Here is a 144,179-nt window from a genome sequence, read left to right as displayed (position 1 = left end):
GTGGCGTGATGACCGGTAACTGCACATTTTCCTACGTTATTTACTCTGGCCGTGCTCGCAAGCTCACATAAACTGCGAACAGGACAAGCGCAAGTTTGAACGAGCAATCCGGAGCGAAGAACTCGCTCCCCAACTCTGGGCCGTCCAGCAGGTCCACGACGCCGCCAGGAAACTCAACCTCCCGGTTCCGTCGTGGGAGACACCCACTCCAAGAGAGCCCAAAGCTCTCGTGGCCTGCAGGATCTCGAATAAAGTTGATTTCCTTCCTTCCTTCGTATGGTATGCTGTGCTTGTATACCAAGCTTCGCATGATGTATAGTAAGCCTCAGGAAATTTGTCATTGGTGGAGAACGCGGATGAAGAAGCAATGGGGCTAGGATCACTGAGCTAGCAAGACGTCGTGAAACAATACAGAGCAAGATTTTAGTAAGAACTTATAACAAAAAGCTTTTCATCACAAAGAATTTTCTGGCTTAAAATAAGCGAAAGTGAATGAAAGACACAGCAATATCGAGGAAACTGATCGAAAAGAGCTACCTAATACATGAATTGTACGGAACATGAAAAGTAAGGTGTATAATATCAAAATTTGTTCTTGCGTGGGGTGTTTTATAGAATAGGCTTGCCTTGAACGGGGGACAGCTTCAGTAGTGCTATAACATCGCATGCCAAAGCAGAAGCCTGAAGCAGAAGCTCACACACTGATGTGGACGAAGGCACGAGGATACCGAAGAACGAAGCGTCGAGGATAGTGAGTGGTTAGCGACCATACACGAGGAGAAAGGGCGAGTATCCCGTAGTGCTCACACTACAAGTATTCGTCAAATTGGTGCAACGTTATTTCACACTACGTTTAGGTTAAGAGCACGGATCTTGTGATCAACCACAGTGAGTGTTATCTCATCAACATGGACCTGACACCCAATGGAAAGAATACAATCGTAAATCTATGCAAACTTTCATTAGACACACCAAGAACGGCGTCAACTGTGACCTAACTTGTGAAGGCCTGCAGCAATGTTTAGATGCAATCTTAACCTTATATGCCGTCGTCTACACAAAGATCACTCAAGTCCGCCGAAGTTTGCGTACAAACCGTAAATGACTGTTGACAGTTGGAAAGTTTTCGCCAGCTGTCGCGATGCCTGTTCACTTTACCAATTTTCATTGCAAATCTGGTAATCAATTACACTTTTACCACACGTCCTTTGGGCTTGCACCAATGTATGTACACGCGGCGCGGTGGTCTAGTGTAGTGGCTTTATTGTTGCGCTGCTAAGCATGATGGCGCGGGATCTAATCCCGGCCGCATCTCGATGGAGGCGAAATGTAAACACGCCTGCGTACCATGCATTGGGTGCACGTTAAAGAACCCCAGATGGTCATAATCAATTCGAAGTCCCCCACTACAGCACGCCTCATAATCATATCGTCGTTTTGGCCCGTAAAATCCTAGATTTTAGTAATGTAATTAACCAGTGTATATGCAGGCTCTAGTCGGTTTCTGCAAAGTTCCATCTCAATGCTGTTTCCTGTCTGCTCGTAATGATATTCTGAAGATCGGCCCCAGGCCACGTGCTTCAGGAGCGTGTATGGGACTCTAGCCTTCTGATGCTGCCACAAGTACGTGCCGAGTACGCCACGTGTTCACGTGGCACGCTGCACATGTTCTAGCTACTTAAAAGCGATGCTCTAAAAAAAAGTCAAAGTTGCTTTAGCGCATAGCCTATTAAAATAGATGCCGCTTGCTGAAATTCTGGGTCGCACGTGTTGAAGGACTTTATTAGGAAGGACGCAGCGCAGCTGGAGCTGATCTTGCTCAGCAGAATGACTGGAAGGCGCGGCGATAAAGCAGGAACATTATCCTTGTTTTTCGCAACAGTCCTGCCAAAATTAGTACCTTTCACGAGCGTGAGCGAGTGCGTTTTAAGCCAGTTACTAAAAAAAGTGCGACACTCTCCACGCATGCTTGCTATGATACGCTTTCGGCGCTTCACTCACGGATGACGTGTACATAGCGTTGGTAGCAAAATTGGGTTGGTAATGACTCAGTTTTTTCTCTTGAAGTACGTCAAGCATAACACAACACACTCAAATCGAGACGGTGAATCGTAATGACTGATTATTGTAGCCCATGTAAATGCCCGGTTCCGGAAATCTTTCTGCGCACGCGCCAAGCCGGCGGAGCGCGAGTCCACCTTGCAGTGGTTATCGTAACTAGACTTGGTTGGAATACAACGCGGGGCAACGCGACTACTCCGGACGGTGTTGCTACGGCAATACTGGTGGTTGCGCTTGTGGTTTTTTCGAGTATGCCGCTTAACTGTGTCGCCTTCGGGTGGAAGAACTACTACTATGTAAACTGAAACTCGAGCTTCTAATTTCCATACGCAAGAATGTATGTGAAGAAGAGGGCTCTGTGGATATGTGCAGTTAGGCGTGCAAACCCGACGGCTCAATGTGGCAGCCAACAGAGCATTCTCGAATCTGCGGGGCGCACTTCATCAACGGCAAGTTTTCCTTAAAAAAAAAAAAAAACTAGTGACCATAGTGTCATACCCTTCCTCTGTCAAACGCAGGATGGCCGTTGAAGCTGATAAATCATCCGGACCATGTGCCGATTGTGATCATGTACAGTAAGACTCTGGGCGACGCTGCTGTACGGCGGCACAACCGCTGTGTGAAAAGGCAAAGGGGCTGCAAACGTAAGTAGACGAACGTGGTGTGAAGAAAATTAGTACTGCTGCCCTATAGGTCACGATGTTACGTTACCATGGATAGGGACTGCAAAAGGAGTGTAGGATCACCTGAGCGTGTTTATTCGAGTTCGCTCAGCTCTGAATCGTTCTGGGCCGTCACTAGTTTGGTTAACTTCTTACCGTAGGCGCTTGCGTAATGTCTACAACACGTCGTCATACCGACGTGAAGGTGGTTCGTTGTCATGTCGGCTAGGTATTACCTGCCGCTCATATCCAGCGTGTTTTAACGTATTTACCATCGCTTGCCGTGTTTCATACGTTTCCTTGGCATGCACACTAACAGGACAGCACGAGCCGAATCGCCCCCCCCCCCCCACCTTTTCCTTTTTTCCCTCTTCTCTCTCTCTCTCTCTCTCTCTCTCTCTCTCTCTCTTGTGCACGCGATTTTGGATTGTGCACTGCTTTTAGTTGCACGCAGCCACAGTGCTATTATTTTCTAATATAAATGCAGCACACGACTTATTTTATGAAGCCGACGCACTAAATCGCGCAGGCAACTGTATTTGCTTGTAACACAAACATGTCATTAATTTGCTGTGCAATAATGTGGTTCACTAGCATTTCCGCTTACTGGAAAGTTAACATGACCTGAAACTTAAAGGCACCAAAATGTGTTATTGTAATACACTACTTAATGACCTGAGTATAAAGAAATTTATGACATTCTAAAAATTCCATAGAAGTATACAAACACTGTTGCTTGGCTGTATATAACACATCGTCTGATGCACAAAGTGCACAGGAGCTGCCACAACAGGTTCCGGTCGTATACCACACCACGTACACGCTGTCCGTCTTCATCGACGGCTTGCACGTCGCTCGTACCAGTCCACTTTCTGGATCAGCTGTGGTGAAATTTATCATTTGATTTGCCACGTAGCCATCGTCATGTAGCGCCCAGCTTCGATGCGCCGGACGAACGGTCGAAGTGTTCGAGGACATATACCGCCAAACGCCGTCATTCGTTACAGAGCACTTCAAGAAGTCCCGTGTCCGTCCCGTGTACGCAAACGAGAGGTATATATTGTTACGCGAACGGACGAGTCAGTAAGACGAGCAACTATTTACAGGTTATATTTACAACAGCGGTTTCAGCGCTGACCGGTTAGATTCACAGCGCGAGCCCAGTTCGTTCTTCCTCCTCTTGTCTCGAGTGATGGCGCCCACGCGCCTCGTTCAAACAATCAAATACCACACGCGTGTAGCAATATTGTCTTTTTCAATCATTATTCACGCACTGATTGAAACCAAATCAATAAAGCACTGAAACAACGCAGAAAGCAAGTCGTATCGATACGCGGAGAACGGACTGCACACTGGCTTAGGCCTTATTTACCAACCAGGCGGCGTGACGCGAGGTTCCTCGTTTTCCCTGCAAGTGGCGCTAACATTTTCGAAATCGGTTGGAAGATTGGAAGTTTCTGATTGGAAGATTGGTGGAAGAAAAGTAGGGAAACGACAAAAAACGGTGACGTACAAAAGCAAAGTTCCCAATAGGGGTCAGAAAATTTTATTGTGGGGAGTTCATAGTGGTTTCTTTTCTTCTTTTTTTTCTTTCACCTGTACAGGACATTAGGCAGTATAATAGCAAGAGCTTGGTAGTACAACCCACCACCCCGTTCTGAAGAGGACGCTCATAACATCCATCCATCCATTCATCCATCCATCGGTCAACTTGGGCGCCGAAATGTATCGCAAATTATGACGAAAATTGCAGAAATTTACAAAATTAGGATTCCACGTTTTCAGATCACTAACATCGCAACAAGAAGTGTAATTGCACTTCTCTAAAGCTAGACTTGACAAGAAAGGTTATAAAAGACATGATGAACATGCAACATTATTATTCACGTAAATATCTTACCTTCTACGCGATTTTTTTACAATGAACTGCTTCAGAAGAATATAATTGCAATATAGAAGTAAGGAAAGCATATCTCATTGACTTTACTGCTCTATCAACTACTCTTTACAGACTTGCATTATCGTTCTTCATGTAAACTACCAAATTCTAAACTTGCCACCTCTTGAAGCGGCGGTCAGACCTGTAACGCATCAGAGGGTGCTAAGGATCTCTGTATCCGGACAGGCCGCCAATGGAAACTGACCCTTGCAACGTTTAACACCCGAACCCTCTCGAGTGAGGCTAGCTTAGCAGGACTCTGAGGAATTGTCAGACATTGTTTGGGATATCACCGGCCTTAGTGAAATTAGAACTGGTGAGGCTTATACATTGCTGAATAACGGACATGTCCTCTGCTATAGAGGTCTGCTAGATAAGAAGCAATACGGGGTAGGGTTCCTAATCCATTAGGACATAGCGGGCAACGTTGATGAATTCTACAGCATTAATGAGGGGGTAGTTGTAGTCGTAATCAAGCTTAATAAGAGGTATAGATGACTGGCAGTGCAAGCCTACGCTCCAACATCCAGTCACAATGATGATAAAGTAGATCGGTTTTATGAAGATATTGAATTAGCGATGAGAAAAGTGCAAACTCAGTATACAATAGTAATGGGCTACTTCAATGCAAACGTGGGGAAAAGGCAGGCTGGGGAACAAGCAATTGGCAACTACGGCGTCGATTCTAGGAACGCGAGGCGAGAGATGCTGGCAGAATTCGCAGAAATGAATAAGCTTCGAATAATGAACACCTTTTTCAAGAAGTGTAACAACAGAAAGTGGACCTGGAAAAGCCCTAATGGTGAAACAAAAAAATGAAATTGACTTCATACTTTCTGCTAATTCCAGCACAGTGCACGATGTAGAAGTGATAGGTAAGGTAAAATACAGAGATTATAGGTTAGTGAGGGCTAGGATTCACCTCAATTTGAAGAGAGAAGAGCAAAATTGGTCAAGAAGAAACAGGTCAATCTTGAGACACTAAGGCTAAAAGCAGACAAATTCAGGCTGGTATGGTACTTGCAAACAAATATGCAGCCTTAGAACAGAGAGATGATGATGACATCCAGCTAATCAATGAATCTGTGACTAGCTTGGCTTCAGAGGCGGCAATTGAAGTGGGGGGGGGGGCACCAAGGCAACCAGTAGGCATGCTCTCCCAAGTAACAAAGGACCTAATAAAGAAACGAGAAAAAATGAAAGTGTCCAACTCAAGAGATAAGATAGAATTCACGGAACTGTCAAAACTGATCAACAAGGCGAAAATAAGTGATATCCGAAACTATAACGTGAGAAAGACTGAAGAAGCCGTAAAAAATGGATGCACCCTGAAATCAGGGAGAAAGAAATTTGGAATAGGACAAACCAAGATGTATGCACTAAAAGATAAACAGGGTAATATCATCGGCCATCTCGAAGATATAGTAAAAGCAGCGGAAGAATTCTATACTGACCTGTAGAGTACCCAGAGGAGTCAGGATACCTCAATTACAAACAGTAATGAACAGGATACAAAAACTCCTCCTATAACTAGCGATGAGGTCAGAAGGGCCCTGCAAGACATGAAACGAGGAAGAGCGGCAGGGGAAGATGGAATAACACTCGATTTAATCAAAGATGGAGGAGACATAATGCTTGGAAAACTGGCGGCTCTTCATACGAAGCGTCTATAGTCTGTAAGGGTCCCAGAAAACCGGAAGAATGCAAACATTATACTAATCCACAGAAAGCGAGACGTTAAAGAATTGCAAAATTATAGGCCCATTAGCTTACTCCAGGTATTATATAAACTATTTACCAAAATAATCTCCAATAGAATAAGGGCAACACTGGACTTTCGTCAACCGAGGGAACAGGCTGGGTTCAGGAAGGGATACTCTACAATGGATCACATCCATGTCATCAACCAGGTTATCAAGAAATCCGCAGAGTACAATAAGCCTCTCTATATGGCTTTCATAGATTACGAAAAGACATTTGATTCAGTAGAGATACCAGCAGTCATAGAGGCATTACATAATCAAGGAGTACAGAACGCTTACGTAAATACATTTGAAGATATCTACAGAGGTTCTACAGCTACCTTAATTCTACACAAGAAAAGCAGGAAGATACCTATAAGGAAAGGGGTCAGACAGGGAGACACAATCTCTCCAACGCGATTCACTGCGTGCTTAGAAGAACTATTCAAGCTATTAAACTGGGAAGGCTTAGGAATAAAGATCGACGGCGAGTATCTCAGTAACCTTCGACTTGCCGATGACATTGTTCTGTTCAGCAACAATGCAGACGAGTTACAACATACGATTGACGACCTTAACAGAGAGTGTGTAAGAGTGGGGTTGAAGATTAATATGCAGAAGACAAAGATAAGGATGAATAGCCGGGCAAAGTAACAAGAATTCAAGATCGCCAGTAGGCCTCTAGAGTCTGTGAAGGAGTACGTATACCTAGGTCAATTAATCACAGGGGACCCTGATCATGAGAACGAAATTCACAGAAGAATAAAAATGGATTGGATCGCATACGGCAGACATTTTCAGCTCCTGATCATCATCATTGAAAGGGAAGGTGTACAATCAGTGCATTTTACCCGTGCTGACATATGGGGCAGTGACTTGGAGACTGACAAAGAAGCTTGAGAACAAGTTAAGGACAGCGCAAAGAGCGATGGAACGAAGAATGCTAGGCATAACGTTAATAGACAGAAAGAGAGCGGTTTGGATCAGAGAGCAAACGGGTATGGACGATGTGCTAATTGACATCAAGAGGAAAAAATGGAGCTCGGCAGGTCATGCAATGCGCCGGTTAGATAATTGTTGTACCATTAGGGTTACAGAATGGGTACCAAGAGAAGGAAAAATTTAGATAGGTTAATAATCCTACAAAAATGAGCAGTGCGTTACATAGAAAACCTTCAACGTAGTGACCACACTGCACCATACTTTTCCAAGCTAAGCATACTCACAATAGATCATCTATTCCAACTAAGGCTTGCTACGTATACACATAGGGAAATTCTGCATGACCCAAATACCCTGTCCACATTTTTGTCATCCGACAACTCACAATATCACGTTAGCCATGACAGACTTAGAACACCTATGTTTAGAACCAAATATGGTGCTCAGACACTCGCCTACCTAATACCTCATTTCCTCAATAGTAATCTAGAAATCGCTAGTATGATTCAGGAATGCAGATCTGCTTACAGTCTAAAGAAAAAGGTTAGCAATTATCTTATGCTAAGTTCCTAAGTCGTTTTTTCGCTTACATTTTTTTCTCCTATTTGCTATATAATGTTTTGTAACACACATACTTATTAGTTGCTTGTTTAAATATTTCCATGTTCTCGCGCATTACTGATGATATATTATGTATAAAGTGTAACAATCTTACTTCTTTGTATACTTGATTGCTTGCCACATACATTTTGTTTTTTCTTGTTTCTACATTGTTCCACTCCCTGAGCAATGTACGGATAGGGGGGCCTTTGTCAGGCAGTTGCATCTGCCTTTAGCTCCTACATCCCAGACAATGTGTTGTCTAAATAAAGCATTCATTCATTCATTCATCACGAAAAAAAAAGTCCATGGATGAAAAATAGCAGGCATGCCGGAGGCCATCTAAGGTGTCATCGATGCGGGGCGATGGATATACTTCTGTATTTTTTTTTTATGTGTGTGTGACGTAGTTAACGTTGTGGCAATCCACGCAGAACCGTAGGCTGCCGTCTTTCCTTTTCACCAACACAACCGGTGATGCCCACGGACTAGTGGATGGTTGCATAATGGTCATCCTCGAGCATCTGCTTGTCTTGGCTACGAATGGCATCATGCTCCTCTGGGAAACTCGGTAGGCATGTTGGCGCACGGACCTCACAGTCAGTTCAGTGATGATGCGGTGTTTCGTGATCGGAATCTGTTTTACTCAGGAAGTGGACGCAAATCAATCTTTGAATGAGTGCAGAAGGCTCAGGTGACTCTCCTTCTGCGCCGGCGCTAGGTGCTGGCTCACATCAATGGCACTGACGGCCTTTACGTCATGGGTACTGCTAAGCGATAGTTCTATCAAAGACGCACAGTGTTCTGATGCGTCGAGGTGTTCGAAGTGCGCTATAGCATTGCGCTGAAGCAAATCCTGGAACTCTCCACCGAAGTTCGTCACCATGATCGTCCTTTTCTTGCGGTGGAGTTCAACAACGCCTCTTGCGACGCAAACTTACCGACCTAGTAGGACGGAAAGGTCCCCTTCGGTGATTCCGGGGACATTTTGATCGGACTTGCACTCGACGAACATGCTATTCCGTGGTGGTACTGTAGCTGTACGATGAACGACACACATTGCGACACACCACATCCAAGGTCACTTCGATGTAGGTGCATATATGCTATGTGGTAAAATGCTGACCCTGGCCTCTCACACACACTGCTGAAGCTTATTTCACGGCAAACTCTCGAGCTCTGGCAGGTTCTTAATGAACTCACTCGAGCGATGTTCGTTGAAGGAACAAGGCTGATACAAAAAAATGGCGCCCATAGAGAAGTCTCGCATTTTATTTAGTTGTATATGGCATCCGTAGCTGAAGACACTGAGACAACGATCACGAGCACCGGAACGATGATTTAAGTGACACGGCCGCCATGAGAAATGCGATTGGCATGGCGCGGCGGTTTCAGGTAGCGGGCAACTCGTTCTTCATTGACAAGTACGAAGAACCATGTCGCCTGCCGTGCTGCTGTCTTCCGTTCCCTGGTCCGTTAGAGCTCCGGAGCGGCGGCACGACGATTTCATTGCTAATCTTTAAGCGATATACATTTGCCTAATTGTTTAGTATTTACAATCCCACTTTATATGCTATATATTAGTCTCGTATAAAGGTCTTGATATTTGCTGTGTTCAGTTCACAAGAAAGCCCGAGCAAGTGGGAGCCTGTGGACTTCTGAATGTGATAAGTGGGTTAGAGTGAGCCCGGCTGAGTAGAATTTCGGTGAGTCAGTTCCTTAAGCAAAAACTATAATTTATGAGTGAGCCTGAGTGAGTTCCGCTTACTTTCCTGACCTGCGGACGCCTTACTCCTGCGCATTTAGTGCTCACGTAGTACACATATAGCGTGTTAGACAACGTGTATATAGTTTATTGTACAACTACATATTCACCTGCTATCTACCTTTCCCTTTACCTGTGCATCCCTTTTCGGCTTGCCCCAGTGAGGAGCATCAGGCTCCAGACACACCTTCCCGGCCTACCTCTCTTTCTTCCCTGTTATTAAAACATCCGGCCTTCCCATCCTCTTTCTTTAAGTCCTTGTGTGCTATACATCGACTCAAGGCATTTCATGACCGCATTGTTTTTCTTATTTCGTGTTATTTAATGCGGGGCACACACGACTCATGCCGGTAGCATAAACAGACACGCGACGGCCTTCTCCCCCTACTCAACGACAGAAACACGAAAAAAGGAGCACCACAGAAGTTCATCCCCATACTTGGGATGTTCCAACCAGGCCGGGTCAAACTTTGCAAGAAACACTATATTGGTCATAAGTATCAAGACGATGCGAAAATATAATACCACTCTGGACTAAATTCCGTTTGGTCATATACATCGTTCACTTCAAGTGTCAATTGAGGAAGATGCGCTGTTGAAGAGATCATATAGGTTCGGCGTTTCGGTCTAACACGCTTGTCTTACAGACGCTAAGCAGTCTCATAAAAACAAACGACGCCGCCAGAGCTACCTGGCAACTTATATCGCATAAAATGAGGATTTCTATAAGAGTCTTTCTTAAGAGCTCGTTGAAATACGTCCCAAAACAAGATGACATCTAAGTAATTCACAAAACAATTTTCAGTAATTTCTGGTACATCGTACAGACGACAATCTTTATCATGGTGCTAATCTGGCATTACGCCAACTGCATTATCAACGAGCGTCGCAGTGCGACATACGCATGTATTGACTTCGAGGAACGCACGCTCGCGTTTGTCACTTGACACAAAACTCCGGCACACATACAGCAAGCTTGAGAAGGACCTGCTCCGGAACTGAGACTCCGCCTTCTCCTTTCAGAAACTAAAATAACAGGACGTGGAGATGATACCTACACAGCTAAAACAAATCTGTTATTTCTAGCTATAACGGCTCCACCTGAAATCTAAAATAACGGCTTCACCCAAAGAAATCCGGTTATTTCGTGCGCTGTCAAATTACGGAAGCCTCGCGCTCTCAAATTACTGGTCGGGTCCGTACTAATCTCCCGTTGAATTACGATAGTCATCGAACAGAAAAAAAATTACCCGTGGCTGCTGTAATTTCTGACAGTGGTCGATGCGCTCGTTTTGCTTAGAAGAGGAAGGATCACCACACTTTTGGTATCTGTACGTAATTAAAAAAGCATCCCACTAATGCGGTACATTTCGTGCCATAAGTATTCGCTGTCGCTTCGACGGAAGGCCAGCCGTATCCAAATTATTCGCTTAACACATCCTATCAATGTCGTATGCGCTGAGATAAAATGAGCTCGTAATCGTTGCATTGTAGTGTGGATGTGCGGTTTAGTTTGCATGGGATGATAGAAACGTAATAATGGTTAGTCACGGAACAAAGTGCAAATCTTGAACGCATGTCTTACCTTTTATTGTTAAAGCTTTCCCCATGCGGTGTGACACGTTCTGAAGAGCACTCAAGCGGGTCTCGTGTTTATCATGCAGTCTTAAATGCAATATATTCTTCAATACATTACTGTAACCTGCAAGGCTTATGTAAACAAAAGATAATCGTTTATGTTTTCACATTTACTTGCTGTCTTTCAGTGCAGCCACAGAGCGTGATTTTTGACGCTGTACAATACCATGCCGTGACCACCCGGTGCTTGCGTTGGTGGTTACGCAAATTTGACGTCAGGAGATTGGAATAGAAACATATTGTAATAGTTTTACGTTATAGGGCCCCAATTTCGAAAAAAAAATATGTTTTTACCTTTTTTTAATCGTCGCAGACATAGATCGCAAATTATGTGTCGAAAACGCAACATGGTGAAAGCTTGACTTTTGAGGTTGCAGCCCTTCAATTCTTTCACAAGTGTTTGGAACTGAGTGCAATAATGGTGTTTGGCTCAAGAGAAAACAAGAAACTGTAAGTTGAACTGGACTTCGGCATTTACCACGCCGTTTGTCAAACTAATAGCAACATCAGAAACAGTCATGGGATATTTTATTTTTGCCGGGTAGGCGCAGTGCCCAGAATACCCGCTGATATTATAATTGCTTTAATTGCGCATCCCTGACAAAATAAACGCCGCATTTCGCCCCGTGTTAAAAAAGATATATTATGCTGTGAAGCACCATATGCCGTAAACGGCAAAATATATATCAGCAAAACAAAGGATAAGCCAAGTTAAAAAAAGAACTAGCACCTGCAGCTAGTGCTGTCAACTTTAGGAAAATTTCCCAAAATCTGGGCATTGTATGCTTTGTTCAGAGAAATAGAAAATTTTGTCCAAATATAGGGAAATATTGCACTTAGAAGAAAGCACTACTGCCGTGAAGGACAGGTTTTGATTTTAGTAACCGCAAGTTATCTTCGCATTAACATGCTAAGTGTGACTTACGATCGCACTGCAATGCCGTGAACGCATCACGCCAACCAAACTACAGAGTGTGGATGCCCTGGGCTGGTTAGGGAAGCGCTGATATTGCGTTATCGCTGTTTTACTGTGTACGTCCGTGCACTTTGAAAAAAATTTGATTTGTAACAGGGGAATCAAGCGTGTGCCGCAGCACTGAACAAAGCAGTAAGGCAAATCTCGGCGTAAGCTCACAGATACATACTTACCGCCTAGCACAACAAGGCGATCTTGGCGCTGAGCATCAGCCTAGGGCATTACAGAGAGAGAGAGAGAGAGAAGAAACTTTATTAATGAATGGCCGGCAGTTTCGTTGTGGTGGCCTCAGGTGGCGGCTCCAAGTCCTTGGACTCGGGCGGCATCTTTGGCTTGCCGGACGGCCCAGAGCTGGTCTGCCAACTCTGAACTTTTCAGAGCCGCCTCCCAGCGGTGGCGACGCCGATGGAGAAGGTCCCCGGCGGGCCCCGCAGCTGGGGCGGCGTCGGGGAGAAGCGAGCTCGAGGCTTCCCGTACTGTGGTAACGGCCGCGATTACGGACGCGTCGCGAAGGGATGTGGTCCCATTACCGTGGTTGCCGGCACATTCCCACAGCATATGTCGCAGCGTTGCTCGCTGTCCGCAAGCTTTACAGGCATCTGTTGGATATAAACCTGGGTAGATGTGATGTAGGACCGCGGGGCTAGGGTAGCTGCCTGTCTGGAGCAAGCGTAATGTTACGGCCTCATTCCTATTTAACCTGTCGTGTGGTGGCGGGAATGTGCGTCTTTGGAGTCTGTAGTGTTGGGTGAGATCTCTGAACGTGGTCAGGCGATCGCCCCACGCCCATTGTGATTCTTGTTGCCGCATTTCTGTTGTAGTGTCCCGATCAGGCAGATCCGATGCCCCGCTCTCGGGGGCGGGGGCGGCGGCCACATAATCTGCGGCGGCTCGGCGTGTGAGACCTCGAGCCGTGGCGTGGGCCGCCTCGTTGCCCGCGAGCGGGACATCGGTGTGTGCCGGGGTCCAGAGGAGGAAGACTGTAGAATTTTGGGGTTGCGAGGGCGATGACGAGTCGCCGTCGTCATAAATTTGGAGTATGCGGACCGCTTCCCGCGAGACGCGACCGCGCGCGAAGCCGCGGATTGCTGCCTGCGAGTCGCTGATCACGATCGCAGCACTAGGCACCGTGGCCAGTGCTAGGGCTATTGCGGCTTCTTCGGCCGCCTCCGTGTGTCCCGTGGTCACTGTAGCGCTCGCGAGGCACTTTCCCGTGCGGTCTACAACCGCGATCGCGTGTGCGTTTTTCTCTCCTTCATATCGCGCAGCGTCTACGTACACCGCCTCGTTGCTGTTGCCAAACTTCTTCTGAAGGTCTCTTGCTCGTTTGTTGCGTCTCGCGGCGTGGTGCGTCGGGTGCATGTTTTTGGGAAGCGGCGGGATGATCAGGCGGTCGCGGACCGAGGCCTGAACCGCCATCTTTTCTCCATGCTGAGTGTGGTACGCGATGCCGAGTGCCTCGAGGATGCATCGACCTGTCTTTGAATGAGATAATCGTTCGTACTGCGCAATGTCGTGCGCCTCGATTAACTCGTCAAGTGAGTTGTGAAGCCCGAGCTCCAGAAACTTGTCGGTGCTCGCGTTGAGTGGAACGCCGACCGCCCTCTTAAAAACCTTTCGTATCATGCATTCGACCTTGTTTTTTTCGCACCCTATCCACTTAAGGTAGGGGGCAACATACGTTATGCGGCTTATCGCGTACGCCTGCACGAGACGGATCACGCAGTCTTCACGCATACCATTGCGTCTATTCGTGATGCGACGCAAGAGTCGGATCGTGTCATCTACCGAACGACGAAGTCTTCGCACCGTCTCTCCGTTATGGCCATTTGCCTGCAGGTGTAACCCCAGGATTCTAATTTTGTCTACGTGCGGTACGGGAGTACCATCTGCCAATATAATACGTATTTTGGAGTATTCCCGTTCTTCGTCGCTCAGGGTTTTACGACCTCTCCTTGTGGGTTTGTAGATTAACAGTTCGGACTTGGTAGCCGAGCACTCGAGGCCCGTTCCACGCAAGTAATTCTGGACCGCATCTACCCCTGCCTGTAGCGTTCGCTCGACGTGACCATCACATCCTCCCCCGGGAACCCAGAGGGTGATATCATCCGCGTATAGACTATGATGCAATCCTTCTACTTCTGTTAATTTCTCGGGTAGACCGAGTAGAACTAAAAAAAAATTTATATTCCGTATCTTTTACGTTGGGATCCTGGAGTACTCGGGTAGACCGAGTAGAACTAAAAAAAAATTTATATTCCGTATCTTTTACGTTGGGATCCTGGAGTGGCACACTGGATTGGTACTGTTAGATTCTGTTAGGGAGGCCGAGTGCCCACCTTCCGTACAATTCCAAAAAGTTTCCTAGTAAATCTTGTTTTAATTGCTTGTAGAGAAAAGTATCGGTTTGTTGACGTATTGTCCTGTGAATATGGCTTCAAGCTAGGCTGTGTTCCTCGCCTGACAACGTGTAGTGCAACATAATTTCGGCTTGGGTCCAGTAAAATTTTATTTATATATTTGAAGTCGAGGTTAGAAAACAATTTAAACATAGCCTTCGCAGTCTATTAACATGACAGGATGTGTGCAGAACCCATATTGACAAACTGAACAACCGCATCTTGCGAAAACCTAAGAGAGACAGAGAGAAAGAAGAAACTTTTATTTAGCCGGATAGTTATGTAGGGCCGGGGTACATTGCCCTACTAGAAAATTGTTTAATCCAAGTTAAAGGGGTCGGGATGTTGGCAGCACAGCAGTACCTGCGAACAATGCAGCACATTTGCATAGACAAATATTCTAATGTGAAACCATCTTTTCCTAATTCTTGGCACTTTCCGGTACGTAGATAGTTTTTTGTCTCGCCTCGGTCCTCTGCGCCATGAAGCCAAGAATGATAGGGGCAATGAAACCGGTGGCACTACGGGCAAGCAAGGAGACGGACACAATGCGAAGGAGAGGGTACACCTGCTAGAGTCAATGCGCGTCATTCTCGGTGGTCTCCAGAAGCTGGCCGCTAAAAGTGCCCTGCAGGTGCTCGCCGTGCTGGAGCCGCTTATCGCAGCTCTTTACATGCTATAAAGTTTTTGTATGGCGCTTGTGCTGCTCACGCAGGGGAGGCCCACACACCAGCTTCGTCCTAGCGCCTTTAAGTTCACTTGAACTGGTGACTACTGACTAGATACAGAACCACATAGTGGCTTCATGAATGAGCCTTATGAATGTTCATCATCAGAATGTTGAACTTGCTTTCACCATTGCGCATCCCTCTTTCTATCTCATCATCATCCTCATCACACCTTTATGTCCCTGGTACCCCTTCCCCTGTGCAGAGTAGCAGGCGCGTTTGCTCAGGTCGACCTCTCTGCCTTCTATCAAATAAATTATCTCTCTCTGTCTCGCCTCGCTTTCATAAAAAGAAAATATGTGAGCGACGGTGCAATTGAGACTCTGCCGTCGAGCACAGCATGCCGGTGGCCCAACCGGGCTGCTGTGTCTGGTTAGGCCACCGGGCTAAAATACATCCAGGCCACGATCGCTTTTTTTTTCTCTTTTGGCTTACTTGCAAGTTCACTCAATATCAACATACGAGTTCGGAGAACAAGTATGTGAAAGGCATATCAGCATGTACCAACTAGCATCGTTGTAATCACATCAAAATTCGCTTAGATTTGTGAGGGTTTCTAACTTTCACAATAAGGCCACGATCGCACGCATACTTTTCGCTCTCCAAAGCCAGCCAGTTCTTTGAAACACTCGGCGCGTGCACCCCGTGCCACTTGCTCGTCTTATTTTCTTGTGGATGCTCGCGCTCTGAGGCGCATTGTTAGACTGCCCTATCTCCGGGACCAGCCGACTTTCCTCGGCCCTTTTCTCAAATCACGCAACGTAGAACTTGTGCGACGTTGTACAGACTTCGTTATAGCCCAAGTTAATCATGCTTTAACATTTATTTGCCTGAGCACAAATGCAGTCATCGTTTTAACATCCACATGAAATAGCCATATGTACATACGATTGTATAACACGTAGTGGCTGTTGACGTCACAATCTGTATTTTTCTCACCTACGCTCGTCTAGTACCTATGTAGAACCCAACAATCGTCATGTCAAAGGCTGGCGTCGAACGACCGGCGTATAAATCATGTGACTGCCGTCATACCATCGTCTACAACGCGGTTGTCCCATTGTGTTGCTATCGTCACACACGTACGCTCGTGACCCACAAGCACCACTACTCAATTTACAAGAACGCGTTCGTCCTCCTGGTATCGTTTTGCGGAACCCGAAACCTTGCTGGACCGTCAGGTACGTGCTAAATGCTTCGCATAACGTTGACTCCCACAGTGCGTGAGATCTGCACAATTTTTTTCACTGACTTTCTTTAGAGCGCAGCTCTTAGGAGCCCGTTCCTGCGTTGAGTGTCGGCGTGCCACGACGTCCGTCGGCCTACCTCAGCATAACCGAGCGAACGAGCACAGCGAAGGATGAAAGAGCGAACGCGGAGCGCAGCTGGGGATAGCGGGGAAACGCGAGGAAGAAAGCGGAGGAAGCCACCTTGAAGCACCGCGCACCCTCGCATCCGCGGCTATCCGCGGCAACGGCGGCGGCGGCCGAGCGGGGGAAAGAAAAACAAGATCCAGAAAGCTCGTCTTCGTGCACAGCGTTCGCCGTAAACGTTTCCCAGTAAAGATTACGTTGCATAAGCTGCAGTTGCCGAGAAGCGGCAACCGTGTGGCATGTCTATATATACCACTATACCAACGCACATCACGGCCCTGCCACTCGGTGCGGTGATCGGTGCGATGCTTCAATATATCGCGAAATGAAAACACGTATAGATCTGCGCTCGAATTTACCATTAGGGAGTATCGTGATCGTCGGTGAATTTTTTTCTCTAGTCATTCTGAATTTTCCTTTGTTCTTCCATATATGCAAGAAGCGCTTTGTGGATGTTAGAATGAGGATCCAACTACAATAAACTTGGCCATATACGCATGTAAGGGGCCAAGGTGAAGTTGTCGAAGTGTTGCCAACAATTCAACAATTTTCCCGCTCAGCCTCCGCTGTTTTGACGCTAGAACCCCGGCGAAGCTCTGGCGGTCAAACCGGTCGTGGTACTCAAAGGCAATTTTTTTCGCGCGCCAACAGCTCCACTCGTAGCGAAAACAAGAACGCATGCCACACCGTTTCTATTTACAACAACACTAAGATCAAACTCATGCCGCTTATGTATCTAATGTAGCTGGCAGCTCTCCTCTCGAAGACGTCTGTGAAAGTACCGACAAGAACATCGTATGGCACGAACGTTGCGTCGATGTATGTGACACTCATAAGTAATGTGATCTACCCTTTTTTTCAGGATAAAGCGATGCATTGGCAGCGAGGACTTACGGAGTCGCCATCTGTCGGAAGCGACTCGCTTGCATAGTATGAGGGATAACACGGCGCGCTCTTCATATGTTTGGCTGTCGGCGCTCAATAAACACACAATGCGGTAGCCCTCCTGGACATTTCTGTAAGTACCGTCGAAACGACGGAAGTTTTATTGCGACAGCAATTACAATGGGCACTCCAAGGGCATTTCCGCAGTCGCCGTCGCCGTAAGGTTATCGCCGTGAGTGACGGCGATAACACCGTCGCCACTCGCCCCACGCTGTATGTGTAAGTGAAGGCGTGCGAGGGGAGCCGACGATCGCGGCTCAAACCCGCCCGCGGGAAAGAGACGAAAGCCAGCAGGAAGTGCGCCCTCTCCCGTTGTGCGCGAGGCACCCAATGTTGCGAGGCAGCGGGGGTAGGGGAGAGGGGAGGGGGGGGGGGCGTTCTGCCCCGGCTCCAACTGTGCACGTGGCGGCTGCGCGCGGTCGCCCGGCCGTATCTTGAGAGCGATCTGCATTGGGGGCAGAGTCTAAGTGCGTCGGTGGCTCGTAGCTTTGTGCGTGCTGTGTGTTCTCGGCGCTCAATTTTCGCTGAAGCGATACACAGCACGAATGTCACTTCGCTCGCTGCTGCTGCCGCGCTTCCTCACGCCACCGTTTCGATGGCGAGTTTCCGCGGTAATCGGTTCATATGTGGTCATGTTTACTTGTGCGCGCGTGACACCATACTTGTTAATTTATTTAATGTACCTATGTTTACAAGTTTATAGGGCCAATAAAACTACTATCCTTACTTCGTATGGCTGTCTGTTAATTGTTATCACAATCGATGCTTTGCCTTTCGGGCGAAACGTCGTCTTTATTTTCGTTTCTTCTAAATTTTTGGACGTTTCAATATCATTATTTCTCTACTTGCGTCGCACTGTATGTTTATCGGTCTTCTCATCGAGCAATTATCCGCTACTTCTTTTTCTTAGTCCAGTACATTTCATTGTTTGGTACCACACAAACACGAGCATATGCCATGCCTTTTTCATGTACTTTTGACCGTTCCATTTCCATTCCAGTGAACTTGCCAGTATCTAGCATTCAACAAGTTCATAGACCAAAACTTCATAACGTTAGCCAGGGAGCGCACGCGGGCGAGCGTCTCAGTGCGAGCTTTCTGCTACTCACCGAACTCCGTAGCCCCGACACCGTATCTGAAATTTGCGGAAGTGCTTGCTGCACACACGAGTTGTCGATGGCTCCTTGCCGGTTCTAAGATCCGCCATCCAAACTTCACGCATAGAGCAACATAGTAAACGACAAGAGCGGACACTCGAGCCGTTTCGCGGCCGAGCTATGGAGCTTCGCCGATTCCACTAGGTGGCAGAGCACATCAAGAAAAATGTGGCTGTGGCTGCGGCTGCAGCTAGCAGCTTGACAAGCGGCACGACCACTGGTCACGACCCAACATGTGCGAAGCCTGGTCAGGCTCTTTCTGTAAAATCCACCTGAGCAACGTTGTTGGGTTCTCCTGCCAGCGTCTGCTTCGTCGCCGTTTCATGGTAAGGCCACAGCAAGTTCTTTTGCGCGTTGTTAACGACTTATTCCTTCGCATTTCGTTATGTCACAGTTAGCCGCATGAACGAGTGACGGCGGCCTTGCAGCCATGAACAGCTGCTGCCCATTTGGTAGGCTGACTTTCATTTCGTATTCTTTTTTTATGCGCAGCAATAAGCGGTGATGCTAGCGATAACAGCGATGCGGCAGCGTCTGAGCTGCGAGGCACGTTCGATACAATGATGAAGTTAGAAGATAAAATGGTTCGTTAAGAAATGCGGCCTATGAACACATGCCGTTCGGGGCAGAGAGCTTCATGTTACGCGCAGCGATTGCTGAAATAGTATGGTGCTCTACTTTGCAAAATAAATGTAGATATTTCTAAAGCGGCGGTACACGTGTAATATTTGCAGTATTGCAATAATGCGCTCTCTCTCTCAACCTCTGTAGCAGGCTATGTGCGCTCGAGCGTTGTTAGCTGTTCTGCATTGGGCTGAAGTTACGGGTTTTCATGTTTTAATTGTGTATGGAGTCGTTACGGTAGAAAGTTCCTTGTTTCTTAGCATTTATAACAGTTCTTCCTTAACAAAACAATACACATTACATGAAGGAACGCAGCATCTTCATTATAAAGCTTTGCAGGCTCCAGTGTTGCTTATATGGAGGAACGTAGCTTCTACATACAATAGCTTTGAAGCCTCCTGTAACCCGCCGTGGTTGCTCAGTGGCTATGGTGTTGGGCTGCTGAGCACGAGGTCACGGGATCGAATCCCGGCCACGGCGGCCGCATTTCGATGGGGGCGAAATGCGAAAACACCGGTGTACTTAGATTTAGGTGCACGTTAATGAACCCCAGGTGGTCCAAATTTCCGGAGTCCCCCAATACTGCGTGCCTCTTAATCAGAAACTGGTTTTTGCACGTAAAGCCCCATAATTTAATTCTAAGCCTCCTGTATTGCTTACCTTCTGTCTGTTATTCAACGTATTGCAGGAATCTCCACCATTTCTTCAAGATACACTGTACAGCCAAAGGACATCATGCATACTCAAGGGCAAGATTCCAAGTATCAGAAGGCGATTGCAAGGCTTCAAAGACAGCAGGTGAAGACCCCCCAACACAAAGTTCTTAATTGCAGCGGTTTAATGACGGACACACTGGCTTACACATTCGAGATGAGGATGTTGGTGCCTGCTCAATTATTTTTGCAGCCATTTTATTTCGGCACGCAACCATTCACATAATTTTGCGGCCCTAATTCACCCTCCTTCGAGGAAGTACAAGAAAAACGTCATATTTTTTTTTTTCTAAAACAATCCCATTTTGAGTAAATCAATTGCTGTCGTGTATGTGCAGTTTTTTTTTCATTATTTGGATGGTTGCAACACGTTTTCTATGTGTTTTGCTTGTGCAAAGTCATTGCCATCACGCCATTAATTTCCGACTATTCTCCATTATACCGGTGTCACACGACCACTTTCGATCGCGATCAAGTCCGATCCGGATTAAAATTCTCGACTTCAATTGGCTCCATCGCGCAGCTTGCACAAAAGAACCAATCGCGACCGAGTAATTCAAGTCGGATTGGGCTTGATCGGGTTTAAAAGTGCCCTGTGTGACACCCGTATTACTTGCATTTCGCTGTTTCTTCCCGTTTTCATGTATCTGCCTCTTACAATCTTGCTGCAATAAGTTGTCTGCTATTTTCGTGTTCTTGACTGTGCAGCAAGTTTATTTATATTTAAAGAACACGGCACATTTATTTACGACACACCTTTTGTCGTGAGTTACTAGACGTACAATATCATAAGCGATAAAGTTCTACTTCCTCAACAGTTGGCATGATTGTTGCGCTAAGTTACAGCTTGAAACAGCAAATATGAATTTAAATGAAACTAACATGAGTGAAATCATTCGATTTAAGCAACGGTATGGGTCACGCAAAAAAAATTCAACAAAGGAATCTGAAATTAGGGCCTCAGAGCTTCGGCGGCGTGCGCGACCATCTAGGAGGCTGGTGCGTTTCGCCGATTCCGCTAGGTGCGCTGAGAGCCAAAGTCGGCCGCAGGCGTGTCCACTCTTTACGTTTACTATGCTACTCTGTGCTTCACGCAGCTTCACGTCCTGCCGGTACGTGCGAAGGCTGACACCGGGCGCCGATACACACATCCAAAAAAGTGGCCACCACAGTATCGTGTGGTGCCCAGGGACACAATACTCAGTTGCATGATCGAGGCCTGTTTTATAAAAGACACTGTCAGCGCTTTCGCTCGCTAGCCGCCTGCCTTCATTCACCCCCGTTCTATAGTTCATAAAGGCGTGTCCCCCGAATTCAAGAGGAACAGAAGTGCGCCTGTATTTTGCGCACAGACTGCACAATTCTTCGCAGGCACCCATTAAGTGTAAGCAAAGACTTGGCGTGGAACCTTCAAACTGCAGCTGCTTGTTGTGAGCGTGATGTTTATGACTCGACTTCTTCGTATACTTGGCGTCGCCGACAACTTTTGATAAACGAGACATCCAGTGCTTTCTGCTCACAATGCGAAATAAATTTGCTTTAATGCACTGTCATTCACTGCCGTTATGATGGCTGAAGATTCCGGTGTGCTGTGATCGCTCACAGAATTGCAAAAATTATTCGCAAGGCACTGGCAGAAAATTTGGGTATATTGCAGAGCATACTTCAAATCGAAAAACTGTTTAAAGAGGCACATTTGTGATTTCCGTGCCCATGTTGGTACTCCTGATGTGTGCACACAGCGCCGAAAAACTCTATGTGGAAGAAAATTACATCTACACATAAAAAAAAAGAACAAGCAAGATCTCACAGACTTGTTGGTTACGATCGTCGGCGATGTACCATTTGTCAAAAATACGCTTAGTTCCTAATTATCATGCTAGGCACCTTATATCATAGTGCCTCCTATAGAACCACCGCTGTCGGTGAGCCCTCGTGAACCAGAAGTTTGCGTCGTACAACCTGCATCATTACTCAGTCCGTATTCATTGTAGGGGAGGATCAGGTAACAACAGATTTGTTGAAGGATGGTGGGAAGATTGTTCTAGAAAAACTGGCCAACCTGTATACGCAATGCCTCATGACCTCGAGTGTACCGGTATCTTGGAAGAACGCTAACATAATCCTAATCCATAAGAAAGGGGATGCCAAAGACTTGAAAAATTATATACCAATCAGCTTACTGTCCGTTGCCTACAAAGTATTTACTAAGGTAATCACAATTAGAATCAGGAACACCTTAGACTTCTGTCAACCAAAGGACCAGGCTGGATTCCGCAAAGGCTGCACAATAGACCATATTCACACTATCAATCAGGTGATAGAGAAATGTGCGGAATATAACCAACCCTTATATATAGCTTTCATTGATTACGAGAAAGCGTTTGATTCAGTCGAAACCTCAGCAGTCATGGAGGCATTACGGAATCGGGGTGTAGACAAGCCATATGTATAAATACTGAAAGATATCTATAGCGGCTCCACAGCCACCGTAGTCCTCCATAAAGAAAGCAACAAAATCCTAATAAAGAAAGGCATCAGGCAGGGAGATACGATCTCTCCAATGCTATTCACAGCGTGTTTACAGGAGGTATTCAGAGACCTGAATTGGGAAGAATTGGGGATAAGAGTTAATGGAGAATACCTTAGTAACTTGCGATTCGCTGATGATTGCTTGCTTAGTAACTCAGGGGACCGATTGCAATGCATGCTTACTGACCTGCAGAGGCAAAGCAGAAGAGTGGGTATAAAAGTTAATCTGCAGAAAACTAAAGCAATGTTTAACAGTCTCGGAAGAGAACAGCAGATTACGATAGGTAACGAGGCACTGGAAGTGGTAAGGGAATACATCTACTTAGGACAGGTAGTGAACGCGGATCTAGATCATGAGTCTGAAATAATCAGATGAATAAGAATGGGCTGGGGTGCATTTGGCAGGCATTCTCAGATCATGAACAGCAGGTTGCCATTATCCCTCAAGAGAAAAGTGTATAACAGCTGCGTCTTACCAGTACTCACGTATGGGGCAGAAACTTGGAGGCTTACTAAGAGGGTTCTACTTAAATCGATGACGACGCAACGAGTTATGGAAAGAAGAATGATAGGTGTAACGTTAAGGGATAAAAAAAGAGCAGACTGGGTGAGGGAACAAACGCGAGTTAATGACATCCTAGTTGAAATCAATAAAGAGAAATGGGCATGGGCAGGACATGTAATGAGGAGGGAAGATAACCGATGGGCATTAAGGGTTACAAACTGGATTTCAAGGGAAGGGAAGCGTAGCAGGGGACGGCAGAAAGTGAGGTGGGCGGATGAGATTAAGAAGTTTGCAGGGACAACATGGCCACAATTAGTACACGACCGGGGTAGTTGGAGAAGTATGGGAGAGGCCTTTGCCCTGCACTGGTCGTAAACAGGCTATTGATGATGATGGTGATGATGCTGATGATGGTGATGATGATGATGATGATATTCATTGTAGAGTGTACGCTTAATAGTCGTGTTCTTACGTGTTTCATTCTTTCAGTCAACTTCGCATGGCTTCTCGGCAAGCTATTCGTGACTCTAGAACACGTGCCAGATGTACGTTATTATTTATATTTTTTTTTATCTTTTTCCGTCATAAAGGCGTGCTCTTTTCAACGATTTCTTCTCAGTCGCCGCTGCGTCAAGTTCATTTTTTAGTCGCAGTTACAACCGTATGAATAAACAGACACTGAAGCCAAAGGAAACATAAACTAAATTAATTGTTGTTTAATTGAAACGTAAAAAAAATGTAAAGAGAAGGGAAATGCAAATAAAGGAAAAGACATCTTGATACAAGTGGCAAGATATCCCACACATTCCACATTACGCGTGCGATACCAATGAAGCTGCCGTGGCGGTCATTATCTCATTCATTTTCCGTGGTGTCGTGTCATGTCATGTCAAGTTCAACAAATGGCCACAGAGGGCGAAAAAATCGACCGCGCGCCGCTGCTAAAGAAACCAGCATAATAGAATCACTTCGGGATGCTTACGTTAGTTCCAACATTTCCCGCTAGAGGCGCCGTAATATGCGCAATTTTAATTTTTAATACATTGATTCACACTGGAGGAAAAGAACTAGGAAACTTACCAGCAAGTATGCCGCCTGTAGGGTGGGCAACATAGCAACAAAGAACGTCAAGCGGAAAGTCAGAGAGGCTGAAATAATCTCATGGGTGGCAGCAATGGAAAAAAAAAAACTGCCATGAGTAACTACTTAAGAGGAAAAAACGAAATCAGGAAAGAAACAATTTATGATAACTCAAAGGGAAGCTCATTACTTTTTGAAGCGAGATCGGGATGCCTTAGAACACGGACCTATAAAGCGAGATATAAGAAGGAAGAAGAAGCATGTGCTTGCTGTGGTAAAGCTAGGGAAACTATGGAGCATGTTTTATTAGAATGTGAAGACGTCTACCCAGCGGTCGATTTAGGCACCACTGGCCTCCTTGAAGCCCTTGGGTTCAGCGAGAGTAGTGGAAAAGTAAACATGTCCTCAATAGGCATTTGTGAGAGGCGATTGGAGGATTGGTAGAAGAAAAGTAGGGAAACGACAAAAAAAGGAGACATACAAAAGCACAGTTCGCAATAGGGGATCAGAAAATTTGGTTGTGGGAGTTCATAGTGGTTCTTTTTTTCTTGTTTAAACTAGGTAGGGCATTAGGCGTTATAATAGCAAGAGCTTGGTGGCGCAACCCACCGCCCCCTTCCGAAGGGGACGGTCATAGCATCCATCCATCCATCCGTCCATTTATCTTACAAACTTTCTCTTACAATTACCGAAGCATTTTTATTACACAAAAAGAGGGCAATATTATTATTGCTAATTAGATGTTGTACTCTTTGTTAGTAAGTTTATTGTTTCTTCGTCGTTATAAACGCAAATAGCGTTCAGCATCATCGATCTTTCACGTGACCTCTGGCCTGGATTTAAAATTTTTACCGGTATTTTCGAGTGCACGGCGGCGCGGATTCATTCGTTCGTACACTCTGACTGGTTGCTTCTTTGTTTCCAAAACTAGTTTATTGCGCTTCGATGTCTCGCGTTATTTAACTTGGGTGAAGTGACGCCTTTGCAAGCGGACATGTAAGCCCGAAAGTTGGGTTTCGGTCCTGAGCCATTCGGAACACGTCTGCATAGAAACGGGAGCTGGATTTTGCTGCGGCTGACAACGGCAATAACGGTGAGTCGTTTAACACCGCTGCTTGAATCGTTATATAATATCAGTTTCATTAACTTACAGGCGGGGACAAGTTAACGAACTAGATCCTGCATTACATATGGGCAGTCAGGATCTCAGTTGCTGTTTCCTAAATATACCTTTACTTGTGAAGCTGTCGTTATACACACACAATCAGGAAAAGAAAGAGCGATATAGGAACGCGCGTCTCATTTTTCATCTTATTGTAGCCGTAGTCATAGGTGACTGAGTAGCCTTATCAATATACATAAAAAAACTTTTTTTCTAATCCGCCGGCAACTTCTTTCGTCCACAAAACGGAATAATCCTTTGGTAAAATGAAGTGAAAGTACAGAATTTAATGTATTAAACAGTTGGAAGCATAATAATTCACTCATATTTTGTACTTGTTGGTTCCAAATGTACTTGCTGTTCAGTTTGGTTTACCGTAGGGCATTTATTCTTGCAGTAGTGAAGCGGTGCATCACATTCGTGCAGAAAAATATTGCATCAGTTGTAATAGCTTCATAACTTTCATGCATTTTCTTTTGGAACCAGCAGTGTGATCTCTTCTAGTGTATAAATGAACGCACAAATGTTCTCATTTGTGATCTTAATACTTAAGCTGTTGATATGCATTGTAGTTACTCAGACATCAATTTTATGGTTAATAGCAATATTTATTTAACGTGCTGCTTAAGCACCCTAGAACAGACAGTCTACATTTGCATGTGTTCTGTAGTCGCAAACCATCACAATATATATGTCACAGCTTATTGCATTTCATATTGCAAAAGTGCGCTTTTTCAATTTCTGATTCAGTCAAAATTTCTGTTCCAGACATGCAGTAATGAGGACGGCACCAGTATAAAGCAACACGCTCCACACACTAAACAGAAGCTGCTGCCAGCTACAACAAGGCCATTGTGTGGACGTTGGCAGCTACTACAAGGTAAACAACACATGGTTCAGAAATAAATATGTTTAATATATACTGTATGGCTTGCTGTTTGCAGCAGATATGAATGTTTGTTCATGTTTATGGTTCAATATAATTGGTTCGAAAATAAAAGAAAACACACACGAGTTTGGCTAATCTGTGCTGTATCTCATGTGTCACCGTTCCGCCCTAACAGAGGCTATGCCAAGCACATCTTGGTCATCACAGGAGCTCCTATCTACACCAACAGGAAGGGGCTGGAGCCGAATTTGCAAGGCTTTTACACCATGAACAAAGAAGTGCAAGCAGAAGAATTTGGATATCAAGTCTGCAGAGGACTGTGTCAAGACTGAAAAGAGCTTCAGCCACCATTCCATTAGCACGGGCATTTGGCTGAGTCATCCAGGTAACTCAGAAAGGACTTTCTACAAATTCTCCGTGTTCAGATGCACCTGCAACTTCTGACCAAGCACGGACGACGCTGGCCAAAAGAGTTCCGTCAGTTTGCCCTTAATCAGCTTCCTGGTCATGTCAATTCCATTTGGGCAAAGTGTAATTTTTCTTCTATAAATGCAAGCTTTTTCATTGCCCATTCTTGTTAGAGATCATTCATCCTCATCAAAAGATAAAAATCAACCGATTATTCGCTGATACTTAACGCCAGTCACTGTCTAGTAGCCTAACATATCTGTAGCAGTATCTTCTAGTGTATGTTGTCATGCACGATTCCTCTCCTGAAATAGCTGATGCAGCATCGACATGTATCTTGCATTAACCTGATGATTCTATTGATTCTGATGATTCTATTGTATACCCTTGATGCTATGAGGTATCATACGAGGCTTCACTGGCCAATTAGAGGCTCCTAAGCTCACGTACTGGGACGCCTGCGGTTTAATGGATGTTAACATCCGCCGCCCTGGCCATGAGTGTCGCTCTCTGACACCACCAGAGCTTATCTTGCACATACACACATGTCTAAGAAAGTAGACGAGAGAATGGAAACTGCTGCTCAAGTCAGACGATGGTCCTAGTTCCATGCACTTTTCCTTCAACTGACTTGTGTTATGGATCATGTATGGGTTCGATTTGCTGAATTTTTCTGCACTCAGGTGGACCACAAATTGCGCTGCGGCTACCGCACGCCCGCCAATGCTATATGACAATTCCACGACCCGCGGCCAGGCTCAGCGACCTGATTAAAACGCGTTTACTGAGGAAAATATTCGCGCCTTAGCATACGCTCATTTCGCTTCAGCAGCATAAGGATAATTAAGTATGCAGCGCGCATTTATTTTCCTGAAGTTATAAAAAAACTTCAAGCGCCCTTTTCGACTACGTTGGCGTCGGTCCATATGATCTGCAGCCATATAAAATAGTACGCAAAACGCCCTTCCTCTGACAGCCTGAAACCATCTGTGAGAACAGCGTACAGCGAACGACGCACACGTGCCAGTATAAGGGACAGATTCATTCTGCGATTCAGAATGACAATACCAGCATCCGGCGAAAAGAGTGAGCACGTGAATAATCAATGAACTTCGACATCCTTTTATTTACACGAGTGCTGCAGAACATGCAGGAAGTGCCGAGACGATTTGGTATGCATGGTATACATAAAAGCGGGAAAGAAACAACAACTGCTTCTACGGAACGCCAGTCGTAGTAACTATATGGTAAACGCGGAACACAGCCTAATGTAGAGGTGATAGCACTCTCGAGAGCGGCCGAGACCGATGCGAACGCCAGAAAAAATTTTTAACAAGAGCAGGTGACCACGGAAACTTAGACTAAAAAAAATGTTTTCTTCTTTTTTTTTACCACTGCCGTTAATTGAAGTGCAGTCACAGATGAAGAGCGCTGCATTAGATGTTATTCAAAATTTCAAACACTGCCGAAACCATTTACTAATGTCCCGCTTAAGGCGACTATTTTTGCTAAGTGCATCCGGTTTTCAGTCACAACTCCGAAAATATTTTTACAAGTTCAGGGAGCGTCCATGATTATGCTGCGCCTAGTTTTACGTCGCTTTACTGAAGTACAGAGAACACCGCCCACTCATAGAGACCTGATCTTCAAGCCGGACCGAGGTTGAGGCAGGTATGAAACATGCATGGGGTGTTAACGACCGCATATATTCCTGATATACTCTCTCTCTCTCTCTCTACTAATATGCTCCTCTTTATTGTTTCGGCATTGAATACGAACCTTGGCCTCCCGAGCTTACTTTTACTAAGCTTCACGTCTTTGCCACTTCCAGATAATTTTCTCCTGTAAGGTTTCTCTGAAAGACGAGCTTATTTCACAAATGCCATACTTACTGTCGCTGTGCATAGATCGCCAACATTAAATCATCATTGCTATTCGAAATACTAATGTCCTTGAATTCCTTCACACCTAATACTTGCTCGGACTCGAACCGCCTTCCTCGTTTCACTGCCACCATCGAAGATACCGCGTCGTTCAAAGCCGCCAATATCGAGATTTTCTTTTTGTAATGTTCTGCATTTATTTGATTTTATGGTCATAAATGTTACTATTAGCACTCGTTTTGTTAACTGCCGTTGTATTTTCAAACAACATTGTTGCGTTCTGTTGTGCTGTATTTTGCCAAAAATATGTACCCACTCCCGTCCGTTATGCCCCATGTGTTCTGAGGACAAATAAATAAATGTTATTTATGGTTGGTAACCATGCGCGCTGGACGTACCTGCATTCAGAAATAAATTTGTGGACTGGAGGATTAAGGCTATGACGTAATTTTCTTCACCGAAAGTTGTAAGGAGTCGCCTTCATGAATACTTACGAAAATTTATGCGAGGCTCTGCTATCGTAAACACCAGAGACCAGCGGAGCTGGGGGAAGGCCAGTAAACTAGTGTCAAACCGCACACAAGACACACGAGCGCTGGGAACGCGTCCCTGCAGCGTCCGCCAAAGGTGTCTACTACGGCGTCCGCGATTCACGTGGCCGACGCCGTAGAGGACGCCGCGGTTGTCTCCACCAACACCCTCTAGAGAACTCTAGATCTAAACTTAAGAGGAAGCTTTAGCTCGGGTGCTCCTATCTAAGTACACGTAAAAGGAGAATTCGTTTTTCTCGGCAACCACAGCACCAAATTTCACGGGGTTTGTTGCATTTAAAAGAAAAACTTAAAATCTAGTGACTGTTGGTTTCAAATTTTCGATTTAGGTCGTCAATTTTTTATTAAAAATTTGCCAAAATTGCAAATTTTCAGAAAACGAAACTATCAAGTTTACAACTCTGTAACTCAGCAAGAATAGGTGATATCGCAATTCTGTGAATTGTACCTAATAGCACATCTAAAGCGGACAAATTTGACATCTTATACATGAACCTCAAAAAATGTATTAATATGTAATTACAACTTTTGCAGAACCCTCGTAAACAACGTAACAAACACACGTAAGATGTAAAATGACATATGAAATTTGTCCGCTTTGAATGATCTAATGGATGCCGTTTACAGAACCGCGATATCTGTTCTTGATGCAGAGCTATTAGTTTGTAAACTTCGTGCTTCTATTTTTTTCAAACTTCTGAAATTTTGTAAATCTCTTTAACAAAATGCAAGCCCTAAATCGAAATTCCGCTTCCAACAGTCACTAGAATTTAACTTTCTCTCTCAAATGCAACAAATTTCATTAAAATCGTTCCAGGGGTTATCTCAGGAAAACGTTTTTGCGTTTTTACATGTATTTGAATAGGCCGCGTCGAAGTTGGGCCCGAGCTAAAGCTTCCTCTTAAGGCCTTCTGGCTGTACCCTCTCCCGCTGAGCTACGTCACGCAAAAGAGGCCCACATAGATGTTCCGTTGCACATAGATGCATAGTTGAACAGATGGCCCGCAGAGCATAGAGGGTGTTCCAATATTATTTTATTTATGCAAAACTATTTTCGCACTGCTTTATTAAAAAGCCCGTCCATAAAAAAATGAAATGGCTCAACCTCAGGAATGAGAACGAATCCCGGATACATGATGACAGGGAGCATCGCTTATATTGAAAAGTCACGGTGCTGCCCTCTTCTTTAGAGTAGCTTCTTTGCCTTGGTGTACCGTTGGCGTCAAGGAGTTTGCCGTTCATGCGACCACAAATGTTCTTCAACAAAATGTTAGCACTGCACCATAACACATATGTCATGACAACTTCTCTAGTGTGTCCTTCTTCACGTTCGGGACACGTGTATTTATTCCAGTCTAGATTACGCTTTCAACGAATAATTTCGCTTTCGAAACATTATTACATACAGTACCACAGTCCACATATTTGCACTTCAAATGAGTTTAGCAATGGAGATGCAAAACATATTCGCGCAACTATTTACAAAGAAACCGTTGTCTTATTCCGCAGAGTTCCAGTTTTCCTCTTCTTTGCCTTAGCATTGGCACCCAATATTCTGTCATTGATCTTGCGGAAACATGAACACATGATTTTTCGGCCCCGATTTGTAATTGCTCCAGCAATGGGGCACGCAGCACTTATTAGGCATATCCTGGCCTGAACGTAATCCACATTCTGCGGCAATGAAGGCCTGCGGGACACACAAGCGCAGAGACTACATGCACGATTCACGTCTAGAAAAAAAGCGCGCTAGGAAGCATGTCGTAGCATGCCAGGACTTTTCTAACCCCGAAGCTATCCAAGGAGCGGCAGAGTTCCCGGAACTAATCGAATTGTTATCGCCGTCGTCATCCACTCGGTCTTCCGCGCCTCATTTTCAACACAGGTGCGCCACTCGTACCTTCGTAGCATGCCGCACGAAACTTCTATGTGGGCCTCTTTTTGGGTGACGTAGATCAGGGGGAGAGGGTACAGCCAGAAGTTCTGAAGTTCTCTAGAGGGTGTTGGCCAAGATGGACCTTGTCCGGGCTGCGTTTTCACTCGCGCACGCGAGATTGAACTGCTTTCGCCGGCTCACCATCACACGATTTCACTCATACGGAACCTCACGGCGACGGTGACGGCAGAAATGCGCCTGGGTTGTCCATGTAATTGCTATCGCAATAAGAAGGGCGAAAATCCGGTGGTGCTCTGAGTAGCGGTGTTATACGCGTGGTTACGAAGGGCAGAATGACGTCCCAATTTGTGTGGTTGGAGGCCACACAACCAATCATGTCGCCGAGCGTACGGCTGAAGTGTTCTGTGCGGCCATTGGTTTGAGGATGGTACGCCGTAGTTGTGCGATGAGCAACGTGGCCCCCTTTAAGAATGGCTTCAACTACTTCGGACAGGAAGACACGGCTGCAATCACTCTGCAGTTCCTCAGGTGGCCCATGACGCGGGATGAATCGACGAAGCAGGAAGGAGGCAACGTCTCGCGCTGTATCTTCAGGGAGGGCGGCACTTTCGGCGTCGACTGCCACAATGGCCCAGCGGTTTCCAGCCAATGTCAGGAGAAAGGTCCCATACAAATCACTGCCAGGTCAGGGTAGCAAACAATGCTCAGTCTGGTTAACCTCCCTGCCTTTCCTTCTTCCCTTCTCTCTCTCTCAATGCCGGGTAGGGCAAGATAAAGGTCGCAGAACGGCTAGCGAGAGGCGGGGCAAATATTTCCGGCGCTTAAAATCGGGGCTAAAGTGAACGAACTTCTGAATGTAGCTGTACGTCCCTCGCCAGTAGTGCCGCTATCGAAGGCGTTGGTAAGGTTTAAATACTCCCGAGTGTGCACACTGTGGATCGGCGCGGAAAGCTGCGCATATTTCGGAAATCAGGCTGCGAGGTATTACTAACAACCACAGGCGCCCGTCGGGGTTATAACTGCGTCGGTGAAGTAAGGTGTCGCGAATGGCGAAATGGTGAGCTTGACGACGCAACGTGCGAGTGGTTGATTGTGCTGATGAACCAGAAAGCAAGTCTATAATGAAGACAATCTAATGGTCCTTGCGCTGCTCAGAAGCGATTGTGGTAAGGTCGAGCGAAGAAACAGCGAACTGGGATAGTGAGCAGCAAGCATTGTCGTCAGGCAAAGCAGAGCGCGACAGGGCGTCGGCGTCAGAATGCTGGCGTCTGCTATGGTATACAGCACGCCCTGCAGGCGAAGTGCCCATCGGGCAAGACGGCCTGATGGATCTTTGGAGGATGACAGCCAACATAGTGCATGGTTGTCCGTGACTACATAAAATGGGCGGCCATACGAAAAAAATCATTAGCCATTCCACTCTGTGAAGGTGGTTGGCCGGCGAAGCTGATTAGCACACGACACGGAGAGGACGTAATTTTGAAAAAAGTACGAACTTATTTATTGTCTTGATGGGTGGTCATCGTGGCGAGAGGTACGCACACTCATTTACTGTATTGCTCGGTGGTCATTATTTCACTCACAACAGCAATAACATTCTTTGATAATGTCAAATCGATGCACGTACGCCGCTGAGTGGTCGATTGGGCCAGACCAGTGTGGCATCGTAAGGGATATGTCTGCAATATGGAACGCGTAAACGGCTCCATTTTCGTTACCGACACATCCACATTGAAATCACCGACAACGACAACAGGGGTAGTGTCATCGCAGCTAATTAGCGAAGATTTTTGTGCAGCCACACGTGAAGTGAGGCGAAAACTATTCCAGTTTGCTAAAGATCAACCTGGCGCACCCGCCTACCAAGTGTGTTACAAAGAGTTAATCATAAATAAGAAACAATAGGTATACGACCCGATAAGTCAATGTGTCAAAGAAAACGAGTCGTCACGAACAAGCAGAGCTGCAGACAATACAGAGCATGCGCCTAGGCACGTACCTGTTACCGAGCAGTCGACGTCCACAGCTCGATCTGTGAGATAGGAACGCGACAGGGTCAACAAACGCAACCTATCGCATACCTCATTTCTTTTTACTAACATCCGAAGCATTATCAACAAAGGAGTTGCACTGGAATCGGCCATCGACGCATGCGGACCTGACATTATCGCGTTAACCGAAACACGACTTCATCCACAAATCGGGGACCGTGAATTATTCATGAACTCGTGCGATTTTTCTGTTTACCGCTGTGACCGCGATACACGCCAAGGTGGCGGTGTACTGCTGGCGATAAATAAAAGGCTGCCTTCAGATTGCATTAAAATTACATCCAGTTTGGAGTTTGTATGGTCAGTCGTAAAACTATCATATCAAAAAATAATTTTGGGTGTCTTCTATAGCCCCCCAAATTTCACTGCAACATTTGTGAGAGATTTCCACGATGTCATTCATAGTGTTTGCTCTCGCCACACCACAGTACCAATTTTCTCGCTTGGTGATTTTAATATGCCGAATATTATATGGAACAATGATCCCCCCACAGTGTATCCTAACTCCTCTATAGCGCAAGGTTTCTTAGAATTGTGCAATACCTTTTCGCTGACCCAAATCGTTAAGGAACAAACAAAAATAACCACGTCTGTTTCCAGTACACTTGACCTTGTTTTCACCACCCGACCCGATCTTATTTCCGACATTACATGGTTGCCAGGTATCAGTGATCATTGCCTACATTCATTTAAAGTTTGCCTCAAGTGATCTAAACCGATTAAAAAGATCAAGACATTCAGAAATTATTAGTGGCTGACTTTCTTTCAATTAATAATGAACTCGCATTGTTCCTTGACGAATACTTGCGTGAATATGAATGCCGTAATGACCAGTCAAACTGGTGTATCTTTGTTAATAAAGTGACTGAATTAACAGATAGGCACATCCCTGTTTACACGATCCCCTCTAATCTAAAAAAAATCATAATAGAATCGTCAGCTAACACGCCTGTTTAAATCAGCTAAACTAAGCCGTAGCAATGCTCGTTGGTCAGCCTACAAACAGATCGCCGCTGAGTACGCGCAGGTCCTAAAAGACGCCAAAGATAACTGCCTAAGCAGCACATTACCTTCCATGCTTAAAACTAACCCTAAACAATTTTGGCGCATGGTTAATTTTAAAGACGATAATATACTAGCACTCAGTGACCTTAATGGTGACGCTATACCGGCCAACCAGTGTCCCGGAGTACTAAACGAAGTTTTCGCAAGACATTTTTCGTTACCCAGAAATTCCACTCCGCCACACCTACGACCATATGACCATGATGTAACACAATCATATTAACAAACATTTTCCAGCAATCATTGCACGATGGTTTCGGGAAGGTAATTCCAATCTATAAAGCAGGCAATAATCATTCCCCTCTAAATTACAGACCAATTTCGCTCACAAGTGTACCTCGTAAGATACTAGAGCATATCTTGGCTTCTTACCTAGCTACTTTTTTTGGAGTCGCATTCATTTTTCGCACCATCGCAGCATGGATTTCGCAAATCATACTCGCGTGAAGCTCCAGTAACACTTCTTGTACACAAACTAAACACCAGTCTTGACAATAGGTCCTTGGCTGACTGCATTTTTCTTGACTTTTCTAAAGCTTTTGACAAAGTGTGTCACAAACTGCTCATTTATAAATTACGACTACTTAAGCTCGATCCCTGCATTTTAATCTGGATTGAAGGTTTTCTTGCTAACCATTCTCAGTTTGTCTCAGCTACGGCGCCAATTCTGAAGAATGCACAGTCCATTCTGGTGTACCGCAGAGCTCGGTCCTCTTCTTTTCCTCATTTATATTAACAATTTACCATCTTGTGTTTCCTCATCCGTTCAATTGTTTTTGACGATTGCGTAATTTTCCGAGAAATAACAGGTCCAAACGACGACATTAACTGACATTAACGCCGTCTTTGAGTGGTGTAATACACAGCTTATGAACTAAACATAAAAAAATGCAAATTCATGCCAGTGTCTAGAAAGATTACTAGTTTACCCGTTTATCACTTAAATAATGCACTACTCGATAGCGTATCTTCATATAAGTACTTCGGAGTTCACATCCGTAGCAATCTAACATGGGATACTTACATCTCTCATGTTGTCTGCAACGCTAATCGCATGCGCGGATATCTTCGTCGTAACATTGCAAAATCGCCTTCGTCTCTCGAACTAATGCTACATAAAACACTCATTCGCCATAAGTTAGAATATGCCGCTTCAGTTTGGGATCCGCCTTATAATAATTTGATACAGTCGCTTGAAATGGTGCAAAATAATTCGGTCCATTTTATACTCTCTAATTACAGTCGGATCGCGAGCATCACGGTAACTAAAGCTAACCTTAAACTACCTACGCTAGCTCATCGACGTACGATGCATCGCTTAAGCCTTTTTCACATACTGTATCATCATCCTATAGCTGCGCGATTTACTAATACTTCCTCCCCATTACGTTTCGCACCGTCTGGATCATGCTCATAAAGTTGGCATTCCGTTGTGTAAAACAGAATCATTCCTACAGTCCTACATACCACGTACATCAAATGATTGGAATTGGCTTCCCAAATTGGTAGTAATAACTTGAGATCATGGAAAATTTGACTTCATTAACCAATGCACTGTAACATATTGTTGTATTCTGCCTCTTTAGAGCTATTATTGTATAATTAGAAACACTGGACTGCTTCTTTGCATATGTAGCATATTTTGTAACATGTATTCCGCCTCTTCACAACTATTATCGCATAGTTAGAAACATTGTGCTGCTTCTTGTAGTTAAAATCTTGTTGTGTTTCTCTATTTTATACCACTCCCTTCTATAATGTCTGTTGACCCTGAGGGTATCATAAATAAATAAATAAATAATTCACGCAACGTGAATAGCCATGAACCTTACAGGACTATGAGTCGTTGCATTTTTTGCTTGCTTACAAATCAAGGGCTTGTGACTTGCGCCACGGCTAGAGTTGCATCTGCGAATACCGCAGAAGCTTCAGCCATCGCGCTAGCTATTAAAAGTAAGAACGCTCTGGGACAATCGTCGATAACTCTTACAGATTCCCAAGTCGCATGTAGACTATTCCTCACCGGGAGGCTACCACACAGCACCACTCACCTATTAGGATCCAACCTAACGCAGAAACACATGAGCATCTGGTGCCCGGGTCACGCAGGACTCGAGGGCAATGAGAGAGCGGACGGTGCAGCTCGTGCTTTTGTCAACCGAGCGGCCGACCACTCTGACGAAAACCCCTTTTTACCACGAGACATCCTTGAGCACCAGAGGCGCGAGCGAAGAAAGTACAGTCCACCACACCCTGACCTATCCAGGCAGGACTCTTATGACTGGCGCCGAATACAGACGCACACATTTCCAAATCTTTATTTGAAAAATGCCATTCACCCAACGCTGTACAGCGTTCGCTGTCCTTGGTGCGGAGGCCGGCCAACTCTCGCCCACATTACGTGGGACTGCCAGAACAGGCCACCCAAAATTAATACACCAAAAATAGCCGGCAAACTTTCCGGAAGGGAGCAGTGGGAGACTTGGCTCGCCAGCGAGGATCGAGAGATGCAACTAGCGCTCCTCGACCAAGCACGGCGGACCGCTCAAGCCAGTGGGGCCCTGGACTAGGGGCTCCACCCACTCGTTCTCTGCATTTTTTTTCTTTTAAATAAACGTTTTGATATATATATATTTCCTTGCTTACGGGGGTATGAGCCATTGCTCACGGGGGTATGAGCCATTGATGATGACAGTTTTCAACGTGTTGTTCTGTATGTTGTATGCGTGGTTAGACAGAGTTTAAACACTGTTTCACTTTGCTGAGTGCTTGTAGCCTCTGCCTTGTGGGGCTATGAGCCATTGTATCTTTTGCTTGCTTACGGGAGCATGAATGCTTACTGGGGTATGAGCCATTGATGATAGTTTTTGTGTTCACGGGTAACAAAAATGCATGGAATCGTAGCCATATACAGCTTCGCTGTATTAAGGCCAGAACTTAGTAAGAGCCCACATGATGGCCAGACATTGTTTTACTGTCACAGTGTAAAATGTATCGGCTTTCGTAGGCGTACACTTGCATAAGCCACGAGATATTCAGGAGACCTTTGTTTGCGCTGGGCAAGAACAGCGCCGAGGCCGACCCCGTTGGCATCTGTGTGCACCTCAGAAGGGGCTGTCGGGTGGTAATGGCGCAAAATTTGCGGAGACGTTAGCAAACCATGGAGTGTTCTGAAGCGCTCGTCGCACTACGACGACTACGAAGTAAGCGGCCCGTTACTTTTAAGTAGCCTCGTCGGGGGCGATATGATGGCGGCGAAATTGCGAACGTAAGTAACAGCAGAGACCTGTGAAAGTGCGTAATTCTTTGACGGACGTCGGCTGAGGGAAATCGGCGACGGCCCGAAGTTTGGCTGGATCAGGGAGAATTCCATCCTTGGATATGACGTAACCTAAAATTGTCAGCTGCCGAGCTGCAAATCGGCACTTCTTTAGATTTAGTTGCAAGCCAGCGTTTGTTAAACACATCAAAACACACCGGAGCCGTTGAAAGTGCGTGGTGCAGTCAGGAGCAAAAACAACAACGTCGTCAATATAGCACAAGCACGTGTGCCACTTCAAGCCGCCCAGAACTGTGTTCATCGTGCGCTCAAAAGTTCCGGGTGCATTACAAAGTCCAAAAGGCATTACGTTAAATTCGTATAAGCCATCAGTTGTGACAAAAGCTGTCTTCGGCCAATCGGAGTGTGCCACAGGTACTTACAGATACCCAGAGCGCAAAGCTAGATGTGAAAAGAATTCTGCGCCTTGTAGACTATCAATCCCGCCGTCTATGCGCAGCAAAAGACATCCTTGCGAATGATCTTGTTAAGACGCCGGTAGTCCACACAGGACTGCACAGAACAATCTTTCTTCGTAACAAAGACGATAGCAGATGCCCATGGACTGTTGGAAGGTCGTATCACCTCGCGGCGAAGCATGCCGTCTACTTATGCGTTGAATACACGATGCTCTGCAGGAAATACGCGTTACGGACGTTGCCGCAATGGCGGTTGCGAGCCAGTGTAGATGCGATGTGAAAAAATGACGTTCGACCGAGGGAAGATTGTCCTACGTCGAACAAACAACGAAATTCTTATAAGAGGCACGAAAGCTGAGACTGCTGGACCTGTGTAAGGTCATCGGCAAGAGAAGAAGCGAACACGTCACATGGCGATAGGTCACACGTAGAAACAACACTGAAACTAGCACAGAAATATGTATCGAGCACGTCGATAAATTGCACGTCTTCAATGGCTTCTACAATGGTAAGACATTCCCCTCAGAGCAGCATCATAGGGTATGAGAACGGGCTGCAAGCGAAAACGTTGCTGTAGCCCTGTGTGATGTCCACTGTCGCAAAAGATAGCAGCAGACCTTTGCGACTGAGAAAGCGGTCAGATGGAGACAGTAGTGCAACAGCGTCTGAGATCCGGCTACAGTACATGGGCACGACCGTTGACGCTTTCGGACGAACGCAGGTGTCGGCTTGGACAAGTAGTTTACTCGAAAGTGAATTGTCGGTGAGCGGCAAATCTAACATCGGCGAGAGTTCTATTCCGGCCCGTGCGCAATGGACAACGGCATTGTGGCGCGAGAGAAAATCCCAGCCGAGGATAACGTCATGAGAGAAAAAGGAAAGGATGATGCATTCTATGGCACACAGGACGTCGTAAATGACAACACGAGAAGTACAAGCCGCTAAGGGGTGGCTATGCTCAACACTATCTGTGCTGAGGGACAGCCCAGAAAGAAGCGCCGTCACTTTCAGAAGTAAGTGGCAAAGCTTAGCGTCCATAACACATACGGCGGCTCCTGTGTCCGCTGGTACAGATGCGCGAACACCGTCAACAAACGCTTGGATTACGTTCGAGGGACTGCGTTGAGGACTTTCACACTTCGACGGGGTCGCAACCCTTGCCGCTTCGACTGCGACGATTAGATTTCCTCGTCCCGAGTTACGGGGCGAGGTCGCATTGGTGACAGTGAGCGACGGCGAGGAGACGGTTAACGGCGGGTAGTTATAGCGTCGGGCTCAATGTCGGTGACATAGACAACGGAAGAGTTTGGTGCTCAGTTTTGCGGGGTCGTCCCATTTGTTGTGGGCGCCTAACCTCTCATATGTCGTCAGTCCTCCACGTCGGTGTCGTCCGCACCGCTGAAAATGGCAGGGTCTCTGTGGCGAGGTACACCAGAGCAAATGACTAATTGAGGAGGCGCTCAATTGCTGGGAAGAAGTAGGAGGTGTTCGCTGGGATGCAGGCATGGTTGAGCGTAGGTTATGGGATCGAAGTTCCAGTATTGACGCTGTATGCCGAAGCACTTTCCACCACTTGTAAAGGTATTTATTAGTCACCAGCGTTTGGGCCGACCGTCAGAGCACGGCACGGACTCTCAGCACCAACGGCGTTCCCCGAGCAAGAGCGCTGGAGCGGATGGCCCACTATAACGTTCCTCTTCGCTGCTGTTTTATTTACCTCATTGCAATATCTTTATGGCTACATGCTATATGAGCACATGGATAGCCCTGGCCAATTGTGAGCGTTGATTAATTGACTGTAATGCGAATGTAAAAGGAGTGTTTGGCCAGTGCTATTGGTAAAAGGGAAAGGAGAAACACTAAGGAGAAACAACAAATCAGATGTGCAATTCTGGACATGGTCAAATTACGCCATATATTGTCAATTTCGCCATCAGTTGATTGGTACAGAGGGCTGCTACAGCCTCTTATTGGCTCAAAATACCGCCATTACAGAATTTGGCAATATGGCGGAAGTCTAAAATGTCCAGAATAGCACCCCTGTTTGAACTGACGAAATATCATCTGGCGCAAAAACTAATGAGTCCAAAGGTCAAATTTACCTATATCTTGAATTTTGTGCCCCAACCTCAGCGCCTATACATCAGTGACGTAACAAATTTTCTCGTATCTAAGACGTATGAGCGCGGAAAGAGTTCCCCAAGTTTCCTCGATTGTCTCTGGCTTATAGGGAAGCAAGGAAAAGCAGGGCGGTTAACAAGAAGACACACCTCCGGTTTGCTACGCTGCACTGGGGAAAGGGAATTAAAGGGACGGTGGCTTATTTGTATTGTAATCAAAAGAAATGTGTCAAAATCCGTAACACCACGAAAAGTTGAAGCGGGAATTCGAAATGTGTCGCTACCTGTCCTTCATTATTTGTTTTCTGACGTGCAAAGCCAGCTCTCACAATAAGAGTGAGCTTTTCGACATTCTTGGAATCTATTTACTGATACAGTTTTGTATTCCTCGTAAGTGTTCCTCCAGCTCTTTCCGTACCGAGCCCATTGGGCATCGTTATCCCGCTAACGATGGTTTGAAACGCCGGTTTCGACACTTTCAGCGCCGCCCGCGGAGACACTGCACTATCGGACATGAAGGAGGAGAACTACTCTTTTGTTTTCTAAGCAGTTCGTTTTCCCCCCACCAGGCGGTGATTTTTGAATGCAATCTGAAGTTTTCAAGATCGTCAAAGTAGCAAGCAAAAATGGCCGTCCGCTATCGATGGTGTGAAACGCCGCTTTCGAAGCCTTCCGCGCCGCGCTCACAGACACTATGCACCATGGGACGTAAACGAAGAGAGCTATATTTTCGTTTTCTAAGTAGTTCGCTTTTTCACCGCAAGGTGTTAATTTTTTAACACATTCCGAAGTTTCGCGACCGTCCAAGTAGAAAGCAAGAATGGCCGCCTCGGGGAGAGGCGCGCGCGCTTCGAAAGATCACAGCTAAATCTCGCGATTCTGCTACGTTTGCGGCTGATTTTCTCGGTGGATCGGGCAGCAGCGAGTCTGGGGATGCTGTTTTTTCGTCGGACTCTGACTGAGAGCGACGACAACGCAAGCCAGCCCGGAATATCGACGGCCGCAGCCTGGCACGCCAAACTGTACCGCTTGCACTTACATTGTTTTAGTAGAAAAAAACTGATGAATGGTAATTTTTATTTTTGGGGGAGGGGGGGGGGGGGGGGTGTGGTGCCTATTAGACGGCAATACATTTTGTATATCTCATAATTCTTGTAGCATTTTTTTCTTAGTAGATACAAGCGTGTCATTACGAACTTTGTTCAATTTTATCCCACAATTTTGATTTTGGCAATTTATATCTCTTTTATGATATACATCTCGTTAATAAAGCTTTTATGCGTGAAGAGTGCATTCATCTTGCTTTTTGTTTATGTATTATAAAATAATGAGTACAGTAGTATCTACAGAAAAATATATCGGCGTAACCTGCAAAAAAACACCTATTTTTCCCCATGGTACAGAAAGAGTTAAGCAGACTTCAATAATGCTTGTGGCAAACATTATAGTGTACGTTGATCCTGCCTTTTTGGGACTGTCATGGTACGTTTCAAGGGCAATATTTATCACGACCTTCTTATTGCCAACATGCAACATATTCCCTTCAAATTCAATAGGCCCATAAATTACTCCTTTAAAATTCTATTTTTCTTAATTTCGCCATGATGGATTCATTACTAAAATAGAAAAAGAAAGAACGTTTCATCATTCTTTTCTCGAGCCGAAACCTAAAAGCTGGTATGTCACTCACTATTTAGATCATTTCAAGGTATCTTTTTGTATTTAGGCACTGAAAGCTCAGTAAAAGTTTTTAAAACTAGCTAAATTCACTTTTTGGACCATCTATATCTACAGAAGGCTACCCTTATTGATAAAAAATTTAACTAGGCCTGAAAAGACGCGGTTAGGATTTATGTCACAGCGAGCTGGTGCAGGTACTTCAAGGCGGTGGTGCCACCAATCTTTAATTTTTACATATTTTCTGGTGCACCAAGCCTCTTCTGAAGGTAAGGGTGGCTTTGTTGGTATAGTAGAAGGGCAATTTACAAACAGCACAAATCATTTATTTAGGGTCCCTGTAAGATACTGCAAGCAATTTATTTCCCTTGACACCCACTTTTAAGAGCAGTTGATGCTCTTCATTACCTGCCTTCTCAGCAGATGCATACACGTCATCAGGTACTGCTGAAATGCAACGTCAGGCAGCTAATATAGCCAATGCTTCACAGCGCAACTGAGCAAGATTTCTTCCAAAGAGTAACATTGCATTGATGCACGTGCCACACCCAGATGCCAACTTTTCTAAATCGTAAACGAAATCCACAAGAGACATATCTTACATAAACGTGATAAACAGCCCTTTTCTGGCTTTACACTGCCAGCAGTGAAATGACGGGTGGTCATCTGAATGGTGGGTGCACACCCCCTTAACCCCACCGCCCCATCCTTCATATATATGTGCACATTTTGCTCTGGTCGAAGTGCTATAATTTTATTTTACGTTGTCAAGTCTTGCATAAAGGTCACCAAGCTCCTTGCAGAACCTGTGTAGAGGGAAGCCCATAACATTGTAGAAATCACCAACAATCTTCTCCACCAGACTTCCTCCTTTGCCTTGGATTGCGTAGGCTCCAGCTTTATCACTGCATGAAGTCGAAACCAAGCTTGTTCTGTACCATAAGTATGGCACCTAAAATTTTCAAAACACTGCTGTTTTTGAAATTTCTAAAGCATAGGCATATTGAACCAACTGCAAGTCGCACTTAATTTTGCGTTCTGTTCGCTCCTGCAACGTGACAAAATAAGAAACAGAAAACGACATTACATCTCTTATGACTTCTGGATAGAGACACAATGTATTTTATTATCAATGCCAAAGACAAAGGAAACATGTGCCCCCCCGCCACCCCTTTCTTGATCATGGGGTAAAAAAAACTTTCTAGGTGTGGATGGCATGCCTTGCAGGAAGGACTGATAATGTTTCCTGGTTCGAAATTGTGAAGTGAATATGCCATGGCCTCTCAATGTTTACATAGGAGTGTGGCTGTAAAATATGTATTTCAGCTGCCGCCGCCAAGTCCATTAACATAGTAATGTTTCCCCGGAACACTGCTCTCACATATAATGTAAACAGAGAGACGCATGGACCCTCTTTCCGCTCAAGAAGCCCGACACCATGACGTAATTTTCCAATCATACCACAGGTCTGTCCCATAAGAAGCACAAATGCTTTTCTATGAGAAATATGCACTGTACTGGTGTTTTGTAAGAAATTGCACACCACTCAGCGGGAACGCAAGTGGGTGTGCACACAAATGCCCAGGCCAGTAGCAGATAGTAAAACTACGGTGGGCAGAATGCTGCCCATCTGCTGCTGTGTTCCACTGCCATGTTCCACTGTAGTGTTGAGTGCAGCATCATGTTGCATCCACTTGGTTTAGTTGTTTTGCAGCCAAGCTGACTGTACATCACTCACATCTGCCGACATCTCTGAGAAACATGTTCAAGAAAGATTTGGAATAAGCCAGCTGTGCCTCTTTCATTATGTGGTGCTGTGAATTATTGGTTTAAGGGAACCTTGTAGAAATGTTATACACAAGCACTCACACCAGCAGTTGTTGCGCTGTTTCCATACATAAAAATACATATCTTACACCATGGTGGCATTTCAAGTATAAGCATATATGAGCAAACTCATTGCTGAATAGACTCACTCAAACTCATACAGACACAAAACCAGCTGTTAATTTGGGTCCAAATGAGCCTCAGTGAGCCAATATGGGGCCCTTCTAAGTGAGTACCATTTCGTCCTGCTAGCGAGTCTTGAGTGAATCCCAGTGAACTGGAGATTGTGTGAGACTGAGCGAATACGTGCAAGCTTAAAACACAGGTAATAGCAAGTCAGTCTGACTCTCGACATCCATGAATGACATATAAGGGAACCAGAATGAGAATGTGGAAAAATCGCTTCTGCCAATTCAACGAAACTTGCCAGAAACCAGGTTACAGAATAAACTAAGCATGAACTTCGATGCACTAAGACCTTTCCTTAATACCCTCAGAAAACATTACTGCTACACATGATTTTGTTTCAATGCGTGCACTGTCTGAACTTCCTGGTAATAGTGAGCTCATATGCACACTTAGATCTCTTGCACAGTCATCAGCAGACCAATGCAACCTGCCGACTCTAACATTACATATAGATACGAATCTTAATTAAGCGAATACCCTGACCGTCACCGGTGCCAAGTTTGTGTGAGATAAAAACTTGCAAATTTGGTCTGATCCTAACATTCTAAAATGTTCCTTCCCTCAGCAATCCACCTCGACTCAACAATGTGGGCACCAGCACCGCTCCTCAATAGAAATTGTTACTGCCCGTCTTTGACACTCGACAGCAATTCTTGAAAATCATACTGTCTTCTTTAGTTGAGGGGTGCCACTGTGCTCAGGTTCGGTGGAGTTGAGTGAGGATCATTGAAGAATACAGGGTTGAGTCTGTGGGCCTGTAAGCCTGAGTAAGTTTGTGATTTCACGAATCTAAGCAAGTATCAGTTCATAATTGTGCAATTCTGAGTGAGCCCACCTGAGTATGGTTTAGGTAAGTGAGTTCAAGTTAGTTCAGTGAGGTCAGATTTTGGCGAGCCTTTGTCAGACCTAACTCAGTCTGATGTTCATGAGCCCAACTGAGTCCGAGTGAGCCCTAAGCTGAAATATATTTTTTGTAAGTGAGTCTGAGTGAGCTGTGCATTCTGCTGACTCTTGGTCTCATTATAATAGCTCTACCATTGTAAAAGATATTGTACATGTGAGAATATGTAAGGCATGATGCAGTGAGTGCTTAAATGAGAAATCAAAAACAAGGATATAACCCAACCAAAATACTCACAGTGGCTCTCCCGTATGTACGTATGCTTTGATAATTTCCTGTGACATAGGAGCCATGAAAACCTCAGTTGTTTCATGAAAGGTCACACATCTGAAATCTTAAGCAGAAAAATAGTCACTATAGACATAGGGCAAAAGACATGAGAAATATAGTTCTAGAAAAGCATCAGAAGTCTGAAAAGCACAGTAGGTTTCCTTGAGACGGACGACTTAATGTGGGCAGCGGTCAAGAAATTTGCAATTAAATATCTCTCTCAGTAATTCTCAATTCAATAGTTCATCCTGCTGCATAAGTCGGGTGATGCAGTCGTATGTAGAATTTGCCTCAGCTGTCCAAACGGTTCTTATTCCTAAAGCATAGGTTTTGGGAGTGTTGGTAATGAGTGATTTGATGTGAATAACACACATACAGTGCATCAGAACAGAACGAAAACGAAAAAAAACTAAACATTTTTGACTGGAACAAAACGTAACCAAAACATTATTTATTATTTTGTTTTAGAGCGAAGCCGAAATATTTTTGATCAGTTTTCGGTTCAAGGGGAAAGTCAGCAATCCAAAGCATCAGGCAACATCAGCGTTGGCGCACATTTCAGGCAGGGACAGTGCAAGCGATAGCCGGTCGAGCACTCCATTAATCTAAGCCTGTCATTCGGTGCAATGGCAGATCGGCGTATGCTCGCAGAAGACCCAGCGCATGCTCGCAGAAGAGCTTATTGTTTCATTTTCTACGGGTACAACGCTTTGTTACCGAAGTTTTATCGCTCATTTATGTTCGTTTCAGTTTTTTTTATCGGAACAGTAGTCTCACATTTCGGCGAGTATACTCGGTGACCTGCTGCTATTGACATTATGTTCAGTGCCTTGATTCAAGGCACTGATCATAATGAAAACAATTTTTTCATGAGAACAAAAGCCGTTATGAACTGTTACAGATCTTTTTTTTTTTTTTTCATTCCTGAGCAGAACTGAAACAAAACTCTTTTCAGTGAAAACCAAAACAAAAAAAATTTGTTCCAACACGCTGCACAAACAACAAAAAGGACAAAGAATAAACAAGGTCACACATAGCATTAAGTGTATCCCTGTCTCACCTTTGTCACTGGCTTTTGTGTGCTACCCAAATAAAACTTAGTCCCATGTTGTCCAAAACAAACAATTTGCCTGTGCACTACATTATAAGCACAGGGTAAGCTATCTTGCTGCATAACATGCAGAAACATATACAGCATTTAACTTCAGATTTGTTAAGTGACTCTGTACTTTCATTCCAGCTGTGGTGTAAAAAAACACGACACCATGGTAACATCCTTCAGTGCAGTCATTTTTCAGGAAATCATAGAAGTTCCAATTCTGTCTGGTAATTATAACTATGTGCTTGTAGTAAAGAAAGTTGTACTTCACTAAGAAAGCCTCATTTCAATCCTTGTGAAGAGCTCAAATTAAAAAAAGGTTCGATTGTGGGATTTAACATCCCAAAGCTGCACGGTGGGTTATGAGGGATGCCATAATCGAAGGCTCCAAATTCTCATACCACATGAATCTGGGGATGCACCAGAAGAGTCACAGTAAACTTTTTCCCTCCTGCATGAACTTGATTAGATAGTTTGAATTTTGTACGCACTTTTGTGAACACAGTAATAGCTATGTCGAGTCGTGACAATGACTTACCATCTTTACACCGATAAATAAGTGCCACACCTGTTTGAACACTGTGCACTTCTCCGCTGAGCCTTAGGCAAGAAAATAATGCAAACATCGACTTACACAGTGGTTACAAAGAGTAAACAAACAACAAAAGCTGACCATTGTTCACCAAGCTTGCCAAGATGTGGCATTTACATACCTGTATTAAATGGATTAATGACATAATCTTGCACTAGGTTTCTCACCTACGATCTGTCAACCTTTCTCCAATGACATAATAATACACTAGGTTTCTCACCTACGATCTATCAACCTTTCTCTGCTAGCCACATTTGTGCTCCACAGTAAGGCAAAAGAAATTTAATGTCACTTCTCAAACAACTCCTGTACTGTCAAATTTGTCATTGCTTTAGCCATGGCTATGTACCAATTTCATGTTTCAATTTCATTCCTTTACATCACCATGACCAAGCAACGAATGCAAAGCTAGCACACAGGTAATTTTTACATATTTAAGTTGTACATGAAATTCCTACACAGAAAATCACTATGTGCTTTATCATCAATAGCCACCAAGCATATTTTTTTTGCAATTCATCCTGATGTATTGTTTATTTTTCAAAAAATCATGAACAGGAGCTCTTCTTTGGATTGTAGAAAATATTGTAATGGCTTGGTAAGAACCATGGCAGTGAGAATTCCTTTAGCAACTGCCGACTACTTCTGTCAGTAACTAGATAACAATGAAAACCTTGAACAAAGCTGAATTCTGAGCACATTAATACATTTTTATAGGATATTAACAAGCGTTATGTAAGATCTCAACAACGCTTGTACATAACAAATGACATGTGACTAAGTACTTGTAATCAATTACATTTGTTGGTAGTCTTGTAATTGATCTATTACTAACTTACACAGTAACACTAACTGTAATTCAATTACTCTTTTCAGTAACTAATTACATGTAACTAGTTCCTTTATTGATGAGACAAGCTGTAACAGGGTATGCAGCTTTGAGCGCTTGCATTTGGTAGGAACTATAGCACAGAACACCTGCGGTCATGCCGTGGAGCTGCCTCGTGGAAGCGCACATTCAGACAGGCTAATCTAAGTGCATAGTACTTGTTTCCTGATATTAGCACTTCACCAGATGTTAGCCAACAATTTGAACCAGCACTGCTATGGTTCGAGAGGAATAGCCACATCAGACATTGATGCTAGGTAATCAACTATAGTAAATTTTTTCAGCTTGTCACTGGACCCACTGGAAGCGCCTTCTTCGAGCCCCAGCAACACTGAGCTTCACAGAAGACAAAGACACAAGCATAGCGCCATTGTGCGACAACAATCTTGTATGCATGGTATTTGTACGATACAATTCCGCCTTTAACTCCAGCGCACACATTAAGTTTTAAGTGTCACTGCTGGTGTCTTTACAAAAAGAAGAAGGGAAGGAGACTGATTAAAATTTTGAAGAATGATTGTCAATGAAGATAACCAATGTGCAAAGGGCAGCAGAGGACACACTGAAAATAACGTAAAAGTAATTGATTGCATTCTAGTAATTGCTCAATTATTCTCCTGAGGCAGCAGTTGTTATCGAGGGTTGCAACATGACTTGTTAGTAATGCATCTTCAAGGGGTGTACGGTAGCGCGATTAAAAGACTGGACAAAAGAAGACACACAGGGACACACACAGCGCTAACTTCCAACAATGTTTATTATCGAAAACCAGGTCGAACTTATACACTCAGCCAACATGAGTCACAGCCACGTGAACAGATAAACAATCAATCATAGCGAAACATTTTTGTAAGTGATATGTTAAGCCATGCGCAAAAATTTCATTTCTTTTTCAGAGAGAGCCAATGACGGTTTGTTGATACATGAATCCCCTAGGGCATCAATCTGCTCTGCTTCTATTATAAGTCTAGTGAGTTCGCACTTATTTCTACCAGTAATGGTCGTTGATTCAAAGAGAGGGGAGCACTTATGTTGCTTACAATGAAGGGAGAGAAACCCATCTGATACAATTGTCGACTTTATTTTTGTGTTCGCGCAGTCTATCGTTAATGCATCTGCCTGACTGTCTGATGTAATACTTCCCACATGATAAGGGTACACGATATATAATTAATGTCTTACAATCTCTAAACTTCTTCCTGTGTTTAAGTTAGCAGCTAGGAGCACTTTCATTTTTTTCTGGTCTTGTTTTCCTGCACAAGCTGATTGAATGGTTGTCACACAACTTAAAGAAAATTGCCTACCAAGGTAACACTGATGTGGTTTTTTCTGCACCTAACAAACTAATCAGCTTGTGCAGGAAAACAAGACCAGAAAAGAAAGAAAGTGCTCCTACCTGCCAAGTTCAACACAGGAAGAAGTTTAGAGATTGTAAGACATGAATTATATATCGTATACCCTTATCATGTGGGAAGTATTAGGTCGGACAGGCGGGCAGATGCATTAACGATAGACTGTGCGAACACAAAAATAAAGTCGACAAAGTTGTATCAGATGGGTTTCTCTCCCTTCATTGTAAGCAACATAAGTGCTCCCCTCTCTTCAAATCAACAACTATTACTGGCAGAAATAAGTGCGAACTCACTAGACTCATAATAGAAGCCGAGCAGATTGATGCCCTAGGGGATTCATGTATCAGCAAACCGTCATTGGCTCTCTCTGAAAAAGAACTGAAATTTTTGCGCCATAGCTTAACATATTACGTCCAAAAGTGTTTCGATCTGATAGATTATCTGTTCACGTAGCTGTAACTCAGTTTGGCTGAGTGTATAAGTAGGACCTGGTTTTCGATAATAAACATTGTTGGAAGTTAGCGCTGTGTGTGCCCCTGTGTGTCTTCTTTTGTCCCGTCCTTTAATCGCGCTACCGTACACCTATTGAAGAGTAATTGTTAATTGTAATAATTACACTTTTGAATGAATTGTAATTGCAATTATTTACTTTTTTCTGTAACATGTACAAATCTGATATTAACAAAGGTCTCCAGTGTAATGCTAACTGCCAATTTACTGATTGTGCCATTGTGAGCCGCACCACCAAAGACAAGGACCCAAATCGAGAACCACAGGATGCATGCAGAAGCAGTGGTGCTGCTCGCAATGAATTGTTATGACTTGTTCAATGAAATGAAATGGAACCAAATTAATATTTATAAGTTTAATTAACGATTGTTTCTTTAACCTGCTCAGTACTTCATCACCTGTAGATGTTGAACATACAAACAGTCCTTTGTCAAAAGCTGCACAATCCTCCACCACCTTACCAGAAGGCACTACACTATAAGCAAAGACAACTTACTCATTAAGCATACGTTCTGCGTCACTGCTGTCCTTGGGCTTCTCATACAGACTGTTGCCTTTCACAACAATTGTGTCAGCACCAATCACCAAATCAACAGCTTCCTTCAGAGAAAAAAAAGATTTTTGTCATTACAAGGCAACAAAAATAAGCATTTTCCTCAGCAATTGTGCATTCCTTAGTAAAGTCAACATTTGAAAACGTAATAGCAGTCAATTTGATCCTTCCTTTGAATTCAAGCCTGTTGAGGCACAGTAGGTGCACCTGCTTTTTATACCATCCAAACGTGATAGTTTCAAACATAATTTCAACCAGCTCTGCATATTCCATTAGTGTTTATTCTACGAAAGTTGAGTGCATTTACATAATGAGGATATCATTAATGTTCAAAAAATTTATCAGAATGAAGCCATAACACCTTAGAAGTATGTATATAACTCTACAGCGGAAAAAGATGTTTTATGCTCGGCAGAGCAACATATATCCAGCCATTCTTATCACGATCATAATTAAGACGTACCACTTGCCTACACAATCTAAATACACAAACAGAGCTCAAGAAGTGGCCATAGAGAAAGAAATTAAGTGGCTTATCGGACAAAATACATAATTTTCACATTATGGCAGTTGACTCCGTCTGTACCCAATATAAGTTGCCAAAGAAAAGCAAACATATTTCCTTTGTCTAAAATGCTCACAGTTTATTTCTCTTACGCGGGCGACAAGTTATATCTTACGGTGGAAGAAAAAGGCAAAACACTAAAGGGAGTCACATTTATGATGACACGAGCCCCACCTTATAAAGCATTATGGTATTCTGTGTTAAGTTCAAGAACAACACTTCCATCCTTGTAGAACATTTACAGGAAAACAAAACACTTACATTCTTTTGTTGAAGGACTCTGGCGACATCTCTTGCTTTGCCTTCAGCCGTTCGCACGCAATATTCGGCTGGAGTGGCAAATGCATGCTTGTCGAGATTCTCCTCGAAGCTGGAAGCCACGACATCGTAACGAAAGCCCTATAACAGCATCTGTGTCGTTAGTAAACCACCAAATTTAAGAAACAATGTCCCAGAAAATAACCGACCAAAACCACACTAATAATAAAAGCAAGCGTCCGAGGAGCTTGAGATAGTTCAGATAATAGAAATCATCACTGCACACCTCCACTAGAACATCTTTAGCAGTTCAGGTGTCCACATCGGTACGCATGTTGCATTCAGTATGTATCAGTCAAGTACGAGCGAACATAGACGGATCTGTTACCGGTGTCACACGGCCGCTTTCAATCGCGATCGAGCCCGAGATACGGATCGAAATTCCCGACCGCGAGTGGCTCCCTCCCGTAGTCAGCACAAATGAGCCAATCGCGACGGAGAAATTCAATCCGAATCAGGCTGACCGCGATCTAAAGTGCACTGTGCGACACCCGTATTGCTTAAAAGCGTCGTATTGCGCGCGGAACTGACCAGCATGTTGAGTATCTCTTTTCGTCGTGGTGATGCACTGGCAAGAACGATTCTCTTCTTGTCTAGAGCGCAAAGTAGCGGCTCAAGCATTGTGTATTACTTTAGCATATTAATACTTCACAAAAGTAGCAAATGCAAGCTATAGCCACAGAACCGGAAGAACTTCGCGTTTTAGAAAAACATTTATGAAACCAACGCCTAACGAAACTCATTGATAAACTAGCTAGTGGATTGGATTGACTAGATGCGCGCCAACAAAAATGAATGGCTAAAAGAAAGAAGAGGAAATGCATAGGTAATGTCTTCAAGATGCATTTCTGCTGTTCTGTTATGTTGTTGTAGTTGTTCTCAAAACGTTTATTGCGATCAATCTATCACAACTTATATTATCACCTTTCCTTCCGGCACCTGCCATGCCTATCCTTTAGTACAAAAAAAAAAGCATGGACTTCGAGATTGCTGCGAGAGAGGCAGAGAGAGAGAGATGCCATGTGCCCTGCTACTGGTATCAATGAATGTTAGGGTATTGGCTTTCACTTAGCAACGGATTTGTCCGAAACTCACGTTTTGCTTGTTTCAGAACCGGCAGCGACCTCACAGCATGCCCTGTTGCAACAGCGCAACGCCATCATCTCGAAGGCCATGTAAAACTAGCTAATTTCTCTTTAACTAATACACTGTTCATACGTTCTATTCAGCAATCTCGATCAGGATGTATACAGTGGAACGCCTCTACAGTGAAATGACCTGTAGAAGGAAGGACCCGGCCGAATTCATATCTACCATGTGTATTGCGAGCACCTGTAGAGCAAAAACCTCTAGAACGAAATTTTCCTGTTTAAAGAATGAATGTAGGCGTCCCAGAAGGCTGATTTATTCCTTTGCAACAAACACTCGTAGCGACGACGCTAATTTCTTTCGTAACCGCCACAGAACGGGGTTGCACCTATGAAACGCCAATGTGCGGGAGAGTCCGGACCCCGGGTCCGGAACCGCAGTAGCTATGGTAGCCCTTCCGCCCCCCTCTCCATTTAACCGTCATGATGATCTGCTCGGAAACATCGGCGAGGCTAAATCAAGGTCGTGATACAGGTGAAGGTCGATGAAGGCAGCAGTGAGCCTGCAGACTAGCCAAATATTTTCACTAAGTATAGGCTATATAGGGGCACTCGACACTCTGTCCAGCTGTAGCTTGTGCCTATACTGGAGCCACTTCCGGATTTCGCCCCTGAGCATGCCACGTACCTCGTTACTATAACGTAAGCTGTAGTCGCACATTCCGTCGAGCTAAGCGTGCAGAAGAAATTTAGCGACAAAATTCACTAAATATTTCTTGAATTCGTGCTAAAAATATATATTTGATTTTGACAAACAAGCTTAGCCTGCTCTATAGCGAGTGGTACGGTGCGCTATCTTTACAACGAAGTGATGTGTATAACGAAGGATTTTGGAGGCCGCAAACACTTCGCTTTAAAGGCGTTTGATTGTAGCTCGTCCTTTCAGTTGGGAGTGCCTGTAGTTACACCAAATGTATTTGAAGACGCACGTTGCTTCCTTCTGCTGATTAGCACACTCAAATATCTAAAAAAAAAAACAGAACCAAAACGAAGTCACTTAACTAGGAAATTACACACTAATCTATTTATATGAAAAAAAAAATTATGCAGATCCTACGCACTGTCGGAATAGGTGTACCCGAAACTTTCATGAGCCAGCAAGGCAGAATGGCGCATTATACGACAAGACATACGCTGCATATTTCAGTGACGAACTCATAGCTCAGCCATCATGGAGGACTTTGCAGAGAAAGACGGACCTTTATTCAGCATTAGGACGTGTTGAATCACAAGACACGACGAGCTTGACCTTGTAGAACAGCGCCGCAGCGCGACAGTATATGATAAGATACGCGCAGCGAGTTTCGGCGCTGAACACGTCCCCTAACTTGTACCTTCATTGTCAGCTAGAAGGTACGCGTGTTCACTTCTCGTAAACATATTAACGCGATAGCGTTAAGGGCTCCGCCGCTCGATGCACTTTTCGTGTATTCGCTGGCTTCTTTCAAGCTCGGAAAAACCTTTATGTAGCACGTATTGAGGAACAGAAAGCTGTATCGGGAGTTTTTCATGTCGCTCTGCAAGTTTTTCATTGACACTTTTCATCTAATTATAATATTTGGGAAGTTGATTGATTAATTAAGACCAGATATGTAATTAGGCAAAATGCAAATAAATAATATTATCTCCAAACGGCGCCAAATAACATTATCTTGGTTCTGTCAAGCTTCGTGGCATTTGCATATATTTAAATCTTGGTGCATGATAGTTGGGACATCCTGTATATGGCTGCAACTGAGATATGATTGTGAATGGCGCAAACGACACTTATGACAATGAAAACGATCGGGCTCGCAGATGCGTTGAGAACATATGATGCAGCTATGAGCATAGGAACTGCCGAAAAGTGGCAATCAGTGGGAATTATTTAGGCTCTGAAGAAGTCTAAACTTGGAGTCGGAAGCGATAGTTATCTTACGGGCAAAGAAATGTATAAAAAGAAGGAAATGCATACGCGCTGTGAAGACTTTGGAATGACACTCCGTGTGACATTGAATTTGATACTAGGGCCTTCCTACATGCCTAAATGTGATTATACTATGTGACAGTCGATTTCCTCACACCTCTCACAGGCCACAGAAGTCGTGTTTGAAGCGCTCACTTTTTGTTTACTTTAATGGTGTTGAAAAAACCCAACTGCAAGCGGTGTAGTGAAGCCAACTTTCACTAGAAATAAACACATTTTTATGCTTGTTCGGCAAATAAATACATCATTTTGGGTGTATGTTTCGGTCATTTATTTATTGTGCCGATTCCAAGCACTTAGAATAAATTGAAACTTCGGAAACGGCTTTCTTTGTTCAAAAATAACTCGGCAGGTAAAGGGTTAACGATATGTGAACTCAAATCAAATAAGTCTAGCTGCAACACAGAACATTAGTGGCCTTGCTTCATTGACAACCCCAGACACTACAACAATATATTTTATGGTTTCGCACCTACTTACCCACAAAAGTGGACAAAATACATGCGTCTTTGGTATAACACAGCTCTCATAACTAAACGAATGAAAATGAGCTGGTAACCTACAGAAACCAGGGTGAACCTTCACTAATTCGCGAGCGGGTAGCTTCACGCTCAGATGGTTCATGAAACAAAATGCTGTGCCAATAATCTTGGTCGAAAAACGTTGGTTACCGTCATACACAGTGCCTAGGGGAAATGCATCCAGCAGTATGACAATACCTGCTTTCCTGTTTTTACTCACGCCACATCAACCGATTAATAGCGATTAAATCATTAATCGAAGAATTGGATGGTTAGAACTGCCCCGCACAAGGCATTATTGGTAATATAATCACCTCCAGCGTTTGTGGAATGGGTGCCGCAGTGGTACAGCTGACCTGCCGAGAATTGAGGGGGGGGGGGGGGGGGGGGGGGGCTGAGGCCCTTCATAAAGAAAGTGGAGGGGGAGGGGGGGGCGAAGCTTAAGCGTACTCCAAATTTTTGTTGCTAGCTATGCGACGTGTCTAAAACGCCAGCACTGGCTTGCACGAAGGAAATTTGTAAAGTCGTTCTCTTTCGCCTTTTTAGGCATGTGTCCATGGCCTAATGGTTAGAGCATCTAGCCTTTGTGCTGGGGGAAATGCGTTCGAAACCAATAATCGGAAATGCATGTAGTTTCTTCGCATATGCGTGTGCGTGTGCGTGTTCGTGCGTGTATGTGTGTGCGCACGTGTCAAGGTCACCATCAAGAGCACATAAACGGCCAGACAGAAACAAACATACAAACCACAAAGTTGAGGGACAAGTAAAGAAAGTTATCGCTTTAATAAACCAACGGCGTCTACGTTCTGTCGCTGTACCGATTCCGACTTGCTGCAACTTCAAAGCTGTGGTATTTGCATTCTTGACTGATTGGTGAGATTTAATCATCTCAAGGCAACTCAAGGACGGTGAGAGACGTCGTAGTGGAGCCCGTGTGATTATCTTCGAAGGCTTTGTCGGCGGCACATGAACGTTCTCGCATTCTGTCCCCAATGCGGCGAGCTTGCAGTATACGGTATTTTTGTTTTTAGAATACTGTATAACCTTCGTTCTGTCTTAAACTCTTAAAAGTTATATTGGCAAGGCTTCTCGCATTTGCATGCAAAGTAGCTAGGCAGTCTTCACTAGTGGCATTCCATTTCTCAAAATCGCTTCTACCTCATGTCCGGCAGCACCGTCAAAGAAGGTAGCCTTCTGAAACTGTCATTACTTAGCATAACAATTAGGGTGACCATCTGTTCTTGTTTTCCATCATTGTTTTCTTTTCTTTTCTTTTTTTTTAACTGTCTTCATTGACAAGTTACCGCCACTTTTCCGTATGGCGCATGCCTCTTTTTGAACTTCCAGTCTCTTTCGTGCGCCGATCCCGACGGCAATGCCACCGGCGCTCTTCATTCTCCCCTCCCGCGATAGTGCCGTGCGCAGTGACTGCGCCGTCAGCACGTGCAGGAGCGTTATACCGGGCTCTCGCCGGGTCAATTTCAGTGCATCGAAGGAGCGGCGTGAAATGAAACCAGCGGTCGCTCGCTCGCTACTCGCCTTCGCATTTTCCTGCCGCGCCCGAACAAATTGCTGACTACAGCGCACTCCGAAGAGCGGAAGAGGAAACGTGCAGAGCGTGTCGGACGGTCATGCACTCGAAAAAGTTTGGATGGCGATTCAACTTGGTTGACGTCGGTCAAACGTTGTCGCTCCAGCGCGGCTCTCACAATAATTTATACGGATCATACATTCCATTCCCGACCCCCAACTCACTCATGAAGGCACTGTCTTTCGTCAACGTCAAGTATGCCTTGAAAATTATCCCAAGTTATTTTATTATGTGTTTTTTTATTTCTTACCAGGAAGATGAATCACCTGCCAGAAGAAGACGCTTATGACAGTGCGCGTGCATATACTCCAGGCAAAATAATTGAAGCGCTTGCTCAGGCAGGAAACACGCGGCTTGCGTACTTTAAAACTGACTCCTTACTTAGATAAGAAAAAAAAATAATAAGAGACACACGCTTGCATGAGTACATCGGTGTCGACAAACCTCCAAGCAACTTTGCAATTTTTTTTTTAATTTTCCGCAGGTTTCAACACACGGCACATTACACTTAAATGCTTGCATACCTTATTCGTGAAGAAACATGTCAGAAATTTGTCCCTACAAACCATGCATTGGTTCTGTCTGTATATATTTCTTCGTGCCACTGCGAAAGAGGGATTGCGTCGATGCGATGCCACCTAGTTTTCTAAGAAGCTCTAGGGCGATAGAAATCACTGTCAAATAATTGATTGAATTCATTTCTTGCGCAGTATGAATTCGTAATGTACGGCATATACAAATGGAGGTCCTAACTTAGAAGGGACAAGTCCTTAAGAGGATCGGCTCCTTGCGCGAAGGCGCGTAAGTGTACGCGATGAGGCGTCACTCATTTTTCAGGTTGAACGATGTGGTTGGTCCACTATCTTCAAAATAAGGTCGATGACTACGCATCCCATTTCACTTTCAAAGCCATGGTGCCCAAATGCCATTGTGCTGGTCAGGGTAACTCCTGGGGTCTTCCAGTGTAGTCACAGGTGGCACCACCGTCTCGTTGTAGATGGCGAGCTTTTCCAACATCATAGACAAGACCTGTAGGGAGAAAGAAATGTTTAAGGGAGGGACACTACGGTCATGTTTTCAGTGAAACCGCGACCTCCACCAGGACACTCTCAACGCCAGGCAAACCTCCTGCGCAGCCTGAAATTTGCCTTTGCATTCATCGGACAGCCGCTAATGCTGCGTGCAATGTAGGTTCAGGTGAATTACGTGTAGAGGCAGGCATTACTTGCGAGACAAGCCGCGATGCCCAGATGGCTAACTGAAATGTTCATTAATAAAGTTTCTAGTTATTCACTTAAGATACATGTTCCAATTGTGAAATTGAAGTCGAGCAGTAGAGAAGTCATGTCTACTTAACAAAAATCCTGAGACTATAGCGCTACTTTCGAGAAATCCTTCCCCAAAATCTGCTAAAAATCGCATTGGTGTTTCTCGATCTGTCTGACGCGCGGTTTTTGGAAACTGTTAGCTGCAACGCCAATGTATGTCGTGCCACATATTTAAGACCGATAACCCGAAAATTGTGCTTGCTACGATTTCGGCTAAGCAAACACGGCTTCACTACTGATTGGCTTCAGTTGTACAACTGCAACAAATGCAATAAAGCGAATAATTAGAAAGGTAATTAGGACATATTTTTAATAAGCTATCTGGGCATTGCGATTTTTAATGCAGGTGATTTCCGCCAGAAGGGAACCTGAAAAGGAATAACAACGCTATCGCTCACAGGCGATTTCTAAAAAATAAAAAAGAAAATCTGCTCGAATTAACAAAAGAATGGTCGGTGTATTGAAGCGCGGCATGAGAGAGGTTAAAACCCTCCAATGTGCGCACGTGTGTGCGTTGCCTTTTCTATTTCTCTATTTTGTTTGCGCGTGCGCGTTTTTCTCCACACATGAATGCTCAGGCGCGCTCGCATCTGTGTTCAGAAAAATTAAACTTTCACTTTCTCTTATTTCTCCCTTGTTTCCTTTTTCCTGCCTACGGTGTAGACCAGATGCTCTTACATTTCCATTGTCTCTCACTCTCTTTCCCTGCCAATGTGCAATATCCTTTTTGCCGAACAAGCACCGAAGTATAGTTCTGAAACGTTTTGTTTACCGAATACTTGCATTTAGGGATCGTGTAAAACTTAAATTTCTTGAAATGAAAAGCCCGTCCATAGGACGAAATCCAGCGCCTGCAGGGAACACTTACGTCGGGCCGCTCCTTGGCCAAGTTTCGCTGCTCGCACGGGTCATCGACTATGTCGAAGAGGTAGTAGGAGCCGCCCATTCGGAAGTTGGCGTCGTGAACATGACCGCACTTGATCGTCGCCTGCAGCCTCCATCTGTCGACGTGTTTGAACACATCCTTCTTCCCGTAGAATCGCCTCAGCACGGCGGCTGCCTTGGACTGCTTCAGCAGGGCGTCCAGGTCTCCGTACGGTCGGCTACCTCCTGGGACCTCGAAGCGCGCGTCCATTTCCCCGTCGCTCCCCACGACTAGCTTGAAGTCTCGATAACGCAGAGCAGCTATTCCGGCATTCTGATCGATGTTGTGCAGTATCTCGCTGCGAGGTGACGGCTTGCCGACGACGAGGGAGTGCCACGTGTCGATACCGTCGAGAGCACCTAGGCGCTTCACGTCTCCTCCTGTGTGGTCAGATTTAAAAAGAAATCCTACAATTTTTTTTTGGCTCTGTCCCATAGACAGACAGACATAGCATTCAAGTTCCCCAGAGTTCCCAGAAAAGCACTTGACACCTCGTAGGTGCGGTGATGTACTCACAAAATCGAGAAAAAAATGTTTACGAGCTTGGCGTCATCTACCGACTCGAGTTTGTAGTGGCCTGCTGTATAGTCCACCGTCCTACCCGCACGTGCGCTCCTTGGAAGAGGTTATGAACAAGATCAAGCGCCCTTCAGCATCTCAGGCTAAGTTTTCATATTGTAAAGGATAGTTTCTTTCGCTTGTTCACTCTAAAATTCACTATTGGCCAGAAGCGCTCATGAACGCCTCCAATGCGAAGCATCCATCGTTATACACAAAGAAAAGAAGACTGAATGTGCCATGGTGGTACAGTACAACCATGACGCTTGCATTTCTTTTTTCTTATTATTAGTTCGTGCAGACGTGATAACTACAGCAATAGAAGCGGTTAACCTGAGATCCCACCAACTTTGCTCTCTTTCTGATCGCCAAGCTATAAAGTCCATTCTTCGACGAGACCAATGTGGGTCCCCCAGTGTCTCTGCTTCCTTTCCAGCAATTTTTCCCGGGTGGAGAAAGTTAGTATTCGGAGGCTGGAGTGGCCTTGGCAGTGCTGCTGTGGTCTGGGCCGAGGTATCTACAACTGGCAACTCTGTAACGTGTCGTAAGTGCCTGACTCCTGCGTTTATGCGCTTCCGTGGCTGTACCCTAGTGGCTGGCACTCGGAATATACAGGCGCAAGATGCTCAGGGAAACCAAACTGATCGAAGCCTAATGTTCCAGAGGACTATGCCCGGTGAACAACGGACAACATATATGCAAGCTCATCGCTGCAATATCTGCATCACACAGGCCTACATGCGTTTATTTGATGTTCCTTTTACTTCACCTTTGTTGAACGTATGTCTTGCGGTAAATCCTCCAAAAAGAAGTGCTGACAATAGGTCCTCAGAAAAGGCACTCATAAACTTCATTCATTGTGATATTGGAAATGTTCAAACTTAAACTCTATTCGCCTCTGCTAGTAAACCAGCATGCAAGCGCAAATTATAGCGTGATTTCGATTATGTTTTCACAGTGCCAGCGACGCCTGTTCCTTGCTTGCCGCGTAAGATTTAATGATTTCGAACTACTACACACTGGATATTGTGGGGCCGTGATAGGCATCTTTATCAGCGCCGTGCGCACAGCGAAAAACACGACAAACACACAAGAAAAGGAAACTACGTAAAGAAAAAAGCCAGAGCTACCAGACGTGAAGACACCGTTCAGAGCTTGTCCTGACCTTGTGTTCCTTTAGGTCCCGTATTTTCTGTTGCCACTGTTCACAGCGAACAAGATCGTCCAATCAAAAAAGCATTGCGTGGTCTGGTTCCAACTTTAGAAAGTCGATTATAAAAACAGGGTACACGTACCAGCGGCCGCGTATAGCGTTGGCAACCAATCAGTGATGTGCATGAGCTGCTGCGACACCTTCCCGCCATGACGAAGCTGAGGACTCCAGATGAACGCGCTTGCACGGATGCCACCTTCCCAAACAGTCTGCTTGGCACCGCGCAAGGGCCAGTTGAAACCGAAGTTGGACACGAATCCCGTGGGGGAGCCACCGTTGTCGCTGCTGAACACGATGATCGTGTTCCTCAGCATGGACTCGGCTTCGAGCGCCTCCAGAACAGCCCCGACGGACTGGTCCAGGGCGTCCACCATCCCTTTTGATTGGCGCAAAGTGTAATCATGTTACATGCGCGCTATCCGTCGACCTCGTTACATCAAAGTGAGAGAAGCAGCAGGCAGCAGTAGCAGTACATACACTTGGAAATACCTCAAAAACTAAGGAAGAACACCCATCTCAGAAACCTGTATCGTCTTTAAATTGGCTTTTACAGCGCAAGAAACAACACGGATGACAGCACGGCTGCCAGTTCTGTAACCTGTATCGCCACAGCCTTCACGCTAAATCTCGTTACTGTAAATATAAAAACATATTTCTTTATATTTGTTTAAACAATACGTTACAGAGCCCAACTGGGGCATAGAGTAATGGGGGCAATGCATGAAAAGTATACATAGAAATCATGAGTGAAAACACCTAATGTAAGCTTTGCATCATCAAATGACGCAAAAGCGAACAGTCATCATAAACAGCTAATACGTATAGTAAAGGTACAGTTCGCATTTTTATAGTGAGCATACAATGAAGATACCATACCAGTACAAGTAAGCCTATCATTTAAACGCACACATGCACAAAAAAAATAACCTGGCATAAAAATACACACTCATCAATGAGACAGTAAGCTTGCTAAAATACTGGCAAACAGACGGAAAAACAGAAAACAAATACTATGAATCTTCACGTATTACAGCCAAAAGTAAAAAGGTGAGTCTGTGCATGCGAGGGGCTGATGCGCTATTAGAGGTGCATGAAAGACAGAAACGAAAGTTCTACATACTACTGGCTTATGATGATGATTCCTGCCTTTGCCAGAGATAAATGTTTTGCTTCTTTGTTTTGTCATGCGGAAAAGAAAGGTAAAATATCAAACAGATTGTCCCGTTACAGTAATTAGCTCCAGCGTCGCCTTTCGCGTGTCTTCACTTGCCTGCTACACAACCGGGCATTTCCACTGACAAAGCGGTAACGAGTGTCTTTAATTCCTTGAACGCAGCAACAAGCGAGCTGCCGCTCTGAGCTCAAAGCTTTCATAATGAAACCTATAACATAATGTCTTACACTTCGTCGGGTACGCAAAGGTGACAACAGGGGCCCTATAACGTAAAATTATTCCAATCCGTTTTTACTCCAATCACCTGACATCAAAGTTAAGTAACCGCCGACGCAAGCATCGGGTGGTGATCCGCAGCGTTGTTTTATCCGTCCAATGAAACGCTCTTCTTCGTTTAAAGGAGGTAACTTTTGTTCACTTTCAAAATGAATAATATTGCCTACCTTGACAGGTATTTCTTATCTAATTGGCTGACAATAGTAGAGGAGCACGTAAAAGCGTAAAGGATTATATCGGGACCGAGCTAGCGCTGTGAAAGTTGATAGCCGGATGATGAGGGTGGTGCCAGTGTCTGCGATTGGCCCGCTTCCCCTTGCTCAGCTTGCAGTGGCTGGTCGAAAAAAGCAGCGGCGCGCAACGAAAGGTTAAAATGCCACTAAAATGGATCCTGAGCGAAGAAAAATTAGCAGAGCGATGTCGTATTGCCGCGTAATTCTTTTTATTATATGCAAATAAATCTGTTCTCCCCGGTAGCTCCAAGTAGCCGGTGCCAAAGCGATCAGCGGGCAGACAATTTTTATTCCTTTCGGGACGGAACAGTGTATGCCTATTCCGAAAAAAATTCTGTTTTGTCCGACATATTATACATCCCTAATGCGCACAGGTCACGCGTGAAGGGTTCTCGCGGTTTTGTGACGTGGTGTGCTCGAAAGGCGAAGTGGGCGCTGCCCGAATTCTTTTCGTCGGTAGTGGAGGACTAATGGTGAAAAAGGTGTCGAATCGTCAATATTTATTTTTCTTTTGTTTGGTCTATTTAAGCATAATCAGTCGGTACACGTCAGATCAAATGGAGAGTTCTCGCGGTTTTCGTGACGTCGCGTGACGGACAGGCGAACTGAGGGTAGCCCGAAAAATTTTTGACCAATCGTGGAGGGCTGATTGCTGAAATGAAATAAAAACAGTTTGGAATAGCTTTACGTTACAGAGCCCCAGTCCGCTATCCCGAGAGTCTTCAGCGAACAACGTCCCACAATGTGAACGGTAACGCGAAGTGCGCCTAATTTTAAAATATGGTTTGAAGATGGTTATGCCGCTACCATCTATAAGTTAGCTTTAAAAATAAGCGGAAAAACAGAAAAGGAAATATCGCCACGTGATAACAAGGTGTGGCATGCCTAATTTTTTTATGTATTGAGCTGAAAGCCTTTTATATTATATCGCTTTGTGTGGGACACATATTATGCAGCATAACAGCATAACATCAGCAAAAAATGGTTCTATACAAACACCCACGAAATCATGTGCGTACATTTAAATCGCAGGAACTTACCCGCATAAGTCGTTCTGTCCGGTTGGCCAATGTACGGAAATTTAGCCACGTTTTCCTCCGGGGCTTGCAATGGATTCGGATTGATGCCGCTGTGTGACGCCTGATGCGCCAGGTACAGGAACAGGGGCTGCACAATGCAGGTGCAGCACAGTCACCACGTGATTTGGCAGTGCGAAAAGTTATTAATTTGACAGCAATCACTTGGAAGCACTCGAAAGACACGTATAAACATTTAAAAAAGATCATAAACTACAACAAGAAACTGTATGCTTTTGCCTTTGATCTTGATGCATTAAACGAGAAAGAAATGCTCACTTTTGATTTATCCCTGTTCGATATGATAGAAGCAGCCCGCTCCGTGAACAGAGTGGTAGAATATTTTCCGTCCTCGGCCGTAAGGGGCTGCGTATCGTTCCAGAAGTCAAGGCCTCTGTGACCTTCCTGCGGTGAAACGATCGAGATGCTAGTACCAATATGTTTGTTTACCATACATGGTTCTGGTCAACAAATGGCTGAGGAGCTGCTTCAGGCAAATTTAGTGTGCGTAGCAACAACAACAAAAAGAAAGGTCACGTTGAAGTTCCCATCAAATGTATTCTGCTGCGTTTAGAAAACTATGCCTGCTACGTCATCAGCTTAAAGTTGCATCCCCTGACGTTAAGTCATTACCCTATACCACCTTTACACAACCCAAACTGGAATATTCTTGCGTTATTTGGGATGCATTCACTAAATCTAACAATAATGCCGTTTACAGGATTCAGAGAAGGTCCATTCGTTTTATTTTTTCCAAATACGACCGTGAAGTGTCTGTAACCGAGTTATTGCGCACTAATGGATTTCACACCCTTCAAGCAAGACGAAGAATGCTGCGACTGAAATTTCTTTACTCAATAATACGCCGTAAACTTTCTTTAGATCCTAGCCCATACCTCCCTTTTTCTGCATTGAGAAAAACCCGTCATTCCCACTCTCTTAACCTCTCTCCTTACCTAGCCAGGAGAAACCACTAAGTTTTCATTGCCCCCCTCCCCAGAACTATATAGAAGAATGGAATGACATACTTGTGATTATCTTGACTATTGAAATTCACGCTCTCAATAGTTCATTCTAGGCAAACCTGCTGTCTTGTGCTGTTTTGTTTCTGTTCGTAATGTCTCATATTTTTTTTTCTTACAATGTTACATTAGCGTTATAGCCTTTTATATGAATATTTACCACTGTACCTCGCCCCTCCTGCTTGGGCCACAAGGCCTGCGGTATGATGCAAATAAATGAAAAAATAGCGATACCGTGAAGAGAGTTAACAGAAAGGTTTCCAAGCTTCCGATCGTCAACATTCGCACTACTGACTCAGAAAAAGTGGTTAAGTTGGAGATTTCACGCCGAAAATTACCGAGTTTGAATGGTTTACAAACTGCACTCCTGCACAAACAGCGCGGCGAAAGCGAACTAGGAAGGCCTCCCATATAACGACAGCTTTGAGTATCTTTGAGTATCACATGGCAAAAAAGTACATAGTTTGCTTTTAAGCATTTTCTTTTTCTCATACTAATGCGGAATTTCGATGCAGTCACGGTATTTACTTTCGTCGCTTCTCACTGTGCGTATCCCTCATTTGAAACCATTAATCGGGAGAGACTTGCTGGCAGCTATCCTGCCTCCCCCTCCCCCCCCCCAAAAAAAAAAGCAGCGGACGCATGGACACCATGAGCGGACGCTGAAGTGTTGTGTCGTTTACATAAGTCTTAAACTTTGTCTGCGCATCACAAGCAACTGCCAAGGCGTGTCCGCGAGCACAGTGCTGGCGTTCCAGCGTGGCCTAGAGCTGACATTGCAAGCGCCTGTTGTACAAAGCAATACCCTATAGAGTCATGACATGCGCATTCCTTGCATGCGTGGCCGCAGAGTGGCATAAGGCTGATTAATATGTTTCGTATAAACTGGACGTGTGTGTGTGTGCGTGCGTGCGTGCGCGTGTGTGTGCGCGTGTGTGTGCGCGTGTGTGTGCGCGTGTGTGTGCGTGTGTGCGTGCGTGCGTGCGTGTGCGTGCGTGTGTGCGTGCGCGCGTGTGCGCGCGCGTGTGCGCGCGCGTGTGCGCGCGCGTGTGCGCGCGCGTGTGTGTGTGTGTGTGTGTGTGTGTGTGTGTGTGTGTGTGTGTGTGTGTGTGTGTGTGTGTGTGTGTGTGTGTGTGTGTGTGTGTGAGAGAGAGAGAGAGAGAGAGAAGCGACGTTGCGCATCTGTCGAACGAACAGCTTGACGGCGGAATCGTCTGCGTGTATGCTAAGTTTCTAAGCCTATAGAAGCAGCCGATAATAAATGACTACAACACACTTTCACAGTCATTCGATCACTTCTTCTTACAGAGCTTTAAAAGCGTTTTCACGTGACTTCAATGAAATGCCTACCCATTCCAAGATGTGGCTGTAGTAGTCGTCAGGCCCAGTGTGTATGCCGCAAAAGCTGTCGAAGCCTCGAAATGTTGGAGTATAATTCAGGCTTTGGTATCCAATGTGCCACTAAAAACAAAAAGGCTGTGTCACCACATTGAGTTCACGGACTGTATTGAGACACGAGTTAAGAGAAACAATTGGATACGTGAGGTAGGGGTAGTGAGGGGAGGGCGTGGTTCGTCCAGGATGCTATTGTAGCGCATCATTGGATGAAGGTAGAACACCTACGGACATTACAGTCTGTGTCAGACTGTTAGTCCTAACTTTGATATACGGTATGTCTGTGTACCTTTCCTAGCATGTGCGTTTCATAGCCCAGATCTTTGAGATACTCGGGCATAATCTTCACGTTCAGGGACAATGCCGCTGGCACTCCGGGCAATATGGCGCTTTCTTGAAAACCTGGGCAAGGAAGAAAAGTCCAAGCGCTCTGTTAAACCAAAAACAACAGAGGCAGTAAAAAGATGAAAAACAAACACGACTACCACTGCGCAAACTGAAGCATATTAGCAGCACTAATTGTTCACAAAGAGAGAGAGAGAGATTAGATTGGAAATTCAGAAAGATTAACCGGAAAAGAAGCTTCTGGTTGGCTACCCTGCACTGGAGGGAGGGGGGGGGAGAGGAATAAGAACGGAAAGAACAGCGGAGAAATAAAGCAAACCCACGACCAGAATATAGAGTAGGTGGGAAACATATGCGAGAATTATTAATAGGCCTCTAGAACGTGAAAATTTCAGTAGTGCCTTGACCGACTTCTCGTGTGACGACTGGTTCCATGATCGTCTGCTCCGAAAGCGGCTGGTTGTCAAGACGAACCAACACGGTCGCGAGAGATGAGTTATTCAAGGGACGGGAAAAACCCCGGATGATCGGAAAAGGTAATGCTTATTTTTTGTTTTTCTCAGAACAGGGAAAGTGTAAAAAGGCCATTAAATTTCCACATACATTTATACTTGCATTCTCAGCCATGCAGCACAGAATTCTCGAAGCCAGGACGGCAAGAAAATGGCAGAAGAATTTTCAAGTGCCTTCATTATACGCTTTCAGTTTCGTTTTGAAAACGCAGAGTAGTTTTCAGACGTTGCGGAATACGTCATGCCCTCTAAGTTTTGGTCTGGGACTGACGCGACTCCGCGCGAAGCCCGTGTAACCGTCAACCTCGGCAAGGCCTTTGCATTAATCAGCCGCTGTCACGTGTAGATGCAGACGTAGATCCTTGGAAGTACTGGCACGTACCCACTCTGTGGGATTGGTCAAGAACCCGGTGGGTCAAAGTAAATTACAAACTAAGATGACAGAATCTTGCAATAGGTAAGCTAGAATCGAAAGACAGAGGTGGCAGGGACTGCGTGATATTATGAAGCTAAAAAAAATTATGTGATAACCATAAAAATAAAACAATTTATATTCAATTTGGCGTAAATAAAAGGGAGCTTAAAATGTGGAATTTAGATTTTAAATCTCATTGATCCCAAAAGAAAATATTGGATAGCCGCTCTAACATTGCCGTCGCTGTTCCCAAGAGCAGGGGCACCTAAGGATAGTACATTTTTAACAGTTAAATCTACTCCAAGAAGGCGGATTGGTTTCTGTAAAGTTCGTATTCTTAAGCTAATAAATCGTTGACAAGACATTTAAAAAGTTTCTATGGTCTCATCTTCCCTACACATAGGGCCTATACATAGAAACTAAAGAAGGTATGCGACAGCGTAGCCTACTAGTAGCTATTTCTATTCTTTTTGTTTGACAGACTACTTCTCGAAGGGTACAATAAGTGTTTAAAATTCGAGAAACTTGTTATATATGGTACAGAGAATTCTTGCAACATAACTAGCCTTCTATATCTTGCAGCTATGATCAAGGCTGATGTAGGGACAACTCGAATGGCTGGGCCAACTATCGACGCCTAGAAGAGAGACGTTCATTCCATTGTCTTGTCCTTCGCTGCGTAATTATTGCATGCGTTTAAGGATAATAATTATTGCTGGGATAACGAGTATAATCTGTTTTATGGAAGTTCAATTTCTCACAATATTTCTAAAATTTTCTAGAAGAAAACGGTTTATTTTTCTCCCGCTCGTAATTTCCGCAAATTTTGCATCCCTACGAACGACTGACTACCTGTGAGCTTGTGGCAGCGAGGAAATAAACGTTAGCAGCAGTGAGGTAGGCTTAATGATCCGAATGTTTGTTACCTCGCCTTATCTTAACCGCGCTTAGTTGTCGTTTATGTGACTACAGTGTGACTGGCTGCCAGAGCACACCTGGATAGAGAGAGAGAGAGAGTAATTTAGGAAGGCAGGGATGTTAACCAGTCAGTAGTCTGGTTGGCTACCCTAGGCTGGGGGAAGAGAGAAGGGGAAGCGAGAGAAGGGAGAGAGAAAGTGTAGATACGTGCTCGGACAGCACTTGAGTCAAAGACGCTCGCGCAAACCACACCTGGATAGCGTTTCTGTGTCAACAAAGGACGTAGGCCGACATCCTGTTCTCGGTTTACGTGCACCGCGCACGTGGGGAAAGGGGAGCGCCGAGGTCGTTACTTCTACTGCGTTACAACGTCCTCTCTCGCACGGTTTTGTGCAGCGCGCATGATGCGAATGTACATAGCGAATGCGGGCGATGAGCGGAGAGTCGAACGGACCGGTGTGTATGGCGTAGAGGCCGCTCAACAGCGCCGCCCTGGAAGGCGAGCAGAGCGGTTGCACGTAGTAGTTGTTGAGCGCCATTCCCGTGCAGGCCAGGGCGTCTATGTTGGGCGTCGGGATCTGCGGGGAGCCGTGCATGCTCACGTCGGCCCATCCCTGCAGTATACATGTGCGAGACAACTTTCGACCCATGTCCTTTTGACCAGATCCGTTCTTGTTTATGCGACGAGCCATCCTTTCTCAAAATGTTTTAGCCGTTTATCGATTCACTGATACACGTTGTCTATCACTACAGCTGACAAAGAACAGCACGATAGACCGCCACATGTAGAAATGGGGGGAACGCGCCAGCCACCGAAACTTCGCCAGAAAGCAAGCTGGGATATATATATATATATATCCCGACTTGCTTTCAGCCTTCGTCTTAGCGATAAACCCTTCCTGACAGGCGGTGAGAGCTAGCGCATTTCGTGAGCATACCAGGTCGTCGGCTAAGATGAACACGATGTGGGGTGGTCCCGATTCCTCGAGCGCTCCAACAGTCCAAGTAGCGCAAGCGAGTACGAGCAGCAGAAGCGACATCTCGGATAGACGACTGCCCTGCATGCGAGCGAAGACATCAGGCATTCCCGCGGCATTTTAATCACTGTGTTTGTGCAGAAAAAAATTTTTTTTCGTCATGTGCCGCCAAAGTGTCACTCATATTTGGATGTATAGTACAAGCTAAACTATACATTGTCGTGACAAACACAAAATGATGGCGCGTATAACTAGAAACGTGCCACGCAAATGCGCGAGGACGTTTTTCATTTAGTTGTAGAGTTATGAAAAGGCAGATGAAGTCGCGCGTGAACTTCTATAGTCGCGTAGTGAACGAAAATAACACTTTGTTACAGACAGTTTGAAAATAGCGAAAACATAAGAGCACCGTATAGTGTGGTCAACTATAATTGCAAAATGTAGCCTGGGTAGGTAGTAAGAAATAAACGGAAAACATTACCATTCTATGTGGAGTCGCTGAAACAACAGCTAAACTTTTCAATGTTCCTCACATAAACTCGTACACGGATATAACGAACACTTTATGAAAACTGAATGTACTGCTCCGTCACGTTGCTTTGAAAATATATTCCGAAAGGGAGCATTGTAAGAATGGGAAGGATAAAAAGAACCGACATTCGTCATAAAGAAACTAAATGAACATGGCATGCGGGATGACAGGGGACACGTTTACGTCGTCACTTCAGTTTTTCATGCCAACTTGTCCAGTTTTCGATACTGCCTTACGGAAGCTCTGCGTTAAGTGTCAGCGCTAGCATTTGACTGATATGCGCACAATCCCAAATTGGAATGGTATTTATACATTTCGTCGTCGTCGTCGTCGTTGTTGTTGTTGTTGTTGCTGCTGCTGCTGCTGTCGAATAATTCGTTTTCAATGTGCGGCTTGCGCGTTCTTTTTTTATCACGTAAACGACTGACTCTCTCTAATAGTAAACATATATATATATAACCTAATTGAACAACGTTTGAAACCAAATGAAATCAAATAATTAAAATTTTATAAGCGCATCAATGCTAAGTTCACGCGAAAGCTTTGCGAGAATTATACTTGACGGCCATAAATAACCCATGAAAAAGTACATTGAATTATATGCCTATCGCATGCTAAACGGCACTGTAATGTCGTCGAGTATTAAGAGCGCGGAAATTATGTTAGGTTGCTTAGTTTGAGCTGTACGTAAGTCTGACGGAGAACTTTCTCCACTTTTCGTGCTCAGAGATTTAAAAACGTAAATCTTCGAGCAGGAAGTCAATTCAATAGAGAAGCTTAGGGGCCTTCATTTCCCACTGTGTTCACAGTTCTATGAAGAACAAACCTCAATGCGTTTAGCCACGTTGTAAGTGAAAGAAAATCAACGGCAAAACAAACGCCGAATCACAGCTATCGAGCTCATAACCCCACTGCCTCATTTACGCGTGCTTTTCTTCAACTTACATACGGGCCCATAAACTCAGCCGCTATAGAGCATGCGTCTTGCTTGCGGCTCCAATTTTGAGCAAATATGGTGCTCCCTTCGTTGAGATGCCGTAACTATAGATTGTAACGCGACAAAGTGGTGATTTGGGAGAGTTGTCCAATAAGATTTAGTTGTAGGACGGCGCTATAGAGCATCTTCATTCATTCTTGTTTTGTTTTTGTTTTGTTTTTTGTCCCTTATATTGCGTATATAGTGCGCTGACCGCCATTACGACCGTTGTAACCATGGGTATAGGCATCTGCGCATTCTGAAAGCATGGCTTAGCCAAGCGTGCACCAAGCGGCCAAGTCCTACAATTACGGGGTTTTACGTGCCGAAACCAAGATTTGTTTATGAGGCACGCTGTATAGTGGGGAACTCCGGATTAATTTGGACCACCTGGGGTGCTTTAACGTGCACCTAAATCAAAGTACACGGATTTTTTTTTTTTTTTTTTTTTTTTTGCCATTTCGCCCCCATCGAAATGCCGCCGCCGTGACCTGGATTTGATACCGCGACCTCGTGATTAGCCGCGCAACACCAAAGCCACTAAGCAACTACGGCGGGTCAAGCGGCCAAGTCCTACAAAAATATAGCTGCAGTGTAGTTACAATGTTTCAAAGTGGCTGTGTGCAACTACATTTCGCGAAAGTATCATTTGCGTAGCTCTGCTAAATAACATTTTTGGTAGCTAGACGGTCCAAGTAATAGCTACATATGATAAGTGGCACCGCAACTCTACCTGTACGATGAGCGATAAATATAATTGGTGATGTTACACGATCTCGAACGGCTCGCGCGAAGATGCATTTCTAAGTTGTCCATCTGCTTTCGAACGTTTCATCGGTGCCTTCTATCGTCATCCAAACGCATCCGAACCACAAAAATTTCACAGAAATCGTAGAGCAATTATGAATAATGTCTTATTACCTGCCTGTCTGCCTCCGTTTACGGCTCGACGCTTGCTGAATTCGGCGATCCGGTTCTCGAGAGAAGCGACAGCTTTGTGCGCCTGCTGCCACTGGTTCGCGGATGGTGTTTAAGACATGGCCAGAAGCAACGTAATTTATGAACACGCGCTCCCCATAACGCACCCGGCACGAAGTGAAATCTAATCGTACGCTGAAAACAAGTGTTTCGAGCTCTGCAACACGGGATTTCCTAGCAGCAAACGCAGTGTCGCACGGCGACGTCAAACCCGGCATGCGGCGGGGCCATGCATATATACCTTGTACTCCCACATGAAGCAATCGCTCACTTCGCCGCACCTGGCTGTCGTACTTTGAGCTGAGCAACGAATAAATTCACTGCGACGTTGTTCGTCCGTCCACCACGTTATTACTGGCGCCAATCGCAACACTACAGTTACGCAAAGCTTCCTGCATGCGGCCTACTCTAAAGGCGGTAGATTTTAACGAGACTCTACGAGTGTACAGCTTGATTTCTCCGTACACGCGTGTGTGAAGTGGTGGAAATTTGGGCACCTTGAGTTTACTCGATCGCGTCTGTTGTGGGCCGAATAAAGTTGTTTCACTCACCTTGCTCCATGATATTTCCCGTTTGTAGCGATGGGAGAACACGACAAAAGGATCGAAACACATGGCGCATTGTGCTACATTTCGTCCTCGTGCTGTCGTGTTCACCCTACGCTACAAACATCGAAGGTGATATATGCTGCGTGTTTGGGACGGGTGTGCATATGTATGTGTGCCTTCTTTCTTATCTTTCGCCCTCGACATGTATGGGAGCACGACAGGCCTTCGGCGCGGCTAACCTCTCCGCAGTTCTTCATTAAAGCCATCATTATATATCCCTCCTATTGCATCGTGGAGACCTTGACCTGCAATGTTCCTAAATTTTGAGCAAAGCTGCCATGGTAAATAGGATGAATGCTATTTTGTCGATGCATGTAAGCACGACAGCTCTGCACGGTGTATACATAAGGTCAGCATGCATCAAGGACGCCTAGGCTGGCAGAACAGAAAGACCACTTCATTCGTTGGCACCGATGTGCTTACGACCAATGTTAAGAATAAAACAGTGTATTCACGATGTCCTTCACAGACGTGCTGCCACCATTGTGAATACGCGTGCAAATGGCTCTTCAAGCATTTGAGGCTGCAGCGGTATGTACCGTGCTGACGGTGGTTGGATTTCTATACTGATGGTACGTACTCACTGTGGGGGACTGGTCAAGAGTCAGACGGCATTAGAGGTTTAAGTTTAGTATTTACTAAAAACGACACAAATTTTGGGCAAGAATCAAAGGAATGAAAAATAACATAATATACTGAGAATTTATCAAGAAATTGTCATGAAACAAATAGAAATGAATTCATGGCTGAGTAAGCATCCATACGGCAGCGTCCAACAGAAGCAGCTGCCAGAGAAAATGTCTAGAATTGAACAATTTACTCCAAGTTGTCTAAGCGGCGACAGAATAATAAAAAAAGATCACCGCCCAACCAGCGAAGCTGAAATACGCGGCCCGGTGTTTATCACGGGGTTAATCCTGGCGCTTCATTAAACGACGGCTTCGTAGGCTGCCGGATTCTCCGTACGCCGTTGCTGCTTGCGCTCGGCGGCACCTTGTGTCCGGGCTTCAGCATCGGCACGGCGTAGACGAGCTAGTTCCCGGTTCTGCTCGCAGCGTTGCTGATCGGAAGCTGCCTGTTCCTCAGGAGTATGTACGACTCGTGGCCTACCAATTTCGGAGCCGGAAACTGCTGCGCGCGCGCTCGGCTGCGACGGACAGCAACGATGTCACTATACTAGCACAGCCCATCCAACAATATAGCACAACGCCCTTTCACTCCCATCCATTACATCATGTTACCTGGCCCGACTGCCATAGAATCTAATGGGAATGCTCCCGAGTAGGCAACAGTGATTTTGACGTCACCGCTTTCAGCACGCCAGCCTTGTCAATGGAAATTTCGGGCCAGGTAGCGTGACGTCATGGATCGTAGTAAACAGGCCTTGCGCTATCGAGGTGGTGTTGGCTAATCGCGCGCCTCTCTTTATTTTTCACGCATGCACATGGGGCTGCGCCGGAGGAGTTTTCGGCGTACAGACGACCGACAGCTGGACGGACGGTCGAATCGGCTAGCTATATACAGCTTTGCTGTAAAAACCTCGCGGGATGTATTTTCTTTTTAAGCTTCATAGATAACCCTTTATGTTCCATAGATGTCCATGGAACATGATGTTCTCAACATTGCACACATCCTATAGATATCTTGATTTATCCAAACAACATTACAAATACATATCATGGATAATTCAAATCCCATCCAGATTACGTTGCTGCAACTTTGTAAGGTTGTCGCCGCTAGGAAAAAGTGGCCTCAAACAGATGGTATCTTTAGACATGCAGAGGTTTATAGAACATCTAGCGGATATTTGTGGTTCACGCTATCGAAGCACATTTACAGGTGCTACAGCAGATGTATTGTAGAAAAATTAAATGCGAACACCTGAGCGTGTGGCCGAAGTCTAACTGAAGGTAGTGTGCGGCCTCGGCCAGTCATCGTTGTAAAAATGCACGCACATGTGTGACTGTCCCGTATATGAAATGCCCGTGCGAAGTGCTTGCTGTACTGAATATTGTTTAGAAAAAGTTTATTTGCACTATTTACAAGACAGCATAAAATCAATCGTACGTTCAACACTATGTACAGACAATACGGAACTATACACTGTGAAACAGACACTTTACACTCTATAAAAAGGACTAAAAGGGGTAGGGAGGTTAGTCCTTTTGGGGACTAACTGACATGAGATGAACTGTTACTCCCCATGCGCTTACTCCTTGTAGGACTAACAGTTGCCTTTTTCCGATGCTTCTCAAGAGAGTAACGGTAATTCTTTCCGATGCTTCGCAAAGGTGGAATTAATGAAAGTAGGCATTTGTACCCTAATAAAAAAATTACTGAGCCAAAAAAAAAAGCGTGTCGGAAAGTAGGATTCGAACTCATGTCCCTTCGCTCACAAGTCAGGTACTCTAACCGCTTCACCACGAGGGTCTTTTCTTTTTTTCTTTATGAAAAACAAAACTGAAGGTATATTACAAAGTGGACACAACTACACACTTAAAACTCAGGCAAACACACACATGCATCCAACAAGTGCATCCAGTCTGGCGGAGGTTCCTGCGCAGCGTACACACTTCTTACATCATCATCATCATCATCATCATCATCATCATCATCATCAGCCTAGTTACGCCCACTGCAGGGCAAAGGCCTCTCCCATACTTCTCCAACTACCCCGGTCATGTACTAATTGTGGCCATGTTGTCCCTGCAAACGTCTTAATGTCATCTGCCCACCTAACTTTCTGCCGCCCCCTGCTACGCTTCCCTTCCCTTGGAATCCAGTCCGTAGCTCTTAGTGACCATCGGTTATCTTCCCTCCTCATTACATGTCCGGCCCATGCCCATTTCTTTTTCTTGATTTCAACTAAGATGTCGTTTACCCGCGTTTGTTGCCTCACCCAATCTGCTCTTTTCTTATCCCTTAGCGTTACACCCATCATTCTTCTTTCCATAGCTCGTTGCGTCGTCCTCAATTTCAGCAGAACCCTTTTCGTAAGCCTCCAGGTTTCTGCCCCATATGTGAGTACTGGTAACACACAGCTGTTGTACACTTTCCTTTTGAGGGATAGTGGCAACCTACTGTTCATGATTTGAGAATGCCTGCCAAACGCACCCCAACCCATTCTTATTCTTCTGGTTATTTCAGTCTCATGATCCGGATCCGTGGTCACTACCTGCCCTAAGTAGATGTATTCCCTTACCACTTCCAGTGTTTCGCTACCTATCGTAAACTGCTGTTCTCTTCCGAGACTGTTAAACAGTACTTTAGTTTTCTGCAGATTAATTTTCAGACCCACCCTTCTGCTTTGCCTCTCCAGGTCAGTGAGCATGCATTGCAATTGGTCTCCTGAGTTACTAAGCAAGGCAATATCATCAGCGAATCGCAAGTTGCTAAGGTATTCTCCATCAACTTTTATCCCCAATTCTTCCCACTCCAGGCCTCTGAATACCTCCTGTAAACATGCTGTGAATAGCATTGGAGATATCGTATCTCCCTGTCTGACGCCTTTCTTTATAGGGATTTTGTTGCTTTCTTTGTGCAGGACTACGGTGGCTGTGGAGCCGCTATAGATATCTTCCAGTATTTTTACATATGGCTCCTCTACACCCTGATTCCGTAATGCCTCCATGACTGCTGAGGTTTCGACTGAATCAAACGCTTTCTCGTAATCAATGAAAGCTATATATAAGGGTTGGTTATATTCTGCACATTTCTCTATCACTTGATTGATAGTGTGAATATGGTCTATTGTTGAGTAGCCTTTACGGAATCCTGCCTGGTCCTTTGGTTGACAGAAGTCTAAGGTGTTCCTGATTCTATTTGCGATTACCTTAGTAAATACTTTGTAGGCAACGGACAGTAAGCTGATCGGTCTATAATTTTTCAAGTCTTTGGCGTCCCCTTTCTTATGGATTAGGATAATGTTAGCGTTCTTCCAAGATTCCGGTACGCTCGAGGTTATGAGGCATTGCGTATACAGGGTGGCCAGTTTCTCTAGAACAATCTGACCACCATCCTTCAACAAATCTGCTGTTACCTGATCCTCCCCAGCTGCCTTCCCCCTTTGCATAGCTTCTAAGGCTTTCTTTACTTCTTCTGGCGTTACCTGTGGGATTTCGAATTCCTCTACGCTATTCTCTCTTCCACTATCGTCGTGGGTGCCACTGGTACTGTATAAATCTCTATAGAACTCCTCAGCCACTTGAACTATCTCATCCATATTAGTAACGATATTGCCGGCTTTGTCTCTTAACGCACACATCTGATTCTTGCCTATTCCAAGTTTCTTCTTCACTGTTTTTAGGCTTCCTCCGTTCCTGAGAGCCTGTTCAATTCTATCCATATTATAGTTCCTGATGTCCGCTGTCTTACGCTTGTTGATTAACTTAGAAAGTTCTGCCAGTTCTATTCTAGCTGTAGGATTAGAGGCTTTCATACATTGGCGTTTCTTGATCAGATCTTTCGTCTCCTGCGATAGCTTACTGGTTTCCTGTCTAACGGCGTTACCACCAACTTCTATTGCGCACTCCTTAATGATGCCCATGAGGTTGTCGTTCATTGCTTCAACACTAAGGTCCTCTTCCTGAGTTAAAGCCGAATACCTGTTCTGTAGTTTGATCCGGAATTCCTCTAGTTTCCCTCTTACCGCTAACTCATTGATTGGCTTCTTGTGTACCAGTTTCTTTCGTTCCCTCCTTAAGTCTAGGCTAATTCGAGTTCTTACCATCCTGTGGTCACTGCAGCGTACCTTGCCGAGCACGTCTACATCTTGAATGATGCCAGGGTTTGCGCAGAGTATGAAGTCGATTTCATTTCTAGTCTCACCGTTCGGGCTCCTCCACGTCCACTTTCGGCTAACCCGCTTGCGGAAAAAGGTATTCATTATCCGCATATTATTCTGTTCTGCAAACTCTACTAATAATGCTCCTCTGCTATTCCTAGAGCCTATGCCATATTCCCCCACTGACTTGTCTCCAGCCTGCTTCTTGCCTACCCTGGCATTGAAGTCGCCCATCAGTATAGTGTATTTTGTTTTGACTTTACTCATCGCCGATTCTACGTCTTCATAAAAGCTTTCGACTTCCTGGTCATCATGACTAGATGTAGGAGCGTAGACCTGTACAACCTTCATTTTGTACCTCTTATTAAGTTTCACAACAAGACATGCCACCCTCTCGTTAATGCTATAGAATTCCTGTATGTTACCAGCTATTTCCTTATTAATCAGGAATCCGACTCCTAGTTCTCGTCTCTCCGCTAAGCCCCGGTAACACAGTACATGCCCGCTTTTTAGCACTGTATATGCTTCTTTTGTCCTCCTAACCTCACTGAGCCCTATTATATCCCATTTACTACCCTCTAATTCCTCCAATAACACTGCTAGACTCGCCTCACTAGATAGCGTTCTAACGTTAAACGTTGCCAGGTTCAGATTCCAATGGCGGCCTGTCCGGAGCCAGGTATTCTTAGCACCCTCTGCAGCGTCACAGATCTGACCGCCGCCGTGGTCAGCAATTGCTTCGCGGCTGCTGGGGACTGAGGGCCGGGGTTCGATTGTTGTATTCATATATTCATGTATTCTTACATAAGCAGCAGCAAAGAAGGATTTTGTAGATCGCGGGCTTTCCGCATGGCGATCACACAGTCTACATCTCCATAGGCTGTATAAACCAAGTACTATGAACATGTCATAGGGAGGACCCCCCGTAACCTTAAACGGTAAAAACCTAATTGGATATGGAGTGATGTCTATGTCCTTTCTAAGCGTCCGTTGGAGAATGTCTCCAAAAAATACAGCATCCCTACACAGTCTATGTAACAGTGATCTATGGTTTCGGCACGTGGACAGAGTCGACAGTTTGTTGATCACGGCACAAAGTAACCTCTCGAATTTAATTAAGTTTTAACAGGGAGTGTTTCCGGATGTAATATAAAGAAAAATGTTTTTACTCCAGGAGGTACACACATTTGTCGGACGCGCTTAAGTACATCCTGATAAGGTCGGCTTAAGTAAGGTGCACGATACAAAGGATCTGGGAAAATAGAGTCCACCAGTGCCGCAGAAATTGCAAGAAATGTGTCAACAACCTCCTTGAGAAAGCCCCAAGGAGCCTGTGGGACATCATTGGCATTTGATGACACTACTATATTAGGAACATAATGAAATAAACGGAGTTGCCACATTTCACGCAAATCCGGAGTTGCGACGTTTCACGCAAAAACGGATGGTCACTGTCTCGAAAGAAAAACAGGCGTGAAACAATTTGCCTGACGAAGAGGTGGACTAATCCTATGCCACCACGTTCAAGGAGGAGGAACAGATTGTCCCGCCGCATCGATTCACAACTCGAACTCCAAATAAATGTTGCAAATACGCGAAGCAGTGCCTGAAGGCGAAGTCGTGAGCAGTGCAGTACTTGCAGCACATACATAAGACGGGAAGCTAAGAACACATTGCACACTTCAGCACGAATTAACATTGACAAATTCCGCCCTCGCCATGAATTCACTTTACGTTGAATTTTGCCAACTTCTCCCGACCAATGAGCGTTGCTATTTCTATACTGTGAGAGAGGCACACCTAAATAACGCAGATCCTTTTTCGATTGAATGCCTGCGTAATTTGATGGCATTATGGCCCGTAATCCAAACCGAAAACCTGAACTTTTTTCAAAGTTAGCGATTGCACCAGAAGCCACACAAAATTCTTCTGTAATTGCAAGAGCAGTCTTTACACTCTTTTTATCGGTACAAGAAAAGGCCACGTCGTCTGCATACGCAAGAACCCGAACCTCATTAGTCGGTAATTTAAACCCTTGGAAATATTGTTCTTTAAGAATGCTCATACAAAGTGGCTCTATATACAAGCAGAACAAAAGCGGTGACAAAGAGCTGGTTGACAGGACCGGATATTGAGACAAGGTTAAGCATCGGAATGCAAGTGCGGCAATATAAAAGCGACTTGGCATTTTGTGCATGCTATGCAGTGAGAGTCTAACGTTGAGTGTACTTGCAAACGTAAACGACTGCGAAAAGAAATCAGCCTGAGTATTCTTAGGGTGATTTAAACTGAGGCACTACGCGATGTATACGTGTAGCAAGCTCAAAGACGACAGAGAAAGGCAATTTATCTGTCGCTTAGTGTGTCCCGTTTGAGCTACACATCGCTTCAGTTTAGTTCGTAACCTCCTTCGAACGGAAGGAACTTATGTACTATTGACCAAGAAAATCTAGCCGTCTATCAATGACTTGCGCGTTTAATGTGTATCGCTCACGAAGGGCGTGGCTCTTCACATTCCAGCTTTTAAATTTCAAGCAATTTTCTCACGAGGAGGCAAGGTGCTGCTTTGCATGTATTTCAGTTGACGGTGCACGAACTTCGAACTATTCATGATTTATAGACAATACCGTTTTCGCCGCATCGCTCCATGACACGGACGAAAATAGTGAAGTGCATGGGGAGTAACTGTTGTCGTTCTCGTCCTCCCGTTGCTGTCTTTCCGACCAAGGACTAAACACTCACTCTCTGAAATTTGCACACAGGACGCACATTCATCTGAGGGACGACAGCGCCCTTTTTAGGACTAACGGTCCAGTTACTCCCGTTTTCCCCGGGATTTTTCTTCGAGTGCACATGTATGATTATAAGGCACCATTGTGTATAATACAGGGAAATGAAATTGGAAATGGTAACCTCAAGTTTCATTTGAAGTGGCATATTTATCGCCACTCCGCACGGAAGACTAGATGCACTCGGCCGTTCGTTCTGACAAACAAACAAACAAACAAACAAACGCGCACGACCAGTGGCGAAGAAACTCCTGTTCCCCGAGGAAGAAAAGTTCATCCGAGAGGAAAGCAAACACCTCGAGCGGCCCATTATGGGCCACATTGCTCGACGGCGACAATTACCTGCCACTGCTTCACAGCGATTACGCCAAAGGCTGAACAGGGTTGCCACGAGCAGAAGGCCCGCGAAGCGCCCGCGCGGAAACAAATTCCCGGACGCCCTGGCCTCGAAACCCTGCCTGGACGGCGCGCCAAAATACACGTGCGACAACGCACTCGATTGTTGCGTGTCTATTTGTGTCCACCGACGTGCAGTTGGGACATGTGAAGACACGCACCACGCCCCAGCCTGTCCAACACCTCCTATATAGATGTTGGCTTGTCCCTGGTTGGGAGCAGTCCGCAGCCGAGTCTCGAAATAAAATCGCGAAGGTGGCCAGGCAGCGTGGCCGTGGCAATTAACGCGCTTCCATTGAAATCGATGCGCTATGGGACGCCGGTCAGGGGGCACCAAGGGAAGCAGGACAGCGCCCATTATTTCTACGACCTTGTCAGGGCAGAGGTCGACGTCCGGGCACGTGGCTGACAGATGTCCTGTACACTCCAAGCGCATCCGCCGACTGCGGTCCACGATTCACGGGGCTCGTCGAAAGTAAAACCGCAATGAAGTGCCAAGGAAGTACCTTGCAAGGGTCAGCGCGGGGGTGTCATCATTGGCCAGGGTACGCATTAGAGTGCGCAGTAATCGTATGGAGGCTGTAACTGAAACATTCGGAAAGGAGAAACCGCCGCGGTATCGGGGCTGGGATAACGCCGGTCGCGCCAATAGCTTAGTGCCACCTGCCCAGAAAAACGAGTTGGCACTGCTTTGCACACTCCTCAAGACACGAAGGGGGGAGGCTTAACAACGTGACAGAAGTACCAAAAGCTTCCTAAGAAAACAGATTGTATAAGGTAACGCCGCTCGAGAAGAGGCAAGTCGAAATCACGAGCTGCCTGAACGTTGCTCTTCAATGTATTTATGACAGGCATCCACATGCCTAATGTATCAAAAAACAAACCCAGAATCTATTTTAGGATGCCACTGTGCGTTTCGAGAACCAATGAAAAAATGTTTGCTTTTGGAATAATTTAACCTTGCACCAGATATTGAACCGTAGTCATGAAATGTGTTTAGGGCATACAGAAGCGACTGTTCGTTGTGGACATACAGTGTAATGTCATCCGCATATGCCGTTACTTTGACGAATGAATTGCCGGGTAGCGGCATGCCTCTAATGTGCGGATGACGTTCTAAGGTTATGAATATGGTTCCAGGGATAAAATAACCAAAGTGGAGATAGAGGGCAGCCCTGACGGACCCCTCTCGCAACGGGGAAAGGCCTACTTTCGCGTGAGTCTAGAAACAATGTACTTTCTATGTCGGTGTACATTGCTCTGATCAGATGACTAAAACTTGGGGGGAAACCGAAAGCGTCTAATGTGCCAAATATAAATTCGTGTTCTATGACGTCGAATGCTTTTTCCTGGTCCAGAGAGACCAACAGACCATGACTATACGGCGACCGATCGTGTACTGTATTATGTCACGTGTGACACACGAGTGAGCATGTATTTCGCGGCCCGGTGCCGAGCACGCCTGGTGCCACGCAATAAGTGACGGGAGGACATTGCTGAGTCGGCGAACAATTACACAGGCTAAAATTTTATAATCATCGTTTAGCAGAGTGATGGGACGCCAATCGTAGGGGTGCGTTGACGTGGGTACTTTCTTGGGAATAAGTGTAATACGGCCTTTACCGAAGGAAAGCGGCAAGGTGAGATCTTCAAAGCACCGTCCTAGTACTCGCGTCAGCAAGGGTCCAATGGCATCCCAGAACTCCGAATAGAACTCTACAGGGAGACCGTCCGGGCCTAGGGCCGACCCACGCTTCATTACATCTAGCGTTCCCTTGATGTCGTCACTGGATGGCGGAGCAAGGAGCGCTTCGCACGATTGGCTGGCAACGCGTGGCAGTGCACCTAGCAGGGGATGAGCGGACGCTCGGGGCAGCGTCGATAGAGAGGCATTTGTGCCACGGTTCTGAAATGCGCGACAAAGTCGTAAAAATCGCGGGAACCGACGTCAGGCGAGGCGTCCGAGTCCGAGGAGTGGGCCGGCAATACCGCCGGACGAATAAATGCGCGGCGCGCGTATCTGAGAACTTCGGGGTGCGCACACGGCGCACGCCTACAGCGCCAAGCGGCAGCTGACAGCGAGGAAGCGCGCGCTAGCCACTGGTAGCGTTCGACGAGCTCATTCTTCCACACGCACATAACGGCCGTCGGATGCGGGCTGCGCTGAGCGATGTGCAACTTCGTCACCAACGCCGTCATTTCCCCGGAGACGCGAGCCCGGAGCTCCGCTCGCCCCGACGCACTGCAGTGATGACGCCACTGCTCTTTTAACAGATCCCAGTCATCTGGATCAGCTCCGACAAGCGACGCCTTAACAGCTGGCAGTAATCCAGTTTTGGAGTCAATGTCGTGTAGGACACGGCAGTCGAGACGCCATGGGCCTTGAGCTGACGGAGACCCTGAAGGCAGCTCTAATACTAGCTCGAAGGGACGATGGTCGCTTACATCTACTGGCGAAGGTGGGAGTGAACGCACCTCAGCAACATGGACGTAGCCAGTAAGACATCGCGGTACAAAGGCTCTGTCCAACCTACTCGATGATGCCCCACGACGCCACGTCCAAACGTACGTACTACCGTGAAGTAGTTCGTACGCGTCAAGGAGCGCAAACTGCTGCACCAGCCGACCTAGCTCCCTAGCATTGCCGTTTGGCCTGCTCCTGCCAGGGCCCTGGACATCTGCATCGGAATCAAGTACACAAGTGAAGTCGCCCAAAAGAATTACCGGACGCGAACCTAGAAAATATACATCCAATGAATTGAAAAAGGTATTAGAATTCGCAGACCGCACCGGACCATAAATACACAGTGATCGGATGCGTACAGAGAGAAATGTGCATTCGAACGCCGGCACGCGTCCGAGCGCGTCGAAGGTTACGTGATGGTCGCGCAACAGATTGCGGTTAAAAACAAGCACTCGCACACCACTCGAACGCGTGGTGGCGTACGAAAAGAAGCAGTCAATATTGAAAGCGCGCTTGAACATCAAGACATCCCTTAGCTTAAAGAAATTTGTTTCTTGCAGGAAGAGGAGGTCGCAAGCCGACGAACGGGCAAAGGCCTCTGCCTGCTTTTGGACGCTACGGAAACCATGCACAGGCATTAAATGTGATCACTCTGAGGTGAAGATTCATATTGCTAGATAATGATTAGGGTTCCTTTAACTGTCAGGGTTTAATATGCGCCGTAATCAGCGCAGAAAGTCTCACTTTTTCCGCGCTGGCGACCCGGCAGAAGCACGAGGCTTCCGTGGTCGAGAGGAAGCCCTCCATGGGCTCCTGTCACGGGACGGAATGTCCGAGTCGCTGGTGGAACCGTAGTGCCTTTTCGTGCTAGCGGTGGTGAGGGAGGGTGGTACAAAAATGTTCGGGCTTCCACCGCTCAAGTCACTAGGAGTACTGTCCTCCTCGATTCTTGTCGACGACGCACACGAAGAGCTGGTGGATGCGTCAAACAGGGACGCCGCGTTGTCATCCTGGCCTGGCGTCTCATCAATCACAATATGGCACGCAACAGAGCCTACGGACAAACAAGGCGACAACACGGCCTCTGGAGCGTTGTCCTCTGTGGGCTCTAGCGATGCAAGGTGCTCGACGCGGTGTTGGCCGGTTATCTCCTGGGTACACGGTGATTTGGCCGGTTCCAGAACACTTCCGCCGTTCTCCTGTTCGGAGCTCGCGGGGGGATGCTGCCGGCGTTCCAGCTGGTGCCGCTTGTAGCGCGTCTTCCTGGGCGGAAGTTGACGCAGCTGGCGAATCGGTAGGTTGATCAGGTGCGTGCGTACTCGACTGAAGCGGCGGAAAGTTCTTCGACGCCGCCTCCGAGTATGTTCGCCGCAGGGAGCAGGCGACTGTTGCGTGCGGGTCCCCACAGCGGCGGCACAGTAGAACGCAGCCTTTGCCGATATGGCCATAGATGCCGCACCTTCCGCAGAAGGGTGCCGTGCACTGCACACGGAAATAGCCCGAAGACCCACAACGCCGACAGACGCGCTCCATTCCTTTGCAGTCGCAGGTCACGCGGTGGCCTGCCACTTTCAGGTATTTGGGTACTGGTGAGCCGGGCTTCATCTCGATGCAGACGTAGCTCGTTCCGATGGTGACAGTGGGACGCGAGCCCATCACACGTCGGCTGATGTGAAGTGCTTTGCCGTACGGCGACAGCGCTTGAGCCAAGGTTTCACTGGAAACACGGCACAGGAGAAACATGACGGTCACTTGGGTGACTTAATTGCGGCCTCAGGGGTACGATTGAGACGCGTTCCTCCCCGATGACAAGGCTGGCAGCGTCGACGATTTTAGCCATTACGGCTTCGCTCTTCACGGTGGCCTGGTATAGTTGCGTCCACCGAAGTGTTGGACGCAATACACCTCCTCCAGGGTTACTATCGAAGCCGTCGCGTCAACGACGTCTTCGGGACTTGTCCCCTCAGGGACCACAACCATAGAGAAAGCCACAACATCGAAGGCGTAGGCCTTCTGGGGTGAGAAAATAGGCAGAGCTGAACACATATGAGATGCAGACATGACAGTTTCGAACTGTACTTTTAACAAATGAGAAAACGTAAGTCTCTCGTAAGGACATTGAAGAAACGGGCCTATCGGCGGATAGCATGCTGTTACACCATGTATTAGAGATCATGTCATAAGCAGCGAAACGACATAGGTACGGGCTTCTACATTTCCGAACGAAAATTCCCAGAAAATTTTGCGCCAAGCCTTTTTTTTTTTTCACTGCCTAAATTGAGCCTACGGTTCCGTGTTTTATTTCTGCAAAATTTGAGTACCGCATTAAATGTAAATCATATATCGTACACAGTGAAGCTCGGGAAATAGCGTTTTCGAACACGTAGTCGCATAAGCATTTTATAAGAAAATATTGAATTACATCAACCGATATGGCACCTTACAGGGACACTAAAGTGAAAAGTAATTCCTTCTGCATCAGTAAATTACCGTTCTACAACACCAAAAACACCACTCTTACAACGATAAGACGTTTGGTAAGCCAGAAAAAGCGCAAGAACGAAATACGGGTGGCGACGCCTACTTAACCTGGGGGCTGTGACGTCTTAGATTATGACGTCATCTTCTAGGGCCTACTAATTATATATAGCGGTACAGATTGACTACATTGTGTTCTACAGGAACCAAATATTAAACATGGCAAGTTATGGGAACCTTTATTCAGCCAACGCGGCCCAAATGCGAAGACATACTTTGGAATCTTTGACGTCACGCTGACGTACGGGAGCTGGAGTTTCGGCGCGAAATTCAAATACTGATACTTGGACCTTCATTTTTTCATCTAATAATCAAACTATTTTTTTTTAATGACTACCTGCAGGGTTCTCAAACAATGCTTCATTAGTCTAAACTGATTTATTGTTTCGCTTTAGTGTCCCTTTAAGTAAATCTTCAGAAAAACTTAGAATGTAGCCAATCGATATGACCTTGCATATACGTCTCTACAATGTCAGTATGTAAAGCCTTAATGCCAAATTAGAATGAACGACTATAAGACGTCGGCTATTTGATATTTACAAAATTCACGTTACTAGGATGCGAGTTAGATGTTATTACAAGAAATAGACAAATGGATCGTACCTGAATTCCGGCACTCATGCCCCCCCCCCCCTCTTTTTTTCTTGATAGTTGATGAAGGCCCCCTATCCATGGAGGCTGCCCTAGATCCGCGCCTGAGCCTTTGTATAATTACGCTTCAACTATGAGGCTTTTCCTTCGAGGAACCCGTATGGGTTTCCTTTGTAGAAATTGCTGCGAACGGGTGGATGTCTGATTTTCCCTTTATTAATTACTTGTCTCCACCTTGCGGGTTTCCGCAGAACTACTACGTCAGACACTTGCCTTTGCTTCGTGTTGTCGACAAATTCGACGTCGCCCTGCCATCTGCTAGCCGCCTGGTGAGCTCAGATGGTAGAGCGCCTGCCCCGTGGAGGCGGTAGTCCTGGGTTCGAGTCCCGGACCAGGACGAATTTTTCTTCAACTATGAGGCTTTTCCTTCGAGGAACCCGTATGGCTTTCCTTTGTAGCAATTGCTACGAACGGGTGGATGTCTGATTTTTCCCTTTATTAATCACGCTCAGTATTTGATCATTTCACTGTTGCGACGAGAGCTGGGTGACCGTTCAATAAGTTAAACACGTTCAAGTTAGCAATACTCTTCTCGCGCTTGAAGTTAAAGAAGCGCGAAGAACAAAGCGATGAAGCTGCAAGAAGGGCTGTCTGCCTTGCGTGTCCAGCGCGTAATCTGTCAAGCTTGCTCATAATCTGACCCACGTTTGTGCTACGGCTTTGGATAGCTGTAAATAATATTACCGCCGCAAATGCTTCATGCGAGTAGTATAATCAAAATTACTGTCGCGCACGTCCGCCCAGTGACAACCGCACCGCCAAGAGCGGTGCGCAGTGTTGCATTATCAGTGGAGTGTAGGCCATCTCTGGTGGCGTCGCAATGGGATGCGTGCCAACGAAGCCACAGAACCCTTCATATCTAAAACCCCTTAAACTTCGTAAAGTAGCGACACTCTCCTCCTCCGCCTTCACTCTTCCTCGTTTCTCCTCTCTTTCGCGCTCCCTCCTCGACCGTGGCGCCACCTACACAGCTCGAGCGTAGCAACGGCACCAACATGCGCTCCTCTCCACTCCGTAAACACTTCTCGAGGAAAAGTGGCACTGATGCACGGCGCGGCGGCGTCCTCGGCTAGAGCGCGCAAGGAGGCGGCATTCTTCAAAGCGTGGCACTACATTACGAAGTTTAAGGGGCTTTATTCATATCTGCTATAGTGCCTAGAATATATATATCTGCTTTCCTTTTCGTCCTCATATTCATATCTGATAAAGAGGGCGCATCTTTACCCTATACCCTCTCTCGTTTGAGTCCTACCACTAAAACAAAAAACATATATCGGAGCTGTACGCACTGCGCATATGCCCGCATGGCATGTGTTCCGTGTCGGAAGCTCGTACTAGCGATACCTACTAATTTATTCATAGAGCGCAGTCACGGGTGCGGTTTCGTAAGCACACGCATCGGTACCCCTTCTCCAGTGATTGTGCACAAGCATCAAATGCAAACTTGTGCGCGCATAACTGCCACATTCAAGCCATAAACTGTTTGCGCCGCCAGTACTATATAGGCATTTAAATAACGCTTGTTTTAAGGTTTCTTGAGGGACACTATACATTTTAAGCCCACTATTGCGTGCCCTCATGCACGAACTGGCACATCTGCGAGGCCCTTAAACGTATGTGGCGCTCGATGAAGCATCGATCCTTGCATTACAAAGTGCGGCGTAACTTCTAATTCAGTCTGCCACTGCCGCGGTTCTGAAGGTATACATAAAGCCCCTAGGTATACATTCTTGCAATTTTTTAACCAGAATATGCCCGCATAGAGCGCACGGCATGTCTGCGCCTGATAGCAGCGAGATGGCGACAATATGCGCAAACACAAAGCACTTTCCGGTGCGAGCATTGTCTACTCCGGTGTTCGCATCGGGACACACGCACTGCCAAAGTTATCTGCGCAGTCCTGTTTGCGAAAAGCCGGTGAGAGAATAGGTGCACATTAACAAGAAGCTTTAGCTCGGCCCCAACTCAGACGCTGCCTATTCATATAGATGTAATACTCAGAAATGCTTTTCCGAGATAATCCGTGGCGCAGTAAAACTTTTATTTGGGTGAGTTGGTCTGTGGCTATTGAAAAGGCGAAGCGCGACTGGGGCGGAGACAAAGAAACAAATCACATCACAAGCGCTTGTGACGAGGTTTGTGTTTGTCTCCATCCCAGTCTCGTTGTGCCTTTTGAATAATCCATGGGTCAATTTTAACGAAATTTGGTGCATTTGAAACGAAATATTAAATTCTAATGACTGGTGGAAGCGGAATCTTGATTTATGGATTTACTGTTTTTACAGAATTTGCTGGATACTGGTAAGCTAGAAAAAACTAGAAGCACAAAGTTTGCAAATCTGTAACTATGCACCAATAATAGATACTGCACTTCTGCAAGTTGCATCCGTCAGAACATCCAAAGCGGACAAACTTGATATATTAATTTATATCTTACGTGGATCTGTTACAATGTTTAGAAAGGTTTTGCAAAGTCCTACTCGCATATGTGGTGTAGAGAGCCATGTATAATACATCCAATATGTGCATTTTGGATGTACTATTAGATGTAATTTACAGAATTGCAACCTCGTTTTTCATTGCCAAGTTAGAGTTGTAAACTTGATAGCTTCGTTCTCTTAAAATTTGAAATTTTTAACCTTTTTATTAAGAAACGAATGGCCTAAATAAAACATCTGCTTCTAACAGTCACTAGATTATAACTTTTTTTTTAATGCAACAAATGCCTTATCAAATTTCGTGCTGTGGTTGCTCAGAAAGATTATTTCTCCTTTCCTAGACGGCGCTTGCTTTCCGTCTGCAACCGTAAAGGATGCTGACGCACTGTGAAGCCGATGCCTAGACCCGCGGCCGCTCACTTGGCCACGGTCGGTCCTTTCGCTCGAAGTACGGTTGAGAGCGCTGCAGTACGGTAGCGTATGAGAGCGGTCACGTGGCTTGATTTTATATTTCGCGGGCTTTCTTTAAACGACGAAAAAAATCACCACGCAGGTTGTACGTCGTCACAAAAAAAAATTGCATCGGTCGTTTCTGAACCCCCTTTACAACGTAACTCAACGCACTTGGCCCTAAAGTGAATGATAAATATTTTGTGTAATTTATTTTAGTCAAGTAACTAATTAAGCGGAATATAAAAAAAAATGTCTAAGAAGCTCCACGTGACGGCAAACCTATGTATTTAGATAGAAGCCTCTAAGCTGGTAGAATATTAAAGTACATATTGATAGAATAGTCTCAACACAGTTTGAAATGGGTGAGCATGAGTTTATTGCACAAAGGAAGCATGATGAGTTATTTGGCCTTCTTGCCTTTGGGTAGGGAATTCACAGTCACCGGGGCTGCACCAGTTCCATGGACCTTGATGGATATTCTCGAGATATAGTAGAGGGCCACAAGTGAAAAGATGAGGCTGGAATATATGTTCCATGATACCAATAAATCAGAAATATTTCTCCCAAGATCTATAAAAAAAGCTCTGTCACTGCTTTTATTGAGTCCTGTCACAACACACATTTTGCTTGTATTTTGCCGTTCCATATTAATCTACGCACTAAATTCATATCCAGGTGAAAGTGTACTGTCTACAGGGTGAAGAATAGCACATGACTAATAAAATGCAAGGTTAACAGGAGGCGCAATGACAAGCACGCAGAGACGTAGAAACAAACAAAAATGAAGGCAGGCATTATATCACCAAAAAATTTTTCTCACCAAGTATCGCAGCTGTTGGACAATGTTGTATGCTACGCAAGTAATCAGTTACATGCACACTCACGACACCAACATGATCCTCACAAAGAGACCAAATACGATTTCGACAGCTTGTTAATTTATTCCTATCTCTTAAATGTGTCGACACAAGCCCACGGCACGCTTTCTTAAGCACTATTAACTTTACGCAAGACATGGATAGTGATAGGATTTTAGGGTGTCATGGGGATGAGGATTATAGCTTCCACTCACCATGTTGTGACACAAACTCTGTGCACCAAGCCAGAGGCCACCATGGCAACCACCAAGCAGATGAGCACTGGAATGAGAGGAATACACGTATGAGCTACAAATATTACAGCAATGTCGACAGAGAGATGGCTGAAGTGGCGTCTTGCATACCTTCAGGGATCAGTTTTGTCTGGAAGTTCTTCCCAAAGAAGTGGTTTTCCATGTTGGAAACGGCCTAAACATTGAACTGTCAAGGGGGCACCATATGTGAAACATTTGTTCTTTTTTCAACATGTAGGCATACTAATACCCTGAGCCATGTCTATTGGGTCCTTGCTAATTCCTTTATAACTGATCGTCAACTCTCAAGGCCTTACAAACCTGGTAGGTTCAACTCATCTTTCTCACACCCACAACATGGCTTCTGGAAAACCTATTCATGTGGAACTCAACTCATAATGCTCAAGCATAAACTGTACATCATCCTTGATCATGTTTCTTTGACAGACTGCATTTTTTTAGACTTTTTGAAAGTGTTTTACAAGATGTGCCATAAATTATTACTTTTCAAATTTACTTAACCTTAATTCGAAACTTCTCACCTGGTTTCCAATTCATTTTCTCTAACAAAATGAGCTCCCCACTAACCCCTGTGAACTCGGGCATACCACAAGGTTCCGTACTTCGCCCGTTACTCATCTATATTAACGACTTGCCTAACTACATTTCATCTCACATACAACTATTCAGCGATGACTATGCATAATTTTTCATCAAATGTCTCAACCTAATGACAACTAATTTTCAAACTGACCTTAATGCAATTGCTAAGCGATGCAAGAAATGGTGCATGGTACTGAACATTAACAAATGTAAATTCATGCATGTAACAAGATCTAGCCGCAAGTTTCAAACTTACTAGCTTAATAACATTTTAGAAGCAGTGGATTCTTACGGAACCTTGGCATTCACATAACAAATGCCATCACCTGGGCCACTCGCATTACCTACGTAAATAAGAACGCAAAATGAATACTGCGATACATCCACCGAAACATTTCACAAGTGCCTTTAACACTTAAACTTTTGCTTTATTTAACTTCAATTTGCTCAAAACTCTAATGCACCGCCATAGTCTGGGACCCTGCTCACCAAATGTTAATACACTCATTAGAAATTATTCAGGGCACCTCTACCTGCTTAATCCTATCAGACTATAACTGCCAGTGTAATATGAAACCTAATCTCGACCCGCCATCACTAGCACCATCGCAAAATCTCTCGTCTCTGCGTTTTTCCCCACATATTTAACCACCCTTACCTTCTTGACAAACTTAATTTACCTCCCGATTGCATATCATATCGGCTAGACCATCGTCACGGGGTTGATATTTTGTCAGGCGGAACCAATGTTTTTCTTCGGTAATTCCTATAACGCACATCTCAAGCGTGTAATCGCCTTCGTATTGCATCACTTCAAGAATTCTTTAAATAATATTGTATATCAGAGGCACTTACATTGTATACCACTGTACTATTGGTTTTTATTTGTTGCATTATTACTCCTTTGTTTGTTATTTTTCTTTGTACTGATTTAACCACACACTTACGTAATACCTATGATCCTAGGTTATACTAAATAAATAAATGATACTGTCGCTGAGTGCTAATCAGTGCAAACCTCGATACCACTGTAGCCACACTTAAGCGTGCTAAAAGGATACAGTGAGAATGAGCATGAACAGCACAGATCCAAGGAAACCGCCAAGAATGGTCATCGGTTGGCTCGACGCCAGGTGAGCTTTATAAATTTGCATCGCCGCAAACAGCAACATGAAGAGGCACGATGACAGCACTGCTGACGTTCCCGTAGACACCGCTGAAACGTTCGAGCAAAAAATTAGGCGCATTGAAATGGCAAGAGGACCACGAGCGGCGGACTATCTGCACATATAACAAAAGAATTGCAAAAGCGCTATCACACACTACTCCGGTTATCAGATTTGACGGGGGCACGAAGATCACATTGGAAAGCAAGTATACAAGACTGACCCATTATTTGACCTGAACGTCCTTCTTGTGTTTGAACAGAAGCCCTTTGACCGGCTGTTTGAGGTCTGGAATCAACCTTTATCAAATTTTCTTACTCGAAACTTCTCGAATCAGCATGACACGGTGGCACAAAAACAACTCCACCGGCGTCGGAAGGCTGGGGCTGGCTTGCGTGACTGGCTTGACTTGGATTCGTTTTAGATAATCATAACGAGCGCTTGAATCCAACACGATCCGTACCAATCCACTTACGGAAACGCAATTGCTTCTGTCACAACAAACTCGTGCCTTCCTTGTTCGCCAGCAGGAGCAGAAAAATTTACAATGCTTGAGCGGTAATGAGAAATACTTGGTGCTTTTATCAGAAATAACCGCTATCCCTGTCTTCCTGAGTAACCTTGAGCATTGATAAATAGGTACAGTACTGAACTTGGACATTAGTTTCGTGATGGTACAAGGGGTCCAGAGCGCTTGCAGATTCACCGTTTGTTGATAGACTGTCTCGTGTGATTGCGTTGTTTCGTTTCTTTGACAGCGGAAAAGAACTTGGCAATTTCCCACAGTTCGCACTGGCCTAATGGCCTCGTCACGGAAGGATGGTGAGTGGTGTCACGAAAGTTTCGGCTAGCCGAACGTAGAAGTTAGAGCTGCGTCGGCCGAGATAAAATTCTCCACTCGTAGTTCTGTTGGTATTCGTGCCATCGTTTCACTCAGAGATGGCGAGTGTTCGGTTAGTCTTTCAGGAGACGTGCTTGCTCACTTTTTGCCATCGCCTACATGTTGTAGTGGTCTGCTACCTGGATGGAGTACAAGTGAAGGTTTCAGAAAAGTTCAGGCCACCACGCAGGATAGTGCTTCCAATGGGGCTCACTAGGAACTTCTACCCTCAGACACTGCATGAAAACGTAAGTGCGTTCGTGAACCCGTTTATGAATGGTGCGTAAAGGTTAGAGGTTTGTGTAGCGATTGTAATTAACACTTATTTTAGAATGCTCGCAAAATGTGGTGCATGGGCAGCGTCACCTTTTATAACGCCGCCCCTGTGGCGTAATGGCTCTCATAGGAGCATGTTATACAACTAACATGTGCAATCAGTTACGTTGCACGCACCTGATTCGCATTATTTATTCAAAAAGGGAAACAAAAGCAATGGCATTTTCTTGAATAATGAGAAGAATGCATTCTGAAGCGTGTTTGATTAGCAAAAAAGTCACATTTATTCAAGATAGAACACATGAATGCTATGTGTCTTCTTAAATCGCTGTTTCGGAATGAGACCAAGTATTGCATTCCTAATTTTACCCAGGGGCTGTTGAAACAGCTCAAAGAGAAACAGCCTGTTTAATGAACACTGAAGGAAACTGAACATAGTGAAACAGGAAGGAAAACAAAAGAAGTCCAAAATTTTATCAAACGTAAGTGTGTTATACTCTAGCTGAAGTTAACATAAAAAGGCACTCAAGTGATGTCTGTAACTCTGAACTCCTTTATTGCAACAGTAGTTGGTTCCTCAATGCCCACAACTTTGTATGAAACTTCTGCAATCCTTTACAAATTCCATGAACTGTGAGCAATAACAACAACGTATGCCATGGTGTAAGAGAATGGAAAGCAGACAATCATTGTTTGAGCATGTAGCTATTGTCACAGAAAGAGAGAGAGAGAGAAAAAAGGATGGAAAAGGCAGGGAGGTCAATCAGAAGAGCATCTGGTTTGCTACCCTACACTGGGGGTGGGGGAAAGGGGAATAGAAAGAGGAATTGTCACAGAAAAATGTTGCATATGGTATATGTACTCTGCACTAATTAAACAAGATATGAATCATTGTGCAATGCCACAGTACAGGAAATGGCCGTTGAAGTGCTGTTTCGAGTTCAACTGTTTTAACAATAAAGGTTGGTTGGAGAAGGTAACCAATGGAACTTTAGAATAAAGAAGCGATGCCAGAGAGAGTGGCAAGCATTGACTGAAAAATATGTTTGAGAGTTGCACTTAACTGCTCTCTGCATGTAATGTATGGTGGGCAGCGTTAGTAGTACACTCATTTTATGAAGTTGCATTCAACACAAATATCCCTTCATAATATTCAATATTCGTTATAAGCATATATTCATTGCATGCTAATATGGGATAGAAAATGTGTAGATTTACCTTTTCATGTCAGATAATTTGTTATATCTGTGTTCATTATATCGAGATTTGACTTATTAATTTATGGGTTTCACATCCCCAAACTCATGGGTAGCACTGTGGAGTATATCAGCCCTGCTATAGCATTGAAGAACTGGAAATGCTTCCATAAGTACTGGCTTAAGACTTGTATTTGTCATGTAACATGTTTATGTTACCCTACCATAGTGTTTAGACATGGCATACCATGATTTTTGTATTTTATATTTTTATTAATTTTTTTCTTTCTATTTTCAGTATGACTTTGATCTTGAGCAGAAAACGATTGAGTTTGCCGAACGCTACCGCCAAGAACAGGAGTCCAAGCGGCAAGCTCGAGCAGACCGTGTGGCAGCAGACATTCAGCATTTCACTCAGTTGACGACACAAGACCGACCTAGTGTGGGCGATGTGAGCCCTAGTTCAACAAATTGTGTGCCTGCTGCAGTTGTCACTGCTGCGGCAGTTACATCTGCTAGCATTCTGCAGCCTGCACTCGCTCCAGAGATGTCTGGTACTGCTGCACCTCAGTCCACAACACAGAAGTCATTCAGCTTGGCAGAATTCGAGAATGACAGTTCAAGTCCCTTTGATTATGTTGAGCTTCAGACAATCAATGAGTTGGAAGAGCTCAGTTCAGTCTTTCAGGTGAGATAAGCTACCTTTGGACGCCATTTATACCTTAATTACTTATATCTGCCATAACAGCCTTTTAGCTGCTGCACGTCTCCAGAAACCTTTCTGTATGAGAAATAGTATTAATGCATATCTTACAAGGGCTCATCGTCAGCAGTTCATGACTAGAAGAGTACACAACAACCCAGGAACTGGCTATAGCCATTCAAAGTTGGAAGCGTGAAGGCGCAGTACGTCTTGTGTCATACTTCATTTCTTCACCCCTTGGCTTGTTGTCACGTTGGAAATTATATAACTTTCTTGACTGCCAAATTTAACAGTTCCTTAATCTGACACCATGTTATTATTTGAGATTTATGTGTGATGCAAGAATTTCACTAAAGTAAATTTCACTTGACAATATCATACTATGAGCCCGAACCATCACACAAGAAAGAAAACATCTGGCTACATCTCTGGTGCTTGGCTAAAATTTCCTAATGCCACTGGGCAATAAGGTTCGAAAACAAAGCAGTGAGTTTCCATTACTTGAACTAGGAATGGTGTCCTTGTTTTACTATGTTAAACATGTCAAGCTGCAGCAGGTGGGGGAATGATCAGGCTGTTTATTAGGTAAGTTATGACAGAACAGAAAGAAAGTCTGTTTTGTGGTGAGAACCTGGCTGGAGAAAAAAAATTTAGGGTAGTGATGACGTCAATGGTGTGTCTCATGCAACCAATGTGCTTGGACGAACACAAATGAGAGACGGTTGGCCACGATTTAAATGACATCATCATTGTTAATCACAGGAACACTTTGCAGCGTAGCTTCAGCATGGCAGTACATCTGCCAATAATAAGTGCAATCAGCAGCAGTACATCTGCCTTGTTTGCTAGAAGCAGCATTAAGGCTTAAAGCAATGTTATCTGGCAACTGAAGTATACAGAGTCGTTGCTAACTGAGTAAATCTGTGCAGGGCATGACAGCGCAGTCACCACAAGCTACCGCTGCAGAACCAGAGTATCCTGCTAGTGGACCAACGTGGCCAGACCCACAGGCCACTGAGACGCCGGTTGTGAAGAAAGGCAGCACCAGTGCTCCCTTGCATTTCTCAAGGAGTGCTTCAGATGTCTGCACCTCTGGCTCTGGTGACAAGAGTGTCAGCCAACGTACCATCACCCCACCTCCAGAGCATACACCTCAGAATGAACCAACACAAGAGGAAACAGTGAGTCGCATTCAGCATTCTGCCTGGCACAATAGCAGATGGTCATAGTCATGAGCAAACCAGGTAATTATACCATATTTACTCGAATCTAGGCCAACCCCAGTCCTATGCTTACCCCCTAAAGTCCGAAGCCAACAAAAAAATATATATATTACCTCAAATGTAGGCCGAACAAAAAAAGCGAGGACAGCGTTCACAAAATGCAAACAGCATTTATTGAATCTGAACGTGCAGAGCTCATTCAGTGTCGTCGTCGCTGCTAGACTCATCGATGTGTTCCTTGTCACCGTCGCCTTCAAACAGTGCACTTCGGTACCATCAAGCGCATTAGATATGCTGCACTTTTTAAAGGCGCGCACGATCAAAGTACCTGGGATGTCATCCCACGCTGCAGCCACCCAGCCCGCCAGCTGCGATATCGATGCACGTTTGATGCGGCCCGTTGCCATTAGCATGTGGTCTTCGTCAGTCAACCAGCCCGTGTAATATTTCTGCAGACAATCCTTGAAAGGTTTGTTGATGAAGACATCAAGTGGCTGCAACTGGCCTGTCATGCCGCCCGGTATGACAGCGAGGTCTGTGTTCGCTTGGCCGAGCGCAGCCTTCACGTTGTCGATCAAGTGCCCGCGTTAAGAGTCGACGACAAGGAGCGAGTTCCTTGTCAAAAGGGCTCCTGGACGCCTCGCCACACAATCTTAACCCACTCTTCCACCATCGCACCCGTCATCCATTCGTTCTCATTTGCCCGCACAATGACATTTCTTGGAAAAATTTCTCGAGCAGGCAGTGTCTTCCTTTTAAATATCATATAAGGAGGGAGTATGTCCATCAGCTGTGCAGCACAGCATCACAGTTGAGCGCTGCTTCTCGTAGCTTGCAGAGCACACCTTCACCTCCTTGGCACCCTTTTCATTCACGGTGTACGCCACTGGCATATCAAAATACACAGCCGTCTGGTCGGCGTCGCCGATTTGCCCAAGGTTGTAGCCTGCCGCTTCTCTCTTTTGCAGCACGTAGCACTGAAAAGCTATCAGCTTTTCTTCGAAATCGCTTGGCAGCTTCTGGGTGATTGAAGTGCAACGTCAGGGGCTGAAGCCGAAGCGCTTCATGAATTTCTGAAGCCAGCCCCCGGCTGGCTTTGAAATCCTTTGGCGTTAGGCCTCGCTCCCTCAAAAGTTCCCTAGCTTTCACTTGGAGCACTTCTGTTGTCACTGGAAGGGCAGCTGCTCTCTGCGTCCGAACAAAGTCGGCCAAAACTGTCTCCACTTCGTGGTGGCGGCCTTTCTTTGGTCCGCTAAATGCCATCCTCGTTGCGGCGCACGCAAAAAGAGGATAAAATTTTTTTTTTTTTCGCAGAAAATTTACTCCGCATTATGATTGCATCCCTGAATTTGTGTCGATTTTTTTTACAAAATATGCGATCATTATGCGAGTAAGTATGGTAATCTCCCCTTTGCACTCTTTGGCTTCATTGTCTGTTGGCTTCGTGTGGTTGTGTCTAACGAAAAAAATTTAACCCTTCGGTTCCCCTTCTGATCTTTTGAACATTGCGGTGTCACATATAGGTTAACTGCCGAGTGTTTGTCCTCTGGGGCCAGCATTAAGACATGAATCAAGTGGCGTATTGTGTTCTTGGAATAGGTAACTCACTGCTGGTTTGTTTTGCTCATTTCTTGCTTGTCACCACCCATTTCATTACAATATGCACTTGCTCAAGCCTTAGATCCCCATATTGCCATGTTCGCAACTGCAAGAAAGCTGAACATGCATGTAGTGCTAAGGTGCTACTGTGTCACTATATTTACTACAGGTGTGCGACTATTGTATTTTTCGACACAGAATAGAACAGAAGTCAAATAGTGCTATAAGAGAATCAAATATCAATAATTTCCAAATATTCGACAGCTATTTTCATCATTAATAGAAAACAATCTTCTCACCTTAGTATATTCATAACGGTGGCAAATTTTGTCATCACATTTCACATTATGAAGCGTTGTTTATAAAAAGCACAAACATAGCATTAGGAGCAAATGAGCAGTTTTTTTTTTTGCATAGTCAAGACTCATTGGTGAATAAGCATCAAAGCTATTTAGCATAAAGATGTCTGGCTCCCTGAGCAACATAGCATCCTCCAAACGAAGCTTTTTGTGTTTTATGTCTACTTTGCTGCAGGGATAAAGTCTATTGCACTTATGCCCCAATTTTATGTTTTATCACGCACAGTTGGCGATTTGTAGTAGTATTCAAAAACTGTTAGCGAAATGTTCATATTTGTGAAGATTGAATCGAATAAGACATTACTCGATTCACTATTTGAATATTTCGGATATATTCACACACCTCTAGTACTATATACTGTGTCGCTGTATACTGCGCCTGTGTATTTACAGCAGATGACACCAACTATCGGGCATGTGACACTCCAGGGACTATCTGTCGCGCACGCTCTGCGACTTCCCTGAACACCTGACACTTGATCCCACATTGTATTGTTTAGATGACAGGCTTCTTTCTGAGTGGATGATTCTAGGGGAGTGGAACAGCACTGAAAGTACACTGCAAGCAACAAAAACACTCTAGACATGTTTAACTGAGAGCGCCCTCACCTCCAGCCTCTAGCACTTCATGACAAGTGCCTTTGACGTGTTGTGCACATGACTTGTGTCACATTACATGTCTACATAGATATTTCACTGAACACTATCATCGTCATCTACTGTCTCTCTTTCCTTTTTCTTCTTCTTCTCTTTTATGATGAGTAGCAGGCCAGAGGCAAATCTCTTCCTGTTGACCTCTTTGCTTTCCACACTTTACATATACATTTTCTCTCTCTTTCTCTCCTGCAAACCTGCGCCTGCTTACCTCTTGAATAAACAAAGCCATGTGAAATATTATTAAAGAAAGTTCACATACAAGTGCTATCTTTATCCCAAGTTCGATCCCTACAAAGTGAATAAAAAGATGCACCATTTTTTTTTTACAGTGGAAGCTCTATATGACTAACCTTCCATAGTTTTTTCAGCGTCCTGCAAAGGAAATGGACTTGGCGATTTCTAACAAACCCATACACAATGGCTTTCATTGTTTGCTTTCTGTGTGATCACGTACGGGTGCAGTGCGGCGGCGCACATGTCAAAATGCAGAACAGATTAGAACGCTCGCCGTGAAAAATAGTGTGACGTGAAGGTTATCGCAGTATATAAGCAGGAGAGGTTCGTTGTCAATGGGGCGGACATGTACAGTTCGTACACCTAAAGAACAACATGCATACGACAGCGTTAACGGTGACGGCGTGAAACAACCACCGACGAAGAACGTTACCGCAATGCTGAATGAAAACGACAATCGCGAGCCCCGGATCCTCCGAACGAGCAATAACAATCATTTCACTCTGTGAAGATGGAATGGCAGCAAAAGCACTTTGCTTTTCGTTTGAGAGCTTTGACTGTTGTTAGCTTTCGCTGCCATTCCTTATGCACAGAGTGGAATGGTTGCCTTTTTTCTTTTTTTGCACAAGGCACAAATGTGGAACAGATTGGGCATGCAAAAGCCAACAGCCTGTCCAAACTTTGTGTGCCCTGCTGCAGTGCTCCCAGGCCATTAGCTTATTGCATTCCCGTTAGTGCATGTGTACATTTGTACAGCAAGCTGCCACATGAGAGCCCACACCACTCTTGAGTGCAGGTGCACACCACGATATAGTGCACTAATAATTTGGTGCACTTTCTCTGCAGAGCACTGATTGCCAAGTGTCTGTGGCATCTGTCATATTAGGATTGTGCCACATAGCCCCCCCCCCCCCCCCCCCCATTTGTATTTTGCATGTGCTCATATACAGAACTCCCTGTCCCATTCACACTGCGTGCTTCGATCCTTGCACTTGTGCAGTATGCTGCTTTTGTGCCTGTGTACAGCCTCTCCTTCCATCCCACTTCTGGCTGCGCACATAAGTTCTAGCTATGTGCATAAATAGTTGCTATAGGTAAGTGCATAGACAAACAAAAAAGATGAATGGATGAAAGAGTAGTGAAGATGAAGATGAAAGAATAGTGACGGTTGAAGGAAAATGGTGGAAATAAAGGATGTGTGCTTTTATGCAGTTTTATGTAATTGACACTATTAGAGAGATTGTACTGCTCCTGAGTGGAACTGACTACAGCATTTGTGTGGTTTGTCTTGTACAATGAAGGGAATTCCAACAAGTGCCCACTGCACTCATTTTCTTTTTTATTATTGTGATCATTGTAGTTGCTGCCTTTTGAAATGCCTGCCTTTCACGTAGGCCCAGCCACAGCATGATCAAGCAGCAGCCAAAGAGACTCCAGCAGAGGCTCTCTCTCCTCTTTTACGCTCCCTAATGGATATGGGCTTCGACAAGCATAGGGCTCAGCGAGCCCTGCAGTCCCAAGGGAACACAGACGACAAAAAGGTATTCCTTTAGTGATCTCCCTTTCTGAAGCTCTGATACTGGTGCATGAGTGTAGGCTGTTAGATTTATATTCTGGAACCATCTTGTTAACCTCTTATCACCTGATCTTTTTTTTGTGTGTGTGTGTGTGTGTGTGAAGGAAAACATTTGAATTGCGTTTAACTCTTTCCTTACGGAGCCCAAAGGAATTGATCAATTTTATCAATGGTTTTTTGACACATTAAACATTGCCGTTGGAATTATTCCACGAGCAAGGATGCGCACCGTATAAAGTGACGGCTGAACTATTTGTCGGATTTGACAGTTACCCCGCAGGGGCGTCTGCGTCAGCAGGCGTTTGGTGTGTTGCGACACCACGTACCCGAGCACACGAGGGTTGGACCCTCCCGCGTGTAGCCGTGCGCGGCTTAGCCGTGTCTGGGGAAAGGGGGATCCTGGAGGTTGAGCCGATGCTGGGTGTTTGGACCTTTAAGGCCCCCCGGCGGAGGCAACACACCTCTTTGGCCTCTGCTTCACATAGACAGCACCCCCGGACTGACCCACCCGGGGGAAATCGGCAGTCGCCTTTTCCTGTCCTCCTCTCCATTCTTCGTCTTTCTCTCCCACTTTTCCATCTTTCCTGTCTTCTTTTCACTTCTTGTTCCTTCCTTTCCTGGTGGCTAGGGTTAACCTTTGTGTGGCTAACTACCCCGAGTTACGCCATATTGGGTTATAGCCGCAGTATACGGCTGGCGTGGGCAGGGCTTGCTTGCAAGCTCCTGTCCCGTCCCCTTGTTGGGCTCCGTGGTGGGCGGCTGGTACCGCGACCGAAAAATACAATTTTTATGGCCAACTCTTTTGCTTCAAGCGATCGCCCTCCTAACAAGAGAGGGCGCACCGATGTCACTGCCCAGTTCTTCACGAAAACCAAAAGCAACTTTCCCAAATTCCACGTGGTTCATAGCGAGCATTCGGAAATTTCTGCACGATATGTCTCTCCCTTCAATGTTACAAGGACCCTAACCGACACCATTGGACAAGGATATAAAATAAAGAAACTAGCAAATGGGGACCTTCTTTTGGAATTGTTGTACCAACATCAGTACGAGAAACTTTCAGGAGTAACAGCCTTTGGTGACATTCCCGTAGCAATCAGCCCTCACCGATCACTGAATACCGTTCGTGGCGTCATTTCTGACGATGACCTTAAGTATATGACCGAACAAGAACTCCTTAACGGACTAAAAGAACAAAATGTCACAGATGTGTACAGAATAAAGATCAGACGGGAAAACAAGGAAATCGAAACAAAGCACTTCGTCCTAACGTTCGCATTGAGCACACTGCCTGAATCTGTGGAGGTAGGCTACACCAATCTGAAACTCCGACCGTACATACCCAACCCGCGACGCTGTTTCAAATGCCAAAGGTACGGCCACGGCTCACAGAGCTGCCGGGGCCAAACGACATGCGCTAAGTGTGCTTCCCATGATCACCCTTCAGACAACTGTGAAGTTGAATTACACCATTGTATAAACTGCCAGGGCAATCATCCTGCCTACTCGCGTGCCTGCCCAACATGGAAACAAGAAAAAGAGATCATCACACTCAAAGTAAAAGAAAATATCACTTTCAGGGAAGCGCGAAAGCGACTTTCATTGGTGCAAAAAAAAAGCTATTCCGTTGTGCTGCAACCGGGCGCGGCAACACAGCGGCCTTCCCAGCCTGCCCAGGTCACACAGAGTGAGGCTCGGGCAGAGACTCCAGCGCCCACAGTGGACGCAACTAGCGTTGCACCACTACCTCAAAAACAAGCCGTGCGGACCCCCAGGTCAGCAGGCTCTAGGGTCCTTCCCCACACGGCGAGGCCCAACTTGAACGAAACCGTGCGTCCGGCACGGGCGTCCAGCGTATCTGAGGATACAATGGACACAAGTCAAGGAAACCCTGTACCGTCGACGTCGGGTGAACGGCGGGGCTCCTTGGATCGCCACCATAAAGATAGGCTCCCAATCAAGTGGCCTGAAAACAAAACTTAGATCCTCTTTCACCCCACACATATAATACAAAATGGCTTTCGTACACTGGAATTGCAGGGGACTTTTACATAACATAAATGACATAAAAGACATACAGACCACCCTCTCACCCGTGGCTCTATGTCTCCAAGAAACAAACTTAGGTTCCAAACATAAAAACATACTCAAAAAGTATAAAGTCTTCCGCCGCGACCGAGAGCACGCAAACAGGCTCTCAGGTGGCGTTGCTATTATAGTTAAAGAGGGGATCGCAGCTAAAGAACACCATCTTAACACTAAATTAGAAGCTGTGGCAGCCATCCTGCACACATTTAAAACAATTACATTATGCTGTCTATACCTGGAGCCACATCTAGGATTAACTATAGATGAACTGGAGCACCTTATAGAACAGTTACCCGAGCCATATTTGATAGTCGGAGATTTTAACTCGCACTCTAGCTTTTGGGGTAGTGACAAAACCGATAAAAGAGGCCAAATTATTGAGGATCTTATACTGAGTAATAACCTATGTTTACTAAACACTGGAAAACCAACCTATTGTTCAACTAGCTCAGGAAAAATGAGCTGAATCGATCTCTCCTTTTGTTCACCCTCTATTTTCACTGAATTAGAATGGGACGTACTAGACAACCCATATGGAAGTGATCACCTACCTGTACTAATCAGCTTAAAATCCTCACCGGAAGTAATCCCGACAAAACCACAAGGGTGGAAGCTCCATTTAGCCGACTGGGCCCTTTTTGAAGAGAAAGCCAGCCTAGAAAAAATTGTGTCAGATAATCTCACCATAGACGAACTAAATGAAGCTTTTACAAACTGTATTATTGATGCTGCAACCATAGCTATACCTCAGTCGTCTGGAATAGTAAAACAATATCAGAAAATTTGGTATACACAAGAATGTAGAGAAGCGAAAAAAGAACAAAACAAAGCTTGGGGAATATTTCGCAGATACCCAACGGCAGAAAACTTTATAACCTTTAAAAAAGCGAGAGCAAATGCTCGATATATCCGCCGCAGTGCTGAAAAAAATTCATGGGAAAGTTACGTGTCCTCTATAAACAGCTCAACCACATCAAAACAAATGTGGGAGAAGGTACGAAAGCTAAATAACAGCTATTCCCCATTTACAGTTCCACTTCTCACAGCCCCCGGTATACAGACAAGCATAGAAGAACAGGCAGATATACTGGGTGAATATTTCTCAGCAGCTTCCAGTTCATCACACTATACAGAATCATTAATAAAAATCAAAAAGACAGCTGAGAAACAAAGACTACCGATAAATAGCAGCAGAAATGAACCATACAATACTTTAATTAAAATTCAAGAAATCCATAGGGTACTGTCCGCTGGTAAAAAAACTGCACCTGGCCCCGATAGAATACATTACCAAATGCTAGGCCACCTCTCTGAACATGCCGTAAAAGCCCTTTTAAATTTTTTTAACAAAATTTGGATATCGGGGAAGATACCTGAAGCATGGAAGAAAGCTATAATTGTTCCATTTTTGAAACCTGGAAAACCACCAACCTCCCCCAGTAGCTATAGGCCTATAGCCCTTACCAGCTGCCTTGGGAAGTCCTTCGAAAATGTCCTGAATATTAGATTAACCTTCGTGCTAGAAATCCGTGAGCTGCTCGATATCCATCAATGTGGTTTTAAAAAGGGATCATCCACTAATGACCATCTAGTTCGTCTTGAAAACACAGTACGAGAAGCATTTATACACAAACAACACTGCTTTGCTGTTTTTTTCGATTTAGAGAAGGCATATGACACAACCTGGAGGTTCGGGATTCTTAAAGATCTGGCCGATCTTGGCATCCACGGCAGGATGTTGAACTGCATAAAAGATTTTTTTGTCTAACCGTTCGTTCCATGTGCGCCTAGGCTCAACCCTGTCGAAAAATTTCGTTCAGGAAAATGGAATACCTCAGGGGTGTATTTTAAGCACAACACTTTTTTTATCAAAATGAATTCCATTAGTAAAATAATCCCCAAGTCCATTATGTATTCAGTATACGTCGATGATCTTCAGATAGCCTGCACATCATCAAACATATCAACATGCGAAAGACAGGTACAGCTTACAATAAATAAACTAGCAACATGGGCAGGCAAAAATGGTTTCCGCTTTTCTCCACAGAAAACCGTGGTCATTCTCTTTTCACTCAAACGAGGAGTACAGACAGACCCCACCCTACACCTGAACGAAGCCACATTACCTGTCCAAAACGAGCACAAATTTCTAGGCATAATTTTTGACAAAAAACTCACCTTCCTTCCGCACATCAACGCGCTGAAAAAGAAAGCATCTCAATGGGGTTCAACACTGGGGTTCTGATAGGGTATGCCTGCTACACATCTACCGTTCTGTTATACGCTCCTGCTTAGACTATGGGTCCATAGTGTATGGCTCAGCAAGGAAGTCATATTTGAACCGCCTTGACCCAGTACATAATTTAGGTTTACGTCTTTCAACTGGTGCATACAGGACGTCTCCTATACGCAGTCTATATGTAGAAACAAATGAACCACCCCTTTCCGACAGAAGAACCATGCTTACATGCTCATACATCCTAAAAATTGGTTCACTGCCGAAACACATCTGCTACCCAATAGTTACAAGGTGCCCATCACGAATACTATTTACAAACAAACCCCAAGCAATAAGACCACTTCTTCTTCGCTTCGAGGAAAGATGCCAAGAACTAGATATAAGGGACACACTGCCTCAGATAGCCCGAAAACCCGATCCACTCCCACCTTGGTATTGCCAGCCTTCAGTGTGTGACTTCACATTAACACATCTTCAAAAAAAACAAACACCACATGAACACATAATACAAGAATTTTTAGCACTAAACGAAAAATACGTGGAATACACAGCGTTTTATACTGATGGCTCCAAATCGGCAGGATACGTTGGCAGTGCCGCGATACGAAACATTTGGGAAAAAACGGTACGCCTACCTCAGTGTGCATCCATTTTTACTGTAGAGTGCTACGCAATTTCTCTAGCTGTAGAAAAAATATTAAATGAGAACATTGAAAACAGCATAATTTACACAGATTCACTAAGCGTACTAACAGCACTTCACCCTAGAAATGCAATTACACCATTAATCGGCGACATCCTACATAACATAAGAAAAACCATTAGAAAAAGACACAGCATAAAATTTTGCTGGGTGCCCAGTCACGTCGGAATCAGTGGCAACGAAAAAGCAGATGAATGCGCAGCGAAAGCTCGACATAAAAAAATCACCCAAACAAGAATCCCTTACAAGGACTGTATAAAATTAGTGAACCATAAACTGAGGAATAAATGGCAGACTACATGGAATAATGAAGAAACCAATAAACTACACCTAGTAAAACCTGTAATAAAAGAATGGAAGACATGCTCACACCAAGAACGCTTCATCGAAGTAATTTTATGTTGTCTTCGCATAGGACACACGCACCTTACACACAACTTCCTCCTGACAAAACAAGACAAGCCTTGCTGTGAAAAATGCGGAAATGAACTTACTGTAAACCACATCTTATTAACATGCGTAAAACTCGAAACACTAAGGAAAAAATACTTTACTTCGTTTTATAATCAGCACATTCCCTTTCACCCAGCATTGATTTTAGGCGAAGACGCACTTGTAGATACCACACATGTTATTAGCTTCTTAAGAGAAGCAGGTATCATTGAAAAACTATAAATGAGCTTATTCCCAACTTCATCTTGATATACACCTCACCCACCTTCTCATATATGAGAAGAAGACTGAGGTCTTTAGTTTGTTGGGATCCTCGAAATCCTTGCCCAGACAAGGATCGTCGCTGAGGTGACCCAACTTTTTAAAAAGAAATTTGACCTTGCATTTGGCGCATGATAGCCTCAGTTGCTTATGCGCCATTAAGCCCAACACAACACACATTTGACAGTTATCTGCATGTTGACAAGTACTGAAAAATAAAAGAGTGACTGGAAGTATCGTCAAAGCTAGCCTCCATTGCTCCTAGCAGTTCCACAATCAGGCAAAGCAAAATTTGTGCTTTGGTCGACTCTGTAATGTCTTTAAACGACAGCAGGAGTGAAAATACAAAAGTTCTTGTTGGGTAGTTTAACTTTCTGATCCATAGTCTGCACTGTTTTGATGATGTTTCAAACATTTTACATACTGAAGAGTGCATGCCGTTTTGATAATTTGTTTGATTAATGTCAAGTGCAACTTTATTTTTCTCCTCCCGTGGGTTGCTTTTATCCATCACCATTTCGACATCTTGTGTGCACCTTATTACGAGTAGTGATTCCCGCCATGCAGATTTTTCACTCGCACAAGAGCATGCAGTAGATTTCAGATCGGCTTTAAGACAAACTGGGCTGACAGTCTAATCTCATAGTTTTTGAACACTGCCTGTGCAAATGCCCTTACTCATGACCGTACAATACTGTGCATTACTGTGCAGTACTGTACAAGTAGTATACAAAGCGCATAAAGGCTCCAGCAACAGTTCAAGGTGCATGACTGGACCACCTTACTTGCACAAAAGAGCCAATCTAAAGCAACAATCAAGTATGAGGAGGCTCGTGCATGCACCTCAACCAGACAGTCGTTGTTTCGAGAGTGTAGAGAATGCTGTCAAAACGGAAGCATGTGCTTGCTGCAATGAGTAAAAACGATTCCTGCACCACAGGCACTTGCTCGTTTTCACATTTGCGAAGTCACGGCTTTCCGATAGCCAGTATTCATGCCACCAACTCTGCGTAATATTTTTTTTGTTTGGTCCAACTTTAAAAAGTTGGAAACCAGGAGCGAGGCACATATTTTGTATATTCCATATGTTTGGTACTCTCAGTACTGACAATAAAAATAGCAAATTGTTACTTTCATTCGTGTTTCTTCAGGTGCTTCCTTGAAGTTTCACATAAGAATCTTCAAAAACTCCCTGAGCAATTATTTCTGCATTACTTCCATTTGAAAGACCAATGATCAGGACACAATTTTATGTATCATGGTATACGTTGCAACTAGTACGTCTTGAAATTAAAGATTGATATATAGAAGCACCTAATGTAAGCACATTTCCAGCGATGAAGAAAAAGTTAATGGTACTTGTATATGAGGCCACAAAACATTCAAAATTAGTTTCACGCCACTTGCGACATCAGTGCAAAATATATGGGCTTCTTACAATAAACTCTGTGCATTCCCTTCATACAAAAAACTGTAAAAGGCCTCTAACCTCATTAAACCGTAGTTGGCCGGAGCTCTGAAAAAGTATGTACTAAACGGTAGTACTGCTTAACCGAAATAGCATGAGATCGCCCACTTACCTGTCAAAAACTGAACTTGGAGACAGTGAGATGAAAGGGAAAAAAATGTGCAGTATTTACTTACTTTGCGCGACAAACGTGTTTTCATTTGATGCTGCGGCGGCCTAGCAGCGATGACAGCAGCCTCAAACTAGCTGAAGCTGTGAACCAGCTTTTTAGCCAGCCCTCTCTTCTCTGCAAACACTCGCATGGCAGATTCCTCGTTGGCGTTGCATATTCTCCGTGCACAGGCGCAGTAGTGCTGCAGAAGCCGCGGGGCAACTTTTCATTGCAGGGTGCTGTTCTCGTCACGACGATTGCATTCATGAGGCTCACGTAAAGCGCAGCTTCTGCCACTGTCGGGCCTGAATCGCCCGTGCTGTCGCTCTCCGTGTCATCCTTATCACTGTCGTTAGGCGACACTTCGGCAACAGCAGAGGCAACGATGCCGAAAAGTTGAATCTCGTAGCCGACATCTCTTCATGGTCACAGCAGCGCTGCCGAGCAACTTCTTTGCATTCCAAATGCCACACACCGTAGTCAACAGTAGACCCATGTCGCATCCCAGCGCTGGCTTTTCGTGTCACGTTCGATAGCACGAATGATGTCTAATCTTTCTTCTGTGCTGAGCACCCGGCGTCTTTTTTTATCTGAGTTTTGGCGTGATGCGAGTTCTCGCTTGCACGATGCCACAACGCTCTCTGGCACGGCACCGAAATTATCTTGATGTTGATGACGCCTCGCGCAAATGCACAGTGCGCTTGGAGGCCGTTGTGCTGATCTCTGAGGCTTGTTGTTCTGCCGGGCCGCCCGATGAAGACGACGCGCCGCCGCGTTTGCGCGACAAGAAGTTGAAACACTACGTGTTAACCGATACGTACACAATAAGCTGGCATGGTTTACGCGGATACAAAACACCTTATGTTCAATGGCCGCTGAGTCGGGGATTTGACTTTACTACTTTTAAAACTAAACTACTGTTTAAGCGGGTAAGGTTTAACAAGGTTTTGCTATATTATGACTGCAGTTATGACCATTGATGAATGTAACTGTGCGAGTCACTTGAAGTATTCAGCCTCATTGAACAATGTACATCCAAAGGGTTTATTTCAATGTTAGGTGTGCTGAAAGAACATGTGATTATTGTATAATGACGCATAACAGACTACAGCTTCCTCTCTCTTAAAAGCCTTGTTCCTATATGGAGCTCAGAAGGAGTGCGTTGTGAAATTGTGACAACCAGCTTGAACTGGCTAAAGCATTGCTCTGTTCCTGAGAATGCCAACATTCTGCTTTAACGCCGAAACACTGCTGTAAAAACTGGTGCAGTGAACCTTCTGCACAATAAAATAATTCTTTTACTTCTTGCTTCTGACATGCTGCACAATATGCTTCTTCATAGGCACTGCATTGTCGCACTGCAGTTCTCATGGCTTATAGCAGTGCACACTGGAATGTAATATACTTGATTGTCTACTTTCAAACAGTTTACAAACAGCTATCACCTTCCTTTCTCTTCGTGAGATTTTTTTCACAAAATTGATGAAGCTGTCCTTGCTGCTAAATTTGTGCTTGGTCAGTTCTTCTAGGCAAGAGCTTTTCAGTGAGCCATATGTTTCAACACATATTATGATAGTAAGTCCAGTAAGTAAACATAACATGTGTTTAATTAGTGCAGAACCTAATGGAGAAACATTCAGAAACAAAGACTAACTTTATTTCACAGGTAGCCCAGGTCGTTAAAGGAGCAACACCATCTTTAGGTGCACACAAAAATGACAACTGTTTACGACACACAAGCGCAGGACAGGCTATTCAACAAACTTCAGCAAGTGGCCCACTGGTGCCACTCCACCCCATTTACTCTACATTAATAAATGTGCTCACGGTCACCCTAGATTACAACTGTTGTGATTAATATCTGGGTTATGTGTAAATGCACGACATGCTCAACATGCAGTAATAACAAATTACTTTAAGGTAAATTAAAATGCTTCTTTTTAGGTTGTCGAGCACTTGTGTCAAGTGCAGTCACTTGTTGATGCTGGATTCAGTGACGTGGATGCTGAGGAAGCCTTGCAAGTCTGCACAGGAAACTACGAACAGGTTGGTGATATGCAGAGAACATCACTAGTTGATGGGATCGCCAGTAGTTAGTGCTGTAGCATCATCATCATCATCCCACTCCATAATCACTACCACTACAGCGATGAATCTCGAGTAACCACAAACATCAAAACATACCTTCGGTCTTGGCCGGGCTGAATGTCACAGCCGCCACTCCGCTCATCGCTTTGCCTTCAGCTTCCCGAATAAATGTAGGGACAATGGCATACCACATCAGACGCAGTCGTGTGGTCCTACAGTCCATTCTTGTTAGAAAAAGAGTGTGTCTGCTGTTGCATGCGAGTTAAACTTTAAATGCTCTGAGTACATAACTAGCACGGCATAGAAAAATGACATTTTATCCAAAATCCATTTTCGTCTCCCCATAAAGTTACTTAAAGTCATTAAAGGTACACTAACACTAAATCAGTTGCACCTGATAAGGTGTTCTTTCAAAACGCTATTTAAGTTACTCTCCCAGTAACAGGTTCATTACCAGAACAACAGATGAAGGCCAAATTTCCAGTTTTCTAATTTTATGCTGAAAGCCCAGCACCGATATGTCAGTATGAGCGCACATGTATCAAAATGCTTTTTCATCCTTGGGGGATTGTGGCTAAATAAATGTCGTTAAACCTTGCTTGTTTAGCCTTTGGCTCCTATGGAATACAATGCAGGTCGTCTTTACCAATAAAATGTTACCTATGCTCGAGCGCACGCTCCTAATCCATGGCACTGCTGTAACACTGCTGTAAAACTGGTGCACGAAACTGATCCCACGAGTTGGTGCAGGAACATCAAAGTGGTGACACCCCCCCATTTTTCGTTCTTGTCTTTACTGGCTTACTAAGCCTCTTCTCATGGTAAGAGTGCCTTTTCTGGTATTGTAGAAGCATAATGTACTAATACAGTAGAACTGAAATGGCTTTCTCACTAGCATTGCATTAAAGCTTGTGGTAGTGCAGAAAAGAAGCAGTACACTTACCTTTTGTTAGTCTAGAATGATGTTGACGATTTCGTCGACTTGAAATTACATCACAGGGTGGATTGTTCACTAACTAAGAATACAGGAATTACTAACTATGCTTGTGGATTGATGCTATTTTTGTATAGGAGACAAAAAGGCAGAAGGCAACATGAACACTAGCCTTTAATCATCTGCCTCTCTTTCGAACACAGGCGATGTATATAATGTTACATATAGATGGGTTTGAGAGGTGTGTATAACTTTAGTATTGTTTCTCGGCGTCTTGGAGTTGTTTTCTACATACATAACAAGATTCAATGACATAGCCTACGCTTGAGTGTCAGTTTTTAGCAACCCATGTAGGAGGTAGTCTGCTGTCGTAATCTAGGTGCACACACATTATTACAGTGTGCATTGTGCGCAGTGATTTTCGTTCTGAGCGTCTTAGCTGTAATCTGTCATATGAATGGTAACAAACATCACAAATTCATATTTATCTACAGGCACTGGAGTTCTTACAACTCGAACAACAGTTCCTGGCTCTTGGATTCAAGAAAGACTCCATTGTTAAGGCCCTTCTTGAAGCCCAAAATGACCGGGACAAAGCACTGGACTTGCTCTTAGGATGATTTTTGTTATCTCTTTATTATTCATATTGCCAAATTTATTTTATTAATAAAATAATTATGCTGCACTTTCTGTGTGTTTGCCATCAAAGGAAATGGTTGCACTCAGAAAAGTCGATAAAGTGGCTTCTCATTGTGTAGTTAGCATTCACCAACCTTCAGCAACATTTCTGACAAATAAGAAACAAATTGAAATAATTTTGAGATTCTTAAGCAAACTGTGTGTATTATGTTTTCATCATAGCACCAAACTTGTACTTACAAAATCAGATGTCAACAACCTGTATAAACAGGTTGCGTTACAAGTGTCTGAACGTATTCTTATTAAAAATTTCCAATTATTATATTTGATATTCGAGGGTGTAGATTGTTCATATTACTTCAGAGAAGCTCGCAGTTCTGCTTGCTTTAAACTGCAAATATCCGTGCACATCAGCCTTTTTATGCTATTGGTGGCAACATTTGTTTTGCAAAGCATTTGTACTTTGTTCGGTGGCTGTGACCTGCTGCACAATGCAGTGTTGAATGGCAAACTGGTGAACTGTGTGCTGTATACACAAAAATAGCTGCCTTTGTATATCTGTATATCATTATTTTTAACTGTGCTAAAGTAACTATGCATGCTAAAGTAACGAAGTGCTTCATTCTTGCTGAAAATTTACATATCGTTAAATTTTTGTGTCACTGCCTTACATTCACCTCTCTCCATTTAGCTGTTCGCATTTCGTGTAAAGCTAACAAAACATAACTTCTTAAATGCACACGTTTCAGATCTGTATTACGACAAAAAATGCTGATGCACCTGCACAAAGCAAACCAGGATGGATACTTAAGATTGGTAATAACACCCTCTCATTGGAGTGAACTATAATGTTAGTCCCTACCATAGCACGGAAGTGCGATTTGTTCCTCATCTTCAGGCACCTATAGCTAGGCACACAAACGCACCATCAGCTAGCTGCTGTCCTTTCCCTTTTTGTTGGCCTTCTTGTTAAGAATTTCGTCTACCAGTGCCTTGACCTGATCTAACGTTAGCTGATCTGTTGCATTAGACACATGCTGACGGACACCGTCTTCATGCTGTGGGGCTGCGGGGTTGCTGTGAAGGTGGAGCATCGTCGAGGCTCTCTGCGGAGTAGCCTCGGTATTTTTGCTGCGCGGCCGACCTGCCTTCGTGTGGGTCTTCATAGACTGGTACACTTCTGCGGCATTTTGCTCTCCATAGAAGTTTTCGTCCACTTCGCTGGCTTGGCTGTCCCTGGAATCGGAACGCCGGGCGGCGCTACTTTCCTTCGCTCTGTACGTCCTGGCGTCCCTGACGGAAGTCTTGCTGCCGTGGTCCTTGGCAGGTTTCTTGTCTGGGCTGAGACTGAACAATAGAGGCCGCGCTTTCGACACATGGCTGATATTCGTATTTTCGCCGCTCGAGTACGAGGAAGCCGAGTAGCTATCCGGCGGGTACTGCCTGATGCCGCCGCCTCCGGAGGCGTTCCTGTTCTTGCGGCCGGACTCTTGGTTGATGCGCAGGTCGAGCCGCAGGTTGGACAGCGCCTTCCCACAGTTGTGATCGTCGACGTTCTCGTCGTCACTGCACGGTTCCTGCCTCTGCTGAGCATTGGCCTTGTACGCGCCCCTCCTCTTGTTGCTGCTTTCCCGCGTGTGGTGCTGCTGGTCCCTGGAGTATATCAACTCCCGGTAGTCCCCGGGCGGGGCGTTGTACGGAGGCATATCACGAGCGCTGTACGAAGGCGTGTTGCGAGCGCTGTACTGCGGCGATTCGCGAGCAGTGTACGACACGTCGCGAGCACCGCGCTTCAAGTCGCGCGCGATGCGCGGCTCTGCGGCCACCTGGCCGGCCCGCTGCTTGAACATGACGTCGGCCAGAGGTTTCCCTCGGTTCTCGACCACGCAGAAGTTGTCGTCCTTTTGAGCCACCGAATGATACGCGATCTGTCCGTTGAAGGATTTCAGGAGGCACAGGACGCACAACGCCAGTGTCATGGCTCCCGCAAAAAGACCCGTGATGAACAGGAACAGGATGAGTGCCACCGACGGCCGGTGCCTGGCCGGTGGATGCTCCATGGTCTCGACGATGATCTGGTCGAAGTCGGGCGAATCGTGGCGCCGCCGCTTCGCCGCTCCGCTGGCATCGTCGTCGTGCCACGGCTGCGGGTCTGCAGCGCTCGCCCATTCTCCGCGGAAGGCGGCCGAGGCTACCGAGCCATCCTTGATGATCGCCGCCGCCGATGTCATCGCCACTACAGCCGTCATCACGGCGACCAGCAGAATGGTGGTCCTCATGCCGCCCCCGCGTCGATCGCCCGCCTCTACGGCACCGACCTCATCCCGCCTACCGCGGTCGCCGGCGTGCTCTCCGCAACACAGCAGGGGCCGCCGCTGGAGCCGTGTCCGCTGCCCATGATGATAATGGCTACGGCGTCACTGCATGATGTAACGATTCATCACAACGTCGGAATAAAATGATGCAGTCATTTCATCAACGGGCCATCAGAATGGGAATACCCTTAAAGTATATTTAAAGATTGAGAAAGATAGCTGATTTCTTAATAATCTTCTTCCTTTATCGGCTGCGGTGGTTGCATTTCGATGAAGGCATAATTCGAGAACGCCAGCGTTCTACTCGCGTGCAACGATGTTTCCGCGCGTCCCACGTTCATTCCATTCCTTTCACTTTACGGCGTCCTGCGCAGTTTCGTGCAGGCACCACTGTCTCGTAAAGAATTAAAACAAATCGATATCACCGCTCGATTCTGAAACAGTTCAACTAGAGGACTTTGTCGCGGTGGCAACACGTGTGACTCCTGCATCACTCCTTGGCCAGTGGTGTAGCCAGCAATATATTTTTTTTTTTTTTTCTGGCGGAGAACGTACTTGAGAGATGGGGGCGAAGGAAAGGCTGGGCAGGCCGCATACTAACACAAATTCCGGAGGGAGGTACGTGCCCGATGTGCCTTCCGTTCCTGGCTACGCCACTGCTCCTGGCATCATTAGAGTAACCAATGGACCTGGGTCAGTGATGTTGCGTACTTCACGGAATAATTCCCATTTCTAGACACGACGAATATCTCATTCCGACACTTTTCCCGCGTGATTATTAAAAAAAATCGCCGTGAATTTCCCCTGAAATACATACATCCACAGAGATAACGTTTTAAAATGTAAATTATCGAGTGTACCATCAAAAGCCAACAAACAAAGACACCAAGAAAAACATAGGGGAAATTACTTGTACTTACTAATTGAAATAAAGAAATTATAAATTAATGGCAATGAAAGTGGATGAAGAAACAACTTTCCGCAGGTGGGGGGAACGGTCCCAGGTCTTCGCATTGCGCGTGCGATGAGCTGCGGCAAGTTGTTTTTTCATCCACTTTCATTGGCATTAATTTATCAGTTCTTCAATTCAATTAGTAAGTACAAGTAATTTCCCCTATGTTGCTCTTGGTGTCTTTGTTTGTTGGCTTCTCATGACACGATTAACAAAAAATCGGGCCCCTCGGTTAATCCCCATTCTTCCCGAACTTATCGACCGTGTTATTCAACGAAACTCGCGTTGAGAAACATGGCACGGTGTATTCGACGTTACTGTTCTATTCCGGACATGTCGTCCGCTTAGTCGGAGCTTTAGCGTAAACTACAACTGGCACCCTGCAGCTAGCTTCTGAGCGAGTTTAACTTATCAAATATTGACGTACTAGAGTGCGGTTCACGTTTAGTCGTACGAAACAGTAGCCCGGCTGTTAAACATTGCAGACTCACTCGCCGCGGTTGCTTAGTGGCTGTGGTGTGGGCTGCTAAGCACAAGGTGACGGGATCAAATCCCGGCCACGCCGGACGCATTTCGATGGGGGCGAAATGCGGAAACACCTGTGTACTTAGATTTAGGTGCACGTCAGAGAACTCCAGGGAGTCGAAATTATTCCGTAGTCCCACACGGCGACGTGCCTCATAATCAGGTCGTGGTATTGGCACGCAAAACCCCATAATTAAAGAAAAAAAACATTGCAGACTATGAGGACGTGGAACTGAATGACTCGAATGTAAGCCCCTGCACTGACAATGACGTGCTCTGGATCAATGTTGTGTCGTTCAGTGGTGTAATCTTAATATTTACTCAACCAATCTTAATATTTCATATCGCAAAGATTCCCCTTCTTTCAAAGTTATGGCCGAAAATCATCAGAAAGGGGGAATATTCCCTGCACGGAACATCACTGGCCTCTGTGCAACTATAGCGGCAGCGACACTGTCATCGACTGTGGAAACCGTCCTCCAGTTGGCGCCACTGCGGCCACAAGGTTTGTGCAGCCATGGCTGCGGCAGCGGCCCTGTGCGCCCGGCTTATGGCCGGGCAGCTGCTGCTGCTGCTGCACGCCGTCGCGGCTGCTGGTCCCGCCGGGACCGAGCGGCCCTCGCTGCTGGCGGCGCAGAAGCACCGGTTTGTTCTGCCAATCAGCCGCGCCGCCGCCGACAACCAGAGCAGCGACGTGCTCAACCTATACGATAATGTGTCCCGCCTGATACTCGAAGAGCAGGCAAGTTTACGATGCTCCCTTCTGCTGAAACGACGCTGTAGAACAGCTGCCGCGCACGGCCGACTCGAGTAAGCATACGGCCCACGGCAAGGCGCGCGCGCTACTATACAACCGCACGCACGAGCCTCTTGGAAAGTGCACACGTTACTGCGATAGCAACTATATGGACAACCCGAGAGAGCTTTTGCCGTCGCCGTTGGCGTGATGTTCCGTATATGTTTTGGTATATGCCGCGTGCGCCAAGCTATATTACACGCGGTATGTGCTGGTTACATTGCCACGCCATTGTTTCACTAAAGTTGCTCATGCCAGGTCTTACATTCTTGGCAAAATTTATTCCTCAGAAGTTTGAGAATGCCAGCCCACAAACAAATGTCACGAAACAGAACACCGACAGCGCATGACTTTTATCTTAAATGCGAAACATTAGCAGAGCTGAAACCTAAAGATGTAAATTATATGGCGCGGGTGCGCCCCACCTCCGGGATCGGCCCCAGGAACGAGGTTTGAAACACACCCGATACGGAAAAGGGGTGGTAAGGTCGCTGAGAAGGACGTTGGCTTCAATTACTAAACATATATGTAATTGTCCGATGGCAGGACACAGAGGACCCCTTGCACAACAGCTCGTTTTTATTTGGTCAACTTACATTTACTTCAATTCTTACTGTCACTACAGCTACGAGTATTGCACTTCGTGTAATATTCCAACATGTTTCTATCGCATTCACTTTCGTCCTTATGGCGAAACTGTGATATTTTTCTGTACACACCTTGTCAATAGTTCCGAAGCCAGTGCCTGTGTGACAAGCTTATTTAGCTGTCTTCGAATGTGTATTGAATTTTTGAGTGCCAAACCTCCAGAGGGAGAAAGAAGAACTGTGCTTCTTACTCTCCTAAGCTCTATCTGGTTCCATAGTGCAAGGCGTGTCGAAAGAACCCTATCGTGTCACGCGACAGATCCTGTCACTCGCAGAGTGATCGCAGAGTAAGGAACCAGCTAGGAGTGGCTTCGAAACTTTCTGAATCCCCTGGATCATATCCTGCTGCTCTTTTGCAGCGATTTTCGCAATAGTTCGGAAGAGTCGCCATGAATCGCTTGCGCGATGCCACTCGTGATGACGTCGCAAACTTCCGTCAAACCTATAGAATAGGTTTGGCGGAATCAGTATATAGAATCGCTATAGTTGTAATGCGAAACCCGTTTGTAATGAACGACAAGGTGCGTGGAAATTAGCGTGTCGTGGCACATTTCTGTTTATCGTAAATTGCTTTGTTCTTGTGATAATAATGACCGCTAGGACCGGTCACCATATTTATTGCGGGAGTATGATCTGTTCCACTTATCTGATTGTATTCTTGGTGTTTAGCGCCCGGGTCTCACGAGATGCGCTATTGCACATATCAATATCTTTTTTCGGAGAAGTAGCTTAATGTAAAATAATAAATGGTAGATTGTTCCTGCACAATTTGTTTGGCATTCAGTAAAATTATTCAGGAAGTTTTAAGAACTGGCTTGTCTGCCATTTTCCAGTGGGTGGCGGTACGGGCTATACATTTGGTATATCCGATATATACAGGGTCCTTCGTGTTTGGGTAAAACGCGATTAATTCCCGAGTTTTGCGCCCCGAACAAAATTTATTAAAATCCGGTTATACCCGACTTCTCTCCTAGTTTGCTCTTTCGCAAAGGTAATAAAAAATGCTGGTGTTACAAAACTAATAAACGCTGCCTACCTTTTGTGAGCAAGTAGTCAAGATATACCATATTGATAGTATTATTAATATGTGAATATAGTGTATGTCTCGTTATCTCTAACACTCGAGCGATTCTCGCTAACTTCTGTAGTTGGCAATGTCAATAGATGTGCCCTTAGATTACTTCTGTAAAATTTGACGGTCTTAAACGGTGTACCCTTACATTGTGTATGTCGCCATTCATTCCGATAGCTAAATTAAAAAAATTAGATTATGGGGTTTTACGTGCCAAAATTACTTTCTGATTATGAGGCACACCGTAGCGGGGGATTCCGTTATAATTTGGACCACCTGGGGTTCTTTAACGTGCACCTAAATCTAAGTACACGGGTGTTTTCGCATTTCGCCCCCATCGAAATGCGCCCGCCGTGGCCGGGATTCGATCCCGCGATCTCGTGCTTAGCAGCCCAACACTATAGCCATTAAGCAACCACGGCGGGTCATTCCGATAGTGTATATTGCGTTCCGCTAACTATTATGTAACGTCACCTCGTTTTATGTACCTTAGTATACGTCTTATATAATAGTTATCTCTTTCCATTCCTCGTAATGCTTCCACTTATGAACATATATGTTGTATAACCCCCACCCCCCTCGCACAGTACTCCTGCTGGAGCCTGTGAGGTTTTTTGAATATATATATATATATATATAGCGCCGGCCAGCGTTACGTGAACGAAAGCTTGTTCCTTATTTAATAGCCGCGTTTACGGAATTGGGCCAGTGACGTATCGCATCGCATTTCCTGCACGTCGCATACATGTAACTCGGTAACGCTCTGTAGGAAGCAAACTATCACAGCACTGACGTAGGTCTACATTTGTGAACGGTAGCTGTGACGTTGAGAGGATGTTTAACTACGTTCAAACAGTCTTCTAGTTCGTAGTCTATAATTTTCGTGCAAAGACGTATACTGGCAACCAGTAATGCGAGACGACAACAGACGAGGACGAGAGGCCCGATGGGTCTAGGCTGAACACAGAAATGCTTCCGATACGTGTGATAACGTACGACGGCAATTAAGCGCTTGTGGAATAAGGGAAAACATTACACATCCTTCGAAGCACGCCCGCATGCATTACATTTCTTTTTCTTTGTTATAAAAGTGCAAACAGTGTAAAGAAAAGATCACCAAACCCATCTGTACGTGTTGTTCTTATTATAATGTCATTTATTTTAAATTATTGATCATGTCTGACAAGGGGAGGTAATTTGTAGAGCTTGTCTCAGGATTTGCCAGCAGCTCTCTTTGCTATTGCATATTCCACCAAGCATTGCCTTTCTCCGAGTGAGTTTGCTCGTTTAAGTGTAACGTTTGTGTTCAAAAGAAAAAAAAAAGAAGACATTGCTTGTGTTAATCGTTTGTAAAAGTTACTCGAAAAAATCCCGATATTTGAACCGCCAGTAAAAAGAAACGATTTATTCCTCGTTTTCCTGCCAGACGATAATACCCCCGGTGTCGCGCCGGGTTTCCTTTTTAAAAAAGAACACCCGATTTCTGCCCCCCAAATTAAAAAAAAAACATAAATCCCGCAAATGAAGGACCCAGGTATATACTGTATGCTGGTGTACGTACAACGCATGAACCACATGTTTCGGCGATAAATTTGTTATCGATCGATATGGAATCGGCCTTTTTCGCTTTTAGCTTATGCTATAGTTGGTTAAATGAATTTCATTACTAATACCAGAGTCCTTCCATGGAAGGACTCTGGTAATACGAAGGACCGTGGTAATACTTTAGGAAACTGGGCTCCTGAATTAAACACTATTTTCCCGGCAGCACGTTTTTCGCCTAAGTGAAGGTCAGAAATTGGGCGAAAATCGCAAAGGGTATCTCTAAATTGACCAAATTTGAGTAAAATACTGCTAAGTAATAAGCACGAATAGTGCTCAAGACGTGTCCATTTAGTGGCAGTCCTGAGACTCACCATTTTGAAGATAGACGTCCCTAAAAATCATTGGCATTTCACATACTTTTGGCAATCGACATAACGGCATTCCATTTAATTTTATCCAACATTATTTATAGAGGGCTTTGTGGAAAACACGAGGAGCCCCAAATGGTATTCGCACCGCATTTGGGGAAACGATATCTGGAAACTGGCGCTGTTCTTGAGATTGCGTCTTCACACACTTTGAGCACACGCGAATTCACATCGGCTTCTATTCCGCCATTACCTCAGCACCTTACATTTAGTAATGAATGTAAATTACCGCATTGCAGTTAATAAGGCACTTATTGGATATTTTTGCGTTTCCTGTCGCTCACATACCGCTAACATGGCGTTGCAGGGAAAACGACCACTTTCGTATACGTCTCGCTGCATTGTATTCAAGAATTTGCGAATGTCTGACGCTGACACCCCAGTTGATTGGTGTTTCCGGTTAGCCACCCTTGCATCATATAGCCTTTGCGGGTAACGATAAACTCACACGGGACCGCTTCTCCGAGCAGGACGCCAAGGTCAGGGCCGCCCTACGCGATTCCTTGCGAGAGGCCACGCTCGAGAACATCGAGAACTTCGTGGGGCCCGGCAGAGACGTCGAGAGGCGTGCCAAGATGCGCCAACTCGGGTTCGGCTCGGTCTCGGACGGCTTATACGTCGCCCAGCGCTATGTCCTGGTCGGCATCATCGCCGTCGTCGTCACCGTGTCTCTAGTCGTGCTCGTGTACTGGTTCGTCGCGCACGTCATCAGGGGCGCCATGCGACGCAGCCCGTCCGACATCGGTCTCACCGAGCTGGAGGACCTCGACGTCTATTCGACCGACGACGACGGCTCTTCGGCCGGTCGCTACAACCGAGCCAGGAAAATCGCCCTTGCTCCGCGAAATGCGCTCCTCGGCTACAGGCTACTGCCGTGATCGAAACCGAGCAGTGGCCAATGTTCATGAACTGGGTTACTGCGTGCGTCATGAAAGAGGTCCCGACGCGAGATTACTGCGCCAGTTGGGTTGTCGGCATTGTTTGTCAACCGTTACTTGTGAGACGCCAATTGTTTTATACATCTAACGTCCCGCAGCCGCTGAGCATTAAATATGTGAGCGGTTCGGCGGTTGCTATGACGGTCTAAAAGGTGAGTAATAGTTCTTTATTTATAACTGTTGTTTTCTTTCGGCTAAACTGCGTTCTCAACTCGTCCTCACGACGTAAGGCCGTCCTCCGTGTCTCACGCGAAGACTCACAATTTCACTTTACCCTGACCATATATATATATATATTCAGATGGCTGCGGAATACAAAAACCCACGTCTGTTTGGGTATCGCCATAAAAGAATACCTACACTATACGGTGGCGCTGTCGATGTCCCATAATGCAGCTTCGGAACTTCAGGGAACGCTACAAAGGAACAGTAAATCAGCTTAGACTCGCACAGTATTCTTTCAAAACAAGCATGGTCAGCCGGCACGTCGCTATGACGTCACGGATTTCAAGATATATCCTGGTATTTCGGCTGTTGTCGTTCAGTAAACGTTCTCGAAGCTAAGATCGCTTGTTGGCTCCTTTAGAATACATTGTATAGTCCATATATTTACAGATAAAAATTGTCTAGGCTCAAGCAGGCGTAGTCAAGATCAATGACGTTATGATCGCCACCTGCATTCGCTTCTTGCATCTTTTCTGTCCTCTCTCAGTAAAGGTATCCTCTTATTTTCTGTTCTTCAGAAGCGTAGTTTACTAGTACAGCTCAACTTGGCTTTGGGCAGTGCAAAAAAGACAAGCGCCGTGCGTAAATCACGCCGTGGCTATCGATGTCTGCGAAGTAGTGTACCGGCGTATACGCCACGAAAACTGCAAGTTAAAATGAAAGTCATTGAGCACTTCTCGAAAAAGCCACTTTGGCCGCCAGCAGCGGCGACGTCACGGGAAAGTGCCTACGCATCACGTTACTTGCAGCGCTGCAACGTGAGACGGAGCGTTCAGAACATGGGCCGGAAATGCCCCGAACCCCGCTACGCAAAGAAGGGAGAGAAAATTGAGGAAGCGGAGATCGTGGCGTATAATGTCACCAGGGTCCTATAGAAATGTCCCTTGCTCGCGCGGCTCCAGGTGAATATACCCTCTTCTGCGGGGAGAGTAACTCGCATTATCACATCGCATCATATTTTATCTCTCTTAATTCTTGCGGTAGAACGCTTCCTGGACAACGTTTTACATTTCACCAACGCATAAGAAAGTTTCCGACGGATCCTGTTCAGGGGAAACCCAGTCATTGTCAAATGTAACTCGCATTTTCCAGTGATATTGTAACGCGAGCTATTCATTTTCCCCGTTATCGTAAACAGTGAGTACTAGTGAAACACCGCGTTGTTTGAGCGAACGTTTAGCTATCGCTTCAGTATATGTGCATACAGCACTGCCTAATTTTTTACGGCGGCAGCTATTCCGGGTTTTCTCGACATCATACGTGTCCGTATACGTCCAAATGGGTGTCGGACACATCATGGGCGGATGCAGATGTGAGGAGGAGTGGGGGTCTGCCACGGTGTACGAATACTTCTTACACCGTGGGGTCTGCGTCCCCTATCCCCTCCCGCTCTATGTTTGACGACTCCCCCACCATCCCGCTAGGGGCTATACAGTGGATCCGCCCCTGTTCTCCGTAGCATTGTCACGTGTGTCAATATAATTACTTCATGTCTCTTCGTGGACGTCTTCTAAATGTTTCTTATAGACCCCTTTTAGAGGAGCCGTTTGCTCCAGAGGAACGACACCTTCGGCGGTATAAACGCACGTTGCCTCAGCGAAAGCGCACGATCACGAAACCATTACCGTTCAGCCCTGCTCCTATTCGCTCAGCTGTCAGAAATGTAACTAGGTGTTTGCTAACGCACTGTCCTCCATTCATGCTGCAATATACGCAACAGTAAAGGGAAGACGTGTGCATTATAGTTGGCTGCAAAAATAAGTGACTTGCATATTAGGGATTGGAATGGAATGTGTGGCCAAGTTCACAGACCGCTGCTCCACAAGGACTGCCGGTGTTGCCGGCCCTTCGCAATGCACTGCTTTTCTCTGGGATAAAAAAAAATCCCTCGTGTGCTAGCATTGTATCGCTAACCTCCAAAGAAAGGAATTCAACGCCGGAACGTCGGCAAGAGTATTTACCGCTCGTCATACAGTGACAAAGGGAGCAGCGCCGCTTCCTGGTAGAGGGTTTCTTGCACGTTATCTACACGCATACGCCTCAAATGACACTCAAACACGTTCACCCTATCGCCCACATATCAAGAATAAGTGAATGGGCGCACACTCGAATTAGTGCGCCGAAGCACGGGTGACGGCGACTACACCGACAGTACGCGAATGCTCGAAGCTGAACGTTGCGTGACGGTCCACAGAGTAGGCAAGTGGCTAGCAATAATGGGTCTTTGCTACAAAATATTAAAAATTACAGAACATCTATGTTCCAAGCCTCGTGCGCAGCAAGACCGAATCTCTCGCAACTGAGCTCACCCGCGAGCGATTAGGCAGAAAAGAGAAAATCAGGTATAGTGACCGAACGGAGGAACTTTACTGAGTTAGAAGCATAACAAGCTACGGCTTCGATATGTTTGCCAAATAAAGAACGCAGTGCAAAACACACTAATCCTGATTGAATTCATAAATGGAAAGTTTGGGCACCTTGGAATACATTTCTAGCCCCACTTTTAGCACGAGCACCGCATCGCTGCTCGTGCCTTTTGGGCAAGGCGTAATGAACTCCTAAAGCGCTCACATATCCTCTGTAGCTGTGGCCAAAGCTTCGTGTGGTCCCCTCGCTCACCATCTACTATATTCGTCGAAAAAGAGGTTTGCTGAACCGCATCGGGGCGTCATGCACGTCCATCGTAAACACGGAGGCAGCTAAGGCAACCAGTGTTGCGGAGTGCACTCTGGAATTGGAATGACTCCGGAATCATTCCACATACGCGCGACCACGGAATAGAATGAAAATAGAATGGCGACAACGCTTGGAGGAATGGAATCTGAATGGAATTAAGCGCAGTTTGCCCGGAATGGAATTACGTCTCTTTCCGAAAATAGAGCGCTTTTTCGCCTACGTGCTGTGTTCTGACAAAATATGCTGAAGAACCCGCCAGCCCACGTTCAAACATTAGTAAGTCAGAGCCTCGAATTCAACAATAAAGCAGTATTTTTAAAATGGCTTGGCTGACTAAAAGCACGGTACATTTACAAGCAACGCGCCTACTACAATTCTGTCCTTATACTGAGTTGCTCCGAAGTTTGTCTCGATTCTTCGCGTAACCGCGGTTCTATGCCGTTGATATCCGTCGTGTAGAACTACGGCGGCGACATAATGCCCATGAAACGGAAAAAGCGGCAGGAGATGGACTACCAGTCGATTTAATCAAAGATGGTGGATACCTAATGCTTGAAAAACTAGCGGCCCTTTATTCCAACTGTCTATCGACTTCAAGGGTCCCAGAGAACTGGAAGAATGTCAACATTATACTAATCCACAAAAAGGGAGACGTTAAAGAATTGAAAAATTATAGGTCCGTTAGCTTACTTCCAATATTATATAAAATATTCACCAAGATAATCTCCAATAGAATAAGGGCAACACTGGACTTTAGTCAACTAAATGAACAGGCAGGTTTCAGGAAGGGATACTCTACAATAGATCACATCCATGTCATCAATCAGGTAATCGAGAAATCCACAGAGTACAATCAGCCTCTCTACCTGGCTTTCATAGATTACGAAAAGGCACTTGATTCAGTCGAGATACCAGCAGTCATAGAGGCACTACGTAACCAAGAAGTATAGGACGCTTACCTAAATATCTTGGAAAATATCTGCAAAGGTTCCACAGTTACCTTTATTCTCCACAAGAAAAGTAGGAAGATACTTATTAAGAAAGAGGTCATATAAGGAGACAAAATCTCTCCAATGCTATTCACTGCGTGCTTGGAAGAAGTATTCAAGCTATTAAACTGAGAAGGCTTAGGAGTCAGGATCAACGGCGAATATCTCGGCAACCTTCGATCTGTAGATGACGTTGTCCTGTTCAGCAACACTGGGGACGAGTTACAACAAATGGTTGAAGACATAAACAGAGAGAGTATAAGAGTGGGGTTGAAGTTTAATACGCAGAAGACAAAGATAATGATCAATAGCCGGGAAAGGTAACAAGAGTTCAGGATCGCCAGTCAGTCTCTAGAGTCTGTGAAGGAGTATGAAGGAGACCTATAGGTCAATTACTCACAGGGGCCCTGATAATGAGAAGGAAATTTACAGAAAAATAAAGATTGGTTGGAGCGCATTCGGCAGACATTGTCAGATCCTAACTGGAAGCTTACCATTATCATTAAAAATGAAGGCGTACAATCAATGCATTCTACGGGTGCTGACATATGGGACAGAAACTTGGAAACTGACAAAGAAGCTCAGAAACAAGTTAAGGACCGCGCAATGAGCGATGGAACGAAGAATGTTACACATAACGTTAAGAGACAGGAAGAGAGCGGTGTGGATCAGAGAGCAAACAGGGATAGCCAATATTCTTATTGGCATTAAGAGAAAGAAATGGAGCTGGGCAAGTCAATGCGTAGGTTAGATAACCGGTGTACCATTAGGGTTACAGAATGGGTGCCAAGAGAAGGGAAGCGCAGTCGAGGACGGCAGAAGACTAGGTGGGGTGATGAAATTAAGGAATTCACAGGCGCTAGCTGTAATCGGTTGGCGCAAGACAGGGGTAATTGGAGATCGCAGGGAGAAGCCTTTGTCCTGTAGTGGACATAAAATAGGCTGATGATGATGAAATTAATTAATCAGGCAGCCATTACTTCTGTGAGAAATCAAAACATTTAGATAATTAACATAACTACGTAATTATATTTTTATTATTATCATTACGGCTATTTCAATCTACGCATTATAGCCGGTGAGATTGCAAGGTGTATTCTCTCGGAAAGAATTCTCAGGACTGCACCAGTTTCGAGATACTAATATTCAAAGTGGAACGAAAGGGGGTTAACCAATGGGCCCGATTTTAATTAGTCATTTTAATTGTCAATTTTGAAAGAGTCCGACGAAATGCATTGGCGTTCCAGTTACTTTTCTTTTAAGAAAACGCTGTTTTACTCATTGAAGCACAAAAATAACTGGCACACGAATGCATTTCTTTGGACACATTGAAAATTAATATCTCGGAACTGGTGCAGTCCTGAGAATTCGTTCTAAGTGAAAACGCCTTGCGAACTCACCGGCTGTAATTCGTAGATTGAAATAGCTGTAATGGTAATAATCAAAAATGTAATTACGCAATTGTGTTAATTATTTAGGTGTTTTGATTTCTTGTAGAAGTAATGGCTGCCTGATCAATTAATTTAGATCAAGGATTAAAATTGTGCTATCTGCTACAGGCAACTTTTAAAAACTTGGTGCCGCTAAAGAAAGCACTCTGTATATCGAAAGCAGACGCTGCATTTCGTCACTCCTGCTTCTCCTGTGCTTCCGGTACTCACTGTTTTATATAGGTCATAGATACCACAAACACTTGATACTCGTACACATGGAGGAAGCTCGTACAGTTCGTTCTATGACCCATAGAACGAACTCAAGGGTCACGTGTGTCACGAGTATCCTATAAAACTATATGTTATGACCGTATCAATAACGTCTTGGTAAACTGACAGCATCGACAGTTTTCACGTTACGGCTCTTTCCACGCCTTTAGTGATCTAAACATAGGAAACTCAGCTGATTCTGGACGCACGGCATCATCGCAGTGCGTAAAAAGCGCGGCCTCTGAGATTGCGGCATTCCACCGTAAGCACCGCGCCGCAATCTCAGAGGCCGCGCTTTTTAGATTGCGGCGCGATGCTTACGGTGGAATGCCGCAACCTCGAAGGCCATACCCGACCTGACGCACACAACTTTGTCGCACTACGACGTAAGACAATGTTTAGTATGCATATAACGCTTTTGTATAACGTTTTTATGTGTTTATAACTTCTGGCACATTTGTTTCTTATATTTCTTTCGACTGCATAAAAAGAACAGAGCCTTCGAGATTTATTTTTGTAACTCTGAAGAAGCCTTCCTTGAAGGGGGGGGGATGCATTGTGGACAATACATGATGTGCAAATAATTTTTTTTTTCATAATTAATTGTGTGTAACGCGCCAAGTACACATTTTTGTGTCGCCGTGGTGCCCGTGCTTGCCCTGTTTAGGTGATTCGACGGCCTAGCTTGGCAACTATGAGAAGCAGCTGGCGCATGTGAGCAATTTTTCGTCAGCGCTAGTCGGAGCACAGTCAGAGCTACAAAAACAGCTCAGCAAAACTGGAAAAAAACTCGCAACCATGACAACGCGATGGCTCTTTGACGTCTAATTATTGTGTCTGGCCAACTACCCATAGTTATTTCAGCTTTTGCAGCCTTTTTGCCACGGCACCATTGTTCGGGTAAGCACTTGAAAAATTTGTTGTCGCGGTCACCCAAGGAGGATCTGATGCAAACCTAAAGCACCTGTAAATTTGGATGGGCTCTTTGCCGACACAATCCCATGTTCTCATCGTAATTTGATAGCACCGTTAATATTCTGCCCCTTTTAAGTTAATTGTCGTATGTTGTAATGTGCCCATCTAAATGCTTCTTCCGTAGGTGAACGTACTACAAATTGTCCCTTCATGGACGCCACCCTAGAGCGGCATTGCTGAGTCATATCCGTGGCACTGTAGGACGCTGTTGACGAGCAGTCCATATATAAGAGATTTTGTTGTAAGCGTGCATGGAGAGCACTGTTACACTGTACACTAGAGAAAGCTTTCTCGAAACTTGCGGAGTTTGCAAGTCATCCCTCCTTCCTGATCACTGCGAGCGGTTTCTCTGTGAGAACCAAATGGTTGTGTTCGTGCACTCGATTTTCTGATTTCACGGATGAGCCCACCTCCCTCGTACAATGCATTCTCACTGCCTGCCAAACATAAGCTTTCTTCGTTTTCTGTCTTTCTTTTTTATTTTTTTACTTTTCCTTGCGCCGTCACGTGTACGGCAAAATGAAAATGTTTATTTTTAATGACTGTACAGTAGGTAAAGACAGTGAACAACGTTCATTCCGTAAAGCATACTTTTTCTGCGGCTTTCATAACCATCGCTCGTTGGTTTCAAATTACAAAAGTGTAGTCACATGACGGCCCTCCTAGAAGGTTTAAATATTTAAAATGTCACGCTGCTTTTGATGTATGGCTACTTGGACAGTTCAAGTAAAGTATTTGTGCCGGAAATGTTCCATCAACGCATCTTGTCATGATATTTTGCGATTTTGGATAACATGGGACACATTTCTACACAGCTGCTTCCTGGAAGAAAAAGGAACACGCCATGGTTTGCATTCCATGCATTGTCGCTCCGGTTTTGCTGTACATCTGGTACCGGTTCATCCAGCCCATTGTGCTTTCCATCTGGAACCCATGGGCTAAAAAGGAGATCCGCATGGATGCTGCAGGGGATGACTCGGGCAAAGAAAAATCTAATGATGTAAGTTACACCTTGGTATATGTGGCTCAGAGTGCAGACACTGTAATGTTAAATATCGCCAGGCCGACAATTTGTTTGGTTTATAAGAACTTGATGAGGGCTAGTTGATTCATACTTAGAACTGAGGTGAAACAGCGGGAAAAAAGACGAGGACACAAGGAAACAAATACCACAAACAAGTGCTGACTGCCAACTAGAAGTTTACTTGAAATTCACCGGACATTTATACCTCTTTCAGCATAGGCATGCGCACATCAGTCGTAAAAAACATCTGCAAATCAACAACATTTTAATCTTTCTTCCAAAAAATGTGATTTCTTTTTCCGACAAGGCAAGAGAGGGAGTGCTTATACATTTATCTCCTTCCTTTCTTATATGAAAGGCCTCTACTATTTCCCTTTCCTTCTTACCCTTTCCTTTCCCTATGAATTTTGTCTTTTCACATATGGGGGTGCATTGACACTTGTTACGGTGTCCAGCTAAATGACTCCCATAGCCATTCTTTAGGTTAGTGCTGTGCTGACGAGCTCTTTCATTGAAGCGCTGTCCCGTTTGACCTATATAATATTTTCCACAGCTGAGCGGTATTTGATAGATGACGTTGCGCCTGCACTCAGTGAAATGAGTTTTATGATTTGTGGTGCACAGGTGCCTTTCGCGCTTGTTCATGCGATTACATATCGAGGACAACTTAGACGGGGCACTGGAAACCAAATTAGTATTGTGTCTATTGGAAACCTTCTTCAGATTGTGTGACAACTTACACGTGCCATACCTACACAAGTTGTGCATACCTGTGAATGATCAGCAAAACAGTAAACAGACACCTACACAAGGGGAGCAGTGGGTGGGACAAGCTGAACTTCGTTTTTAGTAAATCCAGTGCTCATCCCATCCACTTTATCCGTTGTATAAGTGACCGTTTGCTGGCTTCTAGTTCATTCGCTGGCAAAGTAGAACAGAATGTGGTGAATACATAGACCAGTAAACCACACAGCAAGTTGTGCAATATAGTTGGAGGACTAATAACAGAATGTTTGTGCAAGCAAGCACCAAGCCACAGGAGCAGAGTGTATAGTGGCAGGAATGTTGATGGTAGAATTCTGGTTTTCATCAGTGGAAGGGAACACTGTGGTGAAAGCCACCTTCGTAAAACTGTCATAGAGTTTGATAGAATGCTATGCAAGCTTGATTTTGTGAAGGTGCTGTAGAAATATGTGTTTGTTTATGTAGATGTGCAGAAATGGTCAGAAGGATGCAAGTTGTGATATTCTGTGTGCTACATGGAGCACAAGTGTGTGGCATTACTGTAGAAATTTTCTTGCAAGAAATAACCATAGCAGCAGACCATGTCATGTCTGACTCTATTGGAAGGGAAGTTTTTTTGCATGGCAATATATTTGTTCCTTTAGGGAACTGCTGCTATGGCTAGAAGTACATGTTGCTGGGCTAGTCGGTTCATATTGCTGAGTAGACCATAAAACGATTGCTTTGGCGCAAACAAGGACGGGAGGGAACAAGGGGAGCGCTGACTTTCGACTGTTTATTCTCTATTGTATAACATGCAATATATACATGCAGGCGAATGTGCAACATACAAAACAGCTTCAATTGTACAACACCCTAATCACAGCAGACTATCAAAAAACCTTCTTTCTGCATGCAAAAGCTATGGCTACTATTATATGAAGTGCTTTATTTGTATTGCATAGCCATGGTCAATAGGCAATTATTGCTGATCATTTTTGTTCTTAATGGAAATAGCTATGAACAAGGGTGCAAATTGGCTGTAACATTCACTTTGATAAAATTAACTCCTGCAGATTTATGTTGTCACCCTACCTTCACGTTTGGCTGCATTGCTATAGTAAAAATTATTGTTTTTTAATTAAAGGCTCAGTTTCAGATAATGTGGCAAAGCTGGTGTTACTATTCCTGTTTTCATGATTTGTCAGATACGCTAAGAAGCCTCAAATATTAAGTACTAAGTTAAATTCTCCAATGTTACTAGTGTGGTTCTATGAGTTATTATTTTGTTTAATATATATCATATGAACTGTGCACACTTTTACACAGTTCACCAAATTTGGTGCAACTTCAGCCTGCGTCTCTAAGAGGCATGCAAAATGTTATTTCAGAAAGTTACATAGAGCAGAGGATTTGCTCCTCACATAAGAAATAGAGGAAAAATTGTAGGCAGTAGCTCTTGCACAATGGAGGCTCTTAATTTTTAACAGTCCACCTGCTTTTTGCATATGCATCTTTCTGGCCTTTGTCTGTAAAGTAGTCATTTTGTTTCATTTCTTCAGGTAGGCACGTATAACAGACTTAGCTGCATGTGCACAACAATCACCATCAAGAAGTACGCCTTTTAAGCGAAAGCTTTACTAACCTCGACGAGCCGAGTTTCGCCGTCGCCGCGAATTTGGCCTTCATTTGACCGCAGCTGCGCCGTAGCCTTGGCAACGCATCACGTGACTCGCCGCGCCGAGCTCCGGCGCCGCCGCGAGCACTAACCGCCGGCGGCGGCTTGGCGCATGCGTTCTCCGCAGCTGGGTCGCCGCCAGACCACGTGTTTCGCCGCGCGCCTGGCTAAGAGGAGCGCCGCGTTCGCCTACTCAGCAACTTTTTTTCTTTGTGCGAGCTTGGGCATGGATGAGAGCGAGGCCGGGCCTTAGCCTTGGCAACGGCCCGGCCTTGTATGAGCGTTGAGCGGGAGCTGGAGGCTTTGAGCCGTCGTCGCCAAGCGGCGCCTGACCACCCCGCGGATATCGCCCGGCGAGCGGCTTCACTGGAGAGGGGCCGCAGTGCAACAGGCGTCGCACCGTCGAGATCAGTGTAGCGACCGCGTTCGCGCCCTGTCCGTTTGTGCTTCCACGCTGCGCCTGTTCACGGCGTCTCTTTGCATGTCTAGCACTTGCGCTTTCCCTGTGGCGTCGCACCGTCGAACGATGCGTGTGTACCCAAGCCTAATCACAGTCATGTTTAGCCACCGACCTAGGTACAGCCGTCATACCTTGCCTAACGATGATTGTATGCCCAAGTATAATAATTACACTTAAATCAAAGGTTAACCAAGTGAAGCCAAGACTTAACCAGGCTTCCGCTTTGCATATCCAGGGTTCGCTGAGCTAAGCCGCAGCAATTTTTTTGTTCGTTCTGTGAAAAATATAACATTAATAAGCATTTTCACATGAATGCATTTCTGTTCTTACTCTTTCAATTATCTGCAGTCATTTTGTCTTTTAAGTCATTGCTTATATTTAAAACCTCGTATTTTTCAACTTCACATGAAGTGCAGGCATCACCATAATTCCTAAAAATGAATAATCTGTTTTACAGACCAGCAAGGAGGTCCCAACTGATGGAGGAGAGCCAGCCAACGTTGCCAGCAGCCCATCAGAACCACCTGCAGATACAGAAGTATCAAAGAAAACAGATTAGTTGTGTATGAGCCATCATTTTGTACATTCCTATCAACCAGTCAATTGTTAAATGCTGAGTGTTCTGTGTTGTGTTCGATCACACCCTTTTTGATATGCGGTTGTTTACCTGATTTTAACATTAAGCCAAGGCTTCCTGTTTGCTATGCTATGTTTTGGTGGTCAATAAAGCCTTTACTAGGATCGAAAAGAATGTTTTTCATAAATCTATTGATTGCCTTCTTACTCTCCATTGCACACCTCATACTCACTTTAGCATTCATCTGTTATCACATCGTAAATAATTACTATTATTATAACGCTGCAGTGGTTAAAAAATAACTCGCAGGACAGTCACGAGTGTGTAGTGCGAATGTTCACGCGAAGGATAGGCATTCTTACTCCAGATCTCGAGCTCGCCGAACCGCTTGGTTTTCTGAAGGACCTGCGTCCTCCGTGACAGTTCAACGTGAAGGATGTTTTATAGCGTTCTGGTTTAAACTGCGCTCCTCCCCGATGCTCGGAAGGCTCGCCGGCTTTCCAAGCATGCACTGGCGCAGCCGGGCGCTGCATGGCGGGAAACGGCCGCGCCGCCACCCGATGACGTAGCCAGAATTTATTTCAGGCGGGGGAGATAACTTCGCAATAGTGCGGGCGCAATCGGTCGGTTCCGCCGCCCGTAATGTGTAAAGCGCTTTTACAGTGATGAAAATTACGTTTCAAAGCGAAGCTTTCTATGTCTCGCTGATTCGTCCGTGAGTGCCGAAAGCGCACTGCAGGAAAGCCAACTTACTCATCTGCGTAGAACACCATACAGTTTACAATCGCAGTACCGCGCCAGCGTCGACTGGCCGGTTGGTCAGTGCCTGATAATGGCGCAAAGCGACGAGCTCAGCAAGAGTAGGCATGCGCACAAAGTTCACTGGAAGCGCACGTCACGTCTGCTAAGCATGACGCCACCCCTGTCGAGTTAACTGAGCTTCTTTGCTTATCGGAGACAGGAAGTGCGCTTGGACACGGGCTCGTCTTAGGATCTGGAGAAAGCCCGTAAAGGAAGATGATTGAACGCCGTGCCACCTAGACGACCCATATGGGCGAACTGTATTTATCTGCTACGCGCGTCACGCATTGCATTCCCGGCCGTCACCATGGGTAGGCCGCGGGTGCAGCGCACGGCAGTAGAGGCATCATTATCATCAGCCTGGTTATGCCCACTGCAGGGCAAAGGCCTCTCCCATACTTCTCCAACTACCCCGGTCATGTACTAATTGTGGCCATGTTGTCCCTGCAAACTTCTTAGTCTCATCCGCCCACCTAACTTTCTGCCGCCCTCTGCTACGCTTTCCTTCCCTTGGAATCCATTCCGTAACTCTTAATGACCATCGGTTATCTTCCCTCCTCATTACGTGTCTTGCCCATGCCCATTTATTTTTCTTGATTTCAACTAAGATATCATTAACTCGCGTTTGTTCCCTCACCCAATCTGCTCTTTTCTTATCCCTTAACGTTATACCAATCATTCTTCTTTCCATAGCTCGTTGCGTCGTCCTCAATTTAAGTAGAACTCTTTTCTTAAGCCTCCAGGTTTCTGCCCCGTACGTGAGTACTGGTAAGACACAGCTGTTATAAACTTTTCTCTTGAGGGATAATGGCAACCTGCTGTTCATGATCTGAGAATGCCTGCCAAACGCACCCCAGCCCATTCTTATTATTCTGATTATTTCAGTCTCATGATCCGGATCCGCAGTCACTACCTGTCCTAAGTATATGTATTCCCTTACCACTTCCAGTGCCTCACTACCTATTGTAAACTGCTGTTCCCTTCCGAGACTGTTAAATATTACTTTAGTTTTCTGCAGATTAATTTTTAGACCCACCCTTCGGCTTTGCCTCTCCACGTCAGTGAGCATGCATTGCAATTGGTCTCCTGAGTTACTAAACAAGGCAATATCATCAGCGAATCGCAAGTTACTAAGGTATTCTCCATTAACTCTTATCCCCAATTCTTCCCAATCCAGGTCTCTGAATACCTCCTGTAAGCACGCTGTGAATAGCATCGGAGAGATCGTATCTCCCTGCCTGACTCCTTTCTTTATTGGGATTTTGTTGCTTTCTTTATGGAGGACTACGGTGGCTGTGGAGCCGCTATAGATATCTTTCAGTATTTTTACATACGGCTCGTCTACACCCTGATTCCGTAATGCCTGCATGACTACTGACTGAGGTTTCGACTAAATCAAACGCTTTCTCGTAATCAATGAAAGCTATATATAACGGTTGGTTATATTCCGCACATTTTTCTATCACCTGATTGATAGTGTGAATATGGTCTATTGTTGAGTAGCCTTTACGGAATCCTGCCTGGTCCTTTGGTTGACGGAAGTCTAAGGTGTTCCTGATTCTATTTGAAATTACCTTAGTAAATACTTTGTAGGCAACGGACAGTAAACTGATCGGTCTATAATTTTTCAAGTCTTTGGCGTCCCCTTTCTTATGGACTAGGATTATGTTAGCGTTTTTCCAAGATTCCGGTACGCTCGAAATGTGTACGGCAAGTGTAAGGCCAGCGAACGCAAGTGTAGAGTCGCCCGTGAAAGTGTGTGTGCGTGTAATCAATGGCTACATGAACTAAAATAAAGGCTATGCAACTTAACGAAATGTCTCCATTCAGCTTCAACGTTAAAAAAGTACAATCATAAACAAGCAATCAAATCACATATGCATAGTATCGGGTCGCTCAGCATTTCTTAGGTTCGTTGCGCGGTCGTTGGCTTTGGACTTTGATTCAGTTTGCATTAGGGGAAAGCTTCGCGTTCAACAATCCTTCTTTAAGAAAGAGGCTCTGATGTTTATTTGCAACCCCTTTAAAACGAGGCGGGGACAAACAATTCCCTAGCCCTCTTGATTTAATCAGGTTTTGCTACATCTATCGCTATCTAGCCTTTTGCCTATTTGATCTCGATCTTAACTTTCGTATTTGAAACCTCTATCACTTTACTGTACCATCACCTACACATGCAGTGACTCCGGTTCTATCAGTCCCTTCTTTTGTTCCACCAATACTCTAATCGTCTATTAGTTATCTCGACTACTGACCAGTTAATCCTTCCTTCTTTGAATGGCGGAACTATAGTGAAGCGAAAAACATCGAAAGCGAATTCGCAATAGCGCATAATGTAATAGCAGTGGCATCGCTAGGGGGAGCAGCCCGACAGTGAAAGGGGGTTGGGGGTGAATTGGCAAACAATTATTCATCAAAGAAACCAAAAGGCGCTTCACTACAGAAAAAAAAAAAATCAAAATTTCCAGGAGGGTGCCCTTAGCAAAGCTTAATGACTTATGGCACTTTAGAATGTGGAGTTAAAATGAACTGTACATTAGAGAGCTCGCCCCCGAGAGGTACATACAGAAATGGCCAGACCTGGTGAGGTGCCCTTTAAAAAGGCCTTTCACCAGGTCTGGCCATTTTGAGCTGACAAGCGCGGAGCATACAATGCGCGATAACGATCGTGTCTGCAGAGTACTACGTCGCTACGCGCCGCGGAAAGACCTGAAATTTCAAACCGAACGCCGTTTTCCCTTCTCGCTACCGCTGCGCTCTAAGAACGACGTACACGTGCTTAGTGCTCCTGCGCACACGTGTTTGTGCTGTGACGTCGCTCGTTGTGGCACGCGACTTCGAGAATTATTCAAGGCAACATCTGTTATTTGTGTAATATGTTGCTTGAATAGACGAATTAAAGCTTAGAGAAATAATAAAACGCACAAACCGAATATCTGCACGTTTCTTTTTATTTATTTTTTTACTTCGCACCGCAGCAAGACAGATGTACTTCCGTTTCGTCTGCTTGTTCCGATGTCATGCAGTCGCGCGCGCAGACACCGAAACTATGTCATTTCCTACCATGTTCTAGCGCGGGATCATGCTCTGTGATCCGCTTGTGGCTGCCTCAGTATTCGTGTAGCACTGACTTATACCGTTAATCAGGTGTCCTCGTGCACAGCGCGCAAAATCGTGCGCTACGCGAAATGAGACACAACAGCTCGAACGCGACGCCATCAGCGGATGTGCGCAGCGTCGCAGAAAAGCGAGGAGGAAAAAAAAAGTGAAGGCGGAGCCCGTGACGTATGCGTCACGCCATCCTCAAGGTCCGGTATGGAAGAACGCAGGGAAGGAATTTCGCTTGTGGAGGTCGCCTCCTGAAATCATGGGTTCGCGGCATTGAAATATTTCTATTAAAATGAGCAAATTTGAAAAATGTTTGCGGCAGAACGCTCCGTACATACACGCAACAACTTCCAGCGTATTACCAAAATTTGCATGGGGCCTGGTGAGTGGGCCTGAGTGGAACGCGATAGCATTCAGAGATTCCCGACTGCTTCTCACGCTTCTCGGTAACTGCAGCTTATGCAGACGTGATGTTTACCGGGAAACGCTGGCGGCGAGCTCTCTGGTAGAAACGCAGCCTGTTGCGTGGGCCTATCCTGAAGGTAGTGCACAGCCGCGCCAAGAAAATTAAACCATTTTCAGGTTTCTTTTATTTTTTTAAGTCTCAGAAGATTTTGCACAAAACGCATTCGCTGTCGGTGTTTTGTTTCATGACATTTGTTTGTGAGCTGTCATTCTCAAAATTCCGATGAATAACTTTGTCAAGAATGTAAGACAAGGTATGAGCAACTTTTGTAATAGAACGGTGTGGCAATATAACCCGCATATACCACATGTCATACAGCAAGCTTGGCGTGGCATATACATATACCTAAGAAATAACTTTATGAAGAATGTATCACAAGGTATGAGCAACTTTTGTGATAAATGGAAAATGAGACATCCACCCAAACGTAGCTAAACTCTACGAAGGAAAGCCATACGGGTTCCTCAAAGAAAAGCTTCCCAGTTGAAAAATTCGTCCTGGTCCGGGACGCGAATCCGGGACCACCGCCTTTCCGGGGCAGCCACTTTACCATCTGAGCTAACCAGGCGGCTAGCAGATGGCAGGGCGAAGTCGAATTTGTCAACATCTCGAAGCAAAGGCAATATTATGACGTAAAAGTTCTGCGGAAACCCGCAAGGCGGAGAAAAGCAATTAATAAAGGGAAAGTGAGACATCCACCCAAACGCATTTTCATTTTATTACTTCTTTCCACCTTGCGAGTTTCCGCAGAACCTTTACGTCAAACTTTTGTGATAGAATGGTGTAGCAATATAACCCGCATATACCGCGTGTCATACAGCAAGGCGTGGCATATACATATACCTAAATGTACGGAAATTTTCGCTCGCGGACAACTCCGCCGATACCGGATTTTCTGCGATAAGAAGGACATACAAGGTGGCACTGGGACTGCTCGTAAACACACCAACCGAAAAACTCTTAGGGCTCGGCGTGCACAACACATACGTCGAGCTAAAGGCGGCGGTACTCGCATACCACAGAGAAGCCGGCTGAGCCAAACTCGGTCGGACAAGTAAATTCTCACCAGAATAGGAGTCCCGCCACGCCCGCAGCACTTATATGAGGCACTCGTAGAAGTACTGCAAGACATCTGCGGTATGATCTCGGTCGTCCCACTACCCAAGAACATGAATCGAGACCATAATGCCGAAAAAAAGGGCATAAGGAGTCAAGTAGCTCAAGAAACAAATAATAAGACAAAACTAACCTCATGTATGTAGACGCTGCCAGATACAACTGGAGGAAATGCGCAGCGACAGTGATAGATATGAAGACGGTCACGAGCGCCTCTTCGTACGCCTCCTTAATCACCAAAGCAGAGTCCGTTGCCATAGCTTTGGCTTTGAGAGAGCAGGAACACAGGGGAAAGCCACCAATTATTGCCACAGACCGCCAGGAAGCGTGCCGGCTCTATATGAACGGCCGCCTACCCACGACACTCAACAAACTACTGGGACGTGAATTGACCCAAAAACGCCGACTGGTCTGGTGCCCTGGACACACCGGACTCGAAGGGAACGAAAGGGCAGATCTAATGAACCAAGCGGAGCATCCCCATCCCGACAACGAACCTCATTTAACGACTTCAAGACATTCTCGCTCACAAGTGCATGGGGCACACGTCAAATATATGGCGTCCTCAACAAATCATTAAACGGGGTGGACGCCACAGACCCCCGTAAAATACAAAGGGATGTCTTCCCATATTAAGCAAAATTTATGCGATCGCTGTATCGGAACGCTTGTCCGTGATGCTGCGGCTCGCCAACGTTGTACATCTCATGTGATTGTGATAAAAAAATTCGCTGCTGCTTAGCTCAGCTAACACCAGATATGCAAAGCGAAAGCTTGGTTTAGCCTGGTTAAGTCTTGGTTTCACTTGGTTAACGTTTGATTTAGGTGTAATTATTATACTTAAGTATACAATCATCGTTAAGCAAGGTATGACGGCTGTGCCTGGGTCGGTGGCTAGATATGACAGTGATTAGGCTTGGGTAGACACACATCGTTCGACGGTGCGACGCTTGTTCTGCCACAGGGAAAGCGCAAGCGCTATACACATGCAAAGAGACGCCGCGAAGATGCGTAGCGTCGAAGCACAAACGGACAGGGCGCGAACGCGGTCGCTACATTGATCTCGACGGTGCGGCGCCTGTTGCATTCCGGACCCTCTTCAATGAAGCAGTTCGCCGGGCGATATCCGTGGGGTGGTCAGACGCCGCTTGGCGACGACGGCTCGAAGCCTCTCGGTCCCGCGCAACGTTTAAAGACAGCCCAGCCCCGCTCTCATCCATGGCCAAGCTCGCACTGACTAGGCGAGCGGTGAGGCTTTTATTTTTATGAATTTACATGCCTCAAAATAAAACGACTAGGCGAGCGACGGAGGAAGGAAACTTCCTCCATGGCGTCGCTCCTCTTCCAGGCCACGCCAGGCGCGCGGCGAGTCACGTGGTCAGGCGGCGACCCAGCTGCGCAGAGCGCATGCGCCAAGCCGGCGGCGGTGGCGGCTAGCGCACGCGGCGGCGCTGGAGCTAGGCGCGGCGAGTCACGTGATGCGTTGCCAAGGCTACGGTGGCGCAGTTGCGGTGAAATGAAGGTGATATTCGCGGCGACGGCGAAATTCGGCTTTACGAGGTTAGCAAAGCTTTCGCTTTAAAATCCTGGAAATTTAGGCTATCCTGGGTAGCAAATTCGAAAATAGCACGGAGCAGTGGGAGGCACAGCTCGTCAGCTCTGACTCGAACATGCAACTGGCACTTGTGGGTCACGTCAGGCGGGCGGCTGAAGCCAGTGGGGCCCCGGACTTGGGGCATAACGTTCCGTTCCCATTATCTGGTTAACCTCCCTGCCTTTCCTCTTTATTTCTCTCTCTCATTTCCTCATTCCCCCTTTACAACAGTTTTTCTTCATTTCCTCTGCCACACGGGGCCCTTAACGCTTTCGCGTTAATATTGTTTCGCGGATACACGCGCGTAGTACTCGAGGAAACTGGCGTAGAAATATTTCCCACGTACGTACAGTCGCGGTCAAAAATACGCGGCCCACGGCTCCAGTCGGCGGAGCGGCCGCGAGCCGCACCGCGGCGCTCGCGTCGGCGCTGCGAGAGTTTGCGCTCTGACGACAGGTATCTCCCTACGTATCGTCCGTATCCGTTACGTATCCGCCCGTTACGTATCGTCCGTTACGTATCCGCCCGAGAGCGAGGGAGATACCTGTCGTCAGAGCGCAAACTCTCGCAGCGCCGACGCGAGCGCCGCGGTGCGGCTCGCGGCCGCTCCGCCGACTGGAGCCGTGGGCCGCGTATTTTTGACCGCGACTGTACGTATGTATGTATGTATGTATGTATGTTCTGGTGTTTTGAAATAAAAGTAGGAAATGTTGTTAGCGTTGGCTCGCAGCTAAGTGTTGCGCACAAACTTTTCTGCCGCGTAAGCGATCATTATTGGTAAAGAAGAAGACGGCGCTTATTGTCCGCGTGCTTTGAGTCTCGAGACGCGCGTTTCATGCCCACGATCTCCTCGGGTCAGCCGACGCCCAAGCAGGCTCCTTCACTGCACCGCCGGCAGCCTCAGCGGGTAGCGCAGCCGAAGAGCCTGCCGTGGCTTTGACCAGCAGTGGCAAACGACTCGCGCAGTCGTCCGCCACAGAAAACGCAGCGCGTATATACGAGCAGCGGCTGAGTGGCACCCGGATCCAGCCGGCATGCAGCTCTCCGAGGATGCGGTCGCGGAGCTCCGCGAGGCATTCGCGCTCTTCGACAAGGATGGCGACGGTGCCATCAGCACCAAGGAACTGGGCACCGTGATGCGCTCCCTCGGCCAGAACCCGACCGAGGCCGAACTAAGTGAAATCATCGCGGAACTGGACGTCGATGGAAACGGCACCGTCGACTTCCCGGAGTTCCTAGCCCTGATGTCCAAGAAGGCGCGCACTACGGACACCGAGGAAGAGATTCGGGAGGCCTTCAGGGTGAGCACAGCGCCGGTTGAGGCGGGCACGTGTGTGTCTCGCGTACGTATGCAGGCGGCCGAGTTCAAGGAAACGAAATAAAAGTTGATAGTACGCATGCACCGAAAGTATGATTCGATACATTCAGCCTATTTAGACGTCTCCGATGATTATAAGCGTTTGATACCGGTGTCACACGGTTACATAATTTCGACCTCGATCGAACCTGTTCGAGGTCAAATTTTTCGAAGCGATTCGCTCTTTTTCACAAGCTCCGGAAGGGAACCAGTCGCACTCGAGAAATTCGATCCCGATCTAGTCTTCCATGTGACCAGGGTATAACATGTACCGCGCAAGCAATGAGGTGTGCGCCAGGCATATACCTCGGGCTCACGCGTGTTTGGCGTGTCTTATCGCGATATGATTGAAACAGCTCTGAAGCTTACGTAACGTTTGCGTTAGCATGCATTCAATTTTTTTTTTAGCCCATCGCGGAAGTCTCAGCAGAAGATTAAATGTTAAGATGGCGGGGAGCAGGTAGACTACTGTAATTAGCTAATGTGTATATTGCCACTGGACTAAAGCTTTTACAACTTATCTTGTACTGCGCCCATAACATCAAGTGACTCCTCTTTGCCGCAGGTTTTCGACAGAGACGGGAAAGGCTTCATCGCGGCAGCAGAGCTCCGTCACGTCATGACGACTCTTGGAGAGAAGCTTACAAACGAAGAAGTTGATGCGATGATACGGGAAGCTGATGTGGATGGAGATGGCCAAATTAACTACGAGGAGTTCGTATCGCTCATGACTTCAGGCTAAACATCGAAATCTCCATGCGTTTCTTCACTCATTGCTTTGCCGTGACCATAAGAAAAGTGAACAGCGCTTAATTAAACAATGTTGAAACGGGGGCACTGATTACGTTTCTGGGTTCGACTCCACGTTTGCGCCTTGTCTGTGACACAGGAGCATATCATAGAATAAAGAACATGATGAAGTCACGGTCGCGATCAAGGAAGCAACTCCAAAAGCTCCAAGGCGTGCAACGCGGCACAAATTGTGACGCTCATAGTAATTTACTAGCCGAGCCACCGCTACCGCTAAAGCAATATATTTGACTTAACATAATACAGAGTTGGTGCGAAATAATCGTAATATACTAGAAAAAATGCCAAATTACCTGCATTATTACAGCGCACTGTGTTTGAATTTGGCACAAAGGCACACTTCCCTTCGGCTTGGCTCGACCTGGATCAGTGCCATTACGACTCGCCGCTGTGCCACAGTGGCCGCAGTTTCGGCTGGTGCGTTTCCGCTACCGCTGCAGTGCACGTGTTTGGCATCAGCAGTCAGCACCGTGTCAGCCCACGAAGGAAGGACAGCGTATCGAAAATGAGCCCGGAATCCAAGCAAAAAGCGGCCGTTGTCCTCTTCCTCGCAAAGAAAGTGTTTCACTGGGGATTCATACCCACAGTGCTATACTTGGGTGAGCCGTCTCTGCGCACTTGTTTGATTTTCTAGTTACAGCGCTTGTGTGAAGCCGTTGCGATGGGCCCGTTTAGGAGCTCGCTGTGTTGAAATGGTATAGCAGACCCTGCATTGACTTCACACTCAGATTTGTAGCAGCGTTTCGCCTTCGTGCTAGGTCAAATTAATGACACTTATATATTTTTTCTCGGTTTCAGGATTTAAAAAAGGAAATGATCCAGGAATGCCTGAATTGTCACTGCTCAGGTAAGGAGCCCCTTGCGTTCAGAATTATATGAACTTGCGCACCTGTTGTGTGTGTGTATTTGGGGGGGAGCAATTTCTTTTACTTGTCAATTAACTGCGAAGTAACAACACCTATGCATTTTAGCTGCATAGTAAGTGCGCGAGAGAGGTACAGTTTTCAGGTATGTATGCACTTCTGCAGGTTGATAGTACGTGCAGGCACACAACACTCGGGGGCTAACTGGGAATTGATATCGGTTAAGATTTAAACCAATCAACATTGGTCAGAGCTTGAATGGCTCCCATGTGCAGCGAAGCTGCCGTTATCGTTCGTTTTATAGAGCAGTATAAATGCAAAATTTACTGCCACATATGTAGCAACCCTGCAAATGCTACTACCACGTACTTTCTTTTTTGAACCCAATATGTTTCTTGTGCCGTCGCTATTTCGTTTACATTTTCCATTTTTAAAAATAGTGCTTTCTATTGCTATCACATGATGGTTCAAGATTGGGAAAGTGGCTCCCCTTTTTTGTAGAGTGGAAATTGAAACGTACTTCGTTGCTTCTTTTTCAGTCTCCTTTGGCAGTGAAGATATTCAGCCTCAGCAGGATTCTGTTGCCTTGACTCTTCGCTCTCACAAGGAACATGGTGTAGGCAATTTGAAAACCCATCTTCATTTGTGAACATTTCGTTATCATTTCTGTGCCAGTGATGTCAGTTTGTCAGGTTCACTTATGAAGCGACACTATTGATTTGATCATGTAATTAAAATATATTTGAGGTTCATTTGTCACATTTTATTGATGGCCGTATATTTTGATGTAAAAACGAATTGCCTGATGTTTGACTTTATTCGTCGTCATTCAGGTAGGATCTTGTATGTGGCAATATCTTTCAGTCATTGTCACAACTGTGATGATCTGGAATGAGCAACTACGAAGAAATATTGCAGGGGCACACAGCACAGCTTTAGCAGGTTAGGCAGCGTATGGCAAACGTTTTGGACAGAACAAAGTGAAGACTAAACATTTGATGTTTGCGGATAATGTGCATGCCACTTGAATAAATGGAAACTACTGCTATTAGGAGTTGAGGACCTTGAACACCAAAGAGGAAATTAAATTGTTGTATTAGTAAATTTTGCTTCTACAATACCAAAAAAAGCCAGTCTTACTGTGAGAGGAGGCTTAATAAGCCAGAGTAGATGCCAGAGCCAGCGCCACCATTTAGCCATTGCCAGTGGTGGCACTGGCTGCCAAGGTTAGTTTTACTAGCAACACACAAATAAGAAAGTGGATGGGGAAACAGTGCCGCGGTAGCTGAATTCGTTGGAGCATCGCACGTGTAATGCGAAGACGTGGGGTCGTTCCCCACCTGCGGCAAGTTGTTTTTTCATCCACTTTCATTGCAATTGATTTACAATTTCTTTAATCCATTAAGTAAGTACAAGTAATTTCCCCTACGTTTTCCTTGGTGTCATTGTTTGTTGGGTTCTCATGACATGATTAATAAAAATTGGGCCCCTTGGTTAACCCCTTTCTTCTTGTTGGGAATGGCAATGTTGTATGGCAATGTGCTTTCAGCATGAAAATTAAAAAAGTATACTAGCTTTTATGTTTTTGAGTAATTGACTGCTTACCATGAAATAAATGAAAGTAGAGCTTTGAAAGAATACTTTTATGAGCCTCTTTGTTCACTTTAGTGTCTCTTTAAATTATTTAACATCATAATGTTCGTGCTGCACAGACATTTTTAACAATATTAGACAGCTTGACGATAGCTGCAATTAATCCAAGATTGTCTGCTAATTGTAACATTATAAAATAAAGTTACTAAGCAGGCAAAAGTTCGAAAAGTGTCACTAAAAACATTAGTAGGCATATTTTATGTAGAGATGTCTTGGTCTTCAGAAACGTGTTTACATGTGCATTCACAACATGCAACTTGCGAGTGAGTATGTATTTGATACTCAAGAAAGCACTGTGGTGCCGCGCTAATGGCAGTAATCTTTAAAGCACCGAGCAGTTACTGTCATTTTTTGAGCCTGTGTGGTGCAAATACAACTCAGCGAATCAAGACGGAACTTCGTGTGAAGAATGTGTGTTCGAAATTATTTTGAAGTTTTAGATGAATTGGGGGTGCCGTTGGATCCTTTACAATGTTCCTTTGAACAGTAAAATCACCTTTAGAATTGTCATTGGCAAGTGGCTCAGCTTTTCTTAAAACTTTCAAAGTAGATGTGTTGGGCTTCATTAGCGTTTATTTATTTTGTAAGATAACACAACACTCTTAAAAAAAGTTTACACCCCTTGGGGCATATCTCGTCCCACAATGATAATCGCCATCCGTCTTGCCCACATTTCATTTCTTTAACAGTGTGAGCCCGGTACTTGCAAGTCACGAATGGCATGTGGGTTATCAGCATGATGTAGCATTCTCGACAGGAAAGCGAGCAGAGCATTTCCAAGAAAGGAAGGGCAAGCAAGGCAGATGACGATTATTGTTGTGGGACAAATATACACCCCAAAGGGTGCAACTGTTTTAAGAGTGAATTTCACTGGCCTTATTAGCCAGTTAATCACACTTGACATCACTTTAATGGTGCTTTTGGCATAGTGCGATGCCAAAAGCCCTTCTACACAACCTCCATAGCTGCTCTTCTTCTTTTACGACGGTCAATAACACCATGACACTATACAATTCAACACGGTTTAAATTGCATCCATAGTTAAAACATTGGGCATTATTTTCCGCAGGACTCTGTATTGGAATGTGCACGTTGACTGGCCGACTTATAACTGAATTATTACAATACGAGTACTTTACATTATAAAAAATGAAATCGCCATTAAATGCAATGAGCGTGGATGTGAAATGAGTCAAGCAGGTAGTGGGGAGGATTGTAAACTTCTCTAGCATTTGCAGTAGCTAATGAGGAGTCCGTGTGCTGTTGTCTGACTAAAAAGATCAGTTGGGCATATGGAGTGTGCAGTAAGCTGTATAGATTTATGGCAAATAGGTACTCTTGAAATACTTGTCACATTGTGCAGCACCGTCAAAATTTGGCTGACATTAGTCTCTGTTTGGACCAACAGTTTGAGGTACCACGTTTATGTTTTAGACCAGAGCTTCGAGGTTCTTGTGTATTTTTTTTATG

At 45.2% G+C, this 144,179-nt stretch overlaps 5 protein-coding genes and 1 long non-coding RNA gene across 8 annotated transcripts; 3 read left to right on the top strand and 3 right to left on the bottom strand.

Moving 5' to 3' along the window:
• Nucleotides 1-41,243: 41,243 nt before the first annotated feature.
• On the bottom strand, nt 41,244-51,648 carry LOC126542267 (probable bifunctional dTTP/UTP pyrophosphatase/methyltransferase protein). Its single transcript, XM_050189261.3, has 6 exons — nt 51,419-51,648; nt 50,831-50,968; nt 49,948-50,051; nt 46,647-46,708; nt 44,977-45,073; nt 41,244-42,727 (listed from the first exon to the last, which is right to left on the bottom strand). The coding sequence occupies exons 1-6, from the start codon at nt 51,506-51,508 to the stop codon at nt 42,577-42,579; spliced, it is 642 nt and encodes a 213-aa protein (XP_050045218.1). The 5' UTR covers nt 51,509-51,648; the 3' UTR covers nt 41,244-42,576.
• A 4,916-nt stretch (nt 51,649-56,564) lies between these two features.
• On the bottom strand, nt 56,565-84,923 carry LOC126542266 (arylsulfatase B-like). 2 transcript variants are annotated; one of them, XM_055077131.2, is made up of 10 exons: nt 82,751-84,923; nt 68,442-68,561; nt 67,958-68,117; nt 65,603-65,715; nt 65,269-65,379; nt 63,176-63,301; nt 62,861-62,987; nt 60,220-60,513; nt 58,310-58,773; nt 56,565-57,142 (listed from the first exon to the last, which is right to left on the bottom strand). In XM_055077131.2, exons 1-10 carry the CDS (start codon nt 82,811-82,813, stop codon nt 57,017-57,019), a joined length of 1,704 nt encoding a protein of 567 aa, XP_054933106.1. In that variant the 5' UTR covers nt 82,814-84,923; the 3' UTR covers nt 56,565-57,016. The 2 variants fall into 2 exon arrangements, with proteins under 2 accessions (XP_054933106.1, XP_054933107.1); XM_055077132.2 differs by having other exon boundaries at nt 58,310-58,746; nt 82,751-84,921.
• A 3,515-nt stretch (nt 84,924-88,438) lies between these two features.
• LOC126542270 (protein KRTCAP2 homolog) lies at nt 88,439-91,352 on the bottom strand. The gene is made up of 5 exons (XM_050189263.2): nt 91,190-91,352; nt 90,862-91,016; nt 89,309-89,372; nt 89,159-89,225; nt 88,439-88,604 (listed from the first exon to the last, which is right to left on the bottom strand). Exons 1-5 carry the CDS (start codon nt 91,191-91,193, stop codon nt 88,487-88,489), a joined length of 408 nt encoding a protein of 135 aa, XP_050045220.1. The 5' UTR covers nt 91,194-91,352; the 3' UTR covers nt 88,439-88,486.
• Nucleotides 91,353-91,439: 87 nt separating this feature from the next.
• LOC126542268 (uncharacterized) lies at nt 91,440-110,739 on the top strand. Of its 2 annotated transcripts, none has more exons than XM_055077133.1 (8): nt 91,440-91,524; nt 91,725-91,788; nt 91,976-92,094; nt 93,617-94,006; nt 94,951-95,202; nt 99,488-99,634; nt 108,977-109,078; nt 110,549-110,739. In XM_055077133.1, the coding sequence occupies exons 2-8, from the start codon at nt 91,767-91,769 to the stop codon at nt 110,672-110,674; spliced, it is 1,158 nt and encodes a 385-aa protein (XP_054933108.1). In that variant the 5' UTR covers nt 91,440-91,524; nt 91,725-91,766; the 3' UTR covers nt 110,675-110,739. The 2 variants fall into 2 exon arrangements, with proteins under 2 accessions (XP_054933108.1, XP_050045219.1); XM_050189262.2 differs by having other exon boundaries at nt 91,440-91,605.
• Nucleotides 110,740-138,839: 28,100 nt separating this feature from the next.
• LOC126542287 (calmodulin-like) lies at nt 138,840-140,793 on the top strand. The gene is made up of 2 exons (XM_050189300.3): nt 138,840-139,327; nt 139,949-140,793. Exons 1-2 carry the CDS (start codon nt 139,061-139,063, stop codon nt 140,123-140,125), a joined length of 444 nt encoding a protein of 147 aa, XP_050045257.1. The 5' UTR covers nt 138,840-139,060; the 3' UTR covers nt 140,126-140,793.
• Nucleotides 140,794-140,798: 5 nt separating this feature from the next.
• On the top strand, nt 140,799-141,808 carry LOC129387706 (uncharacterized). The gene is made up of 3 exons (XR_008614887.2): nt 140,799-140,888; nt 140,992-141,040; nt 141,596-141,808. It is a non-coding gene; the product is annotated as an uncharacterized lncRNA (long non-coding RNA).
• The last annotated feature ends 2,371 nt before the right edge of the window (nt 141,809-144,179 follow it).

The sequence above is a fragment of the Dermacentor andersoni genome, chromosome 2 (assembly GCF_023375885.2).
Source record: "Dermacentor andersoni chromosome 2, qqDerAnde1_hic_scaffold, whole genome shotgun sequence".
Classification (NCBI taxonomy): Eukaryota; Metazoa; Arthropoda; class Arachnida; order Ixodida; family Ixodidae; genus Dermacentor; species Dermacentor andersoni.
Note: the sequence above shows the minus strand (reverse complement) of the source record. Positions and strands in the feature narration are given on the sequence as shown.

Bases quoted from the DNA above. Each gene is read 5' to 3' on its own strand.
- LOC126542266 (XM_055077131.2), bottom strand. From the start codon at position 82,813: ATGGAGGGCTTCCTCTCGACCACGGAAGCCTCGTGCTTCTGCCGGGTC. The intron at 68,562-82,750 runs GTGAGACTTTCT...GCTCGCATGCAG, and splicing joins GGGTCGCCAGCGCGGAAAAA to GGCAGTCGTCTATCCGAGAT. The intron at 62,988-63,175 runs GTGAGCATTTCT...TGCATTGTGCAG, and splicing joins CGAACAGGGATAAATCAAAA to CCCCTGTTCCTGTACCTGGC.
- LOC126542268 (XM_055077133.1), top strand. From the start codon at position 91,767: ATGGCCTCGTCACGGAAGGATG. The intron at 95,203-99,487 runs GTGAGTCGCATT...CCTTTCACGTAG, and splicing joins AACCAACACAAGAGGAAACA to GCCCAGCCACAGCATGATCA. The intron at 109,079-110,548 runs GTTGGTGATATG...ATTTATCTACAG, and splicing joins GCACAGGAAACTACGAACAG to GCACTGGAGTTCTTACAACT.
- LOC126542267 (XM_050189261.3), bottom strand. From the start codon at position 51,508: ATGCTTGAGCCGCTACTTTGCGCTCTAGACAAGAAGAGAATCGTTCTT. The intron at 45,074-46,646 runs GTAAGTCATTGT...TTTCTGCTTAAG, and splicing joins TATTTATCGGTGTAAAGATG to ATTTCAGATGTGTGACCTTT. The intron at 42,728-44,976 runs GTGAGTATTTTG...GACTTCATGCAG, and splicing joins GTACATACGGGAGAGCCACT to TGATAAAGCTGGAGCCTACG.
- LOC126542287 (XM_050189300.3), top strand. From the start codon at position 139,061: ATGCAGCTCTCCGAGGATGCGGTCGCGGAGCTCCGCGAGGCATTCGCG. The intron at 139,328-139,948 runs GTGAGCACAGCG...TCTTTGCCGCAG, and splicing joins AGATTCGGGAGGCCTTCAGG to GTTTTCGACAGAGACGGGAA.
- LOC126542270 (XM_050189263.2), bottom strand. The intron at 89,373-90,861 runs GTATCCTTTTAG...TTCAATGTTTAG, and splicing joins TGTTCATGCTCATTCTCACT to GCCGTTTCCAACATGGAAAA. The intron at 89,226-89,308 runs GTATGCAAGACG...CTCTCATTCCAG, and splicing joins GACAAAACTGATCCCTGAAG to TGCTCATCTGCTTGGTGGTT.